This window comes from Hyperoodon ampullatus, assembly GCF_949752795.1.
Source record: "Hyperoodon ampullatus genome assembly, chromosome: 3".
In the NCBI taxonomy this organism is placed as follows: Eukaryota; Metazoa; Chordata; class Mammalia; order Artiodactyla; family Ziphiidae; genus Hyperoodon; species Hyperoodon ampullatus.
Genome location: NC_136916.1, coordinates 4,871,964 through 5,016,142, shown reverse-complemented (window position 1 = coordinate 5,016,142; position 144,179 = coordinate 4,871,964). Strand labels below are relative to the sequence as shown.

The following is a 144,179-nucleotide window of genomic DNA, read 5'->3' as shown; positions in this document are numbered from 1 at the left end:
GATGAACTGGGGAACATAGCTAGGAGACTACAGTAATGACATAGGCAAAAGAAAATGGCAGCCAAACCCAAAATGGAATCAGCAGTGGAGATAGGAAATTTTTGCATTCTGGATATACTCTGAAGGTTAAGGCAACAAACTGTGAGTTATGAGTGAAAATATTATGCTGATGATGACTGCAAGGTAAGGAAAGTAGATCTGCCATTTACCAATATGTGGGATTCCATTAATGAGTATCTTTGGGGGAAATATAAACAATGCTTACTGTGTTTTATTTTTCTGTTAGATGATAAGATCATATATATAACTTACATGCTTAAAACTTAGAGGACTGTTTGAGGGTGTACTTCTTCCTCTTCCATCTCTCCCCAGGCACCAAATCCTGGAGCTTCATTCTTGACAAGGTCTCCAATGTCTCATCCACCTTCGCTTTTTCTCTCATGTTCCCTCAGTCAAGTCTCTCAGTATTTCTTGCTTGGAATAATGCAGCAGCCTCCTAATTGGTCTCCAGCCTTCGATCTTTGATGCCTCCAGCTCCTCCCATGATGAGGAAGCACAGGTGGAATTGTCAACACCACGTTCAAAAATCTCTGATGGCCTTTGCCTGCTGAATAAAGACCATGACTCTCCACGGGGCGAGAATCCACACAACGGCCCTTTTAGCCGTGCGTCTTATTACGTAGCCCACCGTGTGCCTGTTGGTTCTGTTGTATATGCTCTGACCTCTTAGTTTTATAGGTTTGCACTACCCCTCCCTCTTTTCCAAACCTGCCCCAGCCCCAAACTCACTTCTAACTCTGCATATTGGAATGTTTCCAATCCTTAATGCCCATCATTCCAATGAAGTCCTTTAAGCTTCACCCAGTAAGAATTCATCTTTTCCCTGGTACATAGAAATGTGGGTAAAGATTTGCTCTTAGACTCTGAGATGCTGACGAGCGAGCCTCCTGCCAGACTGGCCAACAGCTGGAGAACGAGACCATGGACTCTTTCCTTACCATATCTCCAATACAGGCAAAGAAATAGATTCCATGACCCCTTTTTCATGGACCAAAATAGCTATAACAGATGATCACAGCCCATATTCCCATGGCGATGACTTTTAGGCTGGGAATGTACTCTAAGCGGACATACTGTCTTAGAAGAACAAACTGAGCTACCCAGGGAAGAAAAGGATCCGACCTAAGGTTGTCCTTTGTCATCCAAAAGAGAAGATCCTCACCTGTAGTCTCTCTTCTTCTAGAACAGGGTCAGCAAACCTGACCCTGAGAGGCAAATTCCACCTACCACACCTTTCTGTAAATCAATTTTTTAATACAAAAGAAGTTTCCTCCCCAACATACTCGCACTTCCTTGGGCCTCTACCTAGTACTCTGTATTGGTTATTTATGAGCATGTGTTTCTATACCTCCTTTTGGGCAGTGGCCTACTGTATGAGAATGCAGAATTTGTTTTATTAACCACATTTCCACAGTGCCCAGCAGGGCACTGCTCAGAATAGGTTCTTAATAAATATCCATGGTGGGCTGAAACAGCAAATTGCTACTGCAGCAACAACAGTCTTAATATTGAGAAAAGACTTGCAGAACTTGTGGTTGGTCCCCACCCACACATAACCAGTACACACACACGTTATTTTTCAAATTCATTTTCTTTTATTGGAGATTATTATTATCATAGTCTGTTTAGAACAACACCACCGAAATAATGTAAGTTTCTTAAAGGTCATATTGATACTCTCCATAAATATAAGCCTCTCTGGAGTAACATTTAGAAACCACTGTAAAATAAATTAGATGTTTTTTCCTTTGAGGCCAACCATGTTTTCATCAAATAAAAAAAATATTGATTTTTTTCTCTTTCTTTTACTACAAAGAATTCTTTAAAATACACTAGGCAAACTGCTTACGTGCTGCAGAAAGCCAGATGTCTTAGGGCACTGAAATAGAAAAATTCGTACTGTGTCTCATAACTTAAGGCTATCTGAAGGGAAAACTGATGAACGCTGTGACTTTGAAACTTGGGGCAAGCTAGTTATCCTCTGCTTAACATCAGGGATGCCGCCAGTCCACACTTAATATTATTCTATGTCTTTTCCTACTCGACTGCTGCCTCAGAGCCGCACTTCACTGCCATGTATTAAAATTACTGGTATAGATATATTTTTCTTCACTAGATTATAAATTCCTTGAGGGTTATATTCCTGAAAGTTATTGAAGTTTATAGATGGGCTTTTCCTCACTAGACTTTAGGTTCCTGGAGGGCAGGAACTGTCCTTCACGTACCTTCCACCAGCTCTTACCATAGATCTTTGCACAGAGCATTCACTCAGCAAATGTGAAATTCATCTTGCCCCTTGGCTACTACTCTGACTTCCTTTCTTTGCTAAAGGACACTACACCCTATTCCCGATTTAGAATCTTGTATGAACTGTAGCGGAGATTCAGCAGCTGTAGCAAAGATCCAAAGTAACAGTATTTGAAACAGTCCAGGTGTAAGCTTCCCAAGACTTAACTGCTCGGGGTAGCCCTACCTGGGGCGGGTGACGCTGGGATACTGTGTATGGTTGTGCAGGATACTCATTTTTCCTGATGTCTGTTGCACCGCTCTATGGGGTCACATTCACACTGTGGTCTCTGCGATGTGTACCCACTAATGTCATGTCCAACTGCACAGCTGTATCCAGCGGCCCTATGGCTGCTCCATGATGGGAGAGATCCATGTTCCTTTTTCCTATTGCTCTGCTATTCCTAGGGAGTTCCGAGATGCATCGCGCTCCAAAATGGATGGCTGCCACTGCGTCCACGTTCCAGTAAAAGCATGCTTACTGGAAGTCGCATGTGCCACTTCTCATCACATGCTAGTGTGACTAGAACTTAGTCACACAGGCGCACCTAGCTGTAAGAGACCCTGGGGAATACCCTTATTCTCAGTGGCAAGTTGTAAGTCAAGGGTTCAATTACCATAAAAGAGAACAGATTTGGGGGATGACTACAAGCCTCCATAACAAGCCAGTATGTCACCTTTTGTTTTGTCACTTACGTTCTTAGTTCTGCAATCTTTTTCCCAGCTCTCTTTCTCCTCTGTTCCTGATAACCAGGAATACTTCACTGGCTGCTTTAATTTCTGCAGTATCATCGGTGAAGACCGACAGCTTTGTTTCCTTCTTCCTCATACTTTTACTCCCCTTATTCTACTAGGCAGGACCTCCAGAACAAAGCTGAATGGAAAACGTAATAGCGGACATACGTGTCCTGTTACAAGAAGGAAAACACTCACTAGATCACCCTTCAGTATGATGTCTGCTGTAGGCTCTTTGTAGTTACTAGGTATTGGATTAAGAAAATCCCTCTTTTTCTCAATTTAAAGAACAGGGTAGCTCTAACCAAGAGTTTTTGAGAGATGAAGTACCTTTGGGACCTCCAGCATCCCCTTTCTAATTCCTCTGAAATTTCTTCAGATGCTTAGAGACTCAATGTTCTAGCCTTCCTACTAAACAAACTCTGGCTTTCGGTCATAAGGGTATAAATTTAACATGTCTTATCTCTATCCACCTAACAATGTTTTTGTCATTGTTTCCTTTATTCATTCATGTACTGTCTATTTTATTTTACAAAAGATTTTAGAAGATTTATAAGGACCATACATTAAACTGGAAAAGTAGAAATAGATAGCAATTCACCTCATGGAACATCTAGCTAGTATAGAAAATCATCACTAAGGTGTAGTTAACACATTTATGCAGGTCGTACACTACAGTATTATTAAATTTGACCTGTAAATTTTTCGGATGGTCTTTATAATCAGTTTCACATTGACTATAAGAAACAATCGTATCAGTTCTTCACAGAAAGTAAAGATTTCCTAGCACTAGGATTTGGAAAAAAATCTTTAATGCTCTTCACATAGGTAATGTAGAGGATATTATCCATACTCTGAGAGAAATGCACAAGCAGACTGCCTGTGATGGTTTATTGTTACCGTCAAGGTAAGCAGAGGGCATTATTCCAAAGCAAAACTCACTAAACACAATTTTTCAAGCTACCCAAACATTTTGGACTAAGTTGCCTGTTACATTCCTCCTTGTTCCACGGGGGGTAGGGCATGCAGATCTTTTGTTAGTCATAATCTTAAAATTTTCTTCAAATAAGTTTGTAATTCTCTCAGCTAGGACTTTTTTTTTAATATGAGTTGTGCAGGGGACGTTTCAGTTGTAATTAATTTCTGGCAAAGGCTTCCTGTGACTGCTTAAAGATGGACATAAATGATTTGTCACTCTCCCCATTAGGAGGTGGCTTCATGTCCCCTCCCCTTGACTCTGGGCTGGGCCTAGGTCTGCCTGAACAACAGAATGGGCTGCAAGTGGTGCTGGACCAGTTCTCAGTCTCACCTTTATGAAGACAGCTTCCCCTCCTTGCTCTGGGTACGCAGCCTCTCTGCACCCAGCTACCCTGAAGAAGCCAAGGCCAGACAGAAAGTCCATAACCAGGAAAGCCAGTTAAGAGCCCCAGCTCAGCTCCCAGGTGACAGCCACGCGTGCAAGTCATCATGGATGCTCTGACCCAGTTGAGTCCCCAGGTGACCCCAGCCTCAGCTGACATCACTTGGAGTAAAGAAACTGCCCAGCTGAGCCCAGTCAACTCAGGCCGGTGGGAGGGTAAAATGATTTGTTTTAAGCCACTATGTTTGGGTGGTTTCTTTTTTTTTTTTTTTCTTTTTTGGCCATGCTGCAAGGCTTGCTGGATCTCAGTTCCCTGATCAGGGACTGAACCTGGGCCCTCGGCAGTGAAAGTGCTGAGTCCTAACCACTGGACTGCCAGGGAAGTCCTGGGATGGTTTCTTCACTCAGTAATATACAATAAAAATGCTTCTCATCCACATTTCAATTCACTGCACACAGTCTTGCTTCAGCAACTCACATACCCACGAATCTGTTCTGGTAAAGTTCATAATTTAACAAATCATTGGAAAGCACGATAGACACTTGCCATTCTCGCCTTACTGAAATTCCTGCTGCATTTCACTACTGACCACTCCCTGTTAAAAAAAAAAAAATACATGGGTAATACTTTCACATGGCTCAGAAACTAAAGTTTAAAATTGTCACCAGCAAGAAGTCTCCTCTCAGGTTTTTTCCACACCTGGCCAGTTCCACCCCCATCTCTGTCGCCACTGGGTAAAAACCATCTGTATTTTATTAGATATCTTTCTACAGTTTCCGTATATATGTTTCTCCTCTTCCCACTTTTTAAACAAAACATGCACCTTACACACACTAGTCCACCCCCTTGCTTTTTCCCACATTAGCAAAATATCTTGGGGATTTTTACATGGAGGGAACTCGATTTTTAAATCATATCCTTTAAGAAAAAAGAAAATCTTCTATCATATGGCTATTTCTAGATTAAAATTGTTTGCCCACTAACGGATTTCTAGACCGCCTACACAAAGGTAAGAGATTTTAGAACCTAGGTGGCTCTTTCCTCTCTAGATGCATAAATGGCCCCCCCAAACATCATTTCTAACAGAGGCCTGCCCTTACAAGGGGAAAAAATAAGCAAAATTAGATCATAATGGATTTTTCCTATTTCATCTTGTAGGGTAAGGCGTTTTTTTTTATTTTGGCGGTATGCGGGCCTCTCACTGCTGTGGCCTCTCCCGTTGCGGAGCACAGGCTCCAGACACGCAGGCTCAGCGGCCATGGCTCACGGGCCCAGTCGCTCCGCGGCATGTGGGATCTTCCTGGACCGGGGCACAAACCCGTGTCCCCTGCATCGGCAGGCGGACTCTCAACCACTGCACCACCAGGGAAGCCCAGGTAAGGCGTTTTTGATTGTCATGTAGGTACCTGACCTTAAGCTTCTGATTGCTGAAGCATCTACTTCGAAGTCATCTATCTCGAATACACACAGTGCCAGATACACGACTGGATGAAGTCAGGGCCCCCTGCATCCGTGAAGTTCTCCTTTTCGAAAGCCCTGGGTGACCTAGATAACTGACCACTTGAGTGACCTTGCTTTTCCCCCTGTAAAGGCAGAACCCAAGTTTGCTCTCTTTCTCTCCCCATGACCTTGCCGTGTGGCCCTGGGATGTGTCCTTGTGACCCTCCAGGACCTGTGAGTCATGAATCTTGTTTTGCCAAAGTTCCCTGATGGCTGTTGAGGTGCCTTTGGTAACCATAACGAGAACCACGAGGGCTGGGCTGGCCACGCCATCACAAGATGGGCTGCAGCCAGTGAAGTGTCTGTGGAGCTCCCACAGGTGGCACAGGCCAAGGTGAGTGCCCCGGGTATTTCTGGGCCACAGCACCTTTACTGATGGGCTGAGACACGAAACACACCTCTGCCAAACACATATTCCAATCTCAGAGTGAAAATAGACCCATGCTTGTACTGGAAGAGACACAGAGACAAAAATAGAGGAAAGAACGGGAACTGCAACACACAAATCACCTCCACGTGTGACAAGGCCAAGAGTCTCTTCCTCTGTCTCACGATAGTAACGTAGACTCAGATCACGCGGAAATGAAACGTTCCCCTGACATTGACACAGGCCGCACCCCGCTTTGGTGAGAAGAAAGAAGGTCTTGTTCAGTGAATGCTGTTACAAGTTGAGGTTCATGCGGGTAAAAGTACAATTAGATTCTTACCCTACCCTACACCAGAACACACAAAATTTCAAATGGAAATAAAGTTACACAGGCCGTAGAAGAATAAGAAATTGTACTTAAGGTTTTGAGATGTCTAGGTCTTTCTAAGCAAAACATAAAACCAGGGAAAATATTGGCAGATTTTGTACATAAAAATTGAAATCTCCTATAAGACAGAAGCCATCATAAACAAGCTAAATATAAGCACACCATAGACAGAAACACATGTGACAAAGAATGCATGTAAATAACATACATGCTGTTCCATACCAATAAAAAAGACTAACAATTCAAAAGAAGAGTGGGCAAACAATATGGAAGGGCAATTCACAGAAAAAAATACAAATAACCAATAAAGATCTGAAGATATGTTCAATTGAAATAATCAAGTAAATATAAAAGGGAAAAAAATGAAAAGATCTACACTATTTAGTGTAAGAATATGAAGAAATATGTGCTCCCATACCTTGCTGTTGGGATTAAACTGACATAGATTTTTTGGAACACGATTCAGTAGCATCCACCAGAATTTAAAATGGGTGTTCTCTTTAACCGAACAATTTTACACCTAGGAATCTCTCTTACATGTATACATCTGTAAAAAGGTCTAAAAGTACTTGGGGCTGTTACTTAACCTCTCGGAGCCTGATCCTTCAATGGTAAAATATTTATTATAATATGTGTACCTCATTTGGTTGTTAAGTGAGATAAATTAACACATGGCCTGGTACACAATAAATTTCAGTAAATGTTATATATTGATACTACGATTATCAGCATTACCATCTCATGTTATTTTCGTGTACCTATCAATGATTATAGATTATCGACAAAAATGTCCATCAATGGAGAAATACATATTAAGAAGTAGCATGCACATATACATATGTACACACATGAAATCTCCAAGACATGCAAGCAAAATAATACATGTTTAGACTATTTCCGTTTATGTAACAATTTGTGTGTGTATGTGTGTAAAGGGGAAGAGAAAGAATAAATGTGTGTTTTTTAAGGGTCTAAAAAGATACAAAACTGTTATTAATGCCTGAAGTATTGGAACAAAGGGAAAAAGTGAAGAGAAATGTACACTTTTTTGCTCTAGGTCATTCTGTATTGTTTGAATTTTGACCTTTCTGAACAGCCAGTAGAAGCTGCAATGTTCCCTCCAAAACCAGTCAACTTGACTCATCTGAAACCATGACAGCTGGACCATATGCCTTCAGTCAACTCTGACCAACGTGGTCATCTAGCTTTTCAGATTAGACACGAGAGAAGATGATTTATAATCTAGATTTTGCACACCATTTAGGATGTCAGAGATATCTAATTTTTTTAAATGGGGACTTTTGATGAGCTTAAGGTTTTTGGAAAATCATCTTATTGCTAACAATGGCAGATTAACGAGGTGTTTCGGAACAAAATTATTTCATCCCATTCTGATCAAGGAACTCTTCATTTGAGAAACCTGTAACACTTTTATATTCTTCTATTAATACCATACGTTATTAATAATACGTTGACATAATAGAATTCTCTAAAAAGATCTTCTGTTGTAAAGATAGTTCTTTCAGCCCAGGGACTCCTGTCAGTGAATCAAAGCCCGCGCCCCACTCCTGTGAGCACTGCCAGGGGGCCAGTCTGGCTGGAAAATATCTCACTACAGCTTCTGCCTTATTTGAAACATTCACTATCAAAAGGCTTGTCAATCAGGATACCACTTATATCCTAAAAGAGACCAATGCCTCGGTAGCTCCTTTCCACTGTTCCCCTACTAAATGAAATTATAGCTTTCTTCTAATTCCAGATAAGAAAAATAGCTAAATCGAAGCCATCGTTCAAATCAATAAAAATAGAAAAAGTATAGGAAAAGAAAATTCCACCAAAACAATTCTCTGGAAGTGATATTAAATTCTACACCAGAAGTAAATGGGTTTGATATGACTTCAGAAATTTCACCTGGCACAATATAGTTGTTACAAAACCATTAAAAGCAAATTGTCATTAATTGATTATGTCTATTTGCCAAGCTCTGTGCTACACGGTTATAGATGTTATCTCATTTGCAACTCAGACAATTCCTTACCCCATTTTATGGATGAGGACTCAGAAGCTTCAGAAAATTAAGTACTTCCCCCAAAATCTAGCACAGGTCTCACTCCCAGGTCCCGGTTCTCAGCCGTTACAAGTGTCACCATTCTTTCACTGAATGTGGCTGATGAATTTAAAAATACCTGCCATCAGAATCTAGTAAAAATAACCTACAGTATTGTTTATAATTTTATTTTGGTAATATTTGTCAAGAAATAAATCTATGTACATTTTACCCCTAAAGAAATATTTATAGCTTTAAATTAATCCATTTCATTCACTACAAGACTAGAATTAGTACTAAAACAACTCAGCCTTAATTTCATAAAAGTTTAAAATAAATATGGCAATGACTTCTTTTCTTCTTTTAATGTTTACTGAATGAAACACGTATTTTAAAATAAGCAAACTCCACTAGTATATATAAAATAGATAACCAACAAGGACCTACTGTATAGCACAGGGAACTATACTCAATACTTTGTAATAACCTATAAGGGAAAAGAATCTGACAAAGATATATATACCTGAATCACTATGCTATACACCTGAAACTAACACAACATTGTAAATCAACTATACTTCAATAAAAAATTAATTTAAAAAATTTTTAATTAAAAAAATAAAATAAGCAATCTCGAGTGTTCACAAGGTATATATGCATCTAAAATATTTTTAAACACTTCTTCAAAAACTATCGGAATGCATTTACATAAAGCAGATAATTCCAGAAGCATAATAATAATTAGGAATTTTTCAGAGCCAAAAATGCTTCGTAACTATGAACATGTACAGCCTGTGAAATAACCAACATTTTTAAAACCTGTTTTTAAAGGCCTTTTTCGCTAGCTATGCTCATACTTAACTTTTGCTACCTATCACACTGTTAGTTCATACTACCTAGTACAGCTAGTATCAACTCTTCTGCAAAAAAAAAAAAAAATCTCAAATTTTGAACTTTCTGAAATTTTAATTTCCATTTTTTAAATGTGATACATTTTTTAAAAATTTATTTATTTGTTTTTATTTTTGGCTGTATTGGGTCTTCGTTGCTGTGCACGGGCTTTCTCTAGCTGCGGGGAGCGGGGGCCACTCCTCGTTGCGGTGCATGGGCTTCTCATTGCGGTGGCTTCTCTTGTTGCGGAGCACGGGCTCTAGGCACACGGGCTCAGTAGCTGTGGTACTCGGGCTCAGTAGTTGTGGCTCGCGGGCTCTAGAGCGCAGGCTCAGTAGTTGTAGCGCAAGGGCCCAGTTGCTCTGCGGCATGTGGGATCTTCCCGGACCAGGGCTTGAACCCGTGTCAGGCGGATTCTTAACCACTGTGCCACTAGGGAAGCCCCTAAAATGTGATATATTTTTAATGCTACAAAATCAGTTTCTATATAAATTATCTCATATATGTTGATTTTGGAACTGAAACAAAAAAGTAATACCTAATCTTAGAGCAAACGCTTATGCATACAAGTCACAAAGTTGTAGCTTTGAAAAAAAATTTGATGCTCAAATATCAACATTCTCCCAGCTGAAAACTAAGTCATTTTTTTCTTCTTGGGTACATTTAATGTAAATTAATCTTTCCATTTCCTCAGTTCTTAAGATTAATTTCTGTTGTAAAGGTTTTAATAAAGTTCAGTTAGCATATACTCAATAAAACTAGCTTCTGGGGCTTCCCTGGTGGCGCAGTGGTTGAGAGTCCGCCTGCCGATGCAGGGGGTGCGGGTTCATGCCCCGGTCTGGGAGGATCCTGCGTGCCGCGGAGCGGCTGGGCCCGTGAGCCATGGCTGCTGGGCCTGCGCGTCCGGAGCCTGTGCTCCGCAGGGGGAGAGGCCACAGCAGTGAGAGGCCTGCCTACCGCAAAAAAAAAAAACTAGCTTCTGAGCATACTCATCTAGCCACAAATCTATTTTAGTCAACTGATGATTAAGTCATAAATCACTCAGGCAAATTATAATTACTTTGTTGTGCATATTTCTCAAAAACAGGAACATACACGTCTTTCACAATCCTGAATATATTCCTAAGAGGCGTGTGTGTGTGTTTAGGTTACTGACCAAAAAAGAAAAGACTAGAAGTTCTGTTCAATGAACAATACTATTGAACTAAAATCATTTAGCATAGTTTTTGTTTGTTTGTTTTTGCGGTATGCGGGCCTCTCACTGTTGCGGCCTCTCCCGTTGCGGAGCACAGGCTCCGGACGCGCAGGCTCAGCGGCCATGGCTCATGGGCCCAGCCGCTCCACGGCATGTGGGATCCTCCCAGACCGGGGCACAAACCCGTGTCCCCTGCATCGGCAGGCGGACTCTCAACCACTGCGCCACCAGGGAAGCCCTAGCATAGTTTTTAACTACTAAAACTATGATGTCCATTTATTTCATATCATTAAATTCAGTACAAGAAAAAAACCTGATGACTACTCTGGATTTTACTACTGTTCTCTGTCTTATTGCCCTACATTACTTAAATGAATGGAGAGATCAATTACATGGCTATAAAATAACATATGCTTTAAAGAGCACATACAAAATGTCTTACTACCTCACCCTATGCAAATATCGAGTTTTTCATTTGTATAAACTTAAAGCTATGGTGTTCATTTTGGTTAGAGACAACAGAACAACATGGAATGCTGATTTTTTCTGTTATATTAAGTACACGAAATACGGCATTTGTAAGAAGTCACCTCCCTCCGCCCCCTGATATTTCTCTGTGGCGGTGTTTCTTAAAGGGGTGGTGGAAACTCAACTGCCTGCATCAAACTACCCAGCACCTTGCTAGAAATGTAGATTCCTCAGCCCTACAGCCACTGATGCAAAGCCTCCAAGGGAGGGACTCCGGGGTCCTAGGATCACTCTTATAAAAGCTGTGATCTGAAACCCTTTTTTCTAGTCTTTATCCTAGAAACTAAAACCCACAAAGTGTTAAGTGGATTTAAGAACAACTGCATTTAAAAATATAGGAGTAAGACACTATCTTAAATCAAAAAATAAACTGTATTTTTATTTTTCTATTGGAGTATAGTTGATTTACAGTGTTGTGTTAGTTTCAGGTGTACAGCAAAGTGATGCAGTTATACATACGCATATATCCACTTTTTTAGATTCTTTTCCCATATAGGCATTACAGGGTATTGGGTCTTCGTTGCTGCGCGCAGGCTTTCTCTAGTTGCATCGAACGGGGGCTACTCTTCGTTGCACTGCGTGGGCTTCTCACTGTGGTGGCTTCTCTTATTGCGGAGCACAGGCTCCAGGCATGCGGGCTTCAGTAGTTGTGGCTCGCGGGCTCTAGAGCTCAGGCTCAGTAGATGTGGCGCACGAGTTTAGCTGCTCCGCGGCATGTGGGATCTTCCTGGACCAGGGCTCGAACCCGTGTCCCCTGCATTGGCAGGCAGATTCTTTAACCACTGCACCACCAGGGAAGCCCTCAAGGTCTATTTGATTCAAGCCAGACTTGCCTACTCAAAGGAACGTTTTGGGGAGATTTTCAAAAGAAAATGTTGTCACAGCAGACAAGTGCAAAGGACTTTCAAATACTCTCTTTTTAAAATCAAACTACCATTTAAGCACTTTATTTTCTACACAAAAGACGGCTTAGAATTTGTTGAAATAAAAGATCCTGAAGATAAACTAAATCTAGGGGCTTCCCTGGTGGCGCAGTGGTTGAGAATCTGCCTGCTAATGCAGGGGACACGGGTTTGAGCCCTGGTCTGGGAGGATCCCACATGCCGTGGAGCAACTAGGCCCATGAGCCACAACTACTGAGCCTGCGCGTCTGGAGCTTGTGCTCCGCAACAAGAGAGGCCACGATAGTGAGAGGCCCGCATACCGCAATGAAGAGCGGCCCCTGCTCACCACAACTAGAGAAAGCCCTCGCGCAGAAACGAAGACCCAATACAGCAAAAATAAATTAATAAACTCCTACCCCCAACATCTTCTTAAAAAAAAAAAAAAGATAAACTAAGTCTAAAGTTTAGGCAGGCACTGAGTATATTAATATAGTCCCTGAATAGTTCGACGTATTTCATTTTTATTAAAGTTGATCACAATTCCTACTTCAAGATATTCCACCACTTAAGGGGGAAAAAAAGTATTACAGCTGCTGGTAGGGAGTACAAGTTGAATTAATGCAAATTTTAGGAAAAGGATTGAAAATATTTTTCATAAGACAGGCATCTAACAAGATAAATATGTGAGCTTCTTATACTATGTTACCAAAAGGAAAAAGTCCCTGAAAATTTCTTCGGTATAAAAATTCAAGATGAAAACGATCAAAGCCATGTAAGCGCAGAATGAACATCAGCGTTTTTGAGAATTAGTAACCTAATCCTGCAAAGGAAATATTAAAATGTAACATAATAAGAGAAATAGCACCTTTTTAAAAATCAAGTTATCTAAAATGTAAGTTTGCAAAACTATTCTGCACTACAAATCTCCACATGAAATCATTTGAAAAGGAGGTAGTAACACAAAACAAGCAATTCTGAAAAGTGTAAAGTTACATGCTGATTGTAAATGCAAAGCATACAGAATAATTAAAGCCAAAATTACACCTACATATCTATAGCAGGCCAAAACTTCCTTTTCTTTTAAAGTCACACATTTAATAGTGTCTCTAAAACAGGCCAGGAAAGCAGCATACCTTAATATAAGGGGGAAATTTTTTAAGGACATTTTTAAGAATTAAAACATTTTTAGAACTAAAGCATTATTAGATTATCTTCAGTGTATCTTTCTATTCAACCCGTGGACAGAAGCTTTACCATAAGATTTTTGCTATTCAATGGAATTCAGAATAAAATGAGTCTATTTCAGATCATACCCTAAAACTTTTTGTTACCTAAGTACCACAAAGGGATTGTCACAAGATGATTTTTTATTAGATGATTCCACGGTATAGAGTAGCCTTTTTCAGCCAGAGTTCTGAATATAACAGACACAGTGTTACCATCAGATTCAATGTTATTATGTTGTTTTACAAGTGAGGCCAAGTATATACATACATTCTTTCTAATCCCTTAAAATCCTTAAAATTGAAAAGCTTGACCTTGAGTAGTTAATTCAAATAAAAATAAACTTGCTTAAGAGTATAATTTCAGTGGCCTAAACATATTTCCAAAGAACATTTTCCAACTGTGACACCTACTTGAATATTTTGGGCTTTTTATATGACCTCTTTATCTAGATCAAAAGATTTACCACAGCAAACCATGTCTATGTTTCCAAAAATTGTTATTAATCAAAAATGCTACCTTATAACTTGAGAGAAATAGACCTTGGGTTCAAGAAATGCTAATACATTACTAACAGTTATTATAATTCTGTATTTAGTTTCATTTATAAATATCATGTAAATATCACTGGCAGGCATCATAATGTTAAATCATTAAGCTACTTTCTAAGTATTGATTTCAAAAGCTTTGAACCAATGTTGCAAAAAAAATTTAGTAAAACTTATTTTTAGTTTAAAAACTAACAAAAGTTTTTTTTTTCCAGGTAATACACCCAATTATTTTTTTTATGATCATCACCTACCCAGGAGTTGATAATAAATACTTGCATAGTTCTTGGAGAAAACGGACCTGGCACAATCTGAAGACAAATATTGGCAAATACCACGTGTCCCAAGTTATAGTTTAAGAAATAACACAATCTGCAATATTTCATGAAGCTGTTTATTCTTATTATTAAAACTTGGACTCAAGTAATCCTGGTTATTCTGGAATAAGCACCTTGTTGTAGGGATCATTTAATCATCCTTTTCGACAATCACCTCTCCGTGAAGCACCTTTCTTCTCTGACGTAACATATGAAAGTAGAGTTGTGGAAACACTTAATTGAAAAAAGAAAACAGAGAAGGTAAGCTATGGTTGGAAATCTTTTATACTTGAAACCTCTTAAACATGGTGGACTTTGAAAGCAAGCACATCATATACAGTTGCTACTACCCCCCTAGTATTTACAGGGCTCAGGGTAAGCGAACAAATGGAGGGCCACATACCATATGCCTAAATATTTTAATGCCGTCAACTGTCAGTCTTTTCAGCAAACTTAAATATTTTGATAAATATATCTTCATAATGACCTGGAAGGCCATGTTTGAATTTAGAATTCTATAACTCTTCGGAACACCGTGCCAGAACAGTGCTGCACAAGGAAAGCTGCCCCACCTGGCCCCTTCTCTCCATTCCATCGGCTGTCCTATACCATGAGGGGTCTCATGGTGTGTGGATGTCCAAAGCCACACAGCCCAGCTGCATCCACCCCCCTCACAAACAGCTGCCCCCTGATCTCAGGGATGTGTACACAGGTAACGGTGCTATAACCCACAGGAGAACAGACTGGGGAAGAGAGCTATGCAGTCTAGGTGCACGCTCAGTGCCATCTGGGTTGCAAATTATATGGTCCCGGGTTTCCAGGATGTGAACTGAAGGAAGGGGGTCCTGTGTGGCGTGGTGACCAGCAGTGAGCCAGGACACGGCCCTCTATCTAAAACTGGGCCCAGAGCAAAAGCCCCTCTTGGCTGGGCATAAGGGTAGTCTGGTACACACACACAAATATATATGTATTAGGTCAGTTAGACAAATAGTCATCCACCCTGTCAAATTTGGAGAATTATTTTGAGCCAGTTTGAACCAGTACTTTAAATTATAGGGTAAATGTTGGTGCATGAACAAATTAACATCAGCTACAAACAATACAAGTATACAAATATCTCTGAAAATGATGAACAGAATAGCCAAAACTAATGAACCTAATGACAAAACAAGCTTTGAATATTTTGCTTAGGCAACTGTGGGTAACTACTTTTTGAACTTAGCTCAAATGGAGCCAAAATGCATAAAAGATTTTATTTTTTTATTTAGGTATCCAACCTTCATTAATGTAACCATCATATTATACCTAAGGGCCTAAATATATTCAGGCCATATAGACTTAAAGCTAACTGACCGATTTTTGCAAATACTTCTGTAACACCTTGAGTAGTTTAGTAGAAGTACAGGCTTGAGTTCAAACGTTGATCTTATTTACTAGCTGAGCGATTTTTAAAGCAATTCACTTAACCTCTCTAATCTCTAATGGCCTCCCTGATAAATGAGAACTGAAAGGACTTCTTTTGAGCACTAAGTGCTCAAAATGTACTTTTATACTTGTAATTAGCAAAGGATTTAATAAGCAAAGTATAATTAGTTGCTATTACTACTAATACTAATAATCAGGTGGAAAACACCCCCCTGGCTGGCTGATCCTCCAGCAGGTGGGGCTCTCAGGTACCTGACATCCTCTTAAACTGAGAAGCAGCTACTGGCAAAGGCTGGTCTTCACAGGACACCTGAAAATGCACCGTCACAAGTTACTGGTTTGATGGTTTCAAACCATGATCTCTGGGCCCTGGGTTTCCACAGAGATGCCTCAGTGGCTGTGAGGAAGAAAGGCAACCCAAGACCTGAGCCTGTAACTATGATAGGACACTCCAGACCTCCAACATTCACTAGATGTTGCGCAAAGCAGGGGAAGAAGCAAGTGTCATAGGCACACCATCCCCGAGCCCTCCTGAACTGGCCCTGGTGGATAATCGGAGGAGAGTCAGGCTGAGATGGGAGAAGATGAGGGGAACAAAATCACTATATGACCATCAAGGCAATTTTGATTTTAGAAAAGCTTAAAAGTTGGAGGTCCCAAGGAGGTGGCCAAATTTTATGTTCATCCTCTTTAGATGAAATATTTCATATTGCGTCAATGTCGATTTTAGATTCTATAAACATTTCTCATTTCTCTTTTCCCCCGCACTGACCCCAGAGTCTCTAACTTTATTGAGGAGGGGAAACAACAGCTTTGCTTTATCTTCATATTTCCTGCTAGTGATTATCAAAATCTGACCTAAAAATATACCACTTTGTATTTAAATGAAATGAATAGAGTCTCAACAATTCATTGCAACTGTTGAAAGGCGAGGAGAAATTAGTGGAAAGACTGAATTATTCAAAATATTTTAAGAAAAGCAGCTTTTTAAATTATTTTCTAGTACACAGGGCAACACACATAAGACTAACAAGTACTCCTGGATGATCTTTCCAAGTACGCACTTAATGAATAGAAATGACCTCAGATTTTCTTGGATAAAATGTTCACGTTCAGATACATAATTCTAAATGCTTTCAAAGAGTTCACTGCAGGCTTTATTTTTTCTTTAAAAACATAAATCATACTAAGCTTATTTTTAAGTGATTTTGAGAAGGCAATCATTTGTGTGTTAATTTACTTACCTTTTTTTCTCACAACTCACCCTTCAGTTATTTCAAATTACGAATACATGTGGCACTGAATGGAGGTTTTGATGTATTTTTAAGACGTTATTTTTCCTTGTTTATTAATCTGGCATTTTATGACATCTTTTGAAAAACTTTCACAGCATATGCTAAATCAAAGTATAATACTAATAGAGACATACTTACATGGTATATACGAGGCCATGGTTATAAGAAGAAAATAATAGTAGTCAAAAGAGACATTGTATTTATTGGGAAGTCTTATTGAGAGCATTCCTGTTTTCTTCACATATGGTAAGGCAGAGTATATTGTAAGAAGTTCACCAGCAACTCCAACAGGATATAAGATGATAAAAAAATTATATCTGGAGAAAGAAAAACCTGACAATTATTGTCTAGAATAATTATTGGATTTTATATCATGATTCTTTTGCTACTACTTTATTTAAGCTTAAAAATTCTCCTTTCTATACATACTTATATTAACCTCACGTAACAAGGTTAATTTTTTTTCACTTTAATCATTTGCTTATTAATTCAATAATCATCGGGGTTTTTTTTCTTATAGTAGTTTCCATTTTAAGTGGCAAGATCTTAATAAAGTAAGAAGTCAACTTACTTTACAGGACTGAAATAACAATACATTTTAAAGTCAGTGACTGATTGATGCAGTTTTTTAAGTATGATGAAGTATACAAGTATTATAACTATTATAGTGTATTGTAAAGTAAATGTAAGCATTGTAAGGCATTGTAAAAGTAACTGCTTTGACACCTGGAATCATACTGATTTATTTTTCCCTGCAGCTAGTCATTTGTTGATCAAATGCTGTGTTTTTAAAAAAGACCAGTTAGGATCCTAATTTTATATCTAAATCTTGAAATTGCCAAAGTCCTTGTTTGGAGACATCTGGAAAACGCTTTGTGGTTACTAATTAAAAGAATGACTATCTTAGAAAACTGATAAAACCACCTGAAGCATCTGTAACTACTAAGGAACATACTGTCTAAAACTGCTTTCATGACAAAACAAGGAAGACAGGTCGTTTCCTGAATTTGCACATTAAAGGAATAGTCAGCTTGCTTAAAAGAGAGCTGAGAGAGTTCTAGTCAACATCCAAGTCACAGTTTGTTCATTTGGATTGCGGAGCATCCTCCAGCACAGAGTGGGCCCAGCATCACTTCCGCCTACAGTTAGAGGAACACTGCACAAGTGTCCACTGGTGGACCCGCAGGACAGCCTCAAGCGCCCAAGGTAATGACATTTCTTAAGAGTCTCCTTATTCCTATGTGCCAAGGATATGCAAGGACAAGGGGGGACAGAGGGGGGCAGAATTATTTGCCAAAACAGATGAACTGGTAAAGAAAGAAAATGATCCTTCTACCGTCCCTCTGTGTCCCCTCCTTGCCTTGTGCATGCCACCTGCTTCCTCACCAGCCTTGTGTAGTTATGTGTGTATTATTTAAATCAATTTTTTCCAACCTTAATTTCCTACCTCAATTTAAAAGTACATAATTGAGCATTTTATATTCCCTTCTTAAGTAAAGACATTCAAACCTCTTAAATTTTTTTGTTAACTTTATGTGACTCTCAGATGATTTTTTGGGGGGTAAGATTGTTCTTTAACTAAAAAAAACCCACACTAAGTATAAACTAGGTTAAAGGCTTAAAGACGTGATTATTTTTAATGAAATGGGAAAAAATTACACAATTTATTTGACTTTACTTGCACTTTAAAAAGGCTCCATGTCACCAACTCTCTAAGTTCTGATGGCAGCATGACAGATTTAACTACTTATTCAGAAAGAGATATGTTTCCTTACAGATTGCTAATTGTCATCAAAAAATTTTTGAAGGGACAGCATTTTTTAAATTAAAATGGAAATCAATATGAAAACATAACATTATGCATTTATCTATTCAGTGGGTTTTTCTAGGAACATGTCTGACAGATAAAGAGAATCAAAATATATTCAAACCATCACAGTAGGGCAACTGTATAAATAAGCCATTTTTAAGCTTTACTTGAGAATAGCTTCAACACTGGAACATAAATATAAATGTTACTTTAGGTTATTTAACAGGGTTGGCAAATATATAGCTGGTTGGGATCTTTAAGATTTTTGACATGAAACATAATTGTTCACGATTATGCTTAACTGACGTGATGTGTTATGTTAACATGTGCATTTCAAAGTTGAAAGATTTTATAGTAACCTGTTTAACATTAAGGCAATTGACAAAGGATTGCTAACAGCAATTTTAAACATGCAATGGTAGAGTTTGGAACTTTTCCAGAAATTCAAGACATGCAAATGCATTCTAAAAGGCGGGCAAAGCATTAAAGACCATTATCTCCTGCAAACAAATTTTATATACAGCAAATAAAAAGAGACTATATTATGAATTAGTATTTTCAAAGGTGCTAGAAGTCTGAAAGACTGAGGTCATTCAAAATGGCATGAGATGCATTCTGGGATTAGAATCCAGCTACATTCCAAACTGCCAATCTTGCCAAACCCTTATAAACGGTAGTGCAACCTTCTTATGACAGACGAAACGTTTAAGCTCAAGCTATAATTTTGAAGTATTTTGTCATATTCAAAATGGTAAGCCACAAATATCTAAAAAAGAGCTAGAGAATATAAAAACGTTTGAAAGGGTATATAGTATAATTAAGAGTGATAATCCTTTGTAGGGGGAATACAGACAATTTAAAAGGTTTTTATTCTTTTAGGTTATTTATATATACTAATTTATTATATTTGAACATGTATGAGTTATTAAAAAAGGAGTAATTACTTAATAAAAAGTGTTAGGTTTTTTGTATAAGGGGAGCAAAAACAACTCTGACATTAGTTATGAATTATCTTTATAAGCTAGCTATGGATTAATACAAATATCAGAGTTTTAAAAAATAACGGAAATATGGACATTGCATTGTTTTTAATATCACAAAGCAGTATTTATAGCATTAGAAAAGTGGGAATAATCTAAATTCTAGCAATATAGAACTGAGTCAGTCATACTATGGAATATTATGCAGCATTAAGAGTTAGAGAGGGCTTCCCTGGTGGCGCAGTGGTTGAGAGTCCACCTGCCGATGCAGGGGACACGGGTTCGTGCCCCGGTCCGGGAGGATCCCACGTGCGGCGGAGCGGCTGGGCCCGTGAGCCATGGCCGCTGAGCCTACGCGTCCGGAGCCTGTGCTCTGCAGCGGGAGAGGCCGCAGCAGTGAGAGGCCCGCGTACCGCAAAAAAAAAAAAGAGTTAGAGAGCTAGATCTAAATGGACCTGTACTGATTTAAAAAAAGATCTCCAATATATAAACAAAAATCAAGTATCATGTCATCCTATTTATGTTTTTAAAAACTCACATCTGTGTATTCACATTGCTGTTATTAAGAAAAAGTCTGATGGTAAACTCCCAACTTTCTCCAAGGAAAGGGAGTGGGGCTCAGGTAGGAGTACAAACAGGAACTTTCCATGTTTATTCTATACACTAAAACGATTTGAGATTTTTTCACAATGAAAGCATATTACTTTTGTAGCTTAATAAAAAATTTAGGGCCTCCCTGGTGGCGCAGTGGTTGAGAGTCCGCCTGCCGATGCAGGGGATACGGGTTCGTGCCCCGGTCTGGGAGGATCCCATATGCCGCGGAGCGGCTGAGCCCGTGGGCCATGGCTGCTGAGCCTGCGCATCCGGAGCCTGTGCTCCGCAACGGGAGAGGCCACAACAGTGAGAGGCCCGCGTACCACAAAAAAAAAAAAAAAAAAAAAAAAAAAAAAAAAAAAAAAAAAAAAAAAAATTTAACGAATGAAAATACTGTCGAATTCTTGTATTCTGCCTATGTGGGATACCTATCTATCTATCTATCTACCCATCTTATCTATCTTATCTACCGTATCTATCTATCTATCTAATTTACCTATCTACATAGACATATATGGGATAGACGTTTCTTAACCCAAACTGCCCCCCTGCATTTCTTACCACCTGGCATTTCTCACGCTTGTTAGTTGTTGTATTTTCTGTCCCCTCCATCTTGAGAGGACAGAGATTTTGTTGCACTCACACCTGCACCTCAGGTACACAGCATATGTTATTGTTATTATTGTTATTTCGACTCTAAGTGCAACATGGAGAATGAAATGAACAAATCTATGCTGGTTTGTGATTTGTTCTCCAAAGGGCACAAATAATAAGTTGTTTTTATAATAACTTTGTAAAATACCAGCTGCTCAAAGAACGCATACTTTAAAAAGGACAGAACATCTTCTGCTTTGAAAACTGTTGCTTTGGGAGGGCTATGTTTAGAACCCTTGAAATATAAATTTTGTCCTCATAACAAATAATACAATTTCAAATAAGGGTGACTTGTTTGTTTGTTTGTTGATCTGGCCTTGCCATGCGGCATGTAGGATCTTAGTCCCCCGAGTTCCCTGACTGGGGATCGAACCTGTGCCCCCTGCAATGGAAGCAAGGAGTCTTAACCACTGGACCGCCAGGGAAGTCTCTAAGGGTGACTTTTTTTTTTTTTTTTTTTTTTTTTTGCTGTACGCGGGCGTCTCACTGTTGTGGCCTCTCATGTTGCGGAGCACAGGCTCCGGACGCGCAGGCTCAGCGGCCATGGCTCACGGGCCCAGCCGCTCCACGGCATGTGGGATCTTCCCGGACCGGGGCACGAACCCGTGTCCCCTGCATCGGCAGGCGGACTCTCAACCACTGCACCACCAGGGAAGCCCTAAGGGTGACTTTTTAAAATGTCTGTCTCTGCTACTTTATACACACACAGAAAAGTTGACATTGTATATATAAGATACTAAAACTTGTGGATACTAGGTTGAATATTAAAGTAATTTAAATCAATAACTGATTGACATAAGGGCCACTTTTAGCAAGAACAGTATGTATTTAATTCAATGAAAGTCTGTCGTGTTAAAATAATTTCTATGCACTGGAAGTTTCAAATAATTTCTTTAATATGCATTTTGTTACTAAAGCTTGCCTATTTTAAAAGTTTATTTTTAGTGTTTTAGCTTATTTTTCTAACTTTGTTTTGTAGAATAAAAACTTTGTGAGCTGTCAAAAAGAAATTTAAGTCAATCAAACAAAATGCCATATTTTTGGCCAAGAGTTGATTTAATGTAATTCCAAAGATGTATATTTTGCTTTCAAGGAAAAATGAATGACCGATTCAGAGGCTAAGGACACTAATGCAGTTTGTCTGGCGTTGCTTTCACTCAAGATATATGTTAATATGACTGCTGCCTGGTCATTAAATTAAGCCTTTAGAATGCAAGTTATAACACTGCTAATTTCAAAAACAGCAGCCTCCTGGCAACACAGGGCTAAGACACATTTTAATTCTCTGTGTTAGCTCAGCACACAAAACACGCATGTGCAGGACCGAGAGCCACTAAACTGCAAGACATCGTCGCCACCTGGCCCATTTAACGAAGTATGGCAACTGGTCGAGAAGACTGAACGTGTAGAAGGAATAGCGAGTGATCTCTGTCACCGTCCACGCGACCAGAAAAAGCACCACACTCTCCTCATTCTGGATCTGCAGAATTACAGGGAAAGCCACAGTGTTGTTGAACCTTGAACTTCTTTCTCCACGAAGATATTTTCTGTTTATTATTTAGTATGTGCCTTTTATTATAACGGAGAGCTAGGGTTACACAGATGCAATACAGAAAACGCAAGGCAGTCACCATTAATAAGTCTTTACAAACACGCGATTTAAATGTGCTCTAAGCACAGAAATGGTCAAATTTCTATTGGGTTCTCTGTCTCACCCTTCACTCCAGCCAATAACTCAACCATCCCAGGACAACATCAGCCCCTCAAAACCAGTATGGGAACAATCTGACCCTTGGACTTTCTATTGGTCGTCAAATCGCACCCATCCTACTGCAGCACTAACTCCCGAATCTGCCCACTCACTGCAGCCCTGCTACCACGGTGTCAATTTAGGACCTGATCACCTCTCATGCAGAATGCTGTCACAGCCCCCTATGCAGTCTCCACTTCAGAGGTGGACGTTTTCTCTTAAAAGCAAAACACAGAAGCAAACCAACAGAAACAAAATTGGAAGGTGCTAGTCCCGGGATTCAAAAGCTTCATGGCTTCCCCACTGCTTAACAGGAGGAAAGGGTAAAACCCTCCCACCTGAGCATGACGTTCAAGGATCTTTACAGCTGCAGCTCAGAAATCTCGACTTCTTGTGCAACGACTCAACCCCACCCCCAGCTCTCTCTGGGGACACAAAACTTTGTATTATTTCCAGAATATGCTCTGAATGTGTCTTAACACACGCCATTCCCTCTAATTATCAATAGAATGCTCCTCCCTTTTCATTTTTTATAAATTTATTTATTTATTTTTGGCTGCATTGGGTCTTCGTTGCGGTGCGCGGGCTTCTCATCGCGATGGCCTCTCTCATTGCAGAGCACAGGCTCTAGGTGTGCGGGCTTTCAGTAGTTGTGGCCCGCGGGCTCCAGAGCGCAGGCTCAGTAGTTGTGGCCCGCGGGCTCAGTAGTTGTGGCCCACGGGCTCCAGAGCGCAGGCTCAGTAGTTGTGGCGCACGGGCTTAGTTGCTCCGTGGCATGTGGGATCTTCCCAGACCAGGGCTCGAACCCGTGTCCCCTGCATTGGCAGGCGGATTCTTAACCACTGCGCCACCAGGGAAGTCCCTGAATGCTCCTTCCTTTATCAATACTTCCCATGGAAAACCCTTTCTCACCTTTAAGATCCAGCTAACCTCCACGGCCTCTGGAAAACTTGTCCCAAACCCCTCCTCTCACCCTGAGCAGTTACGTGCTCCCCCCTTCCTTGTTCTCACAGTACTGTATTCATGTCTGTATTATAACACTTGCCAATTTCTATCAGGATTTGTCTGCCAAACTCTTGTATATCTACAGCACTCAGCTGATACACTCCTTCCTCGGGGAAGCCTTCCTTCACTCCCTAAGTCAGGCCAAGTCTGCCGGTTACTGCAATCCACACTGGCCTCTTGTTTCAAAGCACTAACACTAGTATAATCAAACAATTATTTCTGCAACAATTTGTGTACCATCTCTCCCAATTCCAGGCTCCATGAGGTGGGAACCATATGTGTATTATAAATAGCCAGATTCCCGGCACAGTGTCAGGAACAGAATACACGTGTAATTCATACTTGTTGAATGATTCAACATCTGTAGGGCTGCCCCCTACTCCCCAATGGTCAGTACCCCTGACAGCTGAGACTGACTTATTCATTTCTGTAAATCCCGAAGTAAGCACAGTGCCAGGGGTATAGAATGCACTCAATACATGCTGGGTGAATTAATTAAAGATGGGTGGAAAGATGCCCATGGGATACGACTGTTGGAGAAGATTAAATAGTAAAATCAAGGAAGAGATTTTCTGTAGGATAAAAAAGAGGCAGAAGGGATAAATTGGAAGACTGGGATGGACACATTCATACCACTATATATAAAATAGATAACTAATAAGGATCTACTGTATAGCACAGGGAACTCTACCCAATACTCTGTAATGGCCTATATGGGAAAAGAATCTTAAAAAAAAGAGTGGATAGGGACTTCCCTGTTGGTGCAGTGGTTAAGAATTGCCTGCCAATGCAGGGGACACGGGTTGCAGCCCTGGTCCGGGAAGATCCCACATGCCACGGAGCAACTGAGCCCGTGTGCCACAACTACTGAGCCTGCGCTCTAGAGCCTGCGAGCCACAACTACTGAGCCCATGCGCCACAACTACTGAAGCCTGCGCTTCTAGAGCCCGTGCTCCGCAACAAGAGAAGCCACCGCAATGAGAAGCCCGTGCACCACAACAAAGAGTAGCCCCCGCTCGCCCCAACTAGAGAAAGCCCGCGCACAGCAACGAAGACCCAACGCAGCCTAAAATAAAAAAATTTTTTTAAATTGGAAAATCCCAATTTATATGGCTATAAAAATGCCAATTTTTGGTTTTGCTGGTGTTTCAAAGCCATTCTATGAACGCACTAAGTCAATGTACAATCACACTTACATCCAAACCCAACCTTTCTTTGGCCAAGGGTTCTGCTTCCTGAAATACAGTTAATATTTTGGATTCCTTTTAATAAGAAAGCTTTCCTGCAGGCTCAAGTAGACGAAGTGTTGTGTCACTTACTGGTTTTATACTGTGAGTAACGAGCCACACCATAAAGATTCTTGAACTCACTTGGACCCCAGCCACAAGCACAGAAGTAGGTACAATTCCTTAAAGAAAAAAACAAGTCAACCACTGCCCTAAGTGCAATCTATGCCAAACATAAAAATTAAATAAAAAACTCACCAATTAAACAGTGGACTATCTGTAAGCAAACACACACAAAAATCACATGTCAATAGCATACAACATAAAATAAATTCCTGTCATCGTTGGGTTTAAATGCATCTGTAGGGAGTAAATAATCAGCAAAATAAGACTGATTTTGCTCAACTGATATATTTTCAAATAAATATGGCAGTGATAGAAAAACAGCGTCGTTGAAAACTCACCTCAAGCAAGGCAAATGTCTGGAAAAATTTAAGTGTCTTCTGAATACTTTTATATAAACCTTTGTGTGTTCCTTTTTCCATATAAAAACGTACCATGGCAATAGCTAGTACCAGCCACCTAGAGAAAATAAAAGCATTTTATAAAATTCTATCACAACGAATTCCACTGAATCCTATAAAGAAATGCCATAATTTATACAGTAATAACATGTATGTGTTATTATGTTCTCAGTTCATTATTCTATTTTTAAAACCCACAGGAAGAAATGATGAACATCGTTTTTACATTGACTCTTCAAGGGAATAAAGAGAACATATTCGAGATCAACTACATACAAATGTCAAACAATTTGCATTGTATTGTTGGTCTCAGCAGATAAACTGACGGACTGAAGGAATAGGTTTCTGTACCAAAAATGAAGTTATTATAAAGCATTTCATAATTATATAAAAATTTGAGGTAAAAAGCTGTGTGTGTATAAATATGTATTTTATACAAATATATAGTATATATTTATATGTAATTATAGGTAAAAAAATGAATAAGAATAAATGAATTCTTATTCATTTATAGGTAAATGAATAAGAATCATTAATTAACATTTTTATAATTTTCTCTAAATAAAAACAATTGTGGTGCCACAGAAGGGACACACATAGAAGGTCAGACATAAGCCTGCTTTTAAACAGTGTGTTTTAGAACTAGTGGTTACCAAGGGGGAGAGAGCAGGGGGGAGGGGCAAGACAGGAGTACGGGGTTAAGAGATACAAACTAGTGTGTATAAAACAAATAAGCAACTAGGATATATTGTACAGCACAGGGAAATATAGCCATTGTTTCCTAGTAACTTCAAATAGAGTATATTCTATAAAAATACTGAATCTCTGTGTTGCACACCTGAATCAACTATACTTCAACTGAAAAAGAAGTTTGTCTTCGAAAAAGAAAACATACATATGCCCCCGCCCCCCTTTTAACTTACACTTGTACATTAAATATAGTTGCTGTGAATTAATGGCACTTAAAAATACAAGCTACACCTGTGGAGACCAGCTTTGTCACCCGGGTACTCAACCTCCAAGAGTCACTGATGAGAGGTAATTTTTTTTTCCAGTTTCCATTGCAATTACAAAAGCACTCTGAAGTTTTAAAAAGTTGCAACACCTGTAACTTTTAAAAATCCTTAATAATACACCCATGGAAACGAATAGCTACCCCAGGCTTTTGAAAACAGTGGTCTCCAAAGTGTCTAGTTAAATGGATTTATGAACTATAAAATTTATAATAATTTTATACAGTTTTAACTTTTTTTCTTCCCCGTACGCGGGCCTCTCACTGTTGTGGCCTCTCCCGTTGCGGAACACAGGCTCCGGACGCGCAGGCTCAGCGGCCATGGCTCACGGGCCCAGCCGCTCCGCGGCATGTGGGATCCTCCCGGACCGGGGCACGAACCCGTGTCGGCAGGCAGACTCTCTACCACTGCGCCACCAGGGAAGCCCTTAACTTTCTAATTAAAGAGCACTCAATAAAATAGACAAATGGCTTAAAGGTGCCTGCAAAGAAACGACTGACTGAGTGGGGTGAAAATGCTGACTCAGTCAAACAGCAAGAAAATGGCAGAGAGGCACTTCAGCCCCGGGAATCTCCTCCTCAGCACACAATGAGGTTAAAAACAATGACCTTTAGTGAGATATGACAAGAAGTCAGGCAAGTGCCGGAAACTATCACAAAGACCTTTGAAATGTAGAGGTATGAAGGATAATAACAACGATGATAATGATAAGTACACTTTCAGAGTGCTTTCAGTGTTCCAGACACTGTCTTATATGCATATTTAATATATTAACATTTCATCCTCACAATAACCCCAATAATAGCGACTACTACTATCCTATTTCACTGCTGTGGAAATAGGCAGAAAGGGCCCTATAGCCAGTCAGCTGGGACCTCAACTCACCACTCATCTCACAGTCTTTGCTCTTGAACTACTCTGCTGTACTGGTCTGGCTCTAAGCATATACTGTGCCTTGGGAGATTAGCTAATCATAATAATTCATGTATTTAAATTATAAGTAATTTTTAAAGTTATACAGAATGTTAGGCTCAAATATCTTAACTGATAGTAGTACGCTATCAAGAAAGTTTGAAAGCCACTGTTTTATATGAAACAATCACCATGCAGAGATACCTTGCGACCTACCCTAAGGCTCAGAGTAAGTAAGTTAACGGTGGAGGTCTCCTAACCCTCACTGCTCTTCGCTTTCTACTGCACCATGGCTTTTACTGGATTCACCTCACGGTTCCATCCCGCATTAGAGCCAACACTCAACCCTGTGCTGGGCTAATCTGAGTGTGCTAATCTGGATAATGTTTTAGGTACCTTTCAGGTTTAAAATGTTCTGATTTCATTATCCTCAATTCCAAGTCCTTACACTACTTCTAACAAGAAAACAAAAAGCTTAATGTTTTCATTCACATTTTCCCATATACTTGTCTTTTCTTTTAGACAAATCCAAATCAGATTTTTACCAAAGACCGATTTAAGAGGTAACTGTTAACCTACCAAAGAATTCATCAAAAGATTAATTTAGATGGCAAGTTTTCTACATTTTTAAAGGCATGATATAAAACTCCATGCATTTTAACAGTATAACAAATTTTACTGTTGTCCCATAGGTGGCAGTATTGTACCAACTAGTACAGTAAAACAATACTATGACCACTAAGCTGTTGGAAATAAAAGAAATTAACACTCTGGGGTTAGAAAGGACCATGGAACTATCTATGCTAACCTCTCATCTGTTTTTTGGTAAATATGGCCAGGAACTCATCTGAACTAACCCGTGCTCACTTCCTAAGTCCCCCCACGCCGCCCCAATCACAAAGGGTGAGAATCAAAGTCTCTCTTGAGGGCCCTACATTCAGCTAACGTTGGGCTTCCTATATCCGTCAGTTTAGTAACTGTAATTTGAAAAATTTCCCAAAGGAACCGGAGTGTCTACAATTAGGAATTCTTTTTTGGACAGTTTTTTTTTAAAATATGCCAGAGCTAATGATTGCCTAAATATGAACCCAAATAGACACTTTCAGTCCTTGACAAAATACTCTCTTTGGAAAATATAAATATGTGCTCCACATGTAGAAGGTTTCTCACTTGCTTAATTCATTTATTTGTTCATTCGTCTTCAGGATCAATACAGGACAGGTACTGTGTTAGGTGCTGGGGAATTAGGGATAAACAGGACATAGCTCTGGCCTCAAGGAAATTTTAAGTTACTAAGTGGAGACAGAACACTGCAGCAATGAAAGAGATGTGGCATAACTTCCTAAACACCTTCTAACACTCACTAAATGCCTTCTTCTCATGCCACTATGGCTACAATTACCCTGAAAAATCTTATTGAAGGTGGAGCTCTTTCTTCTAGCTGCCTTCTGGTGCTTCTTTTTCTCCTCAGATTTCTTGGAGACCACCTGCTTTTTGAAGAGCTTGGTTATCTACACCTATACTCCTTTTTTTTTCTTAATTTCAACACTGCTTTAAAAAGTTTTTTACAAACAACTTCAAACATATACAAAGGTATAGAGAATGAGTGGTACGATGAACCCCCATTTGCCCACTGTCCTGCTTCAACCAGTATCATCTTATTAACAATCCTGTTTCATCCAAACCTCTATTCACTTCTTTCCCCACAAGCCTTCCTCCCTGATTATTGTGAATCAAATCTCATACATCCTATAATATGATTCATAAATGCTTAATTATGTATCTCTAAAAGGTTTATTTTTCATAAACATAACCAAAACACCACTATCCCATGTGAAGAATTGAACGATAACTTCTTCAATCACAAAACTTAGAGTCAAGATACAAATTTCCTTAACTGTCTTGTAATTTTTTAAAATCATGATTGAAATAAGATTCATACATTAGAATTAGTTGCTATGTGTTTTATGACTCTTTTAAATCTATAGGTTTCACCTCCTTCCATCCATCCTCATCTCTCCTCCCCTCTTTCTCGTGAAATTTATCTGTTGAAGACCCTGAGTGGTTCCTGCAGAGTTACCCTCAGTCTGGGTTTTGCTAACTGGATACCCCCATGTCATTCATTATGTTCTTCTGGCCCCTATATTTCCTGTGAGTGTGTAGTTAGTTCTAAAGGATTGATCAGACAGATTCACGTTCAAGGTTAATTTCTCCCTTGTGTTGTGTACTTCCCCAGGGAGCCCCAAGTTTCTGGCTGTCCCTCTTCTTTGTGATGTTAGCGCTGATGATCATTGTCCAGATCCATTATTTCGGCAGTTACTGAGAAATGATGATGTTCTGATTTTATCGCTTCTTCTTTAAACCTCCTTCAAAGTAATCATTTGGAGGCTTGTACTGGAGATGATCTCTGACGTTCATACAATCCATACTTGCGTGTGGTGTTCACTGACAACTCTAAACTTCCTTTCCTAGACTACATGCAGACTCATTTAGTAGCCAACACGTGTTTCAATTTATCACACATAAGGCTCTCATGCCAACAGAGTTAAGCTGAAAGGTTCATAAAAGAAAAAAACCAGATAAACTGGACTTCGGTAAGATTAGGACCTTTTGGACCTTCTGCTCTTTGAGAGACATTGTGAAGAGAATGAAAAAGCAAGCCATACCTGATAGAAAATATTTACAAATCACATATCTGATAAAGGATTTGTATCCAGACTATATAAAGAACTTTCAAAATTCAATAGCTGAAAATCAAACAACAAACCCATTAAAAATGGGCAAAAGATTTAAACAGACCTTATACCACAAAAAGGTACACAACTGGTAAGTAAACCCATGAAAAGATGCCCAGGGTCATTAGTCACTAGGGAAATGCAAATTAAAATCACAGTAACACAATACACCACTTAGAAGGTATAAAATTATGACAACTGACCACACCAAGTGCCGATGAGGATGTGTGGCAACCGGAAAGCTCATTCACTGCCCGTGGGGATGTACTGCACAACCACTCTGAAAAAACAGTTTGGCAGTTTCATAAGAAATCAGCAATGTGACTACCCCGTGCCCCAGCCATTCTACTCATAGGTATTTACCCAAGGACAATGAAAGCGTGTGTCCACACAAGACCTGCATACAAATGCTCACCACGTCATCTGTCATAGCCCCAAACTGCAAAGAACCCAAATGTCCTTCCACAGATGAAGGATAAACAAGTTGTGGTAGGTTCATACATGGATCCACCTACCTCGGGAATCAAATATATGTCTATTACTCAACACTTCAAGAAACGTACGTGCCTGAACCTTGGGTTTGGTGATCTGCTAACGCAGACTACGTACACTGTGAGGGTATCTTAAATAGTTTCTGCATGACGTGCATTTTTAAATTCACCACTAGGGGTAGGAATTATCCTTTCTAAACACCCACTGTGTGTCCAGCACCCTGCCGACCACTTCATAGCCACTATTTCTTAATTCCTTGTAATAACCTAGCAAAGCAGTTGTTTTGCTCCCTTCACAGATGAGAAAACCCAGGGTCAGAGAGGTTATGGAACTGTCCTGAGGTCACCCAGCTAAAAAGGAGTGAAAACATAACCTTCAATGAACACCTTCCTGTACTGTTTACAGGTTAAAATCCAAGCATGTTAGCGAGGCATGTAAGGCCTGTGCAGTGAGCCAGGTTCCCCATCCATCTTCCTTTCCCAGCCTACACTGCAGGCCCGCTTGCTGTTACCCCAACCGCATGTCAGCATGAGTTGTTCCCTAACTCCTGCTCTTTCCTCATCCCTGCCGCTCAGCTGGAATGCGATGGTCCCCGCCACCCCCCACCCCCCACCCCGCACCAAAGCTTTCTCTGATCCTCCCTACCTGTCTGACTTGACACCTCTGCGGAACACTTACTTCATCCTGTCTTTTATTGCAATCTACAAATGCCCCAGGTAGCACTTCTACAAGGACAGGGCCTAAAATATTTAGCTTTTGTCTCTCACTTGACCTAGGATAATGCACTAACATATGTGAGCTTCAAAAGTGTTTGTAGCAAAGCAAAAAAATAAAGAGAGAGAGAGAGAGAGAGAGAGAGAGAGAAATGCTCACTTTCCTAGTCAAGCATCTGTTGTGAGCAAGTACAATAAAAATCCTCACATCCTTTAAATTACATTATTACTTAATTAAATTAATTACATCCTGTAGTTCTACTCCAGGAATTCATCCTAAACAGCTAATTCAAGAGAAACAAATTAAAGCAAAACATCATTAGAGGCATGATTTAGTCCATTACTGTACCTTAACTCTATTCCCTCTTATGTAACCATGAAAGAGTGTAATTATGAAAACTACATAGAAACATTTGGTGAAACAGTGAGTGAAAACAGAATATCCTACACAGCAGATACTGTTAACTACAATACCCTATAATGTGCATTCATTCACTCAACAAATATTTCTTGAGTGCTTCACGGAGCTGACACTGTTACAGGACGACGCAGACAATAAGCAACAGGACAAATCAGTAAAATTCATTGTACAGTTATACGGTAATAAGTACGATAGAGAAAAATTAAGCAGGCAACGGGGATAAGGAGTGTTTGTGTGCGGTTGCTATTTGAATGAAGATAGCCACGAAGGCCTCCCTGAGAATGGAGATTTGAGTAAAACTCTGAAGGAAGTAACTCACATGAGCGATAACAAGGAAAAAGGAAAGGCCATGCTAAGCGTATAGAATCAGGCAAGTTCTTTTCTACATTTATGTAAAATTTTATTTCTTAAATATTATTTTAATTGTTTTCAAAACTATTACAAAAAAATTAATAAACCCTCCAAAGTTCTGCTAAAAGAGAAAAACAGAACAAGCAAATGAACAAAAAGAACCTTTGCATTAGTAGATGTAAACTAGTATATAGAGAGGATGGATAAACAACAGGGTTCTACTGTGTAGCACAGGGAACTCTATTCAATACCCTGTGATAAACCGTCATGGAAAAGAGTATAAAAAAACAACGTCTAGGGCTTCCCTGGTGGCGCAGTGGTTGCGAGTCCGCCTGCCGAGGCAGGGGACACGGGTTCGTGCCCTGGTCCGGGAAGATCCCACATGCCGCGGAGCGGCTGGGCCCGTGAGCCATGGCCACTGGGCCTGCGCGTCCGGAGCCTGTGCTCTGCAACGGGAGAGGCCACAACAGTGAGAGGCCCGCGTACCGCAAAAAAAAAAAAAAAAAAAAAAAAAAAAAAACAACGTCTATATGTGCATAACTGAGTCACTTTGCTGTACAGCAGAGATTCGCACAACATTGGAAATCAACTCTACTTCAATACCAAAAAAAAAAAGTTGCTAAGAGAGCGAATCTTAAATGTTTTTATTCCCAAAATAAACATGGTAACTATGGGAGGTGATGTGTTAACTAATCTTAAGGTGCAAATCATTTTGCAATACATACGTATACCAAATAATCACACTGTACACCTTAAACTTACAGTGTTCCACGTCAATTACAACTCAGTAAGGCTGGGGGGGGACAAAGCGAAAAAAAAACCAACACCAAAGAGCCTCTTGCTATCCAAACCACTAAATGCACATGCGTGTGTCCCGCTTTCAACAGCACAACTTCACCGACTCGTTCACCCCTCTGCCCCAACCGTCCAATTAAATCGGGAGGCTTTCCTGCATCTCATGCCTATTTCCAGAATTAATCTCACTTGGAATATCTACCCTCTACATATGCAAATCCTATCCCTTCTTCAAATCTCAACGCCTTTAGAAAGCCTCCAAAGAGTTAATTATATGGATTATTCCATTTCCGTTCCCCTTGCCTTTAAACAGAGATAAGAATGGCAAGGGACCTTTTCAACATAGGCAGGGAGACAAACAAGTTTTGGGGAAGCAGTCATTTGCTGAGCCAGGGAGGAAGGTTAGGAATGAAGTGTGAGAACACAGCTGAGGGAACATTTAATTCTGCTTCAGGTCGGGTAAGAGACCCAGAAAACTTCAGAGGTGTCTTGGCTAGAAGTCACAGCAGAAACACGGGGATTATTACCCAAAGGATGAACAGCCTGAGCAAAAATGGAGAGAGCCATGAAAATAAAACTGCATGGTGTTTGAGGGCACAGTGAGTTACAGGAGATTTGAAAAGCAATAAAACTGGAACGAGGAAATCAGGGAGATATTGCAAAGGGCCTTGAACGACAGACAGCCTAAATCCCTTCCACAACAGTGGAGGCAATGGGGGATCACCGAAGGCTTTAAACTGGAGTTATGCACTGACTTTCATTGTTTGAAAAGGTAACTCGGCCTTCAAAAGGGAGAGTGGCCTGGAAAGGAAAGGGACAAGACCAGTTAATAAATGGTAGGCGTCCCCGAAGTGCTTATTAACTGGATGAGACCAGCACAGAGGAGAGAGGATATTTTCAGCCTCCAGGGTATCTAAAGGCTGCAGCACACAGTGGGTACGCCATTGTTCTCCAGTAGCTTTGACTCTATTAGTTTTCCCTTTCAAGATTATAAAATTTAGTAAAGTGGAAAGAAGTAGCACGGCTCTGGACTCAGACTGTGCCGAAATCCAAGTCTGACACTTGTTGGTTTTGGGAACTTGAGCAAGTTACTTCACCTATTTGTGCCTCCGTTTCCTAGTCTATCAAATGTAATATCATGCACCCCTCACAGGACTGCAGAGGACCAGAAATGACATACTACACCTAGAGTGACCGACACAGTGCCTAGCGCACAGTGAATCCTCAATAGATACCAATATTTTCATTAACTGTATTTGGTATTAAGCACATTAAGTACTCAGTACTGTGTCAAATCATTTATTAAATCTTTATCAATCACATTTTTCTATAAGCCCTAGAGAAAGTTAAAGGTATTAAACGTTTCACCAGATTTGTATAGATTAATAATACTTCATGTGATAACGGGAAAATAACTTTTTTAAACGGCAATGCCATTGAGAAACGCAAGAGCATTTTCCCAGCCGGTTTTGAAAAGCGGTCGACACAAGTCACTGTGACAGCTCTTTGCAGAGAGACAGTCATTGTGTAACCTTAACTTGCAAGTCGTACTCAAAGCCACAAATAAAAGTACAGGGTATCAGTCATGGAGCCAACAAGATGCTGGACACGAGTGCTATGCTCCGATCCGGCAGGGTTCTTTGAAAACCGTCCCAAGTAAGAAGCTCTCGGGAGCACTATTACTTAAAAAACAAAACAAAACAACAACAGCAAAAAAAACCCGTAGCGACACGAACAGTTAGGAACACTCTGCCCAGCCATCAGCTGCACGAGGACACGCACTCCAGGGGCCGGCGGCCGAGGACGCGGGTCTGGGCCCCCAGCCGGACGGCTCCGGGCTCCGGAGTGGCGGGACCCCGGCGTTTCTCCAGCTACAGCAGCAGCGGCGCCCGCGGCGGCCGGGCCTGAGCCGCCTCCCCGGCGGGGCGGCCCCGCATTCCTGCCCGGGTCTATACTTAACCTCCGGCCCGCGCCCCGCGGCCGCCGCGCACGCCGTGCACCGTATTAGGCAATGCCCAGCGAGCAGGGCCACGGCGCCCCTGCCCCCCCGACCACGCTCCATTCAAGCCCGGCGCCGACGGCAACGCCCCTCCCCCGCGGCCACCGCGCGCCCCCTCCCCGCGCCGCGCGCCGCCCCGGCGCCGCGACCACCCCGCCCCCGGGCGCGGCCCCCGGAGCGCGGAACGCCAAGGGGCGGCGGCGCGGGGAGGGCCCCTCAGGGCGCACGTACCCCGCGGTCATGGCGATGTTGTAGAAGGTGAGCCAGGCGGTGGCCAGCAAGCCCCGGCGCCTCCTCTTGCCCGCGGTCTCCCTCTCCTCGCCAGCCTCCGAGGGGCCGCCGTTGGTGCCGTCCTCCTCGCTGGACGCCATGGTGGCCGCGCAGCCGGGGAACGTGGACGAGAGGGCCAGGGGAGCGGGAGGGGGCTCGGCCGAGCGCGCCGTTGAAGCGCCGCCGCCCGCCGCCGCCGCCTCCGTCAGGCGCCCCATCTGCCACGCGCAGGAGCCTCGGCGCCACCAGCCCGGCCGCCCGCAGGGGGAGGAGAGGGCGTCCCGGGCCACCGCCCCGCCCCCGGCCCGCAGGAGCGCGCGCCGCGCGCCGACCCGGCCGCCGGTCCGGGGCTCGGAGGCGCGCGGGCGTCCCGGGAGCCCCTGGGTGCGAGCTCTGGGTGAGAGCTCAAGCTCTGCTCCCGGGGAAACCCATCCGCCTCGCCAGCTGGGGGAGCCTCCTCTTGGAGACGGCCGGAGCGTCTCGGCGCAGACGACGGGTGCCTTGCTAGTTAGTGCCTTGAGCCGAAACGCACCTGGACTTGGCGTGGCGTGGCCCTGCCCCGCCCAGACTTCTGTAAGATTGTTTCTGGAGGTGGACAGAGGCCCTGGGATCCTCCCGCCAAAGACTCATTCTTCAGAGCTTCTGGGGAGGAAGCGCCCACTTTTCACCCTGTTTAACTTTTCCCAGCCAGTGGAGCAGGCATGGGGCGGGGGGTGGAATAGGAGTGCCCCACCTGCGTGGATTCCACTGGAGCCAGTGTTCCGTGGGCGTTCATTGCGCTGCAGCGCGGGATGCTGGATGTAAGAGGGAAACTGGAGGAAATAGGACGTGACAAGATACCAAAGGAGAAAAGTTTGCGCAGACAGAGGCAACCTACGGATGGAAAGCTAGCAAGAGCCCTTCCCTCAAGAAACGTAGTATCCCACTGTTATAAACTCTGTGTCTCCTTTTTTTAAAATCTTCTTCCAGACACACATGCTTTCTCCTAACAGTTCTTTTCTCTTTCCCCTTAAAGCACACAGTTAAGAAGGCAGGCTCTGGAGTCAGATGACTGGAATTCAAGCCCCATATTCCAGGCTCCACCAGTCTTATTAGCTGTGTGAACTCGGGCAACTAAATCTCTCTATGCCTCGATTTCCTCAGTGGGAATAATTTTAAAACCTACCTCGTGGGGTTGTTGTGAGATTTAAGTGAAATCATCCATGTAAACCACTTACAGGTCTGAAACAGTCTGAGTCACCCCAAATCAGTGTGTGAGCGCCATTCGGGCAACTCGGATCTCTGGTGATCCAGTGAAAGAAATTCTGCGCGGAACAAGGGAGGCGATTTACTTGTTAGGTCGTCCTCCGGGAACCTGAGCCTGGCCCTGGGCTGGAGACCACCCCCCGAAAGACCACAGAGACGAAAGATGGACCTGGTCCACGCGGATCCTGATCTGGGCTCTGGGCACCTCCCCCAGACGGCACTACCAGCCTGATCTGAGAAACTTAGATAATTTTGAGGGGTATATTAACAATGGGAGATGGGGAAGTCTGAGGTGTGCCTGGGGAAGGAATACTGGCTGAAAACTGTTCAAATTTCATGAAAACTAAAACAGTAGTTCTGTTTTTAAAGGCTTTTACATTGGAAAAAGAAGTACAACTATTTGCAAGTGACAGCATTGTGTTATTAGAAAAGCCTAATGAATCCACAAAAAGCTACTGGAACTAGTTGCAGGATACAAGGCCAATGTAACAAAAAATCAATCCTTTCATACATTCTAGAAATGAACAACTGGAAATTGAAATTTAGAGTAAAACTATCTAATGCTTATCAGCATCCCAAACCATGAAATATAGAGGGATAAATTTAACAAAACGTGCAAGACCTGTACATTGAACACTATAAATCACTGTCAAGAGAAAGTGAAGACCTAAGTAAATAGCTATTCTATGTTCGTGAATTGGAAGACTCAAGTTGTTCAACTGTCAGTTCTCTCCAAATCCCAGCAGAATTTTTTTAATTTGACAAGATAACTCTAAAATTGATACAGAAATGTGTAGTAAGAATGAAGTTGGAACACATACATATCTGTTTTCAACAGTATAAAACTATAGTTTACAGGACAGTGGGGTAGACATAAGGATAGACATATAGATCAGTGAATCGAGTCCAGACCCCCATACAGATGGTCAACTGGTTTTTAACAAAGATGCGAAGTTTAAGTCTTTTCAACAAAAGGTGCTGAAACAACTAGATATCCACATTAAAAGAAAAAAGAAAGAAACTTGATCCTTACCTTACACTATAGACAAGTATTAATTTGATATGGATCATAGACCTAAATATAAAAGCTAAAACTCTAAAACTTCTAGAAGAAAACAGCAGAATCTTTGTGACCTTGGGGAAGGCAAAGATTTCTTAGATACAATGACCTAGAAAAAAGCATTTATCATAAAAGGCAGATGGAACTTCATCAAAATGTAAAACTTCTGTTTTCCCAAAGACACCATTAAAAAAGTGAAAATATTCACAATACATGAATCTAACAAGGAACTTGTATCCAGAATATATAAAGAATTCTTATAACTCAATAATATAACAATTTTTTTAAAACGAGCAAAAAATTTGAATAGACACGTCACAAAGAAGATATGGAAATAATAGTACATGGAAAGATGCTCAATCTTTTTAGTCATTAGGGAAATGCAAATTAAACCCACAATGAGACATCACTACATCTAATATTTTTAAATGTTGGCAAGGATGTGGAGCAATTGGCATTCTCATACATGGCTAAAGAGAATACCACTTTGGAAAAAAATTTGGCAATTTCTTAAAAAGATCAACATACACTTGTTTACCATATGACCCAGTAACTTCATTCCTAGGTATTTAACCAAGAGAATGAAAATAGGTCCATACAAAGACTTGGACACCAACGTTCATAGCAGTTTTATTCATACTTGCCCCAAACTGAAAATAATCCATGTCCATCAACATGTGAATGGATAAACAAATGGTAGTATGTTCATACAATGGAATATGACTCAGCAATGAAAAGGAAAAAACTACTGAACATGCAACATGAATGAATCTAATAAACTCTATCTGCTGAGCAAAAGCAGATAGATTACATAGTATATGATTTCATTTATATGAAACTAGAAAAGGAAAATCTAATATACAGTGACAAGAAACAGGAAAGTTGTTGCCTGGTGCTGGGGATGTGTGCGAAGAGAACAGACCGGGAATAGACACAGGAATCCTTTCGGAATAATGTAAGTGTTCTATTTGTTGATTGTGGTGTTACACAGGTGTATACATCTGTCAAAACTCATCACACTAAACACATAAAGCAGATGCATTTTATGTATATAAATTATTACTTAGAGTCAAGTTTAGTGTCATGCATAATATTTTAAAGTGTAAAATTTACAATATTGATATGTTTAGCATAAAACCCAAATTTTGTGGCAGAATGGGTTTGTATATTACAGTTAATAGTTTCTCCTCCAATTATTTCTTTAAAACATTGAATATGACATGAGATGTAACATTTTCAGAGTGGCTCTATATATATATATATATATATATATATATTTTTTTTTTTTTTTTTTTTTTTTTGCGGTACGCAGGCGTCTCACTGCTGTGGCCTCTCCCGTTGCAGAGCACAGGCTCCAGACGCGCAGGCTCAGCGGCCATGGCTCACGGGCCCAGCCGCTCCGCGGCATGTGGGATCTTTCCAGACCGGGGCACGAACCCGTGTCCCCTCCATCGGCAGGCGGACTCTCAACCACTGCGCCACCAGGGAAGCCCCAGAGTGGCTATATTTTTTAACAAAGTTGAATATAACATTTTGGGGAAAAAACTTTGAAATATCCTAAGATTAAATTACATGCCAACAGACTTCTAAAACTGTCCCTTTAAAAAGTAAATAATTTACTGTATACTACGTACCAATAGGGGGTACCAAAATGAATGTAAAGTGGGGCCTGTCCTCAAAAGACCTACAGTGCTTTTTAGTGGATAAGAAACTCACACAAATAAATGTATTCCAAGATAATGTCAGAAACATACCACCTTTCATATGCCAGGCACTTCCACTGATTTAATCCATACAACAATCTTTACAGATAGGTATTATTATCCATATTTTCAAATGAGGCAGTTGAACTCTGGAGGGATTAAGAAACTTGCCCGAGGTCAGAAGCTAATAAGTAGAGATTCTGATGTTCTTCCTGACACCAAAGTCCGTATTCTATCATCAAATGTAGAGTAAAAGAAATTTGAAAAGTGAATCACGGAGTGCTATGGGAATAACTTGTCTGGGGGCTCAGAAAATCACTTTTGAATACTTGAAGAATGACTCTGATTCCAACAGACAGATTGCAGGAGGATCTTGCAGGCTGAGGGCTCACCATGAACATGGGGGTGGGAAAAACAAAGAAGCTTGAGGTTAAGTGAGTTGTGCACTTTGACTAAATCTTAAAAGTATCACGCGAGACTAGAAACACATTGAGAACCACTCTATTTTAAAAGGCAGGAGTGAATTTCTGAAGACTTGAGAGAAGGAAAATCATACTGAAGAAGGCTCTTTCCCAAGGTTAATCTGGCAGCAGTGTACTGAATGCAGAAGGCATGAGGGATGCAGGAAATGAGGTGAGTTTCAGTCTGAGAGAGAAATGATAAAGCCCAGAGCTAGGTTGCCGGTCACCTTCAGCATGAAGAGGGGAATGAATAAGGAAATATCTTGAGACACAGCAGAGTCCCCCAAAAAAGGGTTTCATTTGCTTATTTGTTGAAGCAAAGGGTGTCATAAGATATGTAGAGGCTGATTGTCTATGTGAAATAGGCTATTTCATGAAGCAAGATCCCTGTGGTTTTGAGAGGGTTAGCGATTAAGAACATAGATGGAGGAATTAGGTTTCAAAAAGAAAAAGGACCCTTCTTTCTCAGACAGCCATAAAGGAAGTGGAGATGGAGGTATTTTGAGGCAGGGAAAAGAAAGTTGAGGTGGGAGCCTGCTTGAAAGCAAGGTGTCCCCAAAGCAAAAAAGATTTGGAATAGCTTTCTACATATAACATTGTTTCACTTTTCAAAACATCTTTTATCAATCTACACATTAGCCCTTGTCTTTAGGGTAAAAATAGATTAGTTAGCTTGGCTTCAGAGGTGTCTACTATAACCTGAACCCAGGGGAGCCAATCGAACATTTCTCTCTTATGAAGTGCCCATCACCAAAATACTCTGACCCAGCTAAGAAGGTCTCTTCATTGTCTGTAAACTGATCTGGCTAACTTTTAATCCAAACTTCCATTCTTTTCTCCCTACCCAAACTGCTATTTTCCCTTTCCTGTTTGTGTAAGTCTCATTCACTCTTCAAGGCTACATTCAATACCTATGTTTTCAAAAGGCTTTCCCTGATTGCTTCAGCTCATACTGGATCCTTATTCTTCCACAGAATTAGTTTGTACTGATAATGTGTCATTCATTTTAGCATCTAATTATAGATTGTCTTCTGCTTTTACTTAACACACTTGTGTGTGTTTTGGCTGTGGGGAAGATTTGCATACCAGTGATCATGAACTGTATTTTTATTTTATTTTTTTGCGGTACGCAGGCCTCTCACTGCTGTGGCCTCTCCTGTTGCGGAGCACAGGCTCCGGACGTGCAGGCTCAGCAGCCATGGTCCCCGGGCCCAGCTGCTCGGCGGCATGTGGGATCCTCCCGGACCGGGGCACGAATCCGTGTCCCCTGCATCGGCAGGCGGACTCTCAACCACTGCGCCACCAGGGAAGCCCCATGAACTGTATTTTTTAAAAATCCTTCTCAAAGGCCAATTAATGTTTTGCAATATTTAATACCTTTATTGAGGTATAATTGACATACAGTAAAGTGCATGTATTCAAAAGGTGCAATTTAATAAGCCTTGGCATATGTATCATCCGTGAAACCTTCACCACAATCAGGATAGTGAACGCGGATGTCACCCCAGAGTTTCCCTCTGCTCCTTCTAATCCCTCCTCCTACCCCACCCCACCCCAGGGGTGGTCTCCAGGCAACCACTGATCAGTTTTCCATCACTTTAAATGAGTCTACATTTTCAATAATTTTATACAAATGAAATCATACATTGTATACTCTTTTTGTCTGGCTTCCTTCACTCAGGATAATTATTTTGAGAAGGTCCAGCTTCATGGGCTTGCAACTGGTGTAGTCCCACAGGATCCTGTGCTTAAAAGGGCCTGACACTTGGTTTAATGCTCTATTGTCACTGTTTTGAAATTCTTAATAATATATGAACAAGGGAACCCATATTTTTATTTTGCTCTGTGTTCTACGACTTATGTAGCTGAATTATGAATCACGAATTATAAATTAGAGATTCATCCATGTTGTGTATCAGTAATTCACTCTTTTATTGCTGGGAAGTATTCTATTGTATGGATATACCACAGTTTGTTTATACATTCACCACATAATTTGTTTATCTACTCATGCTTTGATATTTGGGTTTTTTTCCAGTTACAAATAAAGCATCTATGAACATTCGTTGACAAGTCTTTGTTCAGATCTATGCTTTCATTTTTCTTAGGTAAATACTTAGGAGTGGAATGACTGGCTTGCATGGTTGGTATATGCCTAACTTTTTAAGAAACTGCCAAAATGGGCTTCCCTGGTGGTGCACTGGTTAAGTATCCACGTGCCAATGCAGGGGACACGGGTTCAAGCCCTGGTCCAGGAAGATCCCACATGCCGTGGAGCAACTAGGCCTGTGAGCCACAACAACTGAGCCTGCGTGTCTGGAGCCTGTGCTCCCAACAAGAGGCCGTGATAGTGAGAGGCCCGCATACCACGATGAAGAGTGGCCCCCGCTTGCCGCAACTAGAGAAAGCCCTTGCACAGAAACAAAAGACCCAGCACAGCCAAAAATAAATAAATAAATAAATAATTTTAAAAAATAAATAAATAAAAAGAAAAGAAACTGCCAAAGTGTTTTCCAAAGGGGTGGTACCATTTTACATTCCCACCAGCCATGTAAGAGACTTTCAGTGGCTCTGCATCCTGGCCAACACTTGGTATGGTCAGTCTTTGAAATTTTATATTAATGTATTCTAATTGCTGTGTTGCGCTATCTCATTGTGGTTTTAATTTTCATTTCCCTAATGACTAATGGGCTGACCTTCTTTTCATGTGCTTGTTTGTCAATTGTGTATTTTCTTTGCCTTAGAGACTATTCAGATCTCTTGCCCATTTTCTTAGTGGTACAATCGTGTTCTTATTGTTTTGAGAGTACTTTATATATTCTGGATACAAGTCCTTTATCAGATATATCATGGGCACATATTTTCTCCCAGTTTGTGAGTTGCTTTTGTTTTGATGAAGTCCTATTTACTAATTTTTTTTTTGATTATGTCTTTGATGTCATATCTAAAACTCTTGCCTAACCCGAGGTCACAAAATATTTTGTCCAGTTTTCTCATGGAAGATTAATAGTTTGGAGTTCTACATTCAGGCCTATAATCCATTGTGAGTTAATTTTTGTATATGGTGTGAAATATAGATTGAAATACATATTTTTGCTTATAGATATCCAAGTGTTCCAGTACCATTTGTTGAAAACCTATCCTTTCTCTGCTGAATTGCCTTTGTATGTTTGTCAAAAATCAGGTGTCCATATATGCATGGATGTATTTCTCAAATGTCTATTTTGTTCCATTGATTGATTTGTCTGTCTTTATACCAGTACCATACTGTCTTGATTATCATAGCTTTAAAACAAATCTTGAAATCAGAGTTAACGATTTGTGTTGGTGACAGTGTTAGAGGCCGTGATGTTAGTGATATAATGTGATATGTAATGCGTGTTTTTAGTATATGGTGATAAAACTTAACTAGGCTTGATGTGGTTATTTCAACAGGATAAAAACAGTGATATCATTAATGGGAAGTGACGTCAGTAACTGAAGAGAAAAAAACAATTAAAAATTTTAACCAGTTTTTCTATTTCTATGTATCACAATAGGAATGAATATGAGAGAGAAGAAAGCTGGTAGATTCAAGAAGAGAGTATTTATAAAATGCAGCTGAAGTGAGTAAGGGAAGTACAACTGAAAGCAAATACAAAGAGAACGAGAACTGAAATGTTAAGAGTGAGAAACCTCTAAACACAGAGGTACTAATCTAGAAAATGATAAATTGAGCACTGTATTTTGGGAGGAATGTTGGAATTAATTTAATTTTTTATTGATGTGAAAACTGAGGCACAGTGATGTCATTACCCAGAGCTTACTAGCATCTCCTCTAAAATAGAATCAATCCTACAAATGTGGCTCTAGGCAGAAAGTTGAAAGTCCAACCTTTGTAAGTAAAATCCTTCTGTTCTATAGTCATATTATTATAAGTAAGAAATTCATTCTCGAAGAACAATTTCATACCTTACAAAATTGATAATGAAAACGAAATGAAAGATACACATATGCTATTATAAACATTAATTATGTTAGACTAAACACAATATAAAAAGTAGTATTTTAAGTGCTCCTTTGGGGAACATTTGCTACATAGGCACAGATATAGCAAGGGAACTTTAGAATGAAGCTGCCTTTTTCCTTCTTATATATTTCCTTACAGTAAGCACATTCATTTTTCACTGCGCCCAGAAACTTTGAGCTACCTTCATAATTGGAGTCATCTGTTTTGAAAATCTGTGGCTTATTTTAACATGCCTGGAAGCCTCTGAAAAGTCTTTGAATGGTAAATGCTGGGGAGGAGCAGATTCCTTGGTGACGTCCTCATTTGCAAAGATCCTTCATGATACACCAGGTGCAAACTGAGTCAGCAGAATCACCATAAACCCTCACCAACTGTTGAGTGTTGCTAATCCAGTTACCCAGTCATTAGCAGTTATTAGGTTAAAGAAGATGTATAATCTTTATAATAAGGGGTCAAAAGTGGAAGTCAAGAGTTGAGCTATAATAAATCAAGGGAGTTTATATTTATTATAAAACTATCTTTTGTTGTGAAAAGGCTATTTATAGACCCTTGCATTTTACAGATTGGTCCGACCTGCTCAAAAAAAACATGTTAAACCATGTTAGTCAGAAGAAGCAGTTGTTTTAGAATTATTTATTAGGAGAGCCTGGGGAGGTGGGGCAATCTTGCTGGGGGATGACCTGAGGGTGTGGTTTTCAAACATTTTTACCTTCACTCATATTTTAAAGTGATTGTCTAAAAATGTTTCATCAAAACTATAAATTGTTGTAAAGGATATTCTTGCTGGTGATTTTTAAACAGCTTTATTGAGGTATAATTGACATAAAATAATCTGTACATATTTAAAATGTACAATTTGATAAGTATTGACATATATATATCCATGAAACTACTACCACCACTATCAAAATAATGAAGATATACCATCAACCCATCCCTTCCCAATTTCCTCATGCCCCTTGGTCATCTCCAGTGAATCCATCTAGACTCAAAGTTAATTTTGTTAAAGGATTTCAACAAGAAATTACATTTCTTTAATAGAAATAGAGCTATTCAAGTTAACTATTTCTGTCCTGAGCTTTAGTAGTTTGTGCAGTTGAAGGAATTTGCCATTTCCTTTAAGTTATCTAATTTATAGTCATAGAGTTGGCCATAATACTCCATTATCTTTTTAATATCTGTAGCATCTGTAGTGATGTCACTTCTCTCATTCCTGAAATTTGTAATTTGTACCTTTTCTCTCTTTTTTCCCTCATCAGTCCAACTACAGTTTTATCAATTTTATTTATTGCCTTTTATTTTCCTCTATTGTTTTTCTGTTTCCTTTTTCATTGCTTTCCTCTCTGATGTTTACTGCTTCCGTTCTTCTGCTTTCTTTGGGTTTCATTTGCAATTTTTTCTAGATTCTTAAAACAAAAGCTGAGACAATTGATTTGAAACCTTTTTTTCCAGTATATATGCTATATTACAAATATCCCTCTAAATACTGCTATAACTGCTTCCCATAAATTCTGATATGTTGTATTTTCAATATCATTCCATTCACAATGCTTCTTATTTTTCATTTTTATTTCTCCTCTGACCAATGGGTTATTTAGAAGTGTTACTTAGTTTCCAAATATTTGGGGACTTTTAAATATTCTTCTGTAAGTTATTTTTAATTTAATTCTATTGTACTCAGAAAACATACTTTGTATGACTTGAATCCTTTTAAATTTATTGAGATTTGTTCTATGGCCTGGAATATTCTCTATCTTGATAAGTATGTCATGTGCACTTAAAAAGAATACGTAATCAGCTTTCATCAGATGTAGTGTTCTATCAGTTTCAATTAAGACAAGCTGGTTGATAGTTTTATTCAAGCTTCTACAGCCTTACTGCCTTCTATCACTATTGAGACAGGGGAGTTGAAATTTCCAACTATAATCATGGAGTTGTCTATTTTTCCTTGAAGTTCTATCAGTTTTTGTTTTATGTTCTTTGAAGTTGTCACTATATGCAAAACTATATAGTTTTCTCATATTCTCTTGATTATTTGACTCTCTTTTCATTAAAAAGTGATGTTCTGTATTTCTGGTAATAGTCTTTGATCTGAAACCAACTTTGTCTGGCATTAATATAACTGTTCAAGTTTTCTTTTTGTTAGTTTTAGCATGGTACATGTTTATATACCATGACATAGTCATGTATTTAAAATAGGTTTCTTGTAGATAGCCTGGTAATTTTTTTATTTTTTTATTTTTTTGCAGTATGTGGGCCTCTCACTGTTGTGGCCTCTCCCGTTGCGGAGCACAGGCTCCGGACGCGCAGGCTCAGCGGCCATGGCTCACGGGCCCAGCCGCTCCGCGGCATGTGGGATCTTTCCAGACCGGGGCACGAACCCGTGTCCCCTCCATCGGCAGGCGGACTCTCAACCACTGCGCCACCAGGGAAGCCCGCCTGGTAATTTTTGATTAGATGTCAGACGTTGTGTATTTTATCTTGTCAGGTGATGCATATTTTTGGGTTCCAGCATGTCTCCAGTGCTCTGCCCTGTAAACCGTAACAACCTTGGCCCCTCTGGACCTGCAGCTCTGTTTTCTCATCTCAAGGAGACGGAGCTCTATGCCATGGCCTGGAAACTCTATCCAGGCAGTAAACAAGGGCAATCATAAGGCTCACTTTATTTGTGTCCCACCTCTCAGGGATAACTATCTTTTTTGCCTGATGTCCAGGGTCACTGACAACTGTTGTTCATATATTTTGTCTGTTTTTTCTCTTGTTTCCAGCAAGAAGATAAATCCAGTCTCTGTTATTCCATCTTGGCCAAAGGCAAAGTATGAAACCTATATTGCTCTAATGCTTTATCTTGACTTTAGCACTAAGACCATCATTATAATATTAAGTAGTAGTGTGAAAATGGGCATTCTTGTATGGCTTCTTTTTATAGAAAAATCATTCTCTTTCACCACTGAGTGCGATGTTAGGTCTAAGTTTTTTGAAGATGCCTTTTGTCAGGTTGAGAAATGTTTCTTCTATTCTTAGTTTGTTGTTTTTATCACAAAGGCTTTAGAATTATGTCAAATGTATTTTTCGGTACCTATTGAGATTTTCATATGATTTTTCTCTTACATTCTGTTAGTATTGTCAACTGCATTGATTGATTTTTCAAATGCTAAAGTAACTTTATATTCCTGGGATACTCTCTCCTTAGTCATGATGTATTCTCTTCATAGTCCTGTAAATTTCTTTTTTAAAGGATTATTATTTCTGTTAATGAGGGATATTGTTTAATGCTTTGTTATAATGTCTTTGTTTGATTTTAGTGTCAGGGTAATGTCGGCCTCATAAAATAATTAAGAAATTGTTCCCCACTGAGGTATTTTCTAAAAGATTTTATAGATGTTCGATATTATTTCTTCCTTACAAGTTTGATAGAATTAACTATTGAATTCATGGGTCTAGAGATTTTTGTGGAGTGTAACTAAGAATTTAATTTGTTATTGATAATATATATATATATATATATGTATATATGTTTTCAGGTTTTCTGTTTCTTCTTGACCCAGTTGTGATCATTTACATCTTTCAAGGATTTTTTCCCCTTTTGCCTATATTGTCAAATTTATTGGTGTAATGGTTTTTAAAAGAATATTTCTTTATGAATGTTTTGGTTTAATATTATTTAATTTCTGCAATGTCTTAATTATAGGATCTATAGTCATGTTGCTTCTTTAATTCCTGATACTGGCAGTTTATGTGTTTCCTCTTTATCTTTTGATCTAGGTAGAGTGTTATCAATTTTATTGATTTTTTTAAAAGATTAAATTTTGGTTTTATTGATTTTCTCTATCATTTGTGTTTTATTTCACTGATTTCTGGTTTTATCTTTATTATTTCTTTTCTACTTGAGTTCTTTCTCTATCTTCTTAAGGTAGAAGCTTAGCTCATTGATATTAGATGTTTCTTTTCTAATATCTAATGCTTAAACTATTCCTCTAAGCATCACTTTAACTGCATCTCACAAATTTTGATTTGTTTTCACTTTCATCCAGTTCAAAATATTTTGATTTTTCTTTGACACAAAGGTTATTTGGAACTGTTCTGTTTAATCTTTACATAAATTGAAATTTTTCAGATATCTTTGTTATCTTTCTAAGTTAATTGTTTTAGTCAAGGAACAAAATCTATTTAATTTTATCCTTTAAATTATTTTGAGTCATTATAAGGCCCTGCATATTGTCTATCTTTGTTACTGTTCTGTGTCTACTTGGCAAGAATGTTATCTTGCAGAATTTGGGTGGGCCATCATAAACGTCAATTTGATCAAGTTGGTTGAGAGAGTTCTTCGAGTCTTCTAATTACTGATTTTCTATTTGTTCTATCTTTACCTGAGAGAGGAGTATTAAAACAGCTAACAAAACTATGGATGTATCTATTTCTCCTATCTGTTCTGTAAATCTTGCTTCCTTTTTTTCCAGTTCTGTCTTTACGTTGATACACAATTGATATTATTATGTCTTCTTGGTGAATTTATGCCTTTATCATTGTAAAATGTCATTTATTATCCCTTTTGGTAATTTTGGGGTTTCCCCTCCCTGTGGCACAGTCCAGAAACTGACCCTGGACAGAAAGCTGTGGCAATCATAGGGCTCACTGCTTGTTCCCTTTCTCCTTGGGATCCCAGTCTATTGGTTTAGGTCTGAAATCAGTTGTTTCATATACTTTATCCAGTTTTCTCTTGGTTATGATGAAAGGTAAGTCCAGATCCTGTTACTCTCTCATGGCTGGTAACAGAAGTGTGCCAATTTAATCGTGACATATTTTATTACTACATTTAACAGATATTTATGGAACACTTAGTGGAAAGTCTGGAAATATCAAGATAAGAGAGTCACAGACCAATGCTATACAAACAAGTAAAAAGTTATAATAGTGTGGCAGCTTTCAAATATGGCCCCCAAATTCTTTTATACTCCTTCCATCGAAGGTTGGATTTTATTTCCTTCCCCCGTCAGTGCAGATGCTGCCACAGCTTGACAAGTAGAATATGACTGAAACCCTGCTTTGCCCACCTCCTAGCTCAGGTCTTAGAAACTGGAGGTTTTCTCTTCCTGCCTCTTGCAATGCGCAGCCTGATATGCTGACACATAGGAGGTTCCCTGTAGGTGTTCTGGGCTGCAGCCCCAGTGACCCCGCCGACTGCCAGTATCAGTGGCCAGACAGGTAAGTGTGCAAGCTTTCGAATGACTGCAGCCCCAGGTGTAAAGTCATCCCAGCCTTGAGCCACCCCTGCTGACACTGTGTGGAAGAAAGTCAAGCTGCGCCTGCAGAGCTCTGTCCACTTTTTTGATTTGAAAGCAAAGGAAATGATTATTGTTGTCCTAAGTCGCTAAGGTTGGGTGGTTTTTATGTAGTAAAAGACACTCGGAACAAATATAATACCATTAAGTGCTATGATAGAAACGGCCAATAATCAACTAACAAATACTTATTACATGCTTAGTACAGGTCAGGTGCTGAGTTAGGAAAGGCTTTTGGGAATTGAAATTGAGTGGAAGTTTAGAGAGGGTATGGAATCAGAGCAGGAAAGGCAGAACGAATTGCTTGTTTGAAGACATGGAAAGTATGGGGGCATCAGAACGACTAAAGTAGAGGGGCTGAAAAAAGACTTTAAAAAAATGAGGGACTTCCCTGGCAGTCCAGTGATTAAGACTCTGCGCTTCCTGCAGGGGGGCATGGGTTCGATCCACATGCCACTCAGTGTGGCCAAAAATAAATAAACAAACAAATAAATAAATAAATAAAATTAAAAAATGAGATTTTCAGGGGCTAGTTCTGTAAGGATGTAATAATGCTAAGGAATTAGAATTTAATTATTTAATGACTGTATTTCCCATAAGCTATACTCCATAAAAGAGATTTTATCCCTATGATATTTCCAGCATCTAGTATGGTACTTCGTACACATAAGGAGTTAATAAATATTTATTAAATGACTGAGTGACTGAAGAACCATATGAGAATTTTAAAGGAATAACATAGTCAGATTTGTGTTTTAGAAAAATCATTCCAGCAGGGGTGTGGAGAATGGTTTGGAGACAGGTAGATGTATTAACTCTGCTGCCATGAGAAAATACCATAGAGTGGGTGGCTTAAACAACAGAAATTTATTTAATTTTTACCGTTCTAGAGGCTGGAGTCTGAGATCAGGGTGCCAGCATGGTTAGGTTCTGGGGAGCTCTCTCTTCCTGGCTTGCAGATACAGGTGCCTTTTCATTGTGTCCTCACATGGCAGAGAGAAGAGAAAAAGGAAGGTCTCTGGTGTCTATTCTTATAATGGCACTAATCCCACCATGAGGGCCCCAACCTCATGTCCTCATATAAACCTAATTACCTAATTATCTACCAAAGGCTCCATTTCTAAATGTCATCACGTTAGGGGTTAGGACTTCAACATATGAATTCTGTGGGGACACGATTCAGTCCATAGCAGTAGGAAAAGAGAAAAACATAGTAGGAGATGAATGTAATAATTCATCCAAAGGATGATAAGAGTGTGAACTAAAGTAGTGTTAGTAACATTCCTAGGATATTTATTTTCCTAAACCTTAGAATTATAGTTTTTTCCTGGAGTAACTCCACTTGCATGTTGCTGTCTTGTTTTTAAAGACAGAAGAATTTTCAAAGTCAAACAAAAAAAAGGGATTTAACATTTTAAAATTAACCATGGAATTTCATAAACACATATTACAGAAACACTTGAAAGTGTCTCTACAACGTTTTAAAAACTATGGTAAAACTAAAAGTGAAACTCATGTAGTTTTAATGTTTCAAGGGATAATAATGGAATGCTAACCTCAAAATGCAAACCACTTGCACTTTTTCTATTTGGTTTAATGTTAAATAATATTAAAAATGTTTATTATTTATAGCATATTAATGATAAAAGCCCCAAAGAGCTATAAACATTCTTCTAGGTCAGAATACATAGATAATACTATCAAGACTAATAGCTGTGTTATTACTTCACTATTTCCAGTGCTCACATATCGATGATCAAGGCTTGAACAACTTGATCACTGGCTTATCGCTGGCAACAGAATTATTCAGTGAAGCACAAAGCACATCCAAATGCATCTTCATAAATATTTGGCTCTGATACACGGCAATTACGATAATGTGCCCCAGACACTAATGCCCGGGAACAGGAAGACACCTGTTTCTGTCAGCCCAGTAATCAAGAACCGGTTTTTGAGAGAGAATGCTCTGTTTCACATATCAAGAGTGATGTTTTGGAAGAACTGTATACTCATCATAATGAAACACAAGCAAGTTTTGGTACTGGCTCCTTAAAATGTTAAGAACCGGTGGCATTAATGTACCACATTTTTTACATTGCTGTGTTAACTTTTTTTCTGCTCTTGAAAGACATATAGAATTATCACTAAAATATCTGGAAAATATAAAGTGCCTAAAGAGCAAAATATCACAAACCTTACCATTCAGAGATAATCGTAATATTCTCACCTATTTCCTCTCAGAATTTAAAAGTTGGGGGTATTTTGTAATCTCATATGGTTTTGTAAGCTGCTTTTACAAACTTATGTATTTAGATGTCTATCTATGTAAATACAGATCTATATTATCACCTTTAATAGCCGGGGAGTTTTTACATTGTGTGTACTATGATTTACTGAACCAATACTAGTTAAAACGATTACTTACACTTATTTAGCGCTTGCTGTATGCTGGGCACCTAAGGGCTTCGTTTGTGTGAATCCATTTGATCCTCACAACCTGATTATTACTCGTTTCATACCGATGAGGAAACTGAGGCACCAAGAGGGAAGTAGTGTGTCCAATCCCTAATGTCGGGCATTTTCGTGTTTAACAATGCTCTGATACTATAAACAAGGTTGCCATGAATATATTTGTTCACGTTCTTAAAGAACGTCTTTAGGATAAATTGAAAAACGTAGAATTGTTGGGTCCAAAGGTATTCACGGTTTTAAAAGCTTGTGTTACATATTTCCAGATATTTCTCGTAGGGAGACTGTAATAATTTCATCCAGCATTGTGAGTGTACGATTCCCCACATCCCTCTTTTTCATCTTTGTCTCAATGACAAACACGTATCTAAATGCTACTCTAATCGTCATTTTTCACTTTTAGAAATGGGACTTCATTCTTAATGGATGTTTCTAAGCCCTCCTCGTATTCCACAATACCAATCCTGTTGTCCACACGTTGTAAACGTTTACATGCTACATTGGGAGGTGCTCTAATTTTGGTAGACTTACATAACTTCAACTTACATGCAAGATGCTCTAAGTTCCTTCCAAGAGGGATGCAAAAATCTCTAGAAGATGCTGCTTAACATTTCTACAGGATATAATTTTTTGTAAAGTTATAAATAAAATGACGAAATAGTTTAAGTTATTACGAATCACTAATCAATCGCTAGCTCCATTTTTCAGTTTTCTCTTTTTGCTCGGTTTGGGGCGGGCGGGCGGGTATCGCAGGCTTCTGGGGCTGTGCCACTGCTTTGCCAATCACCGTAATCGCTTAGTGAGTGCACAGTCAGTCAGTAGGTGCCAACGCCCAGCCAGAAGTGCTTTTGACCGAGCCTCCGAAGCGGGCGTTCGGGGCCTCTCGGGAAGGTGCCAGCGCAGCCTCAGCCGCCGCGAGCAGCCGCGCGCCCGACACACCCCTCGTGGGGACTCTGGCCAAGCCGCCCCGCTCACATGACTTCACCGAGCAAGTTCCTCGTCACCGCAGGCAGAGAACTGAACTCACAGCCCTTTTACTTAGATGCCCCCGAGTGAAGGGGCTTCCATCCCCCTCTCCAGGGACCACAAAGTTGTGACAACCGACGGAACGGGTGGGAGAAAGGGGTCACCCCTCTCCCCAGCCTCGACCCCTTTTCTTTCTACTCAGCCTCTGATTCATTCCTGGGCTCGCTAGTCGGCTTCGGCGCGCCCGGAGGACCCCGTCCTCCGGAGGCTCACGACCAAGGCCAAAGCCGGAAGCGCAGGCATCACGGCCACTCTCCGTGTGGCTAATCAAAGCGGGGCCGGGCGGAGGGGGCGCTGGGGTTGGGCCGGTTTGGGCGGGGCAGGTTCCGGGCAGGTTCTGGGCAGGCGGCGCCGAGGGCGCCCAGATTCCCGACAGGCTCCGCGCGGGGGGCCTTCGCGGCTCCTCCGCTCCAGTCGCCGCCGCCGCCGCCGCGGTAGCTGGGGGTTGGTGAGAGGAGGAGCTGTCGCGGACCCCGGGGGGTCCGTCTCGGTCGCTGTTTTTGCCTGAGGAACCTTCTTTCCTCGGTCGTACGCTGACTCCCGCGGTGTCGAGGGGGAGTCCCTGCGGACACCTCAGCACGCAGTGGAGATGCCTCTCTTTGCCACCAATCCCTTCGATCAGGACGTCGGTAGGTGCTTCTGCCGCCCCCTGTCCACCCCCGGCGGACCGCGAGCCCGCTCTGCCCGCTCCCGGCGGACGGTCTGGACCCCCGGGCCGGGCGAGTCCTGCCCCTTCCCTGAGGCTCTTTCTGTAAGAGTTTGCAGGAGGTTGGGGGCTCGGCGCATCCTCTTGGAAAGAAGGGGGACTGTGAGAGCCTGGGAAACGGGCCTCGAGCTGGGGCTGTGGGTTCCGAAAGAACTGCTGGAGAGGTGGGTGTCGAAGGCCGCGGAGGAACAGCTGGGGCGGGAGCTGGTGCTGGGACGGTGCTTCTGGGAGGACACAGTCGAGAGCTAGGGAGTCTCCGCTAGTATACGATGATAAGTCCTATGATAGAGTGTTTCCCGGGACACAGTCAGACGTCTGGAACTAGGGGAATGTTTTAGGTTGGCTTCCTTAGGGGACTTTAAAATCTGTGATAGAACTGTAGCGGCAGGACAGAGCTTCTGGTTCAGGGTGGACTGTCAGAGATCTTGGGAGAGAGTGATGAAGATGGAATACTTGGCAACAGTGTAGACGTCGTTGAGGGCCGGAGACACTGGGCTGCCTTCCTTGGGTAGGTCTCAGTACTTTAAGTGTGGAAGAGGACCTGGGATCCTAAAATGCTAATTTGTTCTGAATTTGAAATGGTCTACTTTTGGTTTTCTGAATCATCGGTTTTAAGTACTGATCATACCAATTCAACAGGTTAGTTTGTCTGTGTGTGTGTGTGTGTGTGTGTGTTTTCCTGGTCTGAGGGTAATAATTACAGGAGTTTGAGTTTTCGGGGAGAGACTTTTGGGGTGATTTGAATGCTCCTAGCATTTGGGGCACACGCCTGTGGAGTGAAAGCAAGTTAAATACCATGCCTAATTGCTAGAGTAAAGAAGAATAAGGACACCCTAATGGAGTTGCTTTTCATGTCTTTGTATATGTTAATGATAAAAGGTTTGAATCTTCTTTTTAACTCTAACTTACAGCTTGCCACTGAAGCTTGAAGGTTTGGGTTAAGACTAGAAAAAGGTTCAATCCCATCCCTGCCGCTGCCTAGCTCAGAGTGGAATCATGGGCAAGTTACTGAAGCCCTTTGAGTCCCAACGTCCTCGTCTTTAAAGAGGGGGAAAACACATTCTGTTTGTGGTTCAGTGGAATAGTATGTGTAGAGGGGCCTCCTACAGTGCCTTTATATGGTGGGCACCGACTAAATGATAGCTTTCTTCGGTTCCAGTTTAAATGAATGTCCTGAATCTTAGCAGTGGATGGAACTTTAGAGATGACTAGTAATAGTTAATAAATAAATAATTGGGAAATTACATTTAATTTAATAAGCACTTAGCACACACTATTTACAGGACACTGCTCAGTGACATAAGAGAGTGATGAATAAGCAGCATGCTGCTGCTCTCAAGCAGGTTTATAACTTACCACATTAATTTCCAGGGCAAATGCTTAAAATAAAACAATTTCTTAATACCTTCTTCTTCTGTTTCCAGCACCTTGATCTAGTTTTCATGTTCGTGTGTAATCTAGCTTCCAACTACCCAATCACCTTTATATCCTGTTGCCTTTTGAACCCACATTTCCATTGGATTCTTAATATCACACCTTCCCCAGTAACTACACCACCCAGTTCAGACACAGGCTCCTTCTTGCTTTTATACTTTTGCTTGTGTTATTTCTTCTACCTTTCTTCACCTACTTATGATTAAAAGTCAACTCAGAATCCAACTCATACCTGAATCATTTCCTGATTACTCTAACCTAGGGTTTCTTATTAGCGACACCACGGATGGTTCGGACCAGATAAATGTCTTTGTCGAGGGCGTCTGTCCTCTGCAATGTAGGGTGTTTAGCAGCATCCCTGACCTCTCCCCATTAGATGCCAGTGGCACCTCTCCCCACCGAAACGCCAGTTATGATTTAAAACATCTCCAGACATAGCTAGATGTCCCCTGGGGGCACAAAATAGTTTCCAGTTAAGAAACACTACTCTAGCCCACTGTAATCTCCACCCTTTTCAAAACTCCTGTGACACTTTTTGTCTTTACCAAATTATTTCGCATTAAAGATAGTTATATCTTGTATTAAGCCCCTGAGCTCTTTTATTGGTTGCCACAGAGTAGGTGCTTAATAAAAGTTTGTTGAATTGAGAACGTGTCCATTGAGCCTATAGACGGTAAGCTTCTTGAGTGTAGGAACATGGTTTTGCTCGAGAAAAGCTTACTTTTTGTTTGTGTTTGTTTTGCTTTTGTTTGTTTGTTTTTGGCCACACTGCTGTGTGGCTTGCGGGATCTTAGTACCCCATTGAACCTGCATGCACCCTCCGTAGTGAAAGCGTGGAGTCTTAACCACTGGACTGCCAGGGAACTCCCAGAAAAGCTTACTTCTTAAAGTTAGGTTTTAGTGTTTGGATCAATTCTCTCCTCATGATCCATGTATCAAAATATCGTGAAAGTTTATCTAAGAAGACCTGCCGGAGACCCCAGCAAATCATCCTTGGACAGAGTCCAATAGACTCCCATTTAAAAGTTTTCACTAGTATAGCATGCAGAATATAGTATGTAGAATACATTTAACAATATTTCTTCTTACTTTGTCCATCAGTGAGTATGTCAGTGATATTAAAGTACTCCCACTAACTCACTTGATATATTTATCACTTAACATTAGCATATATTTTTACTACTTCAAAATTAATTGCCTTTAGCTTTATTCATCAATAAACTGAAATAGTAAATTGGAAATTTACATACTGATTTATACCACATAACATTTCATATAAAGAGATAAAATACTGGTGATCACTTTTCCTTTGAAGAAGCGCCTAAATATGTTATTAGAATGTGAGCTCCATGAGGACAGGCATTTTTGTTTGGTTTGTTCACTACTGTATCCCTAACACGTAGACCAGTCTCTGGCACTAATAAACATTTAGTAAACACTTACTGAATACATGAATCTCATTTTGGATGTTACATTTATTGCTAAGTTCAACTCTTAAATTATGAAGATAACTCATTCCATCAAGCTTCTATTTCAGAGTCCATCGGTCAATTCCTAGTTCATTTCTTTGTTGATCTCTTAGCATTCCTCTTTGATGTACTTTATTCACTTGGTTTCCAGGACACCAAACTTTTTCTGATTTTCTGCTTAGCTCTTTTTTAGTCTTTTTGGCTTCTCCTTTTTGTGACTTCCAAATGTTCAGTTCTAGAACTTCTTTTTTGAGACTTTTTTTCCCCTTGGAGTCTTAGGAGGCAATTTAGCTTTGCACTAAGAATTCAGACTCTGGAGCTACACTGCCTGAACTCAATTACCAGGTTTGCTTCTTACCAGCAGTGTGACTTTGGGTTAGTTTCTTAGATATTCTGTGCCTCCGTTTCCTTATCTTTAATATGGGATATAGAGATAATAATAGTTTTTGGTTTCTTCCCCAAACCTGCTCATTCCTTCATCCTTGCCTATTTCAGTAGATGGCACCGTTGATATTTACTGTCACTCATCTCTAATGTCTAGGAGTCATCACTGATTCTTCTTTTTCCTTCACGCTTCATATCCATGCTATCAGCAAGATCTTCTGGCTCTACTTTAAAAATATATCCAGAGGGCTTCCCTGGTGGCGCAGTGGTTGAGAGTCCGCCTGTCGATGCAGGGGATACGGATTCGTGCCCCGGTCCGGGAAGATCCCACGTGCCGTGGAGCAGCTGGACCCGTGAGCCACGGCCGCTGAGCCTGCGCGTCCGGAGCCTGTGCTCCGCAATGGGAGAGACTACAACAGTGAGAGGCCCGCGTATCGCAAAAAAAACAAACAAACAAACAAACAAAAAATATATATCCAGAATCTCATCACTTCTCCTTGTCACATCACTATAATCCTACTCCAGCTATCGTTCTCTTTCATAGACTGTGGCAGGAGATTTCTAGCAGGCTTCTTTGCTACTACTCTTGCCCCTTACAATCAGTTCTCATTTACAAAGGTCAGTGATCTTTTAAAAACCTTAGGTACTGTCATTTGCCTGCTCAGAACCTTCCAGGAGCTTCCCATCCCACTTACAGGGAAATGCAAGTTCCTTAGTGTGGCCCATAGTCTGGCCTTTCCTATGTCTCTAATATGATGACAGTCTCCACTCTCTCTCATTCTAAGCTTCTTGGGTCTGAATATGCCAAGCTCATTCCTGCCTCTGTATCTATATTGTGCTGTTTTCTTTGCCTAGGCTATTTTCCCCCCAGGTATTTGAAGGTCTTGATGTCCATCACATCATTCAAGACTCTGTTCAGAAGAGTTTCTAAGAGAGGCTTTCCCTGATTACCTTCTGTAAAAAATATCCATCTTTACCCTCTGTGTCCTTGTTCCATTTTGTTTCTTTATAGTACTCAACTACCTCACATTGATTGATTGGTTGGTTGATTGATTGCCGCCTGTGTAGAATGTAAACTCCATAATGACAAGAACTTTTCATTTCTATTCCTAGTACTTCAGGGACAGTGCCTGGTACATAGTAAACACTCCATAAGGATCAGTTATTTATATCTTGCGATCTCTCCGGTCTTGCATATCTGTTTGGTGTTCTAGTATCACCTAAAAAATCAGTTTATCAGAAAACTGAACTTATCTTTCCAGTCTAGTTCTTCCTTCATTATGCGGTTATTTTATAATGTTCTAGTTATCTTGATTTGAAACCAAAGAGGCATCTTTGAATCATTACCCTGCCTCTACCAAATCATCATGTCTTTGTTGTTGTTGTTGTTGTTTGTTGTGGTACGCGGGCCTCTCACTGTTGCGGCCTCTCCCGTTGTGGAGCACAGGCTCCGGACGTGCAGGCCCAGCGGCCATGGCTCACGGGCCCAGCCACTCTGCGGCATGTGGGATCTTCCCGGACCGGGGCACGAACCCGTGTCCCCTGCATCGGCAGGCGGACTCTCAACCACTGTGCCACCAGGGAAGCCCTGGTGTGATGGAAAAACCTTGCTTGGGCTTTGGGTTTAAATTGCAGGTGCAGCATTTGCTCTTAGTAAGTGGGCAAAATATGGACATAGGCAAGTACAGAACCCCTCTGAGTTTACTTTCCACTTGTGTGAATAGGGATAAAAATATCTACCTCAAGGAGTTGCTATGAGGAACACTTAAAAAACACAGGACGTTCTAACTCTTTACTGGAGTTGAATATTCCAATTCAGCATGTTCAAACTCATATTCAAATTTCTCTTCTCAAGTTCACATTTCCTCTGTTCTCATGACTGGTACTTCAGTTTACTTAGTCAGATATGTCAAGAACCTGGGAGTCATTCTTAAATTCTGTAGTTGTAATTTTCTACATCCCCACGGCAAATATATACTGTCTACTGTGTCCCAGCCGCCCTGAACGTGCCCTCCAGGATTCTGGTGCTGCCGTAGTCTGTGTGCTTCTCCTCCTGATAGCTCTTGAGTCCATTCATCTGTCCGTCCGTTCAGGCCTCCCCTCCTTTCTGTTCTCATCGCCACTGCCCAGCAAGTTTAGCTTGCTCTCTTAGGAGAGTCCGGTAACTCTGTTATCCCTGCCTCCAGTCTGTCCGCAGTCATTTTCCAGGTGACGGTGATATTTCTAAAATGTAAATGTAATCATATGGCTCCTCTGATTAAAATAGTTTAGTGAATCTACAGCTTTTCACAGGAATTTGAACTTTTCAACATAGCATATAAGACCTTGTAGCATGTGGCTCCTTTTTTTACCTCTTTAGTCTCCGCTGTTTTCCTCAAGCATATTTCCTTGTTGGTTTTACACCACGGCTTTTTCATCTGTGGATCCTCTGAGCTGCCATACCTTTCTCTTCATTAGTCCCCATTAAGGTTGTTTTGAGGAGATGATGCTTGTAAAGCACTTAGCCCAGTACCTGCGATGTAGTATGTTCGGAGCCTTTAGAGGCTACTCAGATTCTAAGGGCTGGAATCAGTTACTGTAAAAACATACTCAGGAGAAAAATGTAAAAATCTAGAATACAGGTCTGTTAAAGGTCTTATATCCACTGGGTTAAGAAATTTTGTGCTCATTGTTTCTTCTGTTCCTATTTTACTTCTCCTGTAAGCTATTCTTTCTAATGCTTCTAGATTTTCATTTCTATTTTGTGCTCTTTTCTGAGATGCTTTCATGCTGTTCCTTTGACACCTACTTCCCTTTCTGGTTAGAAGAGCTTCAGATTGCTCTTCCAATGGAATTTCCAGTGGTCAGGAGGGATAGGGATATTTGGTGAAACAAACTTTTTTGAAAAATTGATTCCTGTCTCAAAAAGAGGGTAATTTCTTTAGGACTTGCTTTTTCCATTGGCCATTTTTGATGAACTTTTATGTCTCCAAACTGATTGAATGACAGTCTTTTTCCTATAGCCTGAATGTGATGGGCAGTCATCCTCTCAGCATTTCTTACCTCTCCAAATCTTTGGCAGTCATAAATTTTGAGAAAGTCAAAAGTAGCTGCTTATCAGAAAAAAGTGCTTCAATCCATTGATAAGACTGCTGAAATTCAAATGAGGCTCAGTGTGTGATTTTTCTGGGTACTGCTAGGCAAATTTCTCAATCACCTCTTTTTGGGTATAAGGAAAAGGATAATCTGACGATAAAGTAAGATCATTATGAAGCTTCGAATTCTTTAGAAGCAGGTGTGTATTATTTTCCCACATACCTTGCTTTTGTCTTAGAAAATAAATAGTTTTGAATTCATTTGCTATTCACAAAGCCATGTTGAGCTGCTACTGGTAGTTTATATTTTTCTGATTTAAAAAATATTTGTTGTTTTACAATGTAGAAGAACTGTGCTATAGCTCTTGATCTTGAGGCAGCATCAATAAATAATGTGAACAATTTTAGCATTCTGAAATGGGTTGCATTTCTTTTTTTTTTTTTTTTTTTTTTGTGATACACGGGCCTCTCACTGCCGTGGCCTCTCCCGTTGCGGAGCACAGGCTCCAGACACGCGGGCTCAGCGGCCATGGCTCACGGGACCAGCCGCTCCATGGCATGTGGGATCTTCCCGGACCGGGGCACGAACCCGTGTCCCCTGCATCGGCAGGCGGACTCTCAACCACTGTGCCACCGGGGAAGCCCCGGGTTGCATTTCTGATCTGTGTATATAAGTTTGAGTCAGAGCCTGATCCTATTTGTGCACAGGAGAATGTTTAGCATAATATCTGTTAATGACTGTACCAGACTCTCCTGGGTGTGCCTTAATTCAGATCATCCTTAGTTAGGATAATATGCAATTTGTATTTTAACAGACATAAGCTTGTCATTTCTAGTTAACTATTTACTTTCTAATAAGTTAAGTTTTAATAAGCTTAACTATTTTTAAACAGAGTGATAGGTTTTAAGATTTAAGTGTGTTCTTTTTAAAAAATGCACTAAGGGCTTCCCTGGTGGCACAGTTGTTGAGAGTCCGCCTGCCGATGCAGGAGACACGGGTTCACGCCCCGGTCTGGGAGGATACCGCATGCCGCGGAGCGGCTGGGCCCGTGAGCCATGGCTGCTGAGCCTGCGCGTCCGGAGCCTGTGCTCCACAACGGGAGAGGCCACAACAGTGAGAGGCCCGCGTACTGCAAAAAATAAATAAATAAATAAATAAAAATAAAAAATGCACGAAGCTTTTAAAAATCTTCTTGGCTACCAGTCAGTGAGGATGATGAATTAAGTGCACTACCAGATCAAAGTGATAACTTGCTTTCCTTTTTCTAAGATGAAGTACAGTCATCCCTCAATATCTGCAGGACTCCCGTGGACACCAAAACTGCAGATGTTCAAGTCTCTTATATAAAATGGCATAATGTTTTCATATAACCTACGTACATCCTCAAATATACTTTTTTTTAAAGTTTTATTTTATTTATTTATTTATTTAGACTGTGTCGCAGCATGTGGGATCTTAGTTCCCCGACCACGGATCAAACCCGCGGCCCCTGCAGCAGAAGCACGGAGTCCTAACCGCTGGACTGCCAGGGAATTCCCCTCTCATATACTTTTTTAAATTTTTTAATTTATTTTTTATTTTTGGCTGCGTTGTGTCTTCGTTGCTGCGTGTGGGCTTTCTATAGTTGTGGCGAGCAGGGGCTACTCTTCATTGCGGTGCGCGGGCTTCTCATTGCGGTGGCTTCTCTTGTTGTGGAGCACGAGCTCTAGGCACGCAGGCTTCAGTAGTGTGGCTCGCGGGCTCTCGAGCGCAGGCTCAGTAGTTGTGGCGCACGGGCTTATTTGCTCCGCGACATGTGGGATCTTCCCGGACCAGGGCTCGAACCCATGTCCCCTGCATTGGCAGGCGGATTCTTAACCACTGCACCACCAGGGAAGTCCCCACCCCTCCCATATACTTTAAATCATCTCTAGAATACTTGTAACCCCTAATAAAATGTAAATGCTATGTAAATAATTGTAAGTACAATGTAAATGCTATGTGAATAGTTGCCCCCACACAGCAAATTCAAGTTTTGCGTTTTGGAAGTTTTTGGAATTTTTTTTCTGACTATTTTTGACCTGTGGATGCTGCATCTGTGGACTGTAAGTGTTAGACTGGAGGATATTGTTCAGCATGACTCACTCAGTCTTCTTGGCCTTCAAAGGTATTGGGCGTTTATGGGGTATGGCTCTGGGATTCCTCAATTAGAGCAATTCCACTTGAATTTACTTCACATATTGGTTTCCTTTAAGACAAATTTTTTGTATAAAAGAGATTGTTGAATAATAAAGAATTTTACTAATCTTTGTCCCTGTTTTCTGGAAGGGAACCTCTAAATCGTTGGAATTTCCTGAGTGATAGGAGCATCTTATCACTTAACCCAACTCATGGTGGGTTCCTGGGACAATACCTTGGTTTATGCTAGAGAGATGACTCAGCATGGGGGCTGGTGGCTCCAAAAAGACTAACCTTGTGATAAGATGGCTGGGGCTTTGAGTCACAGGATATCAGCTAGACCTCCAGAAAGGGGGAGGAGGCCTGGAGGTTGAGTTCTAGGAGGTGGCCAATCATTCAATCAACCATACCTTCATAATGAAACCCCAATAAAAACTCTGGACACCGAACCTCTGTTGAGCTTCCTGGTTGGTGATACACACTGATGTGCCCGGAGGATGGTGAGTCCTGAGGGCACAGAAGCTTTGCATTTGAGATCCTCCCAGGCCTGGCCCCATGCGTCTCTCTTCATTGGCTGGTTGTCATTTGTATCTTTTATAATAAAACTGTAATTATAAGTGCTTTTCTGAGTTCTGTGAATTATCGAACCTGAGGGGATAGTGGAAACCCCTGAATTTGTAGCCAGTTGTTCAGAAGTGCATGTGGCTGGAAACCCCAGAGCTTGTTTCTGTGTCTGAAGTGAGGGCAGACTTGGGGAGTTCTGTGCCCTCAACCTGTGAAGTGTGTGCTAACTCTGGGTAGTCAGCATCAGAATTACATTGTAGAGGGTTTCTGCATTGAAAAGTAAAATTTGAAAACCATTGAAGTAGATGCTATTAAAGGTCTATGTTTCTATGACTTTTATAGATTCATATTGCAGTTACATGATTAGATTTCTTATTTATTGAGCATTTAGGCCGAAAGCATGAATATTGAAAGAATTACCCAACATAGAAATTGTTATTTTCAAGGGATTTACAATTATGGAAGCTTGAAGGTCAGTTTCACTCAGTTATCCTCTTGGCATACCTGCCGGTGAGAACAAATTAAACAGCATTTAAACATTTGCTTTCAAAGTAACCCATTTAGTTTCCAGAGTAATGTTAAGTTTCTCATTATATTTTCTTCTTTTCCCTCTTCTGAACCATTTTTACATATTGGCAGTAGATTCATTTTTTTCTTAAAAGTCCAGCTTTGATCAGATTGTTTCCTTGCTCAAGATTTTCTAGGCTTTCTGGTGTTTCTTGAATTAATACAGATGCCTCATTTTGTGTTTTGGGTCTTAGAGTGCTTCCTGCCTTTCACAAAGTAGTCTCTATTTCAGCCAGCCTACATTCTTCTTTATATTTCTCTTCTGTTTTCATAACTTTACTGTATTCACTTAAATAGAAATAAGAGTTTATTATTAATCCTGTTCTCCTCTGTCTTAGTTTCTAAATATATTAAGAATGCTTTCCTGATACTCATTCTCTCTCTCCTCCCAGGTGTTTACCTTTTTTTCAATTTGCTTTAGGCTTTGTAATTTTTTTGTGATTTTTTTTCTATATATATTCAGGTCTCTATCTGTTGGTTTCATTTTCCGTTTTTATTTTATTTTATTTTATTTATTTATTTATTTATTTATTTTTTGCTGTACACAGGCCTCTCACTGCTGTGGCCTCTCCCACTGCAGAGCACAGGCTCCGGATGCACAGGCTCCGCGGCCATGGCTCGCGGGCCCAGCCGCTCTGCAGCACGTGGGATCCTCCGGGACCGGGGCATGAACCCGTGTCCCCTGCATCGGCAGGCGGACTCTCAACCACTGCGCCATCAGGGAAGCCCTCATTTTCCGTTTTTAGAGTCTGAGCTACTTCAGATAGGGTCTGGCCTAGACTAGACACTTATTCCATTTTGTTGAATATCTGTCCAGCTTTTGTAATTTCCTGCAAAGAAGTCACCTTACCATGATCTCAGATGTTTTGGACATTTGTGTTAATTCTTAACAGGAATTAATTTGTGTGAATAATCTGCTTTTAGAAAATGGTAGGGTAATTGGACATAGGTACCCTATCTGCCACTACCCATTGGTTATCACCCACTGCCGCCTTATTATTTATTCTATGGGTAGTTCTCCATGGCAGTGACTAACTGGCAGGTGTTGCTATATCCCTTGGGACCGTGATATGGCTCAGGTATTGCAAACCTACAAAGAATTTGGACAGAGTTGGCTGTTCTGTATTTTCTGCTTTTAAACTGGCTATGACTGACCTTCAGCTCTCAGTAATAAGTCAAAATGGGGAAGTAAGTGTTGCCTGTTGAACGAGGTAGCAGGGCATTGAGGGGAATAGGGGATCAGGAATTTCGTTATCTCATCACCAAGACCTATCATTATAGGTAAGAATCTTGCTATGGATCAGGCTTTCTACCCCCAAACCATCTCAGGTTAAAAAACATGTAAATATTAGTGAAAATCTTGGAGATGCGGTCTTTTAACATACCTGTTCTTGGCATTACAGTGCTCCAGTCAAGACAGGTTACCTTCTGCTTTGGTATAGTTTTTGTTTTAGAAGATAACAGTTATTTCTTTTTGAAGTTTTTTTTCCTCTTACATAGGCTCTTGTTCTAAGTTGCTTTCTTCTGAGTTGGATTTGCTAATATTTTGTTGAGGATTTTTGCATCTATTGATATTTTCATGAGAGATATTGGACTGTAGTTTTCTTTTCCACCAATGTCTTTGGTTTTAGTACTAGGGTAATACTGTCCTCATAGAATGAGTTACGAAATATTTCCTCTGCTTCTATCTTCTAGATGAGATCGTAGAGAATTGGTATAATTTCTTACTTAAATATTTGGTAGAATGCACCATTAACCTATCTGTGCCTGGTGCTTTCTATTCTAAGGTTACTAATTACTCATTCAGTTTCTTTAATGGATATAGGCCTATACAGATTGTCTACCTTTTCTTGTTTGTGATTTGGCAAATGTGTCTTTTGAGGACTTGGACCATTTTTTCCTAGGTTATCAAATTTGTGGGCATAGAGTTGTTGTTAATTACTATGTGTTTTTATTCAACACGACCAAGAAGTTTTTCAGTTTTCAGTGAACACTGACTAGATGTCCCACGTATTTAGCTCAATTCTGACACTCTCTATCTACCTAGGGAGAGTATCAGATTCCACAGGTTAAGGGCTCAGTCGTACAAGACTGCCCTCACTCCCCACTTCAGGTGCCAGTCCAGGATGTTACCTGTGCTTCTGACTGACTGGCTGTAAATTGGAGGCTCCCATGATTCACCCATAGTAGTACTCATTTAATATCCTTTTTCTGTCCATGAACTCTGTAGTGAGGTCCCCTCTTTCATTTCTGATGTTAATAATTTGTGCTTTCTCTCTCATTCTTTTTTTTTTTTTTTTTGGTTACCCTGTCTATCAATTTCATTGATCTTTCCAAACAACCAATTTTTGGTTGTACTGATTTTTCTCTCTTTTCTGTTTTCAATTTCATTGATTTCTTCTCTAAATTTTTTCCTTTTGCTTACTTTGGATTTAATTTCCTCTTCTAGTTTCCTAAGGGGGAAGTTTATGGTAGAGATTTTAGATTCTCTTTTCTGATGTATAAATTCAGATTTCCCACTACGCATTGATATCAAATGCCTCCCACAAATTTTGATAGGTTGTACTTTCATTTTTGTTTAATTTGTAATATTTTAATATTTCTCCATTTTTTGACCTGTGTATTATTTACAAGTGTGTGTCATTTAATCTTCACATATTTGGGGATTTCCCAGCTCTTTTGGTTAATGATTTCTAGTTTAATTCCATTGTAGCCTGTGAGCAGACATTGCATGATTTCTAGTTTTTTAAATTTGTTATGGTGTGTTTTATGGCCCAGAATATGGTGTGTTTTGTTATGTACCAGGTGAGCTTGAGCAGAATGTATTCTGCTGTTGGTGGATGAAATAGTCTACAGATGTTGACTATATCCAATTGATTGATGGTGGTGTTGAGTTCAACTATGTCCTTAAACTGATTTTCTGTCTACTGGAACTGTCCATTTCTGACAGAGAGGTGTTGAAGTCTCCATCTATAATAGTGGCTTCATCTGTTTCTCTTTGCAGTTCCATTACTTTTTATTTCAGTTATTTTGACAGTCTGTAGTTAGGCACATGCATGTTAAGGATTGTTGTCTTCTCTGAGAATTGACCCCTTTACTATTATGCAATGCCTCTGTCCTGATAATTTTCCTTGCTCCAGGGTTGGCTCTGTCAGAAATATAGCTACTCCCACTTCCTTGTGATTAGTGTTAGCATGGTATATCTTTCTCCATCCCTTTATTTTTAATCTATGTGTATCTTTATATTTAAAGTGGGTTCTTGTAGATGACATATATAATTGGATTTCATCTTTTGATCACTCTGACAATCTCTGTCTGTATTTAGACCATTAACATTTAAAGTGATTATTGATATTGTTGAATTAATATCTACCATGTCTGTTACAATTTTCCAGTTGTAGCCCTTTTTCTTTGTTCCTGTTTCTTATACTTTACCCCCTGCCTTTTGTGGTTTTAACTGAGCATTTTATATGATTCCATTTTCTCTCTTTTTTTTTTTTTTTTTTTTCTTTTGCGGTAGGCGGGCCTCTCACTGTTGTGGCCTCTCCCCTTGCGGAGCACAGGCTCCGGAGCACAGGCTCAGCGGCCATGGCTCACGGGCCCAGCCGCTCTGCGGCATGTGGGATCCTCCCAGACCGGGGCACGAACCCGCGTCCCCTGCATCGGCAGGCGGACTCTCAACCACTGCGCCACCAGGGAAGCCCTTCTCTCTTTTTTTAGCATATCAGTTATACTTTTTTTTCTCCTTTCAGAGTTTACAATATACATTTACAACTAGTCCAAGTCCACTTTCAAATAACATTGTACCACTTCACTGGTAGTACAACTCACCTTCTAGTAGCAAACTATTCCTAATTTCTCTCTTTTGTTCCTGGTGTCCTTGCTGTGATTCATTTCACTTATACACACGCCTGCACACACATACAAATGCGTACACACACACGTGTATACATGTCTCCTATATCCTCTCCTTGGAGAACTTTTTAAAACATTTCTTGCAAAGCTACTCTGCTATCAATGGGTTCCCTCAGTGTTTCTTAGTATGAGAAAGTCTTTATTTCTCCTTTCCTTGTGAATAATTTCACAGGGTATATAATCCTAGGTTGGTGGTTATTTTCTCTCAATGCTGTTTGATTCCATTCTCTCCACACTGTTTGATTCCATTCTCTCCTTGTTTGCATGGTTTCTGAGATGTCAGGTGTAATCATTATGTTTATTTCTGAATAGGAAAGGTATTTTTTTCTGCTGGCTTCTTTTTAATTTTTTCTTTATCTTTGATTTTCTGCAGTTTGAGTGTGATATGCCTAGGTGTAGAGGTTGGTTTGTTTGACAATTATTCTGCTTGGTGTTCCTGGAGCTTCCTGGACCTGTGGTTTGGTGTCTGACATTAATTTGGGGAAATTAATTAATTTTAGTCATACTTGCTTCAAATATTTCTTCCATTTCTTTTTCTCCTTCTTCTCTGGTATTCCAATTATGCCTTTGTTACAGCTTTTATAGTTTCCCACATTCTTGGATAATCTGTTCCAGTTTTTCTTCCCCCTGCCAGTCATTTTTTCTCTTTGCTTTTCAGTTTTGGAAATTTCTATTGACATATCCTCAGGCTCAGAGATTCTTGCCTCAGCCGTGTCCAGACTGCTGATGAGGCCATCAGAGATATTCGTTTCTGTTATACTATTTTTGATCTCCAGTATTTCTTTTTGTTTTGTTTTGTTTTGTTTTGCATACGCGGGCCTCTCACTGTTGTGGCCTCTCCCATTGTGGAGCACAGGCTCCGCACACGCAGGCTCAGTGGCCATGGCTCACGGGCCCAGCTGTTCGGCAGCATGTGGGATCCTCCCAGACCGGGGCACGAACCCGTGTCCCCTGCATCGACAGGCGGACTCTCAACCACTGCGCCACCAGGGAAGCCCTCCAGTATTTCTTTTTGATTCTTTTTTAGAATTTCCATATCTCTGCTTACATTGTCTATCTGTTCTTGCATGTTACCTCCTTTTTCCATTAGAGCTCTTATTAGCATATTAATCATAGTCTTTAAAATTTCTGGTCTGATAATTCCAACATCCTTGTCATGTCTGAGTCTGGTTCTGATGCTAGTCTGGTCTCTTCCAACGGTGGTCTTTGCATTATAGAGTGTGGCTTGCTGGAAGCTGGAGACGATGAACTAGATGAAGGGACACCAGCCTTTAGTGGTGTGAGGATCAGGTACTGATAGTCCTGTGATTAGGGCTCAGTGAGCCTCTGCCCCGGGGAGTGAATTTTCATGTGCTGCTCTCCCTTATGTTGGGACGGGATGGCTACAGTGGGCTGGAGTTGGATATTCCCCTTCTCCCATGTAGAAGGCTAGAGCAGGCTAGCGTTGGGATTTCCCTTCCCCCAGGTGGGTTAATCTTTGATAAAACTCTAGTTAGTTAGGGGCTGGTAAAATTATTTCTCTTGAGAGTAGGCCTTGTTAAGAAGAGAATAAATACTCTGGTGTGTTTCAAAATGATCAGTTTCTCTCCCCCTGCTGGAAGAATAGGAGAAATTTTCTGTGATATTCACCTTGAGAACTTGGGAGAACCCATGGAAGTAGAACTCACAAAAGGGCTTCCCTGGTAGTGCAGTGGTTAAGAATCCACCTTCCAGTGTAGGGAACATGGGTTTGAGCCCTGGACCAGGAAGATCCCACCTGCTGTGGAGCAACTAAGCCCGTGCACCACAACTACTGAGCCTGCACTCTAGAGCCCGCGAGCCACAACTACTGAGCCTGTGTGCCACAACTACTGAAGCCTACACGCCTAGAGGCTGTGCTCTGCAACAAGAGAGGCCACCACAATGAGAAGCCCACGCACAGCAACGAAGAGTAGCCCCTGCTCATGGCAACTAGAGAAAGCCCGTGCGCAGCAACGAAGACCCAACGCAGCCAAAAATAAATGAATAAAACAAATACATTTATTAAAAAAAAAAGCTCACAAAAGTGTGGGGGCTCCCCTAAGCCTAGGCTTCTCTGGAGTTTTAACTCTCAGACTTGTGCACACTTCTCCTCTGGCAGTTTGTCAGTTTCAGTTTAGATTTTTGTGCCCTGGTACTGGTTCCTGGAGATGTTTCTGCTCACGGGCTTCTGCTCTGTTAAGTTGTGATTCTGTGTATCCACCTATCTATTTGTCTCATTTTGGGGGCAGCAGTTTGCCCTGTGACCTCACTTCTGAGGCATCTAAGAAGAGTTGTTGACTTTTCACTTTGTTTACTGTTTTACTTGTTAGGATGAAGTGAATACTTCCAAGCTCCTTACATGCTGGACTGGAAAACGGAAGGAATTGCTTATTTTTGGTGCCTAAGTCTCAACTATACCTGGTATCTCCTTGTCTAGAAAAGAAATTTGCTTTACCTGCGGAAAGTAAACCATCACTCATTTGCTCCGAGGGGGAGAGGTGATTGCTAGAGCCTGTAAGGAAGCAAAGTAGGGACTACCTACATTTCAAACAGCATTAACCGATTTTGCTAACTTGGAGGTCCTCTTTTTCTTCTTCATTCTCAATTGCAGACATTCTTTCTGCTATGAGTACTTGAATTTTCTGAGGATTCAACAGACTGGTTCTTTTTTTAAAAATATTTATTTATTTAATAGATCTTTACTGGAGTGTAATTGCTTTACAATACTGTGTAAGAGTGAATCAGCCATATGCATACATATATCCCCATATCCCCTCCATCTTGAGCCTCCCTCCCACCCTCCCTATCCCACCCCTCTAGGTTGTCGTAAAGCACCGAGCTGGTCCTTAAGCCTTTTTTTCTTACTGCCAATACAGGATTCACCTTTCTTGGGTCTCCTAAGTAGTTTACCATGTATCAATGTTGTCCTATAGCTTTTGAGATATTATTGCTGTTATTGCTTCTCATGTTTTCCTTATCCTTGTGTGTTTGTGTTAAAGAAGAAAAAAGTCCCTTTATTGTAATTAAGAAAGGGATCTAAATTAGGTGATTTGGTTCAATCTGCCATACCTCTGTTGTTGTTTTCAACTTGTCAAGTTTTTATTTAAGGGAAAATATTCAGTTAAAGCTTGGTTTTCTTTTGCTCAGCACCGCCCCGCCCCCCGAAACAACAGAATCAGCAAAACTAGATAGTTAATTAATTTAATTACCTGAAACATTTTGATAGAAATCTGTGCCTAGTCATGCTCCTTTGCTGGCGAGTAAAGCTAATAATTATTTGAATGAAAGTATTCCTTATTTTAGTCTTTCTGTGTGCAGAAAGGGATAGATTTGTACTCATGCCTGTGTGTGTGCGCCTGCGGGTGTATTTTTATAACAAAAAATCAGTGGCCTATTTTTTTTGATACTAAGTAACAAACAAATGAAGTATAAATGGGGCAAATAATTATGATAGGTAATGAAGGTGCCCTACCTCCTTTTAAAGATGGACTTAACTATTTCATTAACCAGGTGTTGACAACTATTGTGATTTGTTGATATTTGATTATATTACAGTTTGGTAATTTGAATGCGATCATTTACCTCTTAAAGATTTTTAAAAATAATGTGTCTGTGATTTCTTTTTATAATATACAGAGAAAGCAACCAGTGAGATGAATACTGCTGAAGATTGGGGTCTCATTTTGGATATTTGTGATAAAGTCGGTCAGTCTCGCACTGGGTAAGTGTTGCAAAGTTTCAGAGGATTTTTATTTATTCTTCCTGTTTATTAACATGAATGAAACAAGAGTTAGAAGGTAAAGCATATTACAATCACAATTTAGTTTAAAAAGAGAATGTTTTTGCTAGTGAGATTTGAGGGATCATCCCATTTAGGTTACTCCCTGTAACCAGGAGGGGCAACATGACTGGTAACAATGTTGATACTTTAATTATTCTCCCTTGTCCATAATTGCCTTCTGAAATCTAACTTTTCCCACTGATTTTTAAAAAAAATCTTATTGAAGTATAGTTGATTTACAATGTTGTGTTAATTCCTGCTGTACAGCAAAGTGATTCAGTTATACATACATTCGTTTTCCTATTCTTTACCATTGTGGTTTATCAGAGGATATTGACTATAGTTCCCTGTGCTGTACAGTAGGACCTTGTTGTTTATCCATTCTAAATGTAATAGTTTGCATCTGCTCATCCCTAACTCCTAGTCCTTCCCTCCCCCCACCCACCCTTGGCAACCTCAAGTCTGTTCTCTATGTCTGTGAGTCTGTTTCTGTTTCATAGATATGTTAATTAGTGTTGTATTTTAGATTCCACATATAAGTGATATCATATGATATTTGTCTTTCTCTTTCTGATTTGCTTAGTATGATAATCTCTAGGTCCATCCATGTTGCTGCAAATGGCGTTATTTCATTCTTTTTTTATGGCTGAGTGGTGTTCCATTGTGTGTGTGTGTGTATACACACACACACACACAATGGATATATATATCCAATGGAATATTATATGTGTGTGTGTGTGTGTGTGTGTGTATTCCCCAAATCGTCTTTATCCATTCATCTGTTGATGGATATTTAGGTTGTTTCCATTCCCACTGATTTTTAAAGTCATCAGTGATTTCTCAAGTACCAAGTTTTTTGGTTATTTCTGTGTTCTTTTCTTCTTTGTCACATGTGCCCATTCGACCCAACTAATCAGTGACTATTGAAAGAGAGACAGTTTTAGGGAAATAGAATTGTAAACTTTCTGGCATACAGACTTTTTGGTAATACAGGGCTTTCTCAACAGTGCCGCAAGGGGATTTACTGGTGTACAGAGTAATGGTTTCATTCATTCCTGGGCTAATAACGTCCAGTTATTAGTAGCCACATTTACCCCTTTGTGCCACACAAATATTGTCTTATTTACGTACTTCACGTGAAGAATGTTTGGGAGCACTGCTGGATCCTGCTTGATTCTTCTGGTGGTAATCTTAACTCTCTGACGGTGCCTTCTCTGGCTTTTCTTCCTTCCCTTCTAAATAGAGATAGTTCCTTAAACTTTCTTTGATCCATTTTTTTACCTGATACTTTTTCTTTTGAAATCTCCCAGCTTTCAAATTTCTTTATGTGACATCTGTAGTTTTAGCTCTGAATCCCTAACTCAAGCACTAATATTGGGGATGCAGCATAATTTCTGAACATCACACTACATGAGCCGCGGCCTCACATCCAGAATCCTGAACTCATGTCTCCTTTTGCTTTAAACCTACATTCCTTCCTTTGTCCCCCGTCTCTGTTAATGACAAGGTTATTCTTTCATTCACACCTAAAACCTCAGACTCTCCTCTGCATTTAGCTTTTTACTAAATTCTGTCAGCACGCCTCCATAATATCTCTCATGATATTGATGTTATAGAGTCTCCTTAGTTAAGTTCTTGAACTTGGTCAAACCAGGCGGGGCAGTTTGTCTTTAAGTCCTTTCCACCCCATCACTCAAGCCCTTTTTAGTCCGTAATGTGCTCCCTCTGGCAGGTTCCCAAGATTGTGGCCTCTGCCATCCCCTTTGTTGTCTTTGCATCCTTTCTGGCCTGGTTAGTTCCTTAATTTAGTTGATGTTTGAGTAGTTACTGTGTGTTACATGTCTGTTCCTTCTTCCCTACGTCTATTGGCCCCACTTTACTTGAGCCATCCTTAACCACGCCTAGCGTAGTGAATTAACCTTCTGGCGTTTCCTTCTGTTTCCATCTCTTTTCTGTCCGGTTCTTATAGCTGGTGGCCATATGACAACTCTGACCATGTTACTCCCCTGTCTTCCATACTGAGTTAAGTCTAGTAACCTCCTTAGGCCTTCTGAATCATTTATTTTTCATTTACTTCTTTTGTAGTTACTGTTCTTTTCAACTCAAATATTTGAGCTGCCAGTGCTTTTCCACTTCATTGTAATGCTTTTGGTCATTGTGTTCCTTCAGTGTCGAATATTCTCTTCTCCCATCTCCTATCTCTGTGTCTCATATCCTTCCAGACCCACTATGGATATTATTTCTTCCACAAAGGCTTTCCTTATCCCTAGTACTGAAAATCATTACCGAAAACCTGAATCCTCAAAGCACTCTATCAAAACCATTCTTATTTGTGTTTTGCCTTGTATAATAGTAATTTATATACATCTAGTAGACTTAGATTTGTAGGATGAAAGGTCTATGAATTTTTGTTGTGCAGAGGAAAGCAAATAGCTTAGTGGCTGAGAGCATGGCCTCTGGAGTGAGACTGCCTGGGTTCAGATCCGGGCTCTGACTGCTTAGCTGTGTCATGGTGGGTAAATAGTAACTTCCTTTTCTAGTTTGCTACAAGAGAATAAAAATAATATCTTTTTATAGGGGGCTTGTTGTAAGTGTTAGATTAGTTAATATATATAAAGTGTTTATAATAGTATCTGGTGCATGGTTAAGTGGGTACACCTCTGCCTCTTTTTTTTTTTTTTAATGGCTTTACAATGTTGTGTTAGTTTCTGCTGTACAATGAAGTGAATCAGCTTTATGTATACATATATCCCCTCCCTCTTGGACCTCTCTCCCATCCTTCCCATCTAGGTCATCACAAAGCACCGACCTGAGCTTCCTGTGCTATACTGCAGGTTCCCACTAGCTATCAGTTTTACACATAGTAGTGTATTTATGTCAAACCTGCTTCTTTTTGATTAAAATGATATTTTGTGACAGTTTGTCCGTTGAGGACTAGGTATCGACCTAGCTCCATCCCTGTGTATTTTGGAGATAAAACTTTTATCTAGCATTCCAGTTGCAAAGTCCCTCCTCTCTCTTTTCACTCCATCAGTTTTCTTTTTATCTTTAGTTTGGTAGTCTTCATTTTGTAGATACTTTTTATAATAATTTGATTAATTGCTTGAAATGAAAGGACAAACTCCCTTTCATTACTAGAAATATTCCATATTTTTTCTACTTAAAAAATAAAGTTGTAACCCACCTAAAAATCCTGTATGATGTGTCATGGAGCTTTAAAGAGATCAATTTGTTTTTCTTCATGTTAACATTATTATACTAGAAATGATAATCTGTTATTTTTTTTCTGTCTTTTCCTGTGATGAGAACTGTTCAGATCTACTCTCTCAGCAACTTTCAAATGTGCAACAAAGTATTGTAACTGTACTCTCCATGCTGTACATTACAGCCTCAGAACTTACTTATAACTGGAAGTTTGTACCTTTTGACCCATTTTATTCATTTTGACCACCCCTCTGCCCGTCTGACAACCACCAGTTTGTTCTCTGTTTCTATGAGTTTGATTTTATTAGATTCCATATATAAGTGAGATCATACAGTATTTGTCTTCCTCTGTCTGACTGATTTCACTTAGCATAATGCCTTCAAGTTTCCATCCATGTTGTCCTTGTGTACTTAAAACGTACTAATTTATAGCTTTAAGTAATTGTTTTCTATTTGCCTTTTGTTGTTATCTAGTATCAGTAGGTTTAGATACATCCTCATTCTTTTTTTTTTTTTTTTTGTGGTACGTGGGCCTCTCACTGTTATGGCCTCTCCCGTTGCGGAGCACAGGTCCGGACGCGCAGGCTCAGCGGCCATGGCTCACGGGCCTAGCTGCTCCACGGCATGTGGGATCTTCCCGGACCGGGGCATGAACCTGTGTCCCCTGCATTGGCAGGCGGAATCTCAACCACTGCGCCACTAGGGAAGCCCCATCCTCATTCTTTAATTTTTTCAAATTTACTTTAGACAACATATTCTCTCTCAGTATTTTTCCTTAGTATTTCATTATACTTTGGAGATTTTAATTGACATTATGCTAAATCTATGAATTTACTTAGGAAGTGTTTTCAGCTTTGCTAATTTAAATAATGAGAGGTAGTTCTGTTTTTTTTTTTTTTTTTGTGGTATGCGGGCCTCTCACTGCTGTGGCCTCTCCCGTTGCGGAGCACAGGCTCCGGACGCGCAGGCTCAGCGGCCATGGCTCACGGGCCCAGCCGCTCCGCGGCATATGGGATCCTCCCAGACCGGGGCACGAACCTGTATCCCCCGCATCGGCAGGCGGACTCTCAACCACTGCGCCACCAGGGAGGCCCGTTCTGTTTGTTTTTAATCAATATTTTTTCCTTTCCTCTTCCCTTCTTTTCCTTTTTTCTCTTTCACTTATTTTTTCTTCCTTAATACTTGCTCTCTAGTTCCTTTAAATTCTCATTAAGTTAATTTTCAAGCATTTATTTGTTTGTTTATGGAAATGTGATATCTCTTTATAGCTCTTGTTAATAAAGAATTGTTTGAAAAGGACTGTGTAATAATTGAGATGCCATTCTACTATTACTAGGGTTTAAAAAAAATCAAACCCACAAAATTTGCTTATGTGTGTGATTTCTCTTTAAAAATAATGTTTTACATACATATCCAGTTGTATTTTCATTATTTTCACTTTCTTGCCTGTACCTTGATGATTTCATAGTAGGAAATAAGCATCAGGGCCACATTTTGACTTTCATGGGCCGTCAGCACTTTTGTCTTCCTGGTTCCCTTTCCCCATAAAAAAGTAATAAAAATATTTTATGACTGCATTATTATAAAGGCAAGTGCATTATTATACATGAAAACATCTTCTTTGAGCCAAGTTTGTGGCATTCAGCACATTCACATTGTTGTGGGATCATCACTACTATCCATCTCCAGATCTTTTCATCATCCCCAAGTGAGCTCTGCCTGTTAAACAACTTACCACTTCCCCCTTCCCCAGAACCTGGTAACCACTTACAGTTTGGTTTTAATTTTTAAAATCATTTCATAATTAGTTATATGGAAAACTTATGGAAATCTGGTTTATGTTGTCTAGGAATCCAGATACATATGTTTAGTATGGGTTGCTGATGGTAGCATGAGAATATTGAACCGGTATTGTAGGTTGTCAGTGAAGTATTCTAGGTACCTGGTGTGCTTTAGAAAAGATTGAGACATGTCATTGGTGTGAGAGGGAAAAGGGGACATGAGTTTTCCTGAGGCAAATGTAGATAGGGCAGGTTGAAGTAGAGGCATGTTATGGACTGGAATGCAGTTCATCAGGTTATTTGTATACTAGGCAGCAGTCTAGGTTTTTTTTTTTTTTTTTAAACATTGCCATATGGTATTAATCTGTAATTTTATAAAATGTACAGATCTATTTAAGAGGACGGATTTAGGGATGGTTGAGGGAATTTTAAGAAAAGCATTTCTATTTCAGTAAGATTCTTTTTTAAACAAAATGATTTGTAACCAGCAATATATTGTAGAATTATTTAGTGCATAAAGTAACTTATATTAAAGTTTTTCTTCCCTAAGAAAATAATATTTAAAAATCCTTTTGGCCCTTTAAAAAAAATTCCTTCCTTCCTTCCTTCCTTTCTTTTTTTTGAGTCATCTGTTTTGGAGTTATGGTTGTTTGGGAAATATTCTCAATTTTTAAGGGGAAATGAAGAGCCAATTATTGTGAAATTTCATTTGGTCAGAGAACTGTGACCCAGAAACATGGTTCCAGCAGTATTTCGAAAAACCCTCTTTAATTCTTCCTCTTAAAAAAAAACTTACTGTTCTTTGAGCCACACATACGTGTGTATTTATGTTTGTTGATTTAAAGAAATACTTATGCTTATGAAATATGTACTTTTTTGTTTCAAAAATAGATAACTCACATGGCTCAAAATTTAAAACAGTTTAAAAAGATGAACATTGACAAGTCTAACTTCTGTCCCTGTTTCCCTCCCCCATCCTCTATAGGTAACCACTTTTGTTTCTTTTGTACCTTTCCATTGTTTCTTTACACAAATACGAGTATCTTTTCCCTGCCGTAATAGACAATAAGCATATTATACACTATTCTGCATTTGTAATTACTTAATTCCCTAATATATCCTGTCAGCCTGAAATGTTTGAATATGCTGGACTTAAAACTTTGAAAAAAATTCTGAAAATTTTTTTCTGATTTCCAAAGATATTCATGTGATTTTTAGTGTGCAGTTCCAATGTCTAAGTACTGAAAAATGCTTAGCCAGTGATGTCATATGATGGACTGAAAAGTCTCTGTTTGTTCAGAATCAAGAGAACTTTCAGAATAATAGTAGCAGTTTTCTTTAACATAATACATAGCTTCCCATAATAAATAGCTTTTGTCTATGAGTTTTGATTGATTTGATTATAATTTCATATATAAAAAATAGATGTGAGGGTAGGTGTTGATTATCCACAATAAAAAGTTAAAATTAAAACTCTGTGATTGACATCCAGATTAATTTGTGCTATTATTTTATGTCTTAACTGTCTTTGTTTAGCTTTAGACAAAAATATAGTTGACTGAGAGTGGACAACGTGATAAACTTTTTTCTTTACTTGGATAAGGGATCTATTTGGATAGTAAGTCTTTGATTTATTTGTACAGAATTAGAAGGAGAAAATGATAGTCATTACTGATATTTTGTGAAAAATATAAATATAAGCCTTTGGGAAAGAGTTTGTTAAAAATATTTTTCATTGGCTTTATGTTGTCTTGTCCTGGACCCGGGCTTTGACTACTTCTGACCTTTAGCTGGAGTTTGATAGAATATGTCCTGATTTTTTAAGGGAAAAGTAATCTCTGGCTTAGACTTCTTCAAGTTGGAAGGGCAGCATCAGTTCTAGAAAAAGATTTCTTCCAACGTGTGTTTTGTAATCATCATACCCTCCATTTACTGGCCTTAGGTTTTAAAGTCTTTTAAGTGTTCTTTTAAGGATAATAGCCAACATTTATTGACTGCTTATTATCTGCCAGGTCTTGTTTAAGTGCCTTATAAACATTTTATTTAATCATCACAACAGCTGTAGGTACTCTAGTTTTTTCTAGTTAACAAGTGAGAATCTGATTCGTATTTAGGATTTTTTTAATGTCATTTAAACTAGGGGAAGAGTTATAGCAGGAATAAAATTAAAGGCTTTTTTGTAAAGCGTGATCTTGATTTCCCGGTCTCTTTCACTTTCTTTATGTCACAGAATTACTTCAGTTCATTTCATTCTTTTTGTATCAGTCGTTTTTTTCTTTTTTTTTTTTTTTTGTCTCTGGTACGCGGACCTCTCACTGCCGTGGCCTCTCCCGCCGCGGAGCACAGGCTCCAGACACGCAGGCTCAGCGGCCATGGCCCACGGGCCCAGCCGCTCCGCGGCACGTGGGATCCTCCCGGACCGGGGCACGAACCCGCGTCCCCTGCATCGGCAGGCAGACTCCCAACCACTGCGCCACCAGGGAAGCCCCGTTTTTTGTTTTATTTGACAAACAGTGAGTACTGGCTGGGTATCATGCTTTGGGTCTAGAGTGGTGAATAAAGCAGGTACAGCCTTTGTGATCAGCTATGGTAACAGTTGGCCAGTGGAAGATAGAAATAAACAGGTAATGGTCTAAGAAGATAGTGAGCAGAGGGCTTCAGTGGAGAATAAAAGGGAGACCTACTTAGGTTTTTCAGGGAAGCACAGGCATGAGGGATAACATTTATGCTATGATTTTAAAGTTGAGAAGAAGCGAAGAGCTGCAAGCAGAGGTCCCAGGCAGAGGGAACAGCTTTCACGTGAATGCTGCAGGGTAGAGGACACTTGGCTCTTTCTAATAACTTGAAAGGTACGGGCTAGCTGGAGCAGAGGTGAGCCACCCTGAGCAAGCACAGAGCTGGGTATAAAGAGAGTGAGTGGGTTAGAGAAATGGAGGATGATAGTTGGAATGCCTGAAATGGAGTTTGTAGACTTGACAGTTAATAATAAGGTGGAGTCAAAAAGCCAATGGTGTTGGAAGCATCACTTCTGTTAAGACAGAAGTAACATTAGAGAGAGTGGCAGAGAGCCAGGAGTTAAAATCACTGAAAGATGAGGGGGCAGTGAGGTTTTTTAAATGAGAAGATCTGAACTGGGCTGTTTTAGGAAAGAGGGAGGGAGTATGGTTTTGAAGTAGCAAAGGGAGCAAAGAGGACCCTTCATTTAGGAGGTACAAGAGCCGTGGGAAGACAGAAAGCTACCACTTGAGGTGGCTGCAGGAGAAGTGTTATCTTCCATGGAGAGCCAGTTTTCTGTAGAGCAAAAGGACCAGGGGTAGGGCCTTTTGTTGATCATGGGCTGTGACTTCTAGAGGGTCCAGTGGAAAGATTTCAGAAGCTGGGGAGTAATGGATATGCAGAGCTGTTTAATGATGGTGAGGATAGTCTGGAGCTTCTTGTAGGGACTTGTCTAAACAAGAATAACAGGCATATGTTCTCAAGTTCTCAATTATTGGATCGTAGAGAAAGTTGGGTGCTCAAGACTTGGTCTTGACTTCTGCAGAAGGAACCTTGGAGTCCTGGGAAGGAGTGGTCGGGGCTCCCTTTGACCCTTTTCCATAAAGGTGAAGAGGCTTGAGGTGGGTGGTCTTCCAGAGTCAAAGGTACATTCTTACCGTTTTCTGGGATGAACATCTTTTTCTGTATTTAAGAGCTGTTTGTGCTTCCTCTTCTGTGAACTGTCTGTATCTATCCTTTCCTCATTTCTAGGAGTCCTTGATGTGTTAGGGACATATCTTGTCTGTTTTATGAATTGCGTATATTTTTCCATTATTTTTTGTTTTTTTTGGCTGCGCCGCACAGCTTGTGGGATCTTAGTTTCCGACCAGGGATCGAATCCAGGCCCTGGCAGTGAAAGCGCCAAGTCCTAACCACTGGACCACCAGGGAATTCCTTCCATTATTTTTTTTACTTTGTTTTGTTGTTTTTCCATTTAGAAATTTTTGATTTTTATATAGATGAATTTATCAGTCTTATGGTGTTTAGAATTTTGAGTTATACAAGACTTTCCTTCTCCAGGGTTTTAGTAGAATTATCTCATGTTTCTTTCATTTTTTGTTTTATAATTAATAGACTGTGTTTTTTAAAATACAATTTTAGGTTTAGAAAAAAATTGAGCAGATAGTACGAAGAATTCCATAACCCACTCCCACCCCTTATATGCAGTTTTCCCTATTATTAACATCTTGCATTAGTGTGGTATATGTTACAAGTAATGAACCAATATTGATACATTATTATTAACTAACGTCTATAGTTTACATTAAGACTCACTCTATATTATACAGTTTTATGGGTTTTGACAAGCCCATAATGACGTATCCATTATTACAGTATCACGCAGAGTAGTTTCACCATCCTTAAAATGTCCTGTGCTCCCCCCATTCATCCCTCTCCTTTCTCTCTCTGAACCCCTGACAACCATTAATTTCTTTATTGTTTTTTACTATTTCTATAATTTTGCCTTTTCCAAAATGTCATACAATTAGGATCATATAGTATGTATAGCCTTTTCAGAAGCCTGCACACTGCAACGAAGAGCCCACGTGCCACAGCGAAAGATCCCTCGTGCTACAGCTGAGACCCGGTGCAGCCAAAAAATAAATAAATATTAAAAAAAATTTTTTAAATCATGAGTCAAGACATACCAATTTTATCAAGTTTTTAGTGATTCCTCTCTCTCCCATATGTTATATTACATTGTGTTCTGTTTGACTGAAATATACTCCAGTTTTATATGATCTGGGAAACTCAAAATATCATACTAAATTTAAGTATTCAGTGACTGTTATCTATACTTCCATTAACCCTCATTATTTAGTATGTAGAAGTTTACCTCCTTTTCTGATGAAGTCCTTCAGGCACGTGAACTTGTTCTTTAAATAGCCAAATAACATAATTTGTAGACTATATTCATGTTCCATCAGCTATCTCATAAGAAATACCTATTTAACAAGCTCAGAATCAGAATTTGATATTTGTATTCAGTGTTTTGCCCTTTTCCCCCTTGTGCACTGTAGACTGTGTTTTATGTAATGTATATTATGAACCAAATATGCACTTTGAATATGCCATTGAATATACAGTTATGATTCATTTCAGTTCTGATTTCTTTCGCATTTTATAATATTAAACTTCTTTTATAGTTAATGTAAAGCCTTTATGCTTTTGAAAGCCACGCTCTATATTAGACTCCCTTTAGTGTTCAAGGAGGGTTTATATTCTCTGTTAATTAAAAATTTTTTTTACTTTGTTCAGCAAAGATTTGAGGTCCCATATCTTTTAGTGTGCGCCTGCTGGGTACTAAGACCTATAAAAGTTATGCAGACACGTATCCCCTCCCCCCTCCACAATACAGTTATACATATATCCTTGAATTGTAAGTTGTAGTAAAGCACTTTTTATAGCATGTAAAAAGAAAACGTAAAGTTTGAATCACTCTAAAATAGCATTGAAAGCTAACGTTGTAAAAGTAACTTGATAGAAGAATATGTTTGTGCTTTCTAGAGCTAACATTGAGTGTCTCTAAGTCCCTGGCATGATTCTGGGAGTAATGTAATAACATACTGAACAGGAAGCATTAAAGTCCCCTTTTACAGATGAGGTCTGTCAAGCCTCAAATCTTTTTCTACTGAATCACAGTGCTGCTTTTGTCTAGCAGTAGTTCTCAGCCCAGTGGTGTTGCTCTGTTAGGGATGGTTTTGGTTGTCACAATGACAGGAGGTTACTACTGACATTGATTAGGCTGGGACCAGAGATGTGATATGCCAGATAGTCTTACACTGCAAGAATTTTTCTGCCGCTATTTAGAAACATACTGTTAGTATCTTTGTACCTTTTCAGTCCTGCCTCAAAGGTGATGAGAGGTTAACCGTGCAAGCACATTCATGAACTGTGCTATACACTGTTATTTCTGTTACTTTTTTTTATATTGCTTTTCTTTTATATTTACAGTACTTTAAAGAAAATGTCCTATTGTTCTTCTGTCAGCCCCCATGAGGGGGATAATAAAGAGGTGGTATCCTCTTTTTGAAAAGTTGATTGATCTAAAATCATTGGTTTAGTAATAGGTGCAATAAGTAGTATTTGAATTCACTGCCTTTTCAATAGTAATAATTTCCTCAAGCATATAAAATCTCATCACAGTTTAACCTGTTATCTTTATAATACAAAAGTACTTTTCAATTAAGATGTAGAGATGAGACATATTTTTAAATAAGAGACTTTAAAAAACTTATAGAAAGCATAAGATCTCACAAATTTTGACTCCTTTATCCAACAAAATCATTGAATATTTTTGGCTTTCTCCTTATATATTAATGGAAAGACCTTTTCAGGTAATCTCACTAACTGGTGACTAGAGATGAATGCTGAGCTATCTATCTGTCATAACTGTACAACAACATACCTACAAGTAGATAGACATTTATAAATAATGTGGTGACAGTTTTGGAAATGTACTCAGGGCTATTCAAAGAGATTTGAAATTTCATTTTTCTTTGAAAAGAGAACTGTAGGAATGCAAAATTAGTTTTAGTTTTCTTTGGTCCTCTTAACTCTAGATCTGAGCTACGTCCTATGCATGTTTAACTTACTGAACTTAACTGTATTCTTTTGCAGCCCCCTCAATTTTATTTTTCTTCAAAACTTGTTCTTCTGTCCATTGAGTGAGCTCTACGTGCTGTCCTAAATTCCAGTTCCCATTTCTCTTACAGAGTGTGTATATCTCCCTGCACTGAGGATGACACTTGCTCAGAGTATACATGTTTTAAACAACATGGCCCTGAATATACAAGCCATCTTCTTCACCTGGTGCTCAACATAACAGTTTTGCTTCAGTAATTGAGGAGAAATTGCCTGTATTGAGCATATTTGAGAGATGTCAGAATATTTTCTGCAACAGTAACTCCCTAATCAAAGAAAATGGATTAACTGCCATTTTTGCCTTATTATCCTTACTTTGGAAACTCAGGAAACAGTACAGTTCCATTACATTTTACAGTGGTGTGATTTGTGGTATGGTCATTTATCACATAGTAAGTTAAGAGAGTTATTTTGGGGTTGGAAAACTGGGAAGGGTGAGAGAAAGTTCTTTCCTTGTTCTTGTCTGTATCCTTGACCTCTCCTATCTTTTTGTTTTCCCATCTCAAGATAAGGCAGAGAGAGGATGAGTCTTACAAAATGTTTTAAAATACCAAAATGGAGTTTTGGGAAGGGTTTTGAGAGAGATCCGGATTTGACTACCCTTTACAAAAGGTTGGTGGTGGAAACTGTTGGTAGACTCCTCTAAATGCACATGCAGATTTTATCTTAGCAGGTAATTTTACAAAATGCTTCATTAGTATGTATCAACAGCCCCTTTCCTCACATCCTGTGCTCCTCCCAGCACTACTTACTGTGCATTTTCCCCTCATCACATAATTTTTCAGAAATAGATTTTGCGAGTGCGTGTACATTTTCCCCATAGAAAGCAAACTCAGCGGAAGATGCAGAAGTTGGTAACAAATAGAGCTTTATAATGACGATTATTCAGTTATTCTAAATACTAATTATTGTACAACAGTGAAAATTCGTGTCTTTCCCATTTAGCTCAATGACTTCTTCTTGAGCATCGGCCATGTTGAAGACATAGAACCTGAAAGAGGGAGAGTGGTGTGGAGAGAGGGGAGCTGGAGTGAGAGGGTCTAGTGGAGAAGAGCCCCCTCCTAAAGCTTTCTTTTCGTGGAAGCCCACAGTACAGTGTATTGAGGTGGCCTGGAGTAATGTTGTGAATAATGAAACTGACTTTGATGCTTTAGTTCATCAGAGCTGACATATGCCGAGTCAGCTGTGTCCATTCATGGAAAGCCTGTTTTCTTGTCTGGTCTAGGATTCAAGGAAAAGACAGTAGAAGCCACAACTAGATAGAAGTACTGCCTTTTTTCTCGCTCGTGTATGAAGTACGTGTCCGAGATCTATGCATAAAAAGATAATGTTTGGATGAACATAGTTTTGGCTGGGGTGATCATGCATCCCATTTCTCTTGGATAGTTTCACTCTGTGCCTGCTGTTCTTGTATTACGCCTGGTTAGCACCCCCTTTCACTCTCAAAGGGGTACTCGTATAGATGATAAATTATACAGACACTGTATTTGTAGTCCATTTTCATTTGTCATTGAGAGGATAATAGCCATAGGACACCTACTTTAAATTCAATTATAACTCTTAAACCTTTTTAAAAAGAATATTTTAGCTATAATTTTTTGTTGAATTGTAAGATTTATAATGAAATGTATATAAATATACTTTCACTTCTGTATTTTACTTATCGTTTTGTGGAAGTACTGAAAAGCTGAATTGAAAAAAAACACGGAACAGAATGAGGTCATTAAATATTAGATTTTTGTGGGTCACTTCTGTTGTTTAATAGCGCCAGTTTTATACACAGTTCTGAAGGGATTTTTTTTTTTAGCTTATTATACCTAAAAAGATATTGCTTTGTTGGCATACATGAAGTGTTCATCAGGACTTATAAACATTCTAGTTGGCTTTTTTGGGCATTATCCTTTTTATGGATGCAATAGCCAACTTTGCTTTGGTTCCAGACATGTCCTTGCCTTGGTTTTTAAAATTGGCTGTGGTTAAACATTTCAACAGTATAGAAATGAATGAAATAAAAAGTAAAAAGTTCCATTTCAAAGCCTCTTTCTCCATCCTCTTTTCCAAAAGTCACCACAGTTTAGACTTCTTTCTTTAAAAAAAAAAAAAAGTGTGGTTTATGAACAATACGTCAGAAATTTCATTTAAAATTTGGTGGTAAAGCAAGTATTGAGGATTATTTTCTAAAATGTTTTATTCACTGAGCTGAATCATCTTTGGATCATTATTTTTAAATGATTTTAATTTTGGTATTTAGATAATTTGGCCTCTGCCAGTGCTTTGAAATGATAATTTTGTGTTTGTCTACATGCTTTTCACAACTGCAAAAATTAGCATGAGGTCACAGATTCTGGCTCCTAAAATAAGTCCAACTGTAAAAAAGGAAAAATCTAAATAATGTTATATTATTTCTTCAGTCTAATGATGCTGCTTTTAGATACTTTTAATACAAAATCAGTAGAATAAGAGCTGCAGAATCATGAGTTGACTGCTTGACATATAATAGGTATCCCATAAATACAATTTTTCCCCCTCTTTTTTCCATGCTCTTTAGGTGGAAGGCTTCCCAACAGGCAGTGAAACAGCCTTAGAAACAAATTTTATTTTTTATTCTAATATCTCCCTATTAAAAATGACTTTTTTCTGTTTCTCATTAGTAATTGCATTTTCAATTCTTAAAGAAATTTTTTAGGACAATTATTGTTACTGGCCAATTTTCCCAGGACTCAGTGTTGTTCAGATCACTTGATACTGTTTTTTCTTTTGTATGTGTGTGTCCAACTGTCCATTTCCTTAACTTCCATCCCAAATGGAAGCTCTGTATGTATGCAGTTAAATAGTAACTGTCCACTTCCCCCTTCTCTTAGCCACTGGTGACTTCTATTCTACTTTGTATCTCCATGAATTTGCCTGTTTTGAGTACCACGTATAAGTGGAGCCATATAATATTTCTCCTTTTGTGTCTGGCTTATTTCACTAAGTATGTCTTCAAGGTCCACCCATGTAGCATGTGTCAGAATTTCGTTCTTTTAGGCTGAATAGTATTCCATTGTATTTTGTTTATCCGTTCATCTGTTGGTGGAGATTTGGCTGTTGTGAATAATGCTGCTCTGAGCATAGATGTACAGATGTCTGCTTCAATCCCTGCTTTCAGTTCTTTTATGTGCGTATTCAGCACATAGTGGTGGAGCTCCTGGGTCACAGGGCAGTTTTATGTCTGACTTTGTGAGAAGCTGTCAGACTTGTCCACAGTGGCTACGTCGTTTCGTTTCGCATCGCGGTGGGCACCGCTATGCATAAGGGTTCCCATTTCCCCACATCCCCGGCTGGTTGCCTCTTCCTTTTTAATGTGAAATTGTGTCTCACTGTGATTTCATGTGCTGCTCCCTAATGATGCTGAGTGGTTTTTCATGTGCTTTCTGGCCATTTATATATCTTCTTTGGAGAAATGTCTGTTTGAGTCTTTGGCCCATTTTTGAATTGGATTATCATTTTTTTGTTGTTGAGAGGTAGGACCCCTTTATATATTCTAGATATTAATCCCTTATTAGATAAGTCCTTCTATTTCTATCAGGTTAATTTCATCCAATTAGTTAATTATTTAATTAGTTCATTTTATATTTTTTTCTTCTCTGGAAGTTTTATCGGGTTCTTTTTTGTATACCATTTCTTTCCTTTGCTATGTTGATGATTCCTTGTACATCCTAGAGCATACTTAAAATAGCTTATATAATTTCCACATTTTCATTTGACTGAGTTTTCTCCTAGTTAAGTGTCACTTCTTCCTGCTTCGTGTCACATCTGGTAATTTTTGATTGAATGCTTAGTATTATGAATTTTATATTGTTGAATGCCAGGTTTTGTCATACTCCTGTTAAAGAATATTGGACTTGATTCTGTTAGAGGTTACGTCTGGATCAATTTTATTCTTCTGTGGCTTGTTTTTTAAGTTGTTATTGGATGGATTTAGGATAGTCTTTTGGGATGGTGTAGCCACATCACCAAGGCCTAAACGCTCTGCTGCAGGGACTGTCCACTTTGGTATGAGCTCTGACAGCTGTGTGAGCTTTGGGAACCCTTCAACGTAGAGCTCTCAGTCACTTTTTGTCCAGCCTGGTGGGCAGCAGACCTCAGTGGACCCCATGCAGGTATCTAGCACTCTTTCTTCATATAGCTCCTCGACTCTGTCCTGCAAATTCTAGCTCCCACAGCCTGCCGGAATTCTGATTTCTGTCCCCTCAATTCAGTGAGATCACCACCATCTTCCTGGGATCAGCTTCTCTGTGCTGAGATCCAGAAACTGCCTTTAGACAGAAAGCCTATTTCGGTACCTGGAAAGTGCCCCTGGGTAGAAAGTTGAGGCAGATGTCTATCTAATTTGTGTTCTTTCTTAGAGATCATCATTCAGTGCTACCTGTGGCCTAATGTGCCAAATGTATTTTAAATATATTTTTCCAGTTTTCTAATTATTTACAACAGGAGTGTAAGTCTGGTTCCAGTTATTCCATCGTGACTGGAAGTGGAAGTCTTGGTCTGTCATTTTATTTTCAAAACTTTCCATCTAGAATTAGCCCAAAATGCTTTATCTATGATCGTTAAGGAAGAGAGCCTGTTAATTTTGTTGAAAAATTTAAAGGAACTTTTTAGTGTACAGTTTTTCAATTGTGTCATTAGTAAGAATTAAACTTCTCTACCATATTCTCCCTTTTGTATCATAGTCTATTGACTTTTATAGTTAAGGGGGAAAAAAGTAGAATGTACTACTAATTGTTACATTTCTCATTTTTTAGACCTAAAGATTGTCTTCGCTCTATTATGAGGAGGGTGAACCATAAAGATCCTCATGTTGCCATGCAAGCTCTGACTGTGAGTGGTTTCATTTCAAGATCTACCACAAAATTGTCTACCGAAATTGAGCCCTTTTAACTCCCTGTTTTATACTTTTAGCTTCTAGGAGCGTGTGTATCAAATTGTGGCAAAATTTTTCACTTAGAAGTATGTTCAAGAGATTTTGCTAGTGAAGTAAGCAACGTATTAAACAAGGTAAGGCACATTATTTCTAGAAATGAATTAACACTGTCTTCTTTCTTCATATATTTTATTGTTCAGTTCTTCACATTTTAAATCACAAAGGACTAGTCTGTGCTTTTTTTTTTTTTTAACTCTTTCAAGGCTATGTCTATCCCATGTATAAGTCCATGTTAGGTTTTGCTGAAGAGACTACACATTTATATAACTTGGAGATTTGGTTTTGGTCAAGCCAAATTAGAATATATTTAACATCTTTTCTTCACCATTCCTTTCTTCTGATGAAAAATGTGTGTATTTCTCTGATTAAGAGATACCAGTTTACTTTAGGCACAGTTTTTGTAACGATTTTTTTTTTTTAGTCACAGAGGTCATCTACTTAACTGAATGTAGAGTTAAAAATTCAAATCCAGCAATTTAAGGAATTTAAAAATTTTAATTTACTAAGTAATATGTGAGTTTTCTCAGTAAAAATTCATGCATTCTAAAGGTAATTATTTCTGGCCTTTTTGGGGGGGATAATTATATATAAAAAATGTTTTAAGTGTTAAAAAGGAAAATGCTTCATGTTTTTTTGGAAAAAATGAGTATTTCCAGATTTTAGTAGGAAATAGTACATAAATAAGAATTTAAAATTCTGTCTTCCTTTTAGAACATGGTTATGTGATAATTTTTTCCTGTTCTGCTTTATTCAGTTATATTTAGGTAGTTTGCGCTAATTATTTACCATTCTTTTGATGTCCTCAATGTCCATCAAAATGTACAACTGTTTATGAAGAGATTCTAATGTAATATTTTCCTTAATTGAAGATTTGTACTCGGTATTTAGTAACGTGAACAACTTTAAAAAGCAAACAGTTGCGTATAGGAGAAAGAACTCTTTATTTTTCAAATATTTTACAGTGAACATATTGGTTTTCTACTTAAGGGGGAAATGTTATTTTGAAGAAATGAAGTTTCCAGGAATATCGGCATATAGTAGACCTCATGCCAGGCCTCAGATAATTAAGTAACTGGGTAGAAACACAGCCATGCACATTAAAAGTCAGGAATTAGGAATAAAGGAATTGTACTATTTATTCTCTCTTTCCAACTTATTTTTCATTGGTCTGCAAAAAAGAAAACAAACTTTTCTATGTCTTCCTCATAGACAGCACTTGCTTAGTTGCAAAATACTCTGAAAAGTCCTGTCTTTCTGACCTCCAGAATAAGTTACTATATATCTAATGTTTTAATATGTTATGAGGTATGTGATGGTATCATCTATTTTTTTTCATAGTGTGGAAATAAAACTAGTTTATTTCTAGTAACCATCTGTATTTTCTTGTGTGTCATCTATAGCTAGGGATAATTTATGATTTAAAAAGAGATCTGCAACACTTTATAAGTTTTATATTTACGGTATCTGTATTAAATCATTTGCCAGGAAATTAATGCTTTTTTATTAATTTTTTTTCTCTATTTTTAAGGGTCATCCTAAAGTGTGTGAAAAATTAAAGGCTCTTATGGTTGAATGGACGGATGAATTTAAGAATGATCCACAGCTTAGTCTAATATCAGCAATGATTAAGAACCTTAAGGAACAAGGTGTTACATTTCCAGCTATTGGCTCTCAGGTATTTTATATAAATTTGTGTGTGTGCTACAGTTCATTTCTCTAAAGTAGCCATGTTTATTTGAGTTTTTCTTTTCTTCCTCCAAACCCAGGTAGTTTTTAATACTCCAGAGGAATTTTTGTTAGTAATAATCTTGCATATAAAGTTGCCAGAAAAATATAGTGGAATGTTAATGTGTTCCAACTTCTATTTCCCCACTGTTTCTCCTTCTTTATTAATGAATTCATTTAACCTTTTTGCAATTAAAAAAATTTTAATATAATTTTAATAATACAGACGAAATTGCTTTATTAGGTGATACTGACATTCTTGTTAAATGCTCTTCCTGCTGTAATTTTATCTACAAAGAATGACAGCTCAAAAATCAGGTTTCCTTAAAATTTAAGGATGTGTTTAGAGGTTCTTTGGATTATGAAATTTATGAGCACCTGTATTAAAAAATGGTAGGGAGATAAAAGGGGGTCATTGGGAAGAGAAGTTCCCCTTAAGAGCTGACCAGCACATAAGTGTCTTCTTTCTTTTTCTTAATAAATATGATTGACTGAAAGGCTTAACTTGCTTTTAAAAAAAATTATTTATGTAATGAGCTCAATCTCTAATTTATGTCATATAGGAAAAAAAATGGAAGATTATCTCTTTTATTCCTTTTCTATTCCAGTAACCATCCTTTAGGATGCCCAGCTAACTAAGTAGGCTTAAAGTGTGTGGTAACTTACTGCACTGTCTTTCCCCACTGTATGGCTTGGGGTAGAATATAATGAGTGATGTGAAAGCATGAGCAGAAAACTCTTAGTTGTAGAGGGCTCACATTCAGCGTTTTGACCGTTCCAAGGGAATTATGAAGTGATTCATCCAGACATATCTAGACTTTCTTCCCAAGGCATTTCTAATTTATCTAGGTACTCTTGAGATGTGAAAACCTAGAAATATATTTTGGAGATAAAGGAAGGAGAGGATATTTTTCTTCTTACTTGAAAAAATTTGGCTCATGAATAGTTTTACAATGATAAATTACATCTTTGAGAAGTAGTCATTCATAATTGATAGCTCATTTTTACTACCTCAGAATAATTTCTAAATCTGTATAATTAAGGAATAATTTTATGCAGAATAATCCAAGATATCTTATAATAAGACATCCTTGACAATAGAAGCAATGTTTAATTATCGAAGAGTAGACTCACTATGGAGAACCAAAGAGTGTAGTTGCTTAGTGGAATGGCAGGTTCTGTACTCTGAGAACCTGTTCTGGAGCTTGTTACTTACAGTGTGGTTGGTTGGCCATCATCATCACCACCTGGAAGCTTTTGAGAACTGTAACATCTCATTCACGGGTGGAAATGTGCCTCCAAGCGGTGGATTCATTGTCTCCATTTTAACAAGACCCCCGGTGACTCTGTTTTGAGCAGCACTACTCTTGAGGACAGCTTTCAGTGCAAGTGAAAACTGCATTTCAGTCCACAAAGCAACTTGTGCCTGTAAGAGAAGGAAGAAGAGTTAATGATCCGTTTGATATGTAGCTTTGTTTGGTTAACCTAGAATCTCAGATAGTTGTGGGAACAACTCCAGTGATCCTCTAATCTAATCCCCTCATTTTACAGATGAGGATACTGAGACCCAGAATGGTTAAGTGACTTGCCCAGGGCCACAGCTAGTAGTTGACAGAGCTGGAACTAGGACACAGGCCTCCTGACTCTCAGTCCAGTGTTCCTTCCACTACACCATCCTGCCTTCCGTTTGATATTGAGGTTAGTAGATATGTGTCTGTCCGGACTAGGCTTCGAAGGACAAGAAGTGGAGTGAACACTGGCAAGAGCGTTTACGTACTAACTGGTGTAGATGTGAGACTGCTCTCCTGTTCAGAAGACTCAGGGTGTAGATCAGCAATAGTAAAGTGAAGAGTTACTTTTCTTTTCTTCATCTAGATCTTATAAAATATGTGAAAGCTCATTTTGTTATAGTTGCTGTCTTTCAACCACAAGAAATATGTAAAATGTGTATAAAGTAACCTATGATGAGGTAGAATGGTGATTTTTTTAATAGTAGTTTCTGAAGAGGTTTTCGTTGAAAACCGTGTTTGTAAAGAGCTTCACGTTTAATTTAAAAAAAATCTATCATCTGGGATCAACTGCAGAAGTCCCTCCAAATCTTACAGTCACTTAGCTGCTTAAGCTGTTACTACATTTTAATCAGACTAGACCTTTGTTAGCATATTTTTTAAAAAGTTTCTGGAAACGAGAATTTTTTAAAGTATATTTTTTCATCCAAGAACAGAAGAAAATAATATAAAAATATTAAGAAAAGTGATACTTGAGTCACCTAACTCTTGCTGCTGTGGTTCTCTTAGCACTGACTTTGGACACTGAGGTCGAAGTGATGCTGGCACTGCTACTGTGTTTGACTGGTTAATCAGACAAGTAGCGTTGCTATACTTGGAACCTGATGATAGAAAGGAACTTTGAAAAGAGAGCAGTTCAGGAATGTAGGGCTTAATATAGCTTGTTTCTGCACTTCCTTCTTGACCAGTAGAGATCCCTTCTCAGACCACAAAAGATCAATATGTCTATTTTGTGAAGTTCACAAATTGTGAAAAAAAAATTCATATATAATGATAAAGATTGCCTCTGATGAAGCATACATTCAATTTTCAGAAGTGTATATGATTAAACCATTTTTATTTAAGGAAGATTACAACTAGAGGTGGGTCAGAGTGACAGTGCTTGAAGTTCTCTTCATCGAATACAAAAGCTCTCTTCTAATCAGCTTTTCTAAAAATAAATGCCTTGTGTATTTGTTTGACATTATAAATATATTAAGTGAAGACTGTAGCACGGTATTTACTATAATGTTGAATATTTTGCCTTTCATTTACTCAACAATCATTTATGATCTCTTGTAACATTTAGCCCCATATACCCTCAAGGAACATGCAGCCTGGTTATGGAGACAGACATGTAAGCAGAGAATTATAATAGGAGCTGAGATTTATTGCCTGTTACTATGTACTGGGCAGTGATCTAAGTGCTGTGCATTTGGTAATTTGAATATTTTTTAGAATTTCATTTTTCTTAATTGATGGCTTTGGGAATTTAGTATACATTTGTAACTTGTCACAGTCTGTTTTGAGTTAATAGCGAATTATTTCACGTAAAATGTAGAAGCCTTGCAACTGTAGAGAGTTTATTTACTCTCTACTTCAGCATCCTTTGTGCTGCAGTTACCACATGTATGGCGTATATCACCTCTGCATACATTTTAAAGCCCAGGAGACAACGTTATATACTCTGAATGGCTCTCATTGCATCTGATTTTGGAAGCTACGTGTGCGAATTTAATCCTCACGACGGCCTGTGGTGTGTGGGCCATTGTTGTCCTCATTTCGTAGATGAGGAACTTGAGGCAAAAGGAGGCTTTTAGGCACTCAGGGTTCATGCGTTCGAAGGTGGTGCATCTGGGGTTTGAACCGCATTAGCCTGACTCCCCATTAGCCTGATTCCCCAGCTTGCGTCCTTAACTGTCCTTAACTACCCGAAGCATATAATACCTTGTTTAAAAGTGTTACCAGAGGGGCACAGAGGAGGGAAGGCTTAATGAGAGGGTTTAGGAACGTTTCACTGAGAAAGTGATTTCCAGCTGTTCACTGACTGGTGGGTTGAATCTCACTAGGAAACAATGTGGATGGAGTACAGTGAGCCAGAGGGGAGGACATCATGAGTAGAAGCAAACGTGTGTCACAGCGCGCGTGTGTGTGTGTGTGTGCCAGCAGTTTCTGGTAACTGATAGAATGGTTGAAAAATGAGGCTGGAGTCTGATTGGCCTCCATGGCCACACAAAAACTCAGTAGCCATTAAGACTTTAGAAGCTTGTAATTCTGTAAGTGTGAATCAATGTATGTATTTATTTACTTGTACACTACCTTATATACAAAATATGTTTAAGAGGGACAGTAATATATTGTCAAAATTAGCTGCTAGTATTTTGGTTTAGAAAATAGTATAATTTTTTTTTTTTGCGGTACGCGGGCCTCTCACTGTTGCGGCCTCTCCCGTTGCGGAGCACAGGCTCCGGACGCACAGGCTCTGCGGCCATGGCTCACGGGCCCAGCCGCTCTGCGGCATGTGGGATCTTCCCGGCCGGGGCACAAACCCGCGTCCGCTGCATCGGCAGGTGGACTCTCAACCACTGCGCCACCAGGGAAGCCCAAAGATAGTATAATTTTATGAGCATTTGTATTACTGTATATCAATCTGGATTCCTAAAGATAGCATCCTGACTTTTGATCTGGAAGGAAACAGTAAAATTCTTGAAGAGATATTTAAAAATTTTTTTAACTGCTTGTTTTTAAAGTAGTCATCTCCTTCCCACTCTCAACCCCTTTTTGTTGAAATCTCCTCTAGTCTGTCTTCTCTGGTTTACATAGTGTCTGCTTCTAGTTTAACCTCTTCACACAAACCTGGGAGAGTGTGGCTAGGCTGTTAACCCTAAGAAAACAAACGCTCTCAGTCTGTTTTCTCCAGTTCTACCTGTTCTCTGGCTCCTGAGGAGGCTGCTCAGGTTCAGATTTCTTTCTTGTTCAGAAGTCTGTGGTGGATTGATGGGAAGGGTCTTGTGAGTTCTTAGATTAGTTGGGGGTAGGAAAATTTGAGAACAACTTTCAAATATCATTTTCCTTTTTTGTGTGTTAGGCTGCAGAACAAGCAAAAGCAAGCCCAGCTCTGGTAGCCAAGGATCCTGGTACTGTGGCTAACAAAAAAGAAGAAGAAGATTTAGCGAAAGGTACATTTTTAAGTCCCTGATCATGGAAAGAAGATAGGTCTCTTACTTGATGTTTATTTTCCCCCAAGATATTTAAAAATAAAAGAAATAGGAGTTCACAGCCAAAGTTGAAATCTACTTGTTCTCCTTTGTTCCTCTCTTCAGTGTCACTTTTTTCCTCTCCTCTTCCGAGGCAACTGCTATCATGTATGTCCGTTCAGTCTATGTTTCTATAATGTTTTTACTACACCATCTATGTGTCCATAAACAATACCAAATACTTTTTTGTGTCCAACAAATTCTTTTTCATAAATAGTGTACTCTGGGTATCATCTACAGCTTGTTTTTTCATGCAACAATATGTTTGAGATCTGTTTGTAATAAGACATGTATATCAAGTTCATCTGTTTTAACTGCTGTGTAATATTCCAGTGAACTAATAAATATCTGCTGTAATTTATCCTCCTACTGATGGACAGCTGGGTTTTCTGATTTTTTTTTTACTATAACAAGTAAGCTGCACTGAGTATCCTTGAGATTTTGTTTTGTGGTATTGTTGGCTTATGGAGTAGGTACATCTTTAACTTTGCTAAATAGTTGCAGTATTTCCTTTCCCATCAGCAGTGTATGAAAGCTTTTATTATTCACTTATTCTTTTTAGTCTCATGACATTTGCTATTGTCAGAGTTTAATTTTTGTGAATCTGATGGGTTTGAAATGATACCTAATTGTTTTTAATTTTTATTTTCTTGATTACTAGTGAGGTTCAGTCCTTTTTTGTACATTTATTAGCTGTTCTGATTGTCTCTCTTTCTATTTTTTTTCTAATAATGATGTATAGAACATCTTTATTTTGGATATTAATCTTTTGCCTGTTATATCTGTTATATATATCTACTCTTGGGTTTTGGCTTACAATTTAAACTTTGATAATGGCATGTTTTATTAAACAAGTTTTAAATTTTCATGTAGTCAAAATTTTTGCTTTTCTTTTATGATTTTGGGTTTTTTTTTTAATGTCTTAAGATATTTTCCTCTCCCCCAGGATCCTGAAAGATATTTTTCTATGATAATTTTAAAGTTTTATTTTCCCATCTGGTCTTCTATTCATCTAGAACGGAGATGGAAGGGAAGACGGGGTTATGTGTTGCACTGAAAGCAGGGTAGTCAATTTATTAAGATTATGTTACAGAGCCTGTGTGACACATGGTGATGGCCTCCATTAGGGGAGGAGATAGAGCAGACACATTTGAAATCTATTTTGGGGGATTTGTTAGGTGAGACTTTACTGTAGTTATTTCCAAATTCCAGTTCTTAGACTGATTACCTAAGAATGACCTTTGGAACAATAAAATGTAGGTTCTCAGATACTACCTTTGAGACTCCTATTTAGTAAGCCCCCAGTGAAGGACTCAAGCTTGGGACTTTGGACTTCCCAAGTGATTTTGATTATTATTTGGTAAACTTAAGCTATAGAAATACATTGAAAAGATGAAAGAAAATATAAAATATCTGCAGCTAAATTAAACAAAATTGATTTGAGTTTATATCTTTTTATTACCCAGAATATTTAAAATTGTACCTGTTCAGTAAAAATAGTCATCATGCTGTTCAGTTGTTTTTTTTTTTTTTTTAGTTTATTTATTTTTTAAGCTCTCAGTGTGAATGAATGAATAAGATTGATGACATTATTTTTGTTCAATATATTATATCAGGATAGAAGAAGAATACTTTTTACCTTCAGATATCTTTTTGTACCTCTTAGGATTGCTGGGTATATTAACATTTTGGGTCTTTTTAAACCCATTATTTTCCAGCCATTGAGTTGTCGCTGAAGGAACAAAGGCAGCAGTCAACCACCCTTTCCAGTTTGTATCCGAGCACATCTAATCTCTTAACTAACCACCAACACGAAGGCCGGAAAGTTCGCGCTATATACGACTTTGAAGCTGCTGAAGATAACGAACTTACTTTTAAAGCTGGAGAAATTATTACAGTTCTTGATGACAGGTGATGGTTACTATTAAGTTGAACATTCATTTGAAAATATATAACATATTCTGTGTTTCATATTATTCTTGCTGAATGCCTTATCAAACGTAATAAAATCAAATACTGACGCAGGTAGTTTTTCTGTAGGACAGTCCGTTGCTTTGCTTGTGTCATACTGTGTGGATTCATATTTTGTAGCTTAATTTTTCCTCATCTATCATTTAAATGGGTTTTATATGTCTTGGAGGCCTAGTTTACTCTATTCATTTTTGGTTCCATCTTATAGATTGTTAAATTAGTAAAAAAAAAAAAAAAAAAGGTTAAGATTTTAGAAAATACACCAAATATATATATATATGTATATATATGGAATTTATAAGAAATACATAATATATTGAATTAATTTATTTGCACAGAATAGTATATCAGTGTGGAACATATTCATTTTACATGGTGTTATATACATTATATCATAGGGGAGGTGATACAGTGCATCTGTTTTTTTACTACAGCTTTATGTTTACTTGAAAATTAGTTGTTACTGATGATTATTACTCATAATGAAGTGCTAAAATTTGCAAGTGGTTTTTTTTTAAAATCTTTATTTTTTTTAAAGGGAGAGCTGACCTGGCAGGTTTTTTTTTAAATAAATTTTAATTTATTTAATTTATTTATTTTTGGCTGCATTGGGTCTTTGTTGCTGCATGCGGGCTTTCTCTAGTTGTGGCGAGCAGGGACTGCTCTTCGTTGCAGTACGCGGGCTTCTCATTGCGGTGGCTTCTCTTGTTGCGGAGCACAGGCTCTAGGTGCGCAGGCTTCAGTAATTGTGGCACGCGGGCTCAGTACTTGTGGCGCACGGGCTTAGTTGCTCTGCAGCATGTGGGATCTTCCCAGACCAGGGCTCGAACCTGTCTCCCCTGCCTTGGCAGGTGGATTCTTAACTGCTGCGCCACCAGGGAAGCCTAAATCTTTATTTTTGAGGTCAGATAAACGCACTAGGTTTTTTTGTTTGTTTCGTTTTAATATTTATGGATTTATTTATTTGGTCGCACCGGGTCTTAGTTGCAGCAGGTGGGCTCCTCAATGTGGCTCACTGGCTCCTTAGTTGCAGCACCTGGGCTCCTTAGTTGTGGCTCCAGGCCTTCTTAGTTGCAGCACATGGGCTCCATAGTTGCGGTGTGTGAACTCTTGGTTGTGGCATGCGTGTGGAATCTAGTTCCCTGACCAGGGATTGAACCTGGGCCCCCTGCATTGGGAGCATGGAGTCTTATCCACTGTGCCACCAGGGAAGTCCCTGCATGTGGTTTTTAAAGATCAATTCAAATACATTTAAGATTATTCTTATAGTATCACCCTTACATACTAATATGTTTTCTTGAATGGAAGAAAATGAAGTAAAGTTTGAGCCGGTTAGCTGGAAGTTGCACAAAGCCTTGATCGTTCATTCATTCAAAAAGTATTTATTGAGCACTTGCTAGCTTTCCTTATCCTAGGTGCTGGGGATCCAGTGGTTAGCATGGGTGCGCACCCGGGAGTGTGTTCCTTGTGAACATTTTGTGCTGTAAATCGTGTTACTGTCATGTGTGTTCTCTTGTGGGGGGGAAAGTTTCCTAATGTGTGCTAGAAAGAGCACTGATTAGGAATGGAGGTCTGGATTCAGAGCCTACCGTCTATCTTATTATAAAGGATTCTCACGCGGGAGCCTATGAACCATTTGAAGTTGACAGTTTTCAAGTGTGGGGACCTCTGTTTGAGGGAGAGAGTTCAGAGCCTTGTACTAGATCCTCGAAGCGTTCGCCAGCCTTCCAGAATATGAGAAAGAACTGTGTGTTTAATAGTGTCTTATCTTCTCTGAGGCCTCATCTCTAATTTGTAATAATGATACATCCACTTCCTCCATTGGACTGTTGTGAGCTTCAGATCTGGTAATAATATAGGTTAAACACTATAAAAGGTAAAGATACATAGAAATAAAAATTCTTTGTTATAGTAAAGCATTCTTTCTTTTTTCTCTTAGTGACCCCAACTGGTGGAAGGGTGAAACCCATCAAGGCATGGGGTTATTCCCCTCTAATTTTGTGACTGCGGATCTCACTGCTGAACCAGAAATGAGTAAGTATTTTCCAGCCTGTCAATGTATGATAATCCACAATTCTCTCTAAAATTCAGCTTTCTGGAGCAGAGACTCAAAAGTTAGTGCCTCCAAGGTGTTTATTAAAAATGCAGCTCCCCAGTCAGATTATTTATGAGGAGTCATCTAATCATCTAAGAATTGAAATCATCTGTCTACCAAGATTGTCTTAAGACAGACTATAGACTTTTCTTTAAGGAAAAAAAAACATATATATATACACATATATATATGTATGTATGTATGTATATATATGTCATTGTAAAAATGCAGATTAAGAAGTGTTATAGAATTTATGCATTATGTATTTTTGGTATCATCAGTTGATCAAAGGGTGACAAATGCAGTGTAACCTTATAGAGAGTTCTTCCTATTTAAAGGTTAGCTCATTTCACTAGTGTCCAGCCGCAAATTTGGAAGCAGTGGCCTCTTAGCAACTTAATGGCTTTCCTAAGCCACCATGTCAGATATTCAGAAGGAGCCATAACGAATCACGTCAATAATTTTTTGAGTTTCAAACCTTTGCTGACTAGGAGAAACAGACTAGAAAGTGGGGTGAAGGAGGAAAAGTGATATTACTGGCAGGCGTAATCATTGCAGGACATGTAACTGCCAGTAGTCTATCGAAATGTTGGTAGGCAGTTCACTGTATTTCTAGGCAATACTGTAATGAATCTTCATAATGATGAGTTTGTGGCATCAAGATTAAGTCACAACCTTCCTCTTTTTAAGGAAACAGAAATATGTTCTAATCTAGAAAGATTTCTGTAGCGACTGAAATGGTTAGAATTTTAAGTGTTTTTTTGTATGTAAGTTGGTAAGCTACAGTTATCTTGGCAAAATATTTCATCTTTCTATAATGCCAGGTAGAAGAGATCAAAGAAAGTTATAAATCACGATCTGCTTTGGTCATTTTTGGTTTACAGGAATTTTAAGAAAAGATCTTTGTCTCAGTTGTCTTTTTATTTCCAACAGTTCTTGGTACTGAATCTTATCCAGAATACAGACTATATAAATGTTTATACAATAAATGAAGAGTAAGTGCCTGTGTATTAACAGTAAAGATACACTTTTCTTTGAAAACATAAAAATGCTTCTCTTTCAAGAGAGGGCTTTAATAACAGACTAGATGTTACAGATCTTTGGTAAAGTAATGCCCTCTCCTAATTATTGTTGGGGTGTCTTGTGTCACTTTTATAGAGACAGATTGTGATACCCATTCCTTTAATAAAGTTCTCTTTGGTAAACTCAGAAAACGTCCTGTGGAACCTTGTTTAGATGGCAGTGCATAATGTGCTAACTTTTTAATCTGGGCTGATGGTGGGGGGGGATTTTGCTTGATTTTGGGGTTTGGGTTTTTGTTTTTTTTTTAATCTTGAAATAGCTGTTGGAAAGGATGGAATTGTCTTGGACTTCCATTCAAGAGGAGATCCAAGATCTCAGGTAGATAAAGTAGCCATCTCATCTTTTTTTTCCCATTACATAGAAATGTAGCCTTAAAATGAATATTCTAGTTATTTTCATGTGTTTCACTCTGGACCATGTAAAAGAGAAACCAGAGCATCAGAGCTTATACAGTGCAGTTACAGTTCTCAAGCTTGGAAAATGAGTGTTAGCAAGATCCTTGTAGCATGGTTCTTTATGAGGAAACAGAAGCTCATTTCACTGAATTTGTCAATTAGAAGTGCCTGACCTACTTAGCTTGTTTTCGTTTTGGACAGGCAGTAAGATTTCGTGCAAGCACTGTCCTTTATATATGTATATGCATAAACACATCTGTGTGTGTGTAAAATATTATTTATACACACATACACATAATATACACACAAAGATACACATACATACAAAGTAATAGTATTAGTCCCTGAGAGAAAAAGCACTGCAAACTTGTGCATGGTCAGCTGTTAGGATGTGAAGTCTACCATGTGTTTTCTTATGGGTAGCAGCCAATGCAGTGCTGTCCCAGCTTTCTACTTGTTAATAGCTCAAGATATAAAAAGCAAAAATATGTGTAGCATATGGCTCTTTTTCTTCCATGGGAAAGTGAAATCAGCTGAAACTGGTTTTGTATGTAGAATTTTACTTTATGGTGACTTGTGTGGGATGAATATATTCCTTATATTGGAAATTAAACTATTTTCCATTTATATTCTATAGCATAGAATACATAAGTGATATGACTTCTTGTTCTCAGAGTAAAATCACAGGCCAGATTCCAGTAGTGTGGGCTAATAGAGCTAGAATGATTGGCATTCAAATCCAGGCTTTGCCATTTATTAGCTTTCTCCTACGCAAGCGTTTTTAATCTTTCTAAGCCACTGCTAACCTCATTTACAAGATGGGCATATCTCATAGGATTGTATTGGAGATTCATTGGGGGAAATGCAATATTCCATTAAGCATATTTAATAGTTTAATTAATATTATTTCCCTTCCTTAATTCTGCCCCTTTCCCATCCCCCTGATTCTTAATTTTTATGAATACTGATTGACTACATTGATATCAGGATGAAAAAATCCAAAAAGGAAGTTCATTCCTTTAAAGCTGGATGTGTTTCTCAGTATTACTTTGGATAAGATTAATTACTATGTTAATCATAACCTTATATCTGCTGGTTAATGTTACATTGAATCTTTTTAAAGATTGCTTTGTTGAGCAGGAGAAATACGTGCTTCTGGTTTGCAGATCCCTTAATAACCACCTTTTCAATTGCAAGAATAATGTAACTAAAAAATACAGACTGATTTAGTGGAAAATTCAGATCCCTGCCAAGGCCACTTGTAAAGCTCTCCACTGGCCTGGATGTCATTCCCTTAGTTAAAAAAAAAAAAAGACTGAGTGGCGTGAGGGGAATATATAGCTAACTTCCCAATTCATTACATTGAAAGAGCGTGGCCTGTGGGAAAGTGGAGATTTTTCTTTGAAAGGACTGGTAATTTGAAAAGAGGATTTATTTTCAATAGCAGAATTCATTTATGCCATTGTAAAACTTTGCTTTCTGTTAAGCAGTTTACTAAACTCTCATATGTAATAGGTGATTAATCTTTGTTCCAGAAATATAGTTCTTATTTTTAGTGAAGTATCTGTTATGGAAAACATAAAATCTTTAGAAGAAAAAATTAAGAAGTCTTCACAGAATTTCATAATGTCATGGTCTGTCATGGTTGCCTAAATCTGCAACCGAATTTTCCCTTAAACTGAGTTTCTCAGATTGAAGGGAATACAAGAAAAATCCAAGTTCTCTCCTTAAAGTGCTTTTAACTAAAATTTTAAATTTATAAGGAAACGATAAATGTTACATGTTTTACAGTTAAAACGGAGAAGAAGACGGTACAGTTTAGTGACGATGTTCAGGTAGAAACGATAGAACCAGAGCCGGAACAAGCCTACATTGATGAAGTGAGTGATTTCCTGCCTGAGAGCATCATGCTTTCACTACTGAAGTTGCAATGGTTTTCTTCTCTTATTTAAAAAAAATCAGTACTTGATTAATGCATGTGTTTTGTTGTTATACAACTTCAAACAATACAGATGAAGCAAAGATTCTCCTGGAAAGTTCCTCCCTAGTCCCATTCTTACCATGTCAGTACTTATAGTTGTACCTCATTATTTTAATTCCTGCTTAATATTCCATAGAATGGAGTTATCATGACTTCATTATTCTGTTGTTGGACGGTTAGGTTGTTTTCAGTTCTTTGTGTTGTTTTTGCTATTACAAACACTATTATAATGAGACTTTTTGGGTATATTCAAAAGAATGTGTGACTTTTTTTTACATCTTTATCAGATTATAATTGCTTTACAGTGTTATGTTAGTTTCTGCTGTACAACAAAGCGAATCAGCTATACATATACATATATTCCCATATCTCCTCCCTCTTGAGCCTCCCTCCCACCCTCCCCATCCCACCCCTCTAGGTTGTGTGTGACTTTTATTTTTAAATGCTCTGGAAATTAAATTCTTTGTAACATTTTAAACTAATGATGAAAAATGAGATGTCATCTTTAAACTATGTGAGGGGATTTGTAGGTTTTTAGCCTTTTTTTAGGGAATCCAGAAGCAGAAACTTTGAAGAGCGCTGTTTTAGCAAAACAGGTTGTAGAAGCTGTGCTGAGAGCCCCCAGAGAATGTACTGGAGTCAGGGAAAGTTAGGTTTGGCTATAGCATTCCATCGGAAAATGCATGCTAGCGGTCTATCTAGAAACCTCATTTCTCTGACAGTAGATGATTTCAAATAGGTTGTAGAATTCTGTAAACAAAGAGAAGAGAAGTTATCCATGTGTTAGTTGACTCTCACTCTCATTTTACTCCCCTCCCCTTCTTTTTTTGGCTGTAGGCAAACTTTTCTGACACGTGCCTTCTTTTTTAGACTACTTAAAATGAAAATTGTGAATCTTTTACGTTGAAAAATAATATCCATTTCTAAATATGGAATTCTTTTGACTTCAGAAGAGTGTTTTAATATACATGTGTCGTTTTCACTCTCTAGTGATTAATTCATCTCTCAAACGGTTATCCTTCTGTACAGAGTATAGAGTTTTGTTTTGGTATAAATAACTACTTTGCTTAGAATTGGTAGTCTTTAAATTATTTACCTAACTAACTATACTTAGTAGCATAACCATGTAAAAACCATGAATGGAGAAAAGTTTGTAATTATTACAGTAATATTCTTTGGTACATGAGATCTATATTTTGGTTTTTTAAAACTTACGTATAGATACATCTCTACTAATATAATGTATAAATGTATTTATGTAATGATGCCTTCATTAGTTCTGTTGGTCTTACAGCAAAAGATTCTGAAATAGATCTGAGTCATTGCTTTGAGATGCCTTCCAGCCTTTCACATAGGAGAATAGAGAAGCCACAAATCTTCCTCCTTTTTTTTGATGACAAAGTGAAGCATTGGTGGAAAAAGAATGTAGAGTAAATCCTTCTGGTGCTACTTAGAAGAACAGCTGTACCAGAGCTGAGCTGTGCCTTAACTGAAACAGCTGCTGTATTCTCCCTGGTAGAGAAGTAGTAACGGAGCTGTTAGTCACAAGTACTGCCAGCTTGAGAGAGAGGTTACACCTGTCAGCATGGCAAGACTACAGCTGCCCCTAAACAAAGTGACACAGAAGTCCACTCGCATGACTTAAGAGATTAAAGAATTCACATGCTGTAAGTTTAAATGTTGCTCTATTTCTTCTCATCTAGGAGAATTTCTGGTAGCCGTTTCAAAAGGGCTCTGACTTCACATGATAGTAAAGAGAATACACGGACAGTAAATACATAGAAGCGAAATTGAAGTCTTCATATCTGTGCATTACAGGATTAGCCACTATCTAACTAATGAAGTGAGAAGGTATTGTTGCATAATGGTTTGTTACTTTTTATAGTAACTGTTTAATTCCTGTAGGATAAAATGGACCAATTGCTACAGATGTTGCAAAGTACAGATCCCAGTGATGATCAACCAGATCTTCCAGAGTTACTTCATCTTGAAGGTAAACTTTGTTTTCCATTTCCCTTGCAAATAAAGAATAATTAGGATTAAATATAGTGTTCTGTTACAGAGTGGTTTTATATTTAAATAAAATTGAAAATGATATAAACAATGTTAACATTTCTGACTCTTCTGTGACCAGTCTCACGTTTATATGCAGTTTAATTAAACCTTTGGTAGAACTCAAATTCTTATACTTTTCTACCCAAATTAAATATTTTATTCAACGTTTAAAATGTTGTAAAATGAAAATTGGTATTAAAAATTCCTGAGATCAATACAATCAATCTAAAGTATTGATTTTATAAATAGCTAGGAAAGTCAGTCTTGGATTCTGTGGGCTAAAATTAATTAATAGCATTTTTATTATTCCAAATTAGATCTTTTATTCCTTAAACTACATGAATATCCATCAGAGAGTTGCTTTCTTTTGCTGCATTTTCTTATATTTCTTTAAATCTGGTCATCTTAGCCATGTGTCACCAGATGGGACCTCTCATTGATGAGAAGCTGGAAGATATTGACAGGTAAAAGAACATGCGCTCCATCTGTATTGTGTACCTTCTTCCCCACAGATCTCTCTAAACTGCATATTGGAATAGAGCTGCCTTGTATTTTATTTTATTTTCATTTTAAAGATATGCCAGTTCTCATTCACTTGTTTTCTACTTCATGTGGGAATTAAAATTAGACCCATCTGCCCCCACTCCCGCTTTTAAGTGAGGATTTATTTGACTTTCACTATGTTAGTCTGTTTTAAAAATAAGGGTTAACTATTATAATCATATTTGCTGTAAGTGGCATCATAAGGGGCCACACATGACCCATCTGTTATTAATGAGGGAAACCTGGATATTTTGAGGTAAAGTCAAGTACAATAAGCTAGAGTCCTTCCAGCACAGCACCTAAATCTGAAACAGTTTTGGTTGCCTTGGAGCTAAACTATAGGATTTTTTTTTTCGTTACAAGGTTAAATTTTTAATAATGTCTACTTATACCACTCTTTGCCATTTTTGCTATTTTGATGCATCTTGTTATTTAGAACATTATATCATTTAAATAGCAGTTATGTGTCACATTATTGTATAATATTTCAGAAAACATTCGGAACTCTCAGAACTCAATGTTAAAGTGATGGAGGCCCTGTCCTTGTATACCAAGTTAATGAATGAAGATCCAATGTATTCCATGTATGCAAAATTACAGAATCAGCAGTATTATATTCAGTCATCTGGTGTTTCTGGTTCTCAGGTAAGCTTTTAAAAATACAAGTATTTCATTTTAAATTCTCAAATATATTTGAGATTATTTGGAATAGCTGTGTTTTTGTAAAACGTGAAACTTTCTAAAAGTGATGTTTGGAGTAAAAATAAAGTTAAAAAGATTTTTTTCACTTGACAAATACAATGTGTGGTATGCTAGCTAATAGTTCTTGTTCTAAAATATTATTTTTCTGCAGAGGTGCACATCAATCACTGTCAAGCTTTAAAAAAAAAACAAAAAGCAGATACTTTGACTCTACCCAGACCTATTGAATCCAGGCATGAGGCCCAAACATCTGTATATTTTTAAAGCTTCATATCTAATTATCTGGTTAAGAACTACAATTTTTGTCTGAGTAAAATTCCTAATTATTACTAAATTCTTTTGAGTATCTACCATTTTCAGTTTTATAGTGACTTTCTTTAATCTGGATTTTTTCCATTCCTTTACATGAGAACATGTGTAATGCAACAGAGAGCCCTTTTTCCTCTCGTCATGCCCAGCAACTATTTCAAGAGCCCATTTCCCACAAACTCACTAAGTTCAGGGTATAGGGAGTAGTTAGCCAGACACAGCATTTTATCCACGTAGGGTAGCATAAACTTTGTGCAGATGAATTTTTTTTGGACGCAGTCCACTTCTGGAATGAGGGGCCAGCACCCTGGAGAAGAGCAGCCAGGCCTGAGAAACATGGGGCTGGATGACACCTACCCATGAGTCTCGATGATAGTGTGAGCCAGCAGACGAAGAGAAACTCTTCACGTTCAATTTGCAAAGTACAAACAATTGTATTTGTGAGGACTGGACTAGCCGCGTCCATAATGAAGACCTTTTGGATTCTGTGTGTAGTGAGTCTCATGTGGCTTAACACAGCCTTCAGATGATTGTTGTTTTGTTTCCTGATGAGTGTGTTACTGTGCTAACAGCTGCTACAAGTCTCACTCTCTGGACAGTGGAGTTCTGTTTTCAAACATGTGAAACGGAAGGATCTAATGGATATACTACAGAAAATTAGAATATTGTGTGTGTTTAAGATTCAGGGGACACTTAAGACTAATCTCTTTAGCTTACAACAAGTATAGTTTTTAGGTGCAGGGGTACGCAAACAGTGGCCCAAGGGCAAAGTCCAGCCTCCCACCTCTTTTTTAAAATAAATTTTTACCGGAACACAGCCGTTCTCATTAGTTTCTCCATCGTTGCTGGCTGCTTTCTCTATGGGCAGAGCCCAGTAGTTTCAACAGAGCGCACATGGCCCACAAAGCCCGCCCCGTTTACTGTCTGGGCCCTGGACAAAGAAGTCTGCTGACCTTGCTTTAGGAGGATAGCTTGCTCTATGTTCAGTAAGCTGTAACTTTGGAGATATATCTCTGTGTAGATGCCTAGAAACAAATGCAGACTGTTGCTGTAATGCAGTGAATTCAAAGACACTTCTTCAGCATTTGAGGGTTCCTTTTAGGGAGATACAGTATCAACGTAGTAAGAGGGATTATATTAGTATAAAATTTCAAGGTAAGTTTCTTTACTGCTTCTGTATGGAGACAGACATGAGTTTAGCTAATGTTTCCCTAAAAACAAAAATCATCAGAAGCCCACTTCACTGAAAAGCACTTTTTAAAACGCCTGTCGTAAAGCAACTGTACCCCAATTAAAAATAAATAAATAAATAAATAAATAAAATCTACATAAAAAAATAAAATAAAATGCCTGTCACCAGAAGGAACTCAGAAAACCATTTCAGAGATGTAATTGTTGTGCTTTTGTCAGTGAACGCATGCCTGTTGAAATCCGAGGGGCCCTAATGTGTTTTGTCTCTGACTGTCCTAGGTGTACCCGGGCCCTCCTCAAAGCGGTGCTTACCTGGTCGCAGGGAGCGCACAGCTGAGCCAGCCCCCGAGCTACAGCCTTCCCCCCGAGCAGCTGTCTTCTCTCAGCCAAGGAGCCGTGCTGCCTGCCAGCCCCGCCCTTCCCAGTCAGCAGGCTCAGGCTTCCTACCCCAAGTAATGTGATCATTGGCTCTTGTTTGTGTTTAGCGCTGTTAGAACTCTCAGGTGCCCTTGGTTGTCTGTAATCATAAAAAATGGATAAGAAAAATCCAGGGTAGGGCTTCCCTGGTGGCGCAGTGGTTGAGAGTCCGCCTGCCGATGCAGGGGACGCGGGTTTGTGCCCCAGTCTGGGAGGATCCCACATGCCACGGAGCAGCTGGGCCCATGAGCCATGGCCGCTGAGCCTGCGCGTCCGGAGCCTGTGCTCTGCAGCGGGAGAGGCCACAACAGTGAGAGGCCTGCGTACCGCAAAAAAAAAAAAAAAAATCCAGGGTAGGTGTCATCACTGATGCCAGACGGTCAGCCCCGTCTGTGGTGGCAGGTGGGTTCTGTAGGACCCCCTGCAGGGCTGCAGTCCTAGCCAGCGTGCCAGCCCTCTGTCCTGCTGAGTCCTTGAACTGCTGCATTCTGGTTTTAGCTTTGTGTTTTTTATATTCCTTCCTATCATGATTTCTTTTGTTTTTATCTGAGTCTGTGATAATATTTGTTAAGAACTTCAATGTAACTTAAATTTATTTTGATAACTATAATTTAATGCTTTACACAAATTTCACATAAAAGCTGAATGTTCCTGTGGTTATTATTTTAGAATTTATAGTTCTGGGCTGTCTCTTAAAGACAAATATTCCCTTCTTTTTACCCTGTGTGGGAATTTAGTATATATCACAGCATGAAAAACCACATGAAAAGAGACAGTACAAGAAGCTGTACGCCCCTGTGGTTCATGGGGCAAGTAGCTGAATATGAAATGACAGGCCCATTGTTCTGGTCATTTACTTAGAATACCCCTATCATGTAAATGATTATATTTATACATTATATTATTCATAATTTATAAATGCCTTTTCTACTTCAGTGGGCATCTAAGCTGAAGTCATCACTTTGAATCGAATAGGTAGGCTTAAGAATTCAGTAGTGTGTAACTCCAGAGGTCATGATGTTCTGACTCACAACAGAAGTTTCTTGGTGGCACAGGTACAATTTCTAGGGACCTTTCCATCAATGTTGGAATTGCCCAGAATGCTCCTATATTGCCCTTACTATTGTACTGTTCATCCTCCAAAGAGTCACACTCTAGGGATGCTTGGGGATTGTCAAACATGATTTTGTGGTCACTTCTCGTATTCTGAAGTGACCTTAAGATGGATGGTGTTGCGGAAGCCTGTTACAGGCATCAAACAGCAGCAACGAGAAAACAGCGCTCCCTACTGGGTTATATAGCTTAGGAAAAAAGTTAGGTCTAACTCTGTTTGTCCAAGGACTTCTTTTTCTTTTCTTTTTTTTTTTTTAAGTCTCAGTTTGGTAAAAAGCGAATACCCAGGCTTCCCTGGTGGCGCGGTGGTTGAGAGTCCGCCTGCCGATGCTGGGGACACGGGTTCGTGCCCTGGTCTGGGAAGATCCCACATGCCGCGGAGCAGCTGGGCCCGTGAGCCATGGCCGCTGAGCCTGCGCGTCTGGAGCCTGTGCTCCGCAACGGGAGAGGCCACAGCAGTGAGAGGCCTGCGTACCGCAAAAAAAAAAAAAAAGCGAATACCCTTACATAGAAATAGGTAGGGAGCAACTGTTAGGAAAGTAACATGCTGCTTTAAAATTAGATAAAGTGAGTAGAGGTTGGTATTGCTGAGAAGTTAGCCAGTGTACTCGAGTAGTATATATAGGAACCTCTCAGATACTTTAGTATTAGCCAGAAGTGCCACCTCTGTCCCAGCTAGTCCTCTGTTACCATGTCACATACTGCCCTGGATGTCTCGTTACTGAAGATTACTTGGGATCCATTCTTAATTCAGAGCCTTGAGGAATTATCCTTGTAAGTGAGATCCTCTGTTGGGAGGTTCTTAAACCATGACGTGCTGTAGAGCCAGAGCACCTTGTCGCTGTTTGCTGGGGGCTGCTCTGTCCTCTTCTGCCATCTGGATGCGAGACCGCCGTGCAGGACCCGCGCTGTGTTCTAGGGCCTGGCTACTGACGTGCTGTAGCTGTAAATGTCACCTCTCCAGAAACACAAGTACATTTCAATAGGTGCTTTTTGCAGAGCATTTCCTTGAAACGTTTAGCCCTCTTCACTGGGCTAATTGCTGCTTATTCTTCAGGTCTTAGCTTAGCTTCGTCTTTAGTAGAAGCTTGTCTTGCCCTCCCACCTCGCCAGCACTGTTCCTCCTCTGATGCTGTCTCGGGCCCCCAGCACATCGTGTCATCATGTTGTCCTCTTTATCTCCACTAAGCTGTCATATCTTGAGAGCTGGAGCGGCATCTTTCACCTTTAGAGCCACACTATGTAGCACAGAGTTTTACACCTGGTAGGAACTCAGTAAATATTTGATAAGTAAATGTTTTGATGGTAATTTCAAGGGCTGTGTTAGGCCAGTGAGATATATGTTTCAATTCCTTGAAAAGGCTTCACACAGGCTTTGAGGCAATTTTTAAAAAGATATATTGGGAACAGTTGTGTGTGTAAGTGTGCATGTGTGTGTTTTTGAGTGAGAAAACTGATGGCAAAACAAACGTCGGCTCACAAAATTGGAAGGAGTGAGAACTAGGGGTGGAAGTGTACTTGATAGAGGTGTACGGCATGTTTTACTCAAGCTTTCTAACTGCAAATCAAGGTCAAGGAGGAATTTTTCCCCCCGTCTTTGGTAGGCAGGTTTTTTCATGTCCCTCAGTTTGTATCTAGGAGGCAATTTCTTATTCTTTTACATAGAATTTTTGTTTTAGCATGGTCACTTTTCCAGGCTTCTGTCACCCTAGGGTGATATTACTGATAACTGGGGAAGGTGGTACTGATACAGTTTTCTAGACCTACCTGAGTGATGGTGGCCACGATGATACTAAGGTGACCAAAGCTAGGTACTTACTTGTCAGTTATTTCATTTTACATCTGTTAAACACACGTTTTCTGTGTCTGAGTTTGACGTTGTAGGTACAAGTGAGATCATACGGTATTTGTCCTTCTCCGTCGCAGGGGCAAGGTTTCCTTCTTTCTCACGGCTGAATACTATTCATGTGTGTGTTTATCTCTATCTCTGCCTCATACCTTCTTTACCCATTTATCCCTTGATGGACCCTTAACTTTTCCTGTTTCTTGGCTATTGTGAGTAATGCTGCAATGAACATAGGAATGCAGATATCTCTTTGAGATCCTGATTTCAGTTCCTTTGGATATATGCCCAGAAGCAGCATTGCTGGATCATATAGTAACTCTATTTTTAATTTTTTGAGGAACCTCCATACTGTTTTCCATACTGACTGTACCAACACTGCATAGGTGTTCTCTTTTCTCTACATCTTCGCCAGCAGTCCTTACTTCTGGTGTTTTTGATCATAGCCAGTCCAACAGGTGTGAGGTGATACTGTGTGGTTTTGATTTTCTTTTTCTGGTGGATAGTGATGTTGAGCGCCTTTTCATGTGCCTGTTGGCCATTTGTATGTCTTTTTTGGAAAAATGTTTATTCAGGTCCTCTGCCCTTTTTAAAATCAGGTTGTTAGGTTTTTTCTTTATTGGAGTATAATTGCTTTACATTGTTATGTTAGTTGCTGCTGTATAACAAAGTGAATCCGCTATACGTATGCATCTATCCCCATATCCCCTCCCTCTTGTATCTCCCTCCCACCCTCCCTATTCCACCCCTCTAGGTGGTCACAAAGCACCGAGCTGATATCCCGTGCTATGCGGCTGCTTCCCACTAGCTATCTGTTTTACATTTGGTAGTGTATATATGTCCATGCTACTCTCTCACTTCATCCCAGTTTACCCTTCCCCCTCCCCGTGTCCTCAAGTCTATTCACTACGTCTGCATCTTTATTCCTGTCCTGCCCCTAGGTTCTTCAGAACCTTTTTTTTTTTTCAGGGTTCCACATATATGTGTTAGCATATGGTATTTGTTTTTCTCTTTCTGACTTCACTCTGTATGACAGACTCTAGGTCCATCCACCTCACTACAAATAACTCAATTTCGTTTCTTTTTATGGCTGAGCAATATTCCATTGTATATATGTCCCACGTCTTCTTTATTCATTCATTTGTCAATGGACACTTAGGTTGGTTCCATGTCCTGGCTATTGTAAATAGTGATGCAATGAACATTGTGATACATGACTGTTTTTGAATTATGGTTTTCTCAGAGTATATTCCCAGGAGTGAGATTGCTGGATCATATGGTAATTCTATTTTTAGTTTTCTAAGGAACCTCCATACTGTTCTCCATAGTGGCTGTATCAATTTACATTCCCACCAACAGTGCAAGAGGGTTCCCTTTTCTCCACACCCTCTCCAGCATTTATTGTTTGTAGACTTTTTGATGATGGCCATTCTGACCGGTGTGAGGTGATACCTCATTGTAGTTTTGATTTGCATTTCTCTAATGATTGGTGATGTTGAGCATCCTTTCATGTGTTTGTTGGCAATCTGTATATCTTCTTTGGTGAAATGTCTATTTAGGTCTTCTGCCCATTTTTGGATTGGGTTATTTGTTTTTTTGATATTTAGCTGCATGAGCTGCTTGTATATTTTAGAGATTAATTCTTTGTCAGTTGCTTCATTGGCAAATATTTTCTCCCATTCTGAGGGTTGTCTTTTTGTCTTGGTTATGGTTTCCTTTCCTGTGCAGAAGCTTTTCAGTTTCATTAGGTCCCATTTGTGTATTTTTGTTTTTATTTCCATTTCTCTACGAGGTGGGTCAAAAAGGATCTTGTTATGATTTATGTCAGAGTGTCCTGCCTGTGTTTTCCTCTAAGAGTCTTGTAGTTTCCGGCCTTATATTTAGGTCTTTCATCCATTTGGAGTTTATTTTTGTGTATGGTGTTAGGGAGTGTTCTAAATTCATTCTTTTACAGGTAGGTATCCAGTTTTCCCAGCACCACTGATTGAAGAGGCTGTCTTTTCTCCATTGTATATTTTTGCCTCCTTTATCAAAGATAGGGTGACCATATGTGCATGGGTTTATCTCTGGGCTTTCTATCCTGTTCCATTGATCTATATTTCTGTTTTTGAGCCAGTACCATACTGCCTTGATTACTGTAGCTTTGCAGTATAGTTTGAAGTCAGGGAGCCTGATTTCTCCAGCTCCGTTTTTCTTTCTCAAGATTGCTTTGGCTATTTGGGGTCATTTGTGCTTCCATACAAATTGTGAAATTTTTGTTCTAGTTCTGTGAAAAATGCCAGTGGTAGTTTGATAGGGATTACATTGAATCTGTAGATTGCATTGGGTAGTATAGTCATTTTCACAATGTTGATTCTTCCAATCCAAGAACATGCTATATCCATCTGTTTGTATCATCTTTAATTTCTTTCATCAATGTCTTATGGTTTTCTGAGTACAGGTCTTTTGTCTACTTAGGTAGGTTTATTCCTAGGTATTATATTCTTTTTGTTGCAGTGGTAAATGGGAGTGTTTCCTTAATTTCCTTTTCAGATTTTTCATCATTAGTGTATAGCACTGCAAGAGATTTCTGTGCATTAATTTTGTATTCTGCTATTCTACCAAATTCACTGATTAGCTCTAGTAGTTTTCTGGTAGCATCTTTAGGATTCTCTATGTATACTATCATCTGATCTGAAAACAGTGACAGTTTTACTTCTTCTTTTCCAGTTTGTATTCCTTTTATTTCTTTTTCTTCTCTGATTGCTGTGGCTAAAACTTCCAAAACTATGTTGAATAATAGTGGTGAGAGTGGGCAACCTTGTCTTGTTCCTAATCTTAGTGGAAATGGTTTCAGTGTTTCACCACTGAGAACGATGTTAACTGTGGGTTTGTCATATATGCCTTTATTATGTTGAGGTACGTTCCCTATATGCCTACTCTCTGGAGAGTTTTTATCATAAATGGATATTGCATTTTGTCGAAAGCTTTTTCTGCATCTATTGAGATGATCATATGGTTTCTATCCTTCAGTTTGTTAATATGGTGTATCACATTGATTGATTTGCATTTATTGAAGAACCCTTGCATTCCTGGGATAAACCCCACTTGATCATGGTGTATGATCCTTTTAATGTGCTCCTGGATTCTGTTTGCTAGTATTTTGTTGAGGATTTTCACATCTATGTTCATCAGTGATATTGGCCTATCGTTTTCTTTATTTTTGACATCTTTGTCTGATTTTGGTATCAGGGTGATGGTGGCCTCGTAGAATGAGTTTGGGAATGTTCCTCCCTCTGCTATGTTTTGGAAGAGATTGAGAAGGATAGCTGTTAGCTGTTCTCTAAATGTTTGATAGAATTCGCCTGTGAAGCCATCTGGTCCTGGCCTTTAGTTTGTTGGAAGATTTTTAATCACAGTTTCAATTTCAGTGCTTGTAATCGGTCTGCTTATATTTTCTCTTTTTTCCTGGCTCAGTCTCGGAAGGTTGTGCTTTTCTAAGAATTTGTCTATTTCCTTCAGGTTGTCTGTTTTATTGGCATATAGTTGCTTGCAGTAAGCTCTCATAATCCTTTCTATTTCTGCAGTGCCACTTGTTACTTCTCCTTTTTCATTTCTAATTCTGTTGATTTGAGTCTTCTCCCTTTTATCTTGGTGAGTCTGGCTAATGGTTTATCAATTTTGTTTATCTTCTCAAAAGCCAGCTTTTAGTTTTATTGATCTTTGCTATCGTTTTCTTCATTTGTTTTACATTTTTTTCTGATCTGATCTTTGTGATTTCTTTCCTTCTGCTAACTTTGGGGTTTTTTTGTTCTTCTTTTCTAATTGCTTTAGGTGTAAGGTTAGATTGTTTATTTGAGATGTTTCTTGTTTCTTGAGGTAGTATTGTATTGCTATAAATATCCCTCTTACAACTGCTTTTGCTGCATCCCATAGGTTTTGGGCCATCGTGTTTTCATTATCATTTGTTTCTAGGTATACTTTGATTTCCTCTTTGATTTTTTTCAGTGTTTTCTTGGTTATTTAGTAGTGTATTGTTTAGCCTCCATATGTTTGTATTTTTTACAGATTTTTTCCTGTAACTGATATCTAGTCTCATAGCATTGTGGGCAGAAGCGATCCTTGATACGATTTCACTTTTCTTAAATTTACCAAGGCTTGATTTGTGACCCAAGCTATGCTCTATCCTGGAGAATGTTCTGTGAGCATTTGAGAAGAAAGTGTATTCTGTTGTTTTTGGGTCGAATGTCCTATAAATATCAATTAAGTCCATCTTGTTTAATGTATCATTTAAATCTTGTGTTTCCTTATTTATTTTCAGTTTGGATGATCTGTCCATTGGTGAAAGTGGGGTGTTAAAGTCCCCTACTATGATTGTGTTACTGTCGATTTCCCTTTTTATGGCTGTTAGCATTTGCCTTATGTATTGAGATGCTCCTATGTTGGGTGCATAAATATTTACAATTGTTATATCTTCTTGGATTGATCCCTTGATCATTATGTAGTGTCCTTCTTTGTCTCTTGTAATAGTCTTTATTTTAAAATCTATTTTGTCTGATACGAGAACTGCTACTGCAGCTTTCTTTTGATTTCCATTTGCATGGAATATCTTTTTCCATCCCCTCACTTTCAGTCTGTATGTGTCCCTAGATCTGAAGTGGGTCTCTTGTAGACAGCATATATACGGGTCTTGTTTTTGGATCCATTCAGCCAGTCTATGTCTTTTGGTTGGAGTATGTAATCCATTTACATTTAAGGTAATTATCGATATGTTTCCTTCCTATTACCATTTTCTTAATTGTTTTGGGTTTGTTATTGTAGGTCTTTTACTTCTCTTGTGTTTCCTGCCTAGAGAAGTTCCTTTAGATTTGTTTTAAAGCTGGTTTGGTGGTGCTGAATTCTCTTCTTTTGCTTGTCTGGAAAGGTTATAATTTCTCTGTCGAATCTGAATGAGATCCTTTCTGGGTAGAGTAATCTTAGTTGTAGGTTTTTCCCTTTTATCACTGTAAATATGTCCTGCCACTCCCTCTGGCTTGCAGAGTTTCTGCTGAAAGATCAGCTGTTAACCTTATGGGGATTCCCTTGTATGTTGTTGTTTTTCCCTTGCTGCTTTTAATATTTTTTCTTTGTATTTAATTTTTGATAGTTTGATTAGTATGTGTCTTGGTGTGTTTCTCCTTGGATTTATCCTGTATGGGACTCTCTGCACTTCCTAGACTTGATTGACTATTTCCTCTCCCATATTACGGAAGTTTTCAACTATAATGTTTTCAAATATTTTCTAAGTCCCTTTCTTTTTCTCTTCTTCTTTTTGGACCCCTATAATTTGAATGTTGGTGCATGTAATGTTGTCCCAGAGGTCTCTGAGACTGTCCTCAATTCTTTTCAGTCTTTTTTCTTTATTCTGCTCTGTGGTAGTGTTATTTCCACTACTTTATCTTCCAGGTCACTTTTCCGTTCTTCTGCCTCAGTTTTTCTGCTATTGATTCCTTCTAGAGAATTTTTTATTTCATTTATTGTGTTATTCATCATTTTTTGCTCTTTCGTTCTCCTAGATCCTTGTTAAACGTTTCTTGTACTTTCTCCATTCTATTTCCAAGATTTTGGATCATCTTTACTATCATTACTCTGAATTCTTTTTCAGGTAGACTGCCTACTTCCTCTTCATTTGTTTGGTCTGGTTGGGTTTATACCTTGCTCCTTCATCTGCTGCATGTTTCTCTGTCTTCCCATTTTGCTTAACTTACTGTGTTTGGGGTCTCCTTTTCACAGGCTGCAGGTTCATAGTTCCCATTATTTTTGGTGTCTGCCCCTAGTGGGTAAGGTTGGTTCAGTGGCTTGTGTAGGCTTCCTGGTGGAGGGGACTGGTGCCTGTGTTCTGCTGGATGAGGCTGGTATTGTCTTTCTGGTGGGGAGGACCGCATCCGGTGGTGTGTTTTGGGGTGTCTGTGAACTCAGTATGATTTTAGGCATCCTCTCTGCTAATGGGTGGGGTTGTGTTCCTGTCTTGCTAGTTGTTTGGCATAGGGGTGTCCAGCACTGGAGCTTGCTGGTCGTTGAGTGGATCTGGGTCTTAGCATTGAGATGGAGATCTCTGGGAGAGCTCTCACTGGTTGATATTACGTGGGGCCAGGAGGTCTCTGGGGGACCAATGTCCTGAACTTGGCTCTCCCACCTCAGAGGCTCAGGCTTGACACCTGGCTGGAGCACCAAGACCATGTCAGCCACATGGGTCACAAGAAAAGGGAGAAAAAAAAAAGAAAGAAGGAAAAAAATTACAATAAATAAAGTTATTAAAATAAAAAAATTAAAGAAATAAAGTAATAAAAAAAAGGAAGAGAGCAACCAAACCAATAAACAAATCCACCAATGATAAGAAGCACTAAAAACTAAACTAAGATAAACATATAAATCAGAAACTAGTTAGTCGCATACAGCAAACCCCAAGCCTGCAGTTTCTCCCAAAGTCCATTGCCTCAATTTTGGGATGATTCGTTGTCTATTCAGGTATTCCACAGATGCAGGGTACATCAGGTTGATCGTGGAGATTTAATCTGCTGCTCCTGAGGCTGCTGGGAGAGATTTCCCTTTCTCTTCTTCGTTAGCACAGCTCCCGGGGTTCAGCTTTGGATGTGGCCCCACCTCTGTCTGTAGGTTTCCTGAGGGCGTCTGTTCCCTGCCCAGCCAGGACGGGGTTAAAGGAGGAGCTGCTTCCGGGGCTCTGGCTCACTCAGGCTGGGAGGAGGGAGGGATGCAGATGCGGGGCGAGCCTGCGGCAGCAGAGGCCAGCATGACGTTGCACCAGCCTGAGGCGTGCCGTGTGTTCTCCCAGGAAAGTTGTCCCTGGATCACAGGACCCTGGCAGTGGCGGGCGGCACAGGTTCCCCGGAAGGGAGGTGTGGATAGTGACCTGTGCTTGCACACAGGCTTATTGGTGGCGGCAGCAGCAGCCCCGTCGTCCCACGCCCGTCTCTGGGGTCTGCGCTTTTAGCCGTGGCTCGCGCCCGTCTCTGGAGCTGCTTTAAGCGGCGCTCTGAATCCCCTCTCCTTGCGCACCAGGAAACAAAGAGGGAAGAAAAAGTCTCTTGCCTCTTCAGCAGGTCCAGACTTTTTCCCGGACTCCCTCCCGGCCAGCCGTGGCACACTAACCCCCTTCATGCTGTGTCACACCGCCAACCCCAGTCCTCTCCCTGCGCTCCGACCGAAGCCCGAGCCTCAGCTCCCAGCCCCGCCCGCCCCGGCGGCCGAGCAGACAAGCCTCTCGGACTGGTGAGTGCTGGTCGGCACCGATCCTTTGTGCAGGAATCTCTCTGCTTTGCCCTCTGCACCCCTGTGGCTGCGCTCTCCTCTGTGGCTCCAGAGCTTCCTCCCTCCCCACCCCCCATCTCCACCAGAGAAGGGGCTTCCTAATGTGTGGAAACTTTTCTTCCTTCACAGCTCCCTCCCAGCGGGGCAGGTCCTGTCCCTATTCTTTTGTCTCTGTTTTTTCTTTTTTCTTTTGCCCTACCCAGGTATGTGGGGAGTTGGTTGCCTTTTGGGAAGTCTGAGGTCTTCTACCAGCGTTCAGTAGGTGTTCTGTAGGAGTTGTTTCACATGTAGGTGTATTTCTGATGTATTTGTGGGGAGGAAGGTGACCTCCACATCTTACTCCTCCGCTATCTTGAAGGTCCTCTTGAATTCTCCTGGATGGTTCCAACAAGGATGGTTCCCAGGGTATGTTCTTGTGGCAGAAAGAATTCAGAGACAGAGAGGGAGGTCAAGAAAGCAAAGTGATGATTTATTTAAGCGATGGATTGTTAGGTTTTTTGCCATTGAATTGTATGAGTTCTTTATGTATTTTGGATATTTACTCCTTATCAGATAATGTGATTTGCAAATATTTTCTCTCATTTCATAGGTTGCCTTTTCGTTTTGTTGATGGTTTCCTTTGCTGTGCAGAAGCGTTTTAGTTTGATGTAGTCCCACTTACTGATTTTTGCTTTTGTTGCTTGTGTTTTTGCTGTATATTCAGAAAACCGCAGCTGAGACCAGTCTCAACAACCTTTTTCCCCTGTCTTTTCTTCTAGGAGTTTTACAGTTTCATTCAGGTCTTAAATTTAAGTTTTTATTCCATTTCAAGTTCATTTTTGTGTGTGGTGTAAGACAGGGGACCTTTTTCATTCCTCTGCATGTGGTTATCCAGTTCTCCCAACACCGTTTGTGGAGGAGACCATCCTTTCCCCATTGAGTATTCTTGGCTCCCTTGGCAGATATTAGTTGACCATTGATTTGGAGTTTTTGAGCCTCAAGGTTCTTAGGGGTAATGGAGGCAAACACACACAAAGAATGTTGTTACAACACAAATTACAAATAAAGGTATATGCAGAGTGCTTGAGGAGCCTCAGGGTTCAGGGAAGATTTCCAAGAAAAATATGCTCTTAAGACTGGAGGAAAAAGTAAGAATGATTGTCTGTCATGAACAAAGACATGGTTCTCATGCTTTTGTTTACCTGACATGCTGTGAAATGCATGGTACCCATGGAATGGGTGAAATGGGGAGCAGTGAAAACGCGCGGTGCTTGTTGGGCATTACCAGTGGTGCAGTGTTACTAAAGGGATAAAGTCCCTGGGGGGAGAAGTGAGAGAGACGCTTGGACTTACTGACAAGGATAATGGATGGTCCGAGGTACCGTGTTAAGGAGCTTGGGTCTTGTCTGGGAAAGCCCGTAAAGAGCTTCAGGTGGTGATAGTGTTGATGGATTCATAGGGACGAGATTAGGAGCTGGGCGCCTAGTATATTAGGCAAGAGATGATGAGTGTCTATAACTACAAGACGGGTGAGAAAGGGTTATGTAGAGATGAGCCAGTGATTGCCTGTGGGTGACACGGCGGGGAGAGAGTGCGGAGCAAAGATATGAGAGAACTGCTGGGGTTTAACCCTTGAACAGCTGGGTGGGTGGTACAACTTTTTTTTTTTTTTTTGCGGTACGCGGGCCTCTCACTGCTGTGGCCTCTCCCGTTGCGGAGCACAGGCTCCGGACGCGCGGGCTCAGCGGCCATGCTCCGCGGCATGTGAGATCTTCCTGGACCGTGGCACGAACCCGTGTCCCCTGCATCGGCAGGCGGACTCTCAACCACTGCGCCACCAGGGAAGCCTCTCCCCCTTCTTTCTTGATGATATCCCAGTGCCTCAAATAACAGTGTTCGGCACGTTATAGCTATTTACTAAGTATTTATTGAATGCGTTGCATGAATGAGTAACTGTTTCATGAACAGCTTTCCTGTTCATCTCTAAACGGCTGGGTAAATCAGTATTGATCTAACCGAGTGTTCTTTCCCCTGCACAGCACCATGGGCACGTCCGTTCAAGGAGGCACGTATCCCAGCCAGGCTTCAGTGTACAGTCCTCCTCCTGCCGCCGCCGCCGCCCCCGACGTCACCATATACCAGAACGCAGGGAGCAGCCTGTCCCAGGTGCCGAACTATACTTTCACATCAGCGCTGCCCCAACCGCCTCCGCCCCAGCAGCCACACTCTCCGAAGGCCCTGCTGTAGGGCTGGGATGCCTCTTTGTGGCAAATGCCTGCTAAACGCCGACGACAATGTCATGAGATTCTTTGATATCTTAAGATTTGTTTATCCTCAGCTTATAGGAATCGTATCTTGGTCAGCAAGTTCCAGTATTCAAGAAGGGTGACCTCTCTTCAATTTGCACTGACTTTTTAGAGGTCCTCCCCTCCCCCTCCCCCAGAGGAATGAAACTACTTACAACATCTAATTCCTTTCGTAATATGAAAGAATCAGTGCAAGATTATTTGTCTCTTAAAATTACCTGGTCTGCAGAAAGTCAAACTGGCAAGCACCGTTGTGGCAGATGTGTGCATAGGTCGCAGTGTAACTTCACTTGCGGCCACTTTGAACCACGGTGGTGATCATGTGAATATATTTAACACTGTTAACTTAATTGACATTGCTGTTTTATTTTAATCATGAGCAACTACCATGTTTCATAATGTTTTGTGTAAATTTAAGAGAATTACACTGTCCTTTTGAACTGCAAGAGAACAACGCTGTAGCATATGTACATGAAGGCATTATGTTGTCTGTGTTTCAGTTTCCCATTAAACCGAAACTTCCTTGGAGTAATTGTGCGCTGAACACACGTATGTTATGTCGTTGTGTGGCCTCTGCATACTACTAGCTGTCATCACACCAGCGTACAGTAGCTAAATTTTTGGTGCATTTATAGGAAATGATGATGTTCCCTTTTAAACTTCTACATTTTGGCATGATATTTCAGCATACTGTGGGACCATGAGACAAAATTAAGTTGGACCACATTCTTTATATCTTACTTTTAAAGAAATAATGTTAATTTACTTTTTCCTAGTTGAAGATAGTAATTAGGTTTCTAAGCTGTATACTGTGTTTATTGGTGGCAGTGACACCAAAGATAGAGGCAATGGATAGAAGCTTTGAAACTGGAAAGAAAACATGAATTACACTACATTTTCAAAGTCTCTTGTAATTATTTAGGCTATAACAAAATTTGATTCATCTGTCTTATTCCACTGCTAGTCTTTTAAATATGTCTTTAATACAGTGTATCCTTCAATTCTTCATTAAAATGGATGTAAGTGGATGTTTCAAAGTCATCTAGATTCCTGGCTCTGCTTAACAGTTTGTTTATTTATTCTTGTCTTTCAAACTGGATTTATGGGCTGCTCTCTCTCTTCTAAAGTTCTAAATGGAATTATTTTGGCTTCTTATTCAGGAGTAGTTTGAATGAGTGCTTTTCTTTTAATCCATATGTAATATGTTTTCTACTGACATTTTAATCTCCTTAAATATTTATAATTTCCCTAGTTTTGTGCTGTTATTTAAACAACTGAAAAATTGAGTTGAGCATCGTAGTAAATGAATTGATTTAGTAACAGGTGTCACACCATAAATGAAGATTTAATTTATATTTTCTGAGACTATTATGATCAGGTACTTGCTTTCTTTTTGACAAATGATTCCATCTTTGGCAAGGTAGCTTCAAATTTAAATCTTCATCTTCAACTTAGGGTGTTTCACCCAGTGTTGTGTTTTCCTGAGTTTAGAGTACGTTGCCCTCAAATAGTAATTTTAAAATTTGAATTCAAACTTTACATTAAAAATTTTTTAATACGTTGTTTTTTGAGGAACATTGTCAAAACATTGTACTCTTTCTCATTCCAATTTGAATACTCAAGTTTAAGTGATACCCTTCGTCTCAAGTCATATTGTATTTTTCTCTTTGTCTTTTGATGAATTCCTATTTACCAATGGCACATGTATCATTTTTCCCATTTTATTTTGATATGTTTCATGATGTAAAATTAATGATATATTCTCTAGTATGTATTTTGCCCTGTAAAAGTCAAAGAATGGTGAAATGAAAAAAGACTACCCTTATTACAATGCATATGCAGGTTTCTTTACCTTTATAAAGATTTAAATGGTGAATACTTAAAACTGATACTATATTAGTTTGCAGTTTTCACTTATTAGGTATAAAAATAGCAGACGGAAAAAATTCCACTGAAAAGGAACCACTGTATTTTCCATCTTTCAGATGACATGGCAAGGACAGAAATAGGAAAGGACCAGTTAGGAGTACAGTGATTTTGTTCTGCAACCAGTGTATGTGTTGCACTTCCATAAAATCTTTCTTTAAAAGATAGCTGTCCCTTTTTAAAGGGAATAGGATTATTTATAAAAAGAACTAACTATAATATGAATTTCTGTGAAGCAAATTTTACTTCTCCGTTTATTTCCTTTATAAAGTTTGTGTATCCATAAACCAGTGACATTTGAATGGAAAAATTCAACCCAGTTATATACTATCTAGCTTGAGTAGCCAACAAACCCCACAGTCAGTTGGATGGACAATATATCAGTGCCCTAAACCTACCTAGTAAGAATAATATGTAGTATGTCCTTACCATGATTTTACAGTCTTTTCTAACTCCCTGGTCCTGCTTCACCGTTAACCTGTCTCTCCTACTCAGTGATGAACCTTTTCCTGTGCCCAGAGATTCCCTTCTTTATATTAAAAACTTCTGGACCTTGTTTCTATACCTCTTAATTTTTGTAATTAGAATGCTTAATAGACCCCTAACATTCTTTTCTGATAGATACAATTTTCATATATGACATGTGTATAATTCAGCATGAAACTAGCTTTAGTCCCAAGCTTCAAGTTTATACAAGATAAATTAGTGTCCTATATGATAAACCATGTGACTGCAAAAACTATATAATTATTTTCTAAAATGAGGTCCATTGGTATAATTGGTCAAATTTTTATTTCTTTAATACATTAAAATTACTGTTTTCTTTTTCTCATCTTACTGATTGTATTAACAATTATATACCATCCTGTTATATAACTCTTTAAATATTTAATAACAAAATTATAGTTTAAATTCTTCACTCATCATTTTCTAATTAAAAAAATTTTTTTCATTGTCAATGAATCCTTGTACCCTTTAGAATAAATACGTAAAAGAAACTTACCTAAATATTTTCTCAAAGACCTTATGTTCAGTTATCTTTTATTTTAGAATCATGGTTCGATTAAGTGTTCTAGTCAAATATCTAGATTATTTTCTATGCTGTTTATAATTACATGCCCCCCTGGTTTTTAAGCAAAGCTGCCTTGAGTTTTATGTATTCTTTTTTAGTGTGGTCTTCCTTTGAAATTATAATACTTAGTAATTTTTTTCCCTGAAGTTTTTCTAGCTTCAGCAATATTTTTTCCTTATAATATTCTAGAGCATTTTAAATTCCAGTGTTTAAAATATTAGGTTTCCTTATTGAACAAAACCTAACATTTTATTGGTGATAACTTGTGGTCATACTGTTTGTTCTTTGTTGATTTTTCAACTCCCTAGCTTTATGTTAATACTTCCCTCAGCCATTATTCTCTGTTTCCTGCTTTTAGAGTCAAGAGTTTCTGATAAAGGTTGCAGATTAAATTATTGTGTCGGTAAGCCCTTGTATAAACGCGAAAGCAACTGGTTCTAATAATCGTTTGATGTTTAGAGACTTAAAAAAAAAAGTTATGTCTATTTTAGAAAAGAGTATATACAAATTCGTTGATCTGCTGCCCTCATCAGTAACAAATACCTTTTGAGTTTATAGCCTCAAAATGTGTCTATGTATTTACAAATTATAGAAGTTCTACTGTAGTAATACATATAGTACATTATGAAACACACCAAAAATAGAAATCTTACAGGGCAAGAGATAAATTATTAATAGAAATTCTAACATTTTCTTCCCGTATCTCTGGTTCATTTTGTCTGTGCCCTAGGATGTATATGCCCCATTTGGAGACCACTGTTTTAGAGGTTAAGATTAAGCAGAGGGGAGTACGATGTTACTAAGTTGGCCCTTTGAAGTCAGTATCTGATACTACAGGTGGTGCTTTTCCCAGCAACTCTTATGTTGAGAATTTTCAGACTTACAGAAAGATTGAAATAATATATTGAACATCTGAGTACACTTCGTCCTGATTGACTAATCATTAACATTTTGTCACATTTGCTTTATCTCTTTATGTATGTTTATATATACGTGTGTGTGTGTATCCATGTTTGTGCACAGGTGTGTCTGTGTGCATATGCACATATTCTTTATTGTGTGAATAGACAAAGTTACAGACTTTGCACTAAACTATACACCTAAGCATTTCATCATGTATTTTGTAAGGATAAGTACATATTCCTTCATAACCTAAACCTTTGTCACATCTAAGAAAATTAACAGTAATTCTGTAATATTATTCTTACCAAACATCCCCAAACTGTTTTATAGGGACAGTTTTTTAAAAAATCCAGGAAATATATCACATTTTTAATGTCCATTTATTCTCTATTAATCTGGATTGATCTCTTCTTTTTTTCCCTGCCTTTTTAAAGGTCTACACCAGTTGTCTCATAGTGTGTCCCACATTCTGGATTTATCTCTTCTTTCTTTATGATGTTATTTAATTAACTTGATGCACTGTTCTCATTATAGTACTCTTTATTATTAATTAATCCCCCCAAATTGCAGTCAGAACTATGTGACTTATGGTTACAGGGGATGAATCTAAATTTTTCAAGCTCGTATCAGAAAACTGTACATATAAATGAACATTGTTAGCCTAAAGTATGGTTATTCTGTATAAGAGACCGTGTGCTCAGGCCATTGATGCTACCGTGGCTCAGGACAGTTTTGTGTTCTTCCTTTCAAATTGCATTCAGAGCACCTGAAGAAAATTTGTGCCCTTGAAAACAATAATTGGCTCCCCTTCTCCGCCATTCAAACCCAAATGAGCTTTTCTCAAGCTTGTTCATGTACCTGATTCACTCTGGATGGTTTTTAGGTATTTTAAAAATGTCATCTACAATTATAGGACTTTGTTTGGGATGTGTACATTCTGGCATGTTTGTTTAAAAAGACTTCTTCTTTTTACCTTTTAGTCATATCTTCTATTAAGATATTGAAATCACTTCAGAGGAAGGGAAATCCTTTCTTTTTAAAAGTTCTAGTTTTTACTTACTTACCTCAGATTGGTTGCCAAATTGGAATCAGGCCAACTAAAATTTATACCCACAGTCAAGTTAGAAACACATGCAAGTTACAATAATGTACATTATCAGGTTGTGAAATAGCTTGTTTAAGCCCTTACATTATTTCAGTTGGTTAATGGCTTTAAGGAAAATAGAATAAATGTTTGGAATCCATTGTTTCTGTGGCAGGATATATGAAGTTTCTTAAGTGCAGGATAATTACATATCTTGTTACTTTAAAAAGATGTAAACAATTGAGAATGTTTTTGATTAATTATGTGTAATATTATGTTAGGCATTTAAGATGCCAAATGTGAAACGTCCATACGGTATGATTATTTTCCTCAGAACTAAAAACACACAAAAAATACCTATATACTGGTTTTGGATTTTGTTCCTTTTCCCTCAGAGGAAAAAAAGTTTCAATTTAATATCTTTGATATTCTGTAATTTAAAAATACAATGATAACACTTAGTTCTGAAACATGACTGAAGAAGTTGTAGTGAAGAATACAGGTAAATTCATTTAATAATCACCAAAGAAGCTTCATTATAACAAGTCCATTTCTATAAATGTCAGACGGCACAGGATAAAACGAAAGATTTCAGTATTTGCATTGTAAAATGTATCCGTTTTGACCACATGGGTTTTTTTTGCAAAGGATGTGGTAATACTTTTGGTTGAGAAAAAGAATAAGAACTAAATTATGTTATGGGAGTTTATTGGAGTTCTATTCTGCTATGAAGTGGAAATTTCAGTTCATTGCCCTAGGAATTTAGATTTTAACCCAGATATATCTTTTCTCAAAAGAATATCTTGCTAGATATGTGATCCTGGGCAGTTCCATGAATCTCTGGGGCCTTCTACTTATTTATAAATGGTAGTGTTAGTGTAACTGTTACATGATCCTTTGAAGCTTGCAGAAATTCTGTGCTTCAGATCCTCAGCCTTCCTGCCATTCAGCCTGAATAACTCATCTGTGCCACTGCAGTTACCTCATAGCTCAGAGAAGGAAAAGGTACTGAAACTCGGGAACATGTTTCCAGCACATGGTCATAACAGTATACTCCCTGTGAGTAATCTGGGGATACCTGATGTCCATTAGTAAACTCCTGAGCCTTTTGTTGATGTTTGAGTGACCCCACCAGGAACATCTGCACTTTCATTTGATAGTACTTTCACTTTCATTGGGGGAAAAAATAAATAATTACGACTCTGAAGCATATACTGTTTTCATATCTTGCTTCAAGCTAAAGGAGAGAGGTAGCATTGGACTATATGAAATTTTACCGTTTTTGATGTTCTTGTAGGCAGAGTTGGGTTTATTGACGTGAAAATGATGATGAAGCCAACATACTATACTTGCCATCCTTTGGCTCTTTTATTTACTAAGTAAGCAGATTACCTGAAATGTTAGAGAACTATGGAAAGTAGCAGTTTCCATCTTTGAGGCTGGCCGAGTGAGTCTTTTTCTAATATTCCGAATAAGGTACACAATCAGCAACGGCATTTTTTTACATCACAAATATTTGGCCTAGAAAAATGGTGTTATACATTGTTACAAATTATTAATATTAATACACATAAACTTTAGCTGTTAAAGTTTTTTTTGCTAGTCAACTTTTTTCTTATATGTCAATCAGTTACATGTGTCTGTTATTTTATATAGTTATATAAAACAATTCCAAGGGTAAAATATATATTTTTTAGTTTTCTTCTTTGCACTTTAGGAAATTACATACCCTGCTGGCATTAAAGAAAATTCTTTCCTAAATTAGTTTATGCTGAATCTGATAAAAAAAGGCTTATATCAAGTATTCAATAAGGTAGATAAGCTTTTTCAGAGGGGGGGAAAAGACAAAATTTCCAATTGTTATCATTGGTTGTGTCATATTCTCCCTTTGTAAGCAGGAATAGTCACTGACTTTTTTTTTTTTTTACATCTTTATTGGAGTATAATTGCTTTACAATGGTGTGTTAGTTTCTGCTTTATAAGAAAGTGAATCAGTTATACATATGTTCCCATATCTCTTCCCTCTTGTGTCTCCCTCCCTCCCACCCTCCCTATCCCACCCCTCTAGGTGGTCACAAAGCACTGAGCTGATCTCCCTATGCTATGTGGCTGCTTCCCACTAGCTATCTATTTTACGTTTGGTAGTGTATATATGTCCATGCCACTCTCTCACTTTGTCACAGCTTACGCTTCCCCTCCCCATATCCTCAAGTCCATTCTCTAGTAGGTCTGTGTCTTTATTCCTGTCTTACCCCTAGGTTCTTCATGACATTTTTTTTTCTTAAATTCCATATATACGTGTTAGCATATGGTAGTTGTCTTTCTCTTTCTGACTTACTTCACTCTGTGTGACAGACTCTAGGTCCATCCACCTCATTACAAATAGCTCAATTTCATTTCTTTTTATGGCTGAGTAATATTCCATTGTATTTATGTGCCACATCTTCTTTATCTATTCATCCAATGATGGACACTTAGGTTGTTTCCCTCTCCAGGCTATTGTAAACAGAGCTGCAATGAACATTTTGGTACATGACTCTTTTTGAATTATGGTTTTCTCAGGGTATATGCCCAGTAGTGGGATTGCTGGGTCATATGGTAGTTCTATTTGTAGTTTTTTAAGGAACCTCCCTACTGTTCTCCATAGTGGCTGTACCAATTCACATTCCCACCAGCAGTGCAAGAGTGTTCCCTTTTTTCCACACCCTCTCCAGCATTTATTGTTTCTAGATTTTTTTGATGATAGCCATTCTGACTGGTGTGAGATGATTTCTCATTGTAGTTTTGATTTGCATTTCTCTAATGATTAATGATGTTGAGCATTCTTTCATGTGTTTATTGGCAGTCTGTATATCTTCTTTGGAGAAATGTCTATTTAGGTCTTCTGCCCATTTTTGGATTGGGTTGTTTGTTTTTTGTTATTGAGCTGCATGAGCTGCTTGTAAATTTTGGAGATTAATCCTTTGTCAGTTGCTTCATTTGCAAATATTTTCTCCCATTCTGAGGGTTGTCTTTTGGTCTTGTTTATGGTTTCCTTTGCTGTGCATAAGCTTTGCAGTTTCATTAGGTCCCATTTGTTTATTTTTGTTTTTATTTCCACTTCTCTAGGATGTGGGTCAAAAAGGATCTTGCTGTGATTTATGTCATAGAGTGTTCTGCCTGTGTTTCCCTCTAAGAGTTTGATAGTTTCTGGCCTTACATTTAGCTCTTTAATCCATTTTGAGTTTATTTTTGTGTATGGTGTTAGGGAGTGATCTAATCTCATACTTTTACATGTCCCTATCCAGTTTTCCCAGCATCACTTATTGAAGAGGCTGTCCTTTCTCCACTGTACATTCCTGCCTCCTTTATCAAAGATAAGGTGACCAAATGTGCGTGGGCTTATATCTGGGCTTTCTATCCTGTTCCATTGATCTGTATTTCTGTTTTTGTGCCAGTACCATACTGTCTTGATTACTGTAGCTTTGTAGTATAGTCTGAAGTCAAGGAGACTGATTCCTCCAGCTCCGTTTTTCGTTCTCAAGATTGCTTTGGCTATTCGGGGTCTTTTGTGTTTCCATACAAATTGTGAAATTTTTTGTTCTAGTTCTGTGACAAATGCCAGTGGTAGTTTGATAGGGATTGCATTGAATCTGTAGATTGCTTTGGGTAGTAGAGTCATTTCCACAGTGTTGATTCTTCCAATCCAAGAACATGGTATATCTCTCCATCTATTTGTATCATCTTTAATTTCTTTCATCAGTGTCTTAATGGTTTTCTGCATACAGGTCTTTTGTCTCCTTAGGTAGGTTTATTCCTAAATATTTTATTCCTTTTGTTGCAATGGTAAATGGGAGTGTTTTCTTGATTTCACTTTCAGATTTTTCATCATAGTGTATAGGAATGCCAGAGATTTCTGTGCATTAATTTTGTATCCTGCTACATTACAAAATTCATTGATTAGCTCTAGTAGTTTTCTGGTAGCATCTTTAGGGTTCTCTATGTATAGTATCATGTCATCTGCAAACAGTGACAGCTTTACTTCTTCTTTTCCAATTTTGATTCCTTTTATTTCCTTTTCTTCTCTGATTGTTGTGGGTAAAACTTCCAAAACTATGTTGAATAAGAGTGGTGAGAGTGGGCAGCCTTGTCTTGTTCCTGATCTTAGTGGAAATGCTTTCAGTTTTTCACCATTGAGGATGATGTAGGCTGTGGGTTTGTCATATATGGCCTTTATTATGTTGAGGAAAGTTCCCTCTATGCCTACTTTCTGGAGGGTTTTTATCATAAATGGGTGTTGAATTTTGTCGAAAGCTGTCTCTGCGTCTATTGAGATGACCATATGGTTTTTCTCCTTCAGTTTGTTAATATGGTTATCACATTGATTGATTTGCATATATTGAAGAATCCTTGCATTCCTGGAATAAACCCCACTTGATCATGGTGTATGATCCTCTTAATGTGCTGTAGGATTCTGTTTGCTAGTATTTTATTGAGGATTTTTGCATCTATGTTCATCAGTGATATTGGCCTGTAGTTTTCTTCTTTGTGACATCTTTGGTTTTGGTATCAGGGTGATGGTGGCCTCGTAGAATGAGTTTGGGAGTGTTCCTCCCTCTGCTATATTTTGGAAGAGTTTGAGAAGGATAGGTGTTAGCTCTTCTCTAAATGTTTGATAGAATTCGCCTGTGAAGTCATCTGGTCCTGGGCTTTAGTTTGTTGGAAGATTTTTAATCACAGTTTCAATTTCAGTGCTTGTGATTGGTCTGTGCATATTTTCTGTTTCTTCCTGATTCAGTCTTGGCAAGTTGTGCATTTCTAAGAATTTGTCCATTTCTTCCAGGTTGTCCATTTTATTGGCATAGAGTTGCTTGTAGTAATCTCTCATGATCTTTTGTGTTTCTGCATTGTCAGTTGTTACTTCTCCTTTTTCATTTCTAATTCTATTGATTTGAGTCTTCTCCCTTTTTTTCTTGATGAGTCTGGCTAATGGTTTATCAATTTTGTTTATCTTCTCAAAGAACCAGCTTTTAGTTTTATTGATCTTTGCTATCATTTCCTTCATTTCTTTTTCATTTATTTCTGGTCTGATCTTTATGTTTTCTTTCCTTCTGCTAACTTTGGGTTTTTTTTGTTCTTCTTTCTGTAATTGCTTTAGGTGCAAGTTTAGGTTGTTTATTCGAGATGTTTCCTGTTTCTTAAGGTAGGATCGTATTGCTATAAACTTCCCTCTTAGAACTCCTTTTGCTGCATCCCATAGGTTTTGGGTCGTCGTGTCTCCATTGTCATTTGTTTCTAGGTATTTTTTGATTTCCTCTTTGATTTCTTCAGTGATCACTTCGTTATTAAGTAGTGTATTGTTTAGCCTCCATGTGTTTGTACTTTTTACAGATCTCTTCCTGTAATTGATATCTAGTCTCATAGCATTGTGGTCAGAAAAGATACCTGATACAATTTCAATTTTCTTAAATTTACCAAGGCTTGATTTGTGACCCAAGGTATGATCTATCCTGGAGAATGTTCCATGAGCACTTGAAAAAAATGTGTATTCTGTTGTTTTTGGATGGAATGTCCTATAAATATCAATGAAGTCCATCTTGTTTAATGTATCATTTAAAGCTTGTGTTTCCTTATTTATTTTCATTTTGGATGATCTGTCCATTGGTGAAAGTGGGGTGTTAAAGTCCCCTACTATGAATGTGTTACTGTCGATTTCCCCTTTTATGGCTGTTAGTATTTGCCTTATGTATTGAGGTGCTCCTATGTTGGGTGCATAAATATTTACAATTGTTATATCTTCTTCTTGGATCGATCCCTTGATCATTATGTAGTGTCCTTCTTTGTCTCTTCTAATCGTCTTTATTTTAAAGTCTATTTTGTCTGATATGAGAATTGCTACTCCAGCTTTCTTTTGTTTCCCATTTGTATGGAATATCTTTTTCCATCCCCTCACTTTCCGTCTGTATGTGTCTCTAGGTCTGAAGTGGGTCTCTTGTAGACAGCATATATATGGGTCTTGTTTTTGTATCCATTCAGCCAGTCTGTGTCTTTTGGTGGGAGCATTTAATCCATTTACATTTAAGGTAATTATTGATATGTATGTTCCTATTCCCATTTTCTTAATTGTTTTGGGTTTGTTCTTATAGGTCTTTTCCTTCTCTTGTGTTTCTTACCTAGAGAAGATCCTTTAGCATTTGTTTTAAAGCTGGTTTGGTGGTGCTGAACTCTCTCTTGTTGTCCCAGAGGCCTCTGAGACTGTCCTCAGTTCTTTTCATTCTTTTTTGTTTATTCTGCTCTGCAGTAGTTATTTCCACTATTTTATCTTCCAGGTCACTTATCTGTTCTTCTGCCTCAGTTATTCTGCTATTGATCCCTTCTAGAGTATTTTTAATTTCATTTATTGTGTTGTTCATTGTTGCTTGTTTCATCTTTAGTTCATCGTATTTCATCTTTAGTTGTTTCATCTTTAGTTCTTCTAGGTCCTTGTTAAATGCTTCTTGCTTTTTCTCTATTTCCAAGATCTTGGATCATCTTTACTATCATTATTCTGAATTCTTTTTCAGGTAGACTGTCTATTTCCTCTTCATTTGTTAGGTCTGGTGGGTTTTTATCTTGCTCCTTCATCTGCTGTGTGTTTTTCTGTTTTCTCATTTTGCTTATCTTACTGTGTTTGGGGTCTCGTTTTTGCAGGCTGCAGGTACGTAGTTCCCGTTGTTTTTGCTGTCTGTCCCCAGTGGCTAATGTTGGTTCAGTGGGTTGTGTAGGCTTCCTGGTGGAGGGGACTAGTGCCTGTGTTCTGGTGGATGAGTCTGGATCTTGTCTTTCTGGTGGGCAGGTCCACGTTTGGTGGTGTGTCTTGGGGTGTCTGTGGACTTATTATGATTTTAGGCAGCCTCTCTGCTAATGGGTGGGGTTGTGTTCCTGTCTTGCTAGTTGTTTGGCATAGGGTGTCCAGCACTGTAGCTTGCAGGTCGTTGAGTGAAGCTCGGTGTTGGTGTTGAGATGGAGATCTCTGGGAGATTTTTGCTGTTTTATATTATGTGGAGCTGGGAGGTCTCTTGTGGACCAGTGTCCTGAACTTGGCTCTCCAACCTCAGAGGCACAGCACTGACTCCTGGCTGCAGCACCAAGAGCCTTTCATCCACACGGCTCAGAATAAATATCTCACACAGAAGCATACACATACACACTCACAAAAAGAGGAAATGGGGAAAAAATAATAAATCTTGCTCTCAAAGTCCACCTCCTCAATTTGGGATGATTTGTTTTCTGTTCAGGTATTCCACAGATGCAGGTACATCAAGTTGATTGTGGAGCTTTAATCCGCTGCTCCTGAGGCTGCTGAGAGAGATTTCCCTTTCTCTTCTTTGTTCGCACAGCTCCCAGGGCTCAGTTTTGGATTTGGTCCCGCCTCTGCGTGTAGGTTGCTGGAGGGCATCTGTTCTTCGCTCAGACAGGGCGGGGTTAAATGAGCTGAGCGAGGTTAAAGGAGCAGCTACTTCCGGGGCTCTGGCTCCCTCAGGCCGCGGGGGAGGGAGGGGCACGGAGGCGGGGCGAGCGTGCGTCGGCGGAGGCCGGCGTGACGTTGCGTCAGCACGAGGCGCGCCCGTGCGTTCTCTCGGGGATGTTGTCTGTGGAGCCGGGGACCGTGGCAGTGGCGGGCAGCACAGGCTCCCGGGAGGGGAGGTGTGGAGAGTGACCTGCGCTCGCACACAGGCTTCTTGGTGGCGGCAGCAGCAGCCCCAGCGTCCCACGCCCGTCTCTGGGGTCCGCGCTTTCAGCCGCGCCTCGCGCCCGTCTCTGGAGCTCCTTTAAGCAGCGCTCTGAATCCCCTCTCCTCACGCACCGGGAAACAAAGAGGGAAGGAAAAGTCTCTTGCCTCTTCGGCAGCTCCAGACTTTTCCCCGGACTCCCTCCCGGCCAGCCGTGGCGCACTGACTCCCTTCAGGCTGTGTTCACGCCGCCAGCGCGCTCTGACTGAAGCCCGAGCCTCAGCTCCCAGCCCACCCGCCCCGGCGGGTGAGGAGACAAGCCTCTCGGGCTGGTGAGTGGCGGTCGGCACCGATCCTCTGTGCGGGAATCTCTCTGCTTTGCCCTCCGTACCCCTGTGGCTGCGGTCTCCTCCGCTGCTCCGAAGCTTCCCCCTCCGCCACCCGCAGTCTTCGCCCGCGAAGGGGCTCCTAGTGTGTGGAAACCTTTCCTCCTTCACGGCTCCCTCCCACTGGTGCAGGCCCCGTCCCTACCCTTTTGTCTCTGTTTATTCTTTTTTCTTTTGCCCTACCCAGGTATGTGGGGAGTGTCTTGCCTTTTGGGAGGTCTGAGGTCTTCTGCCAGCGTTCAGTAGGTGTTCTGTAGGAGTTGTTCCTCGTGTAGATGAATTTCTGATGTATCTGTGGGGAGGAAGGTGATCTCCGCGTCTTACTCTTCCGCCATCTTTCCCCTCTCTGCCGCTTTAGTAGAGATTATTTCTCTGCCCGGGGAGAAATTCCAGCGGCAGGTATGGGTGACACATCCTCTTCTTTAGCAGGTGGCAGCCTGGCAACTCCTTTTTTTCCTTTGTGCTTCGTCTAATTTCACGTGCTCCTAGGGTTCCGCATGCAGAGATCCCACACCGGCACTTCAGACCCGATTTCCTGATGCAAAATGGCTGGGCAGACACCTCAGCTCGCGGGGCCCCGTGCAGACTTTCGTCACTGACTTTTCAGAATCTTTTTTGCTGTCTCATGCTAATTTTTTCAAGAATAATTCCGGGAGTGAATACTGGTTGAGTTTTACCAAAACAGAGAAACAAGCAAACAAAAGAAAGTTCTTTATTTTATGTCATAGTAAAAATCAATTTTGTGTTTGTACAGTTAATTTTTTTTATTTTTAAAAGATTACTTAGATTCAAATTGGTCTTAGTGAAATGATTTAATATCAAAACATCAGGATAGTTTAATTTCATTCATGGTTGCCAAATGGTAATTTACTTGGAGGAGGAGCAGGTAGGCCAGTGGATTCCTTTCAGGTTAACTTAAATATGCATTTTAAATAGGAAGACTTCTAGTATCTGGAATGGAACTATATTAGGCTGCAAGTTAAATTATTGTGCTGTTGTTTAACTCCATTAAACTAAGGAATATTTTGTCTCTGCATGCCTTTCGTTTATTTGAAAGAGAATTTCTTTAAGGTTTTTAGCATGATAGGAGCAAAGTTCTGTGTTTATTTTAACTCTTTTCCAGCCCTTGTATATATTTAACTCTGTGGACCTATTTGAAAAGCAAAAAACACCCCCACATTTTATTTTATTTGCAACATGACTCTGTTTATGCTTTCAGTGGGGAACATTAACATTGGGTAAGTGTCCAGTTTATACTAAATGTATGTTTTATGTATGTTATAATTCACAATGGTCAGGGAGATTGTTCTCAAAAATTAAGCAGAGAAGGATAGATTAATAGCTAAAGGAGCTGAGTTTAGGCATAAAACATATTTGTTTTTAACAGTTTTGTCAAAAACACTTTGAGATTCAAAACTTTGAAGTATTATTTTCCATTTTTGACGAAGAGGTAAGCGTCATTAAATTAAAATTGACTAGCATGATCTAAATTACTGTGTGTAGTATGTTTTGAAAGTCATATTTCTAAATATTCTTTTTATCTAGTAATTCACAGCTTATTAATCAAATGCTGTGTATAACTCATTTTTTTTCTGGGTATTTACAACAAGAGCTATTGTCTGAGAAATGTAAAATTCTATACATAATGTTTGAAATCAATTCAAGGGCAACCTTAACGTTGTCTAGCAGATAACTCCTGTATATTGGACTTGAATCGTTGTAATTTTGGTGACCTGGAGCTCATAATAGAATACAGGGAATTCTGCTGTCTTTCATGTATGTGCTCTAAAAATCACTGTGCTGTGCATAACTGCAAAATAAAAAAGCCTTAGGTTTTGTGGGGAAAACTGGTTAGAGGCACAACATTCCAAAAGTTCAGCAATGACATACTAAAGAGTAAAGATAACAACCTAATATAGGGATATCCCTGGTGGTCCAGTGGTTTGAACTCTGAACTTCCACTGCAGGGGACCACGGGTTCGATCCCTGGTTGGGGAACTAAGATCCTGCAGGCCGTGCAGCGTGGCCAAAAAAACCCCGAAAAATCTAATGTAAACAGTATTAACTGTTTTACATGTTAAACGGTTTCTAGATACATGAATATTACAATAAATATGGCACTTCACCTTGAAAAAGACCTGAGGCATGCCTATGGGAGTGGGTGTGGGAAGGGTTGTATTTGTGGATTGACTGTGAAGGTGGGCGGAGGGACTGCTGGTGTCGGAGGGCAGGTTGTGACACCAGACCTGGGTGAGCTGAGGGTGCTGGTGGTGTGAGGTGTGCACGCGTGTGTATTCTGCCTATTCCTGCATGTGTTTTGTGTGTTCCTGTGCTGCTCAGTTTAGCTGGGTGCAGTTTTCTACACTTCACCCACCATTTCTCCTGGACAAAGCCACACAAACTGACATTTGCATTTTGCTCGCATTGTTCCTCAGTGTTATCTCCTGCAGCAAGCTTTTGTTTTCCAAGCAGTCATTATATCAAAACTGACTCTCAAAGTCATTTAGAGTTGGAGAATGAGTGGCTAGTCACTATTAATTTCTAACTTAAAAAAATATCTTTTATACTTTTAAGTGATTGATAAGAATTATGGATAGCTAGGATGCAAAGCTTTCTTTCCCCCTACTAGATCAGAAAGGATCTCAGTTGAGCATGTGAGCACAAATTCAAAGAATTATGCGTTTTGCTTTATTATAGTGAGAATATATGCCCTACAATCTCCTTCCAAAAAAGAAGGGAAAACTAAGGAAAACCATTATATTCTGAGTTAAGTGGGCATAGCCACATGCCGTTATTTCCATTGATTTTTAAAAATTAACTATTAATTTGTCCTTCAGTTGGCTGACTTTTTAATGTGTACCAGGTTTTCAAGGTTTACTAACTGATATCTAAATTTTTACCTATTTTGAAGCACTAAATATAGTAGATATTTATTTAAATATTTAAGTACTTTTACAAATCAGAAAATATAAATACAGGTTATTTACATGTTCATTTTGACATCAACAGATTTTTGTTTTGTTGGACAAAATTCCTCCATTTATTTCTAAAGCATGCTGTGTAAATGAGCGAGTCTTCCTAAGGGTGAGGTTATCCGTGTCGGTCACATCTACACTGGCTTATTGCATTCACTTTTCCTGGTCCTCAGTATTATCATCTATAAAGTGAGTTATGTCTCTTAAGTTCTGTTCCAGCTGCACTTCCTCCAGGTGATGTGAAAAACAGCATCGCTTTAATTTTACTTATTTAACAAGCACTTGTGTCGTTCTTACTGTGGGATGGGTACCACTCTAAGTGCTTTTCAGATAACTCATTTAAACTAGGGTGATGTTGGAGGTGAGGAAACTGAGGCAGAGAGTTTGGTAATTTGCTCAAGGTCATCCAGCCAGATGAAGGCGAAGCTGGGGCTCAAACTTAGGTAAAGGTTGCACTCTTGTCCATCAGTTTGTCATTGAAACGTTGATTCACTCTGTACCGTATGGAAATTCTGGATGCAGCAGTGGAGAATGAGGCAGGCCCCTGTTCTCCAGAATCTTCTCACTAAGGGAGGATTTTGTACTCGTGTGTGTGAGTGTGTGTATCCCACAGAAGGACTCCAAGGTAGATACATGTGAGACTACCACATTAGAATGTAAAAATATACATTTTCAGGTTAAGTAATTGGTTCCACGTTTCTAACTGGTTTATTTAAGATGGTTTAAATAAACCACAGGGTTCTAATCTGATGGTGGTAAACTAGGTGAGATTCTTTCAGGGGACTATGGAGTCACAATAGTCAAAAGGCCTACTTAATTGATAACTAAGATGAATAACATGTATAGAAATTAATATAGTTATGCTGAATCATTTACCTTAAAAGTTCTTAGTCAAACCAAATCCCCTGTATGTATGTTAATATGAGCTTCTTGAGGATCAGAATGGAATCTTTTTCATCTGTTTATCTGTATTGTACCTAGAATAATATTTTTCCCACTGTATTCACTTAAGTGTTGAGTGAATGATCAATTCAGTTTTACAGTGTGCAAGGTGATTCTGCAGAGAGCTGTGTGTCTGTCGGGGACCTGCCAGGAAGTCGAATTACACTCAGGAGGTCAACTGCACAAGCTTTCATGAAAGAACTACTTACTGAAGACTAAGGGAACGAGCAAGGGAAGTGGAGGCATCCTCTACCGTCAGGCCCCCTGAGTCAAAAGGGGTAAGCGCTCCATAGCAACTCACAGAGCCCAGTGAGAGCTGGACTCACTGGAGGAGGGACAGACGGACAGAGCTGTGACTGGCACAGCAGGCAGGAAAGAGGCGCAAGGGGAGTGAATACCCTAGTGTCCCCTGCTGCCCTCTGATCTCCTGCTGGGCCTCTCATTGGCTGAACCCAACTGGAATGCAGAATGATGGGGACATCCATGGTGGCGGGGGACAAATGGAGAACAGCCAGCATGGGAGAAACATATCTGGATGTGTCTTAGTCCATTCAGGCTGCTGTCACAGAATGCCGTAGACCGGGTGCCTTATAAGTAACAGAAATTTATTTCTCACAGTTCTGGAAGCTGGGAAGTCCAAGGTCAAGACGCTGGCAGATTCAGTTTATGAGGGCCTGCTTCCTGGTTCATAGCTGTCTTCTCACTCTAACCTCTAACGGCAGAAGGAAGGAGGTAGGCAGCTCCTTGGGGTCTCTCTTGTAAGGGCACTAATCCCATTCATGAGAGCTCTGCCCTCGTGACCTAATCGCCTCCCAAAGGCCCCACCTCCAGACACCATCACACTGGGGCTTCGAATTTCAACATGAATTTTGCGGGGACATAAGCATTCGATCTATATCATGATTGAAGCGTGCCTTGTCATTGAATGCAATTTGATTCACTGCTTGCAAAAATATTAAAAAATTTCCTCTATCAATTGTATTATCACATATTTTATGAAAAGCCAAACATGTTCTAGGTGTTTTCCAGTTAATCGTTTAATATTCACATTGCTAAGAGTTTACATAAAGTACTGAATTTAAATTATCAGTAGGTGGGGCTTCCCTGGTGGTGCAGTGGTTAAGAATCCACCTGCCAATGCAGGGGACACAGGTTTGAGCCCTGGTCCAGGAAGATCCCACATGCCGCGGAGCAACTAAGCTCATGCGCCACAACTACTGAGCCTGCGCTCTAGAGCCCACGAACCACAACTATTGAGCCAGTGTGCCACAACTACTGAGCCCGTGTGCCACAACTACTGAAGCCTGCTCACCTAGAGCCCGTGCTCCACAACAGGAGAAGCCACCGCAGTGAGAAGCCTGCACACCACAGCAAAGAGTAGCTTCCATTCGCCCCGCTTGCTGCAACTGGAAAAAGCCCGCATGCAGCAACGAAGACCCAACGCAGCCAAAAGTAAATAAAATAAATTATCAGTAGGTGGTGCTGCTGAGATTGAATCCAGAAAAATCTATAACAGACACTCAACTGAAAGATTAGGATTCAGACAGGTTATGTGGGAAAGAATGTGACAGAGCCGTCAGTTTCTGATTTATTGTTTTTCATGACATCTGAAAAGCATTGATTTTTAGAATTTTGATTTACTTAATATGTGGAATATTCTGGATTTGCCCAACAAAGGAGCAGCAGTGGATGTGTCTCCACAGAATCTGAAGGATAGGCATGTTATAGATCATTTTCTGACATGCTGCACTGGGGATTAACTATTGCCTTCTTGATTCATTGCTTTGAGATATAAGCAATGAATCAAAATGTGCATCAAGATTTTTTAAATGGTTCGATTTTAATTTCCTGGAGAGGAGAATTACATGCAATTTAACAAGTGCCCCAGGCAATCCTTGTGGTCACACTGGTTTGGAAAATGCTGGCAATATGCAACCTTCTTCTTCTGGCCTACGTTTCCTTATACACTTGGCCTGAGTTTTCACAAACATTCTGGGGTCACAGTCACCTTTGAAAAGGTGAAGAAAGCTATGGATCTTCTCCCCAGAAAAATTCTCCCACCTAGAGTGTTACATATAATTTCAGGTGTTTCAGAGATATTTACTTACTTATTTATATTTATTTATTTGATGTGGACTATTTTTTTAAAGTCTTTATTGAATATGTTACAATATTGCTTCTGTTTTATGTTTTGGTTTTTTGGCCGCGAGGCATGTGGGATCTTAGCTCCCTGAACAGGGACTGAACCCGCACCCCCTGCATTGGAAGGCAAAGTCTTAACTGCTGGACCACCAGGGAAGTCCTTCATAGATATTTATAGTCCATCTATATAGGCTATTTTATGAACCCCTGTCCTATAGAATCAGTTTAAAACTCCTCAGTCTAGATATCGAGGCTTCCCCTAACCTCAGCCCACCCCACTGATGGACCCTTTTGCCCCATTATTTCCATCATAACTCAGGAGGTGTGAAGATGAACAGATTTTATAGATTATGTTCTTGACCATAATGGAAAAATTGAAATCAAAGAACCCGTATGGTTTCTGTACAGCCTATGTGAGTTCTTCATACTACAGAATACAGTCTATTGAGGAAATGATCTAGGCAGGATTTCATATTTTGCATCATTAGCATCTTCCAGGAAAAAAAAATGGTAAAGGAGATTGCGTTGACCTGTTAAGCCACTTTTTTCTAGACTCAAAGACAAGCCTTTTATTTCGAGCATGATTTTAGGGCCATGGCGTACCACAGGGAAATGTGTTCTGGCAGCACTGTGGTGAAGCATGAGGGTTCACGTCAGGCTTCTCCAGTCTTTTTGCCAAAACATCCTTTGGCATCACCAGGCCTGGATTCTACCAGCAGAGCTGTCAAGTCACTCAAAGTTTTCTTTTTATTATTGAGACTAATGAGTTTGTTACTAGTCTGAATCAACTTAGCAGTTTGCTACTGACTGTAATATAAGTTCAAAGTATTATTATCAATACAGAGGAAGGTCTATAGACTAATTCCAATATCTTAGGTCAGATCCCAAATAGATATTAAAAATAGAAATCATATCTGGGCCATTACCTCTGTGATGGTGATTTAACCACTACATTGTGTTCACTTCTATATTTATTATAATGATTAGCTAACTGTTTATGTAAAATTGGTTTATCCAAGCTTAAGTAATATAGGGAAAAAAAAAGCCATAGCTCATGTTGAGTGGCAAGACAAAGTTTTTAAAAACACATGCAGAGTTTTAAAATGTAAACATAGTTCTTTGTATATATGAGATTTTCATTTATTTATTTCCCATCATCTCATTTTAACAATAGTGTAAAGTTGAAGATGGAATTCAGCAGATGTTTGAGCACCAGGGGGATCTAACAACTACTAAGTGGACAGAAAAAAAGTTGGCATAGTGGGCCTGACTGCCATTTTTTTGAAAGTCCTGTTTCCAGGGTTGGCCCTTGGCTGGCATTTGGGAACTTGGATTTGAGGAGGGTTCCCACCATTCTCACAACTGACAAGAGTGGCTCACTGGGCCTAAACTATTTGCACCAATGATGTGGTTTATGCTGAACACCTGCTTTCCTTCTGGGAGTCTGGAATTTGGGGACGTGTCAGGTAGAGAGTACCTACATGATCAGCCCCAGTAAAAACCCCAGGCACTGAGTCTAGAGAGCTTTCCTGGTTGGCAACATTTCACATGTGTTGTCACAGCTTGTTGCTCGGGGAATTAAACTCGTCCTGTGTGACTCTGGACCGAGAACTCTTAGAAGCTTGTACCTGGTTTCCCTGGACGTCCCCCTACGTGCCTTTTACCCTTGCTGGTTTTGCTTCAGGTCCTTTCAGTGCAATAAATTACAGCCATGGGTACAGTATGCTGAGCTCCGAGAGGCCTCCTAGTGAATCATCAAAACTGCGGGTGGCATTGGGGTCCCTACAACACAACAAGATCCCGTCACTGCCTTAAAGGAGGTCATGAATGTGTAAGGAAAGAAAACATGTACTTTAATACTACAGCACGAGGTAGAATTGAGTAAGGCATTCAGTACTATAAGAAGAGATAAGGGCTAATATTGCAACTGGGGAGTTAGATACAGGCTTTAGTCGTTTCAGTGTTTTGGAGCAAATTTTTTTCTTCAATTTTGTTGTGGTAATAATCGGTACACAAAAAACCCCACGTAATTAACGTACACCCTTTTGTGAGTTTGGATGTATGTATATACTCGTGTTACCATCACCACAATCAAGGTGATAACCGTATCCATCATCTCCAAATTGTCCTTGTGTCCCTTGGTTTTGTTTTTGTGGTGAGAACACTTAATATGAGATTTACCCTCTTAAACTTTTAAGTGCATAATACTTTACTATTAACTACTGGCACAATGTTTTAGAGCCCATCGTTGGAACTTACCCATCTCGTATAACTAGCTTTATGCCCATTGAACAACAACTTCCCATTTCTCCATCTCCTGGTACCACCATTATATTGTCTACTTCTGTGTGTCTGGCTATATTAGATGCCTCATATAAAAGGAATCATGCAATATTTGTCCTTCTGTGACTGACTTATTTCACTTATCATGTCTTCAGTGTTGTTGCAAAGAGTAGGGTTTCCTTCATTTTTTTAAGTCAGAATAGTATTCCGTTGTATGTATATACCACAGTTTCCATATCCATTCGTGCTAGTGGACATTTGGGTTATTTTCATTTCTTGGCTGTTATGAATAAGGCTGCAATGAATGCAGAAGTGAAGATACCTCTTCAAGATCCTGATTTCAGTTCCATCCCAGAAGTGGGATTGCTGGATCATCTGGTAGATGTATTTTTAATATTTTGAGGCTGCTCCATACTATTTTCCATAGCAGCTATACCATTTTACATTCTCACCAACAGTGTACAACAAAGATTCCAATTTTTCCATATCTCTCCTCGCCAACCCTTATTCTTTTTTTTTTTTTTTTTTTTTTGGATAATAGCCATCTCAACAGGTGTTGTCTTGTTCCAGATTTTAGAGGAAAAATTTTGCTTTTTCACACTGAGTATGATGTTAGCTGTGGGCTTTTCATATATGGCCTCTATTGTGCTGAAGTAAGTTCTTCTATACTTGATATAATTTTTAGAGTGCCATGAAAAAGTGTTGAATATTGTCAAATACTTTTTTCTGCATGTATTGAAATAATCACATTATTTTTTGGTCCTTCATTCTGTTAATGTGATGTTGTCACATCGATTTGCATATGTTGAACTATCCTTATATCCTAGGGATAAGTCCCACTTGGTCATGGTTTATGATCCTTTTAATGTGTTGTTGAATTAAGTTTGCTAGTGTTTTGTTGAGGATTTTTTATATCCATGTTCATCAGGAATATTAGCCTGTAGTTTTTTGGTTTTTTTCTTGTGGTGTTTCTGTCTGGCTTTCCTATTAAGATGATGCTGGCCTAGTAAAAGGAGTTTGGATGTGTTCTCTCTTCTATTTTAGAAGAGTTCGAGAAAGATTGGTATTAATTCTTCTTAAATTTTGATGATAGAATTTACCTATGAAGCCCTCTGGTCCTGGGTTTTTTTTTTTTTTTTTTTGGTTGTTGGGAGATTCTTGATTATTGATCCAATCTCATTATTTGTTATTGATCTGCTCAGTCTTTCTATTTCTTCTTGACTCAGTCATGGTAGTTTTTAACGTTTCTTCTAAGTTATCCAATTTGTTGATATATAATTGTTCATAATAGTCCCTTTTTTTTTTTTTTTTTTTTTGCGGTACGCGGGCCTCTCACTGTTGTGGCCTCTCCCGTTGAGGAGCACAGCCTCCGGACGCACAGGCCCAGCGGCCATGGCTCACGGGCCCAGCCGCTCCGCGGCATGTGGGATCTTTCCAGACCGGGGCACGAACCCGTGTCCCCTGCATCGGCAGGCAGATTCTCAACCACTGTGCCACCAGGGAAGCCCAATAGTCCCTTTTTAAAAAAAAAAATTTCTGTGGCATCAGTTGTAATGCCTCCTCTTTTATTTCCGATTTTGAGTTTTCTCTCCCTTTTTTTCAGTTAGTTCAGCTAATGGTTTGCTGATATGTTTATCTTTTCAAAAAATGAACTAGTTTTATCTGTTTTTTGTATTGTTTTCTATTCTTTATTTCATTTCATCAGTTTCTGCTCTAGTTCTTATTATCTCCTTCTTTATGCTAATTTTGAGCTTAGTTTGTTCTTCTATTTACTTGAGGTGTAAAGTTAGGTTGCATGAAATCTTTCTTCTTTCTTAATGTAGGTGTTTATCACTGAAAGCTTCCTTCTCAGTACTGCTTTTGCTCTATCCCCTAAGCTTTGGTATATTTTGTTCTTTTTTTTCATTTGTGTCAAGATATTTTTAAATTTCCCTTTTGACTTCTTCTTTGACCCAGTGGTTGTTCAAGAGTGTGTTGTTTAATTTCCATGTATTTGTGTGTTTTCCTGATTTCCTTTTGTTATTGATTTCTAGTTTTATTTCATGGAAGAATGCAATAAAATAAAGTAAAAAAAGATTTCAGTCTTCTTAAATTTGCAGTGACTTGTTTTGTGACTTAGCATGTAATCTATCCCAGAAAATGTTCCATGTATGCTTGAAAAGAGTATATATATTCCACTGCTCTTGGTTTGGAATATTCTGTATATGCTGTTAAGTCAAATTGGTTTATCGTGTTGTGCAAGTCTGCTGTTTAATTATTCATCTGCCATCTGAAAGATACATCCATTGTTGAAAATGCAGTATCATAGTCTCCTACTGTTATTGTTTTGCTGTCATGATATGTCTTGATGTATTTCTTTGTGAACTGGTGATTTTCCATAGTGGTATGCTTTGATTTCCCTCTTCTTTATCTTTTTTGTGTCTACTGTTAGATTTTGCTTTGCAGTTACCATGAGGTAAAATGTCTTAAAAATATAAAAGTCTATTTTAAGCTGATAAGTTTGATCACTTATAGAAATTCTACCCTTTTACTTCCCCCCACTTTATGTTTTTGATGTCACTGTTTATCTCTTTTAATATTGTGTATACATTAACAAATTATTGTGTCTACAGTTTTTTTTTTTTTGGTTTTTTTGGCCATGCCATGCAGCTTGCGGGATCTTAGTTCCTGACCAGGGATCAAACCCAGGCCATGGCAGTGAAAGCGCAGTGTCCTAATAACCACTGGACTGCCAGGGAATTCTCTGTCTTTTTAATACTCTTGTACTTTAAGCTTTATACTAACATAAATGATTAACACACTACCATATTACAGTATTAGAGTATTTCAAATTTGATTATATACTTTACCAGTGTTTTATATTTTCATGTTTTCAAGTTACTGATTAGCATCCTTTCCTTGATGAAAAAGAAACTTGGAAGAACTACTTTTAGTATTTCTTATAAGGCAGATCTAATGGTGATGAAATCTTTCAGATTTTGTTTTTTGAGAAAGTCTTGATCTTTCCTTCATTTCTGAAAGACAACTTTGTTGGGTAAAGTGTTCTTGTTTGGCAGGGTTTTTTTGTTTGTTTGTTTGTTTCCCCAACACACTGAATATATTGTCTGACCCTCTCTTGGCTGGCAAGGTTTCTGCTGAGAAATTTGCTGATGGACTTATGTGGGCCCTTTTATGTGAGGAATTTATTTATCTATTTTTTTAATTGTCTCTTTGTCTTTGATTTTAGGCTGTTTTATTATAATGTATCTTGGAGAAAATCTTTTTGAATTGAAATTTCAGGATGACCTGTTAGCTTCATGAACTTGGGTGTCCAAATCTCCCTCCAGATTGAGAAGTTCTCAGCCATTATTTCTTTTAATGAGCTTTCTGCCATTTCTCCCTCTTTTCTTCTGGGACTCCAATAATGTGTAGATTGTTTCTCTCAATGGTGTCCCACAGTTCTTGGAGGATTTGTTCACTGTTTTTCATTCTTTTTTCTTATGCTGCTCTGACTGAAGGATTTGAAATGACCTATATTCTAGTTTACTAATTTTTTCTATTGTGTGGTCAAGTCTGCTATCAGAGCTCTCTATTGAGTTATTCAGTTCATTTTATTCTTCAACTCTAGGAATTTTTTTAATAGTTTCTGTTTCTTTGTTGAACTTCTTATATTGTTCACGCATTGTTTTCCTAGTGTCCTTTAGTTGTCCCTGCTTTAAGAGGGTTATTTTGAATTCTTTGTGAGACAGTTCATAGATCTCCCTTT

General features: G+C 39.3%; 2 protein-coding genes across 3 annotated transcripts; one reads left to right on the top strand and one right to left on the bottom strand.

Annotated features, from left to right (window-relative positions):
- Positions 1-14,412: 14,412 nt before the first annotated feature.
- HACD1 (3-hydroxyacyl-CoA dehydratase 1) lies at positions 14,413-35,513 on the bottom strand (the record flags this gene model as incomplete). The annotated part of the gene is made up of 7 exons (XM_079701175.1): positions 14,413-14,565; positions 17,190-17,368; positions 22,448-22,569; positions 25,164-25,252; positions 25,329-25,347; positions 25,535-25,652; positions 35,257-35,513. 7 exons carry the CDS (start codon positions 35,511-35,513, stop codon positions 14,483-14,485), a joined length of 867 nt encoding a protein of 288 aa, XP_079557301.1. The 3' UTR covers positions 14,413-14,482.
- A 17,626-nt stretch (positions 35,514-53,139) lies between these two features.
- On the top strand, positions 53,140-119,558 carry STAM (signal transducing adaptor molecule; the record flags this gene model as incomplete). Of its 2 annotated transcripts, XM_079699614.1 has the most annotated exons (14): positions 53,140-53,179; positions 70,458-70,542; positions 87,053-87,128; positions 87,210-87,305; positions 88,760-88,906; positions 93,592-93,682; positions 95,479-95,671; positions 97,671-97,765; positions 101,096-101,184; positions 103,191-103,278; positions 103,750-103,804; positions 104,375-104,528; positions 106,365-106,537; positions 118,764-119,558. In XM_079699614.1, 14 exons carry the CDS (start codon positions 53,140-53,142, stop codon positions 118,969-118,971), a joined length of 1,590 nt encoding a protein of 529 aa, XP_079555740.1. In that variant the 3' UTR covers positions 118,972-119,558. The 2 variants fall into 2 exon arrangements, with proteins under 2 accessions (XP_079555740.1, XP_079555741.1); XM_079699615.1 differs by lacking the exon at positions 87,210-87,305.
- Between the last annotated feature and the right edge of the window lie 24,621 nt (positions 119,559-144,179).